Source organism: Cyanistes caeruleus, chromosome 10 (genome assembly GCF_971803275.1).
Source record: "Cyanistes caeruleus chromosome 10, bCyaCae1.hap1.1, whole genome shotgun sequence".
Taxonomy (NCBI): Eukaryota; Metazoa; Chordata; class Aves; order Passeriformes; family Paridae; genus Cyanistes; species Cyanistes caeruleus.
The window spans coordinates 2,681,791-2,825,171 of NC_141710.1; the positions used below are offsets into that span (position 1 = coordinate 2,681,791).

At 45.3% G+C, this 143,381-nt stretch overlaps 4 protein-coding genes and 1 long non-coding RNA gene across 15 annotated transcripts; 2 read left to right on the forward strand and 3 right to left on the reverse strand.

The window, feature by feature from the left end:
- The first annotated feature begins 2,235 nt into the window (after positions 1-2,235).
- Positions 2,236-5,552, forward strand: LOC111933652 (G protein-coupled receptor 55-like). 2 transcript variants are annotated; one of them, XM_086843707.1, is made up of 3 exons: positions 2,237-2,550; positions 3,418-3,692; positions 4,384-5,552. In XM_086843707.1, the coding sequence occupies exon 3, from the start codon at positions 4,397-4,399 to the stop codon at positions 5,312-5,314; it is 918 nt and encodes a 305-aa protein (XP_086699833.1). In that variant the 5' UTR covers positions 2,237-2,550; positions 3,418-3,692; positions 4,384-4,396; the 3' UTR covers positions 5,315-5,552. The 2 variants fall into 2 exon arrangements, with proteins under 2 accessions (XP_023789078.2, XP_086699833.1); XM_023933310.2 differs by lacking the exon at positions 3,418-3,692 and having other exon boundaries at positions 2,236-2,550.
- An 18,195-nt stretch (positions 5,553-23,747) lies between these two features.
- Positions 23,748-46,747, reverse strand: ITM2C (integral membrane protein 2C). Of its 2 annotated transcripts, XM_086843709.1 has the most exons (6): positions 46,574-46,747; positions 33,104-33,241; positions 31,414-31,602; positions 31,009-31,119; positions 27,339-27,489; positions 23,748-25,549 (listed from the first exon to the last, which is right to left on the reverse strand). In XM_086843709.1, exons 1-6 carry the CDS (start codon positions 46,691-46,693, stop codon positions 25,458-25,460), a joined length of 801 nt encoding a protein of 266 aa, XP_086699835.1. In that variant the 5' UTR covers positions 46,694-46,747; the 3' UTR covers positions 23,748-25,457. The 2 variants fall into 2 exon arrangements, with proteins under 2 accessions (XP_086699835.1, XP_086699836.1); XM_086843710.1 differs by lacking the exon at positions 27,339-27,489 and having other exon boundaries at positions 46,574-46,725.
- A 17,672-nt stretch (positions 46,748-64,419) lies between these two features.
- On the reverse strand, positions 64,420-70,367 carry LOC147651187 (uncharacterized). The gene is made up of 2 exons (XR_015274426.1): positions 69,866-70,367; positions 64,420-68,387 (listed from the first exon to the last, which is right to left on the reverse strand). It is a non-coding gene; the product is annotated as an uncharacterized LOC147651187 (long non-coding RNA).
- Positions 70,368-70,785: 418 nt separating this feature from the next.
- On the reverse strand, positions 70,786-112,296 carry CAB39 (calcium binding protein 39). Of its 9 annotated transcripts, none has more exons than XM_086843717.1 (10): positions 111,982-112,091; positions 96,509-96,637; positions 91,016-91,172; positions 83,466-83,630; positions 79,546-79,664; positions 77,394-77,562; positions 76,635-76,694; positions 75,158-75,223; positions 74,197-74,340; positions 70,786-73,372 (listed from the first exon to the last, which is right to left on the reverse strand). In XM_086843717.1, the coding sequence occupies exons 3-10, from the start codon at positions 91,127-91,129 to the stop codon at positions 73,184-73,186; spliced, it is 1,026 nt and encodes a 341-aa protein (XP_086699843.1). In that variant the 5' UTR covers positions 91,130-91,172; positions 96,509-96,637; positions 111,982-112,091; the 3' UTR covers positions 70,786-73,183. The 9 variants fall into 9 exon arrangements, with proteins under 9 accessions (XP_086699843.1, XP_086699839.1, XP_086699838.1 ...); XM_086843713.1 differs by having other exon boundaries at positions 96,503-96,637; positions 111,982-112,047; XM_086843712.1 differs by lacking the exon at positions 111,982-112,091 and adding an exon at positions 99,155-100,590 and having other exon boundaries at positions 96,503-96,637.
- A 12,716-nt stretch (positions 112,297-125,012) lies between these two features.
- LOC111933659 (transcription cofactor HES-6-like) lies at positions 125,013-128,029 on the forward strand. The gene is made up of 4 exons (XM_023933314.2): positions 125,013-125,235; positions 125,629-125,724; positions 125,882-125,957; positions 127,089-128,029. Exons 1-4 carry the CDS (start codon positions 125,176-125,178, stop codon positions 127,526-127,528), a joined length of 672 nt encoding a protein of 223 aa, XP_023789082.2. The 5' UTR covers positions 125,013-125,175; the 3' UTR covers positions 127,529-128,029.
- The last annotated feature ends 15,352 nt before the right edge of the window (positions 128,030-143,381 follow it).

The following is a 143,381-nucleotide window of genomic DNA, read 5'->3' on the forward strand; positions in this document are numbered from 1 at the left end:
ACAGAGCCAGCGAGGACAAGAGGACAAGAAGCTGAGCTGGGGGGGACAGCTTGGGATAAACTCTGAGCTACACCATAAGCTGTTCCTCCCGGTGACACACCACAGACAGACAGACAGACAGACACATCGCAGGGCTGAAGCTGAGTTCATCATTTCTCCTGTAGCCACGAGATGGAGCAACTCAGTTACACACAGTCCTGCAGAGCCAGCAGACGAAGGTGATGGGACATCTCATCCCATTCCTGACTCACCCAGAGGCTACAGGCAGCTCTGATCACAGCAGTGGGTGCTCTCTCTTCTCAAGCAGGACTCTTTTCTCACTGCTTAGGCTATGATTTAAATCGAGAATAAAAACACCTCACCATGTCTGCCCTGCACAGCCCTGTGTGGTTACTGAGATGTAAACTGGAAGGCTGACAGCAGCATCAGCCCCACGCTGACACTCTCCCCATGAGCCAGGACCGACAGCAGGAGAGCCCAGCACTGCAAGGAGCCTCAAGGGCAAGCACAGGGAATCAGCAGAACTTCTCTGGTTGCCACTGAGGGATGTGTGTGTGTGTCCTGATGGCAAAGTCCTCAATACCAACAAAAAAAATGCGTGTGAAGCATCTCCTTCATCAGGGGAAAGGCACAAGATAATGCATTCAGCATCTGAAATCTCAGGAAACAGGAGTGTGCTTCTCACACTGGTGGCACTGGTGACACACACAGAAATGTCAAGGACAGAGGAGAATGTGCAGAGGTGGCTCTCTGCTCCCAGGTCTCCAAGAAAAGGAACCCACACTTGGACTTGTGGATTTTGTGAAGAGACACATCCCATTGGCACAGAGTAGAGCCTGAGAACAGAAAGGTTCCTCGCTGCCCACTGCTTTCTCCCCACTGCATCCCAAACAAGCTATTAACAGTGTGAGAGTCCTTCACAGGCTGTCCCAGCCTTTCCATTCTGCTGCTCACTCGGATTCATTTTACCCTCTCCATCAGCCCTCAGCATCACACTTTTTCATCCATTCCATTTTGAAGGGGGAGCAGCCTTTGCACCTTGCCCCAAGTGCATTTGTACCCCTGTGCACGCCTTCCTGGCAATTCCTTCCCTGAAAAACTCACAAGGATACTGCTGGAAAAAGAGCAGATCACTCGCTGGTGGTGGCTAAACCACCCCTGCACTGCTGCTTCCTCATCCTGCCTTTCCCAAAGCATCTCTCTCCTGATGTGGAGTCTGACAGGGCTCCAAGGGGACACCTTGCCCAGGGACCCCTGGTTTGGGACAGCCTCCAGCAAGATGGGCACATGGCTCAGAACACGAGGGTCAAGGAGAAAATGAGGCAGGAGAAGGAGCACCAACAGTGTGGGGGGAGAGCTTTGGCTGGGAAGAGAGAGCACCCTCTCTGAGCATTGGTGGCAGTTTCAGAATGGGCATCTGCAAACCCCAGAGCAGGGCAGGAGCGCAGAGAGTGCTCTGGCACATCTGTGCTGGTGGCAGCCCTGCTTCCCAGGCTGGCCCAGCCCCAAATATCCCTTCATGGTGTTTGTGTGGGTTTTGCTCACATCCAGAATGCAGCCATGGTCACAAGACCACCGCAGGATAGACAGAAGTGAAACCTAGCTGAGGAATGAGATCAGATACTTTTCACTCAAACTTGGCTTTTTTTCCCTTTGGTGGTGTTTCTTTTTTTGTTAAATAGAATCATTTCAACTAAAATACCATGGGGAAACCCCAAGGGACTATTTCTTCTCTCATCTCCTATCCCCCATTTCTTTCTCAGATATAGTTTAAATTTAGCCAATATAATCCTCAGTTCTGAAGTTTAAGGAGCATGCAGAAGACCAAGTTAAACCAGATCTGTGGCCTTTCTTTTCCTTTTTTGGAAAGAACACTGCAAAGTGCATACAATGGCCAAAACCCCCACTTTTTTTTCTCCTTCCTGCCTGAATAAAATCCCCACCTGACACTCTCCATGGGTATATTCCCTGCTCCCCAGGAGTATACACAGATGTCAAAGTAACCCTTGACCCTTTTAAAACACCAATTTGAAGTGAACATACCAAATCACCACTGAAAATCAGCAATCTCTCTTTCCTTTCTGATACCATGAAAAATAAGGGAAATAGCGACAGGATTTAGCTCAAAGCACATTTTGACAACACTGCCTTGTGGATGCTATGTACAATCAATAAAATCCTGTATTGGAGGGGGAAAAAAAAATAAAAAGAAAGAAAGGTCTGTAGAGCCAGAATTTCTTTTTGTGTCACTGGAACCTTGTTTTCAAGGGTGACTCATGGAGATGTGAGTGCCACAGAACCACATATTTACACCATTGAATGAGCTGTGTGACATCTCATGTACGCAGTGCCTGCACACAGACACGGATGCTGTCATGGAAATCTGTGATGAAACAAAAAGCAGCAGCTCTTGGTGCTTTCTGACATTCTGACCAGCAGCTGCTTTGCATGCAGCTCACGCCACTGCCTTAAAAGAAAACACGAGACTGCAAAATTCTACAAGCTGAGACGGAGAAAAAGTCAACAAGCAGAGCACGAGACAGCCCAAAGGTAAGATCACAAAAGATATTTCACTATAGCCAAACCTTGCTTTAAAAGCTTTCTTCTTGTCACGAGCTCCAAAAACTAATTATATTTTACATATCTTGCATTGTTTATAGCATAGCTAACTTTTAAAATGACTGAAAAAAACTGCCCTTTGAATTTGTGCTTTATATAATATTTTTTTCTGGTTATTTTTTAATAAATCTGCACAACAGACCCTAGTCTGAAATATCTTTTAATTGTAGCAAGAATTTTCTTAGTTCAACATCATGGTGAGAAGCTGAAATTCTGTTTCTCTGGACCCAGAATTTTCTAGACACACTATCAAACAAATTAAAAGCAAGACTGAAGTAAAAGGGAAGTAGTAATGATATCTTCTACAAAGGCATTGAAGTAAAGAACTTTGTCAGTATTTAGTACTTTTCAGAAATTCCATAATTAACTTTTCCTCCCTTTGGCTCTCAGCAATGGGCTCCCTCCCAGCACCAGACTCACAGTGCTTCATGATGTTTTTCCTACTTCTGTCTAAGCCAGGAACTTACAGAATCTCATTTACCTGCCAATTGCTGTGTCCTTAAGGAGCAAAGAACTAAAAATTTCCTTTTTGCTGATTTTAATCTCACTCAAAGAGATGTTAATCTCTCAAACTACAGCAAGGGAGAGTTTACCTGTGAAATACTCAGGGGGGTGACTTGATCTGCAGGACAGAAACTCTGCTCAGTTGAGAAACAGTTGACAAATCTAAAATGGGACAGCATCAAAATCAGCAATTCATGTAGGAAAGGCACTGGTTTGAAGTGAAAACTGGAGAAGAGCAGGAGAAAATAATTTCTGGGTGCTGACAGAAAGATCTCTGACAGACTTTATTTACAGGTTCCATTTGCTATCATGGAACTGACTGGAGGAAAGGATCAAGTATGCCTGGGCATTTGCATTTTTAAGTGACTACAGCACTGCAGAAACCAATGAGCACCTTCCTAGTCCTTATCAGCAGAATCTGAGGGCAGGATCAAGCCAGAACCTTTCCTCTAAAGAAGATAATTACTTCTTGACCCCAGCTCAGAGAGTCCCTGCCTCCACACTTTTAGTCCCCTCTTTGCAGAGGAGAATTCAGCTGCATGTTTCCTGTAACCCCTGTCTCTGCTGTGGTAAGTCTGGCTGATTTAGACAAAATCTCATCCTTCTACTAAAGACTTAACCTCTGCTAGAAATTGCCCATTGAAAGCTTCCTGCCTGCAGCTTTTAGACAGCTTTTAGAAGGGCCAGTGGTACTCAGAGTCCCTCTTTGCCCAGGGGTGGTGGGAGAGGATGGCAGTGACTGTATGGAATCTCCACGTTAATGAATGTGGGGGACCCTTTTGTTCTTGGCTCCCCAAGATCTCTTGTGATAGCTTGATGCAGGAAACCGGATCCAGGTAATTGTTTTCACCCTCAAAATCCTAGAAACACTAAAATCAGGGTCTGCTACCTTGGTTCTGCAAAGAAATTGGATCTCTCCAAGGGATGGTGCAGTCACATACTCTGCCCAGCCTAAATTACAGAACAGCACAGTCTGGGCTTACAGGTAACAGTGCAAGTGAGGCTTGGACACCAGGCTATCCCACCTTGCCCCAAAATCATGGGCACTGAGCAGCTCCATGGTACCAGGAGCTGCAGTTCAGCACACAGCAGTCCAAGAGGGGAAAAAAGTATTTCCAAGACTGTGGACACATAGAGACTTTATTTGCCTTTGAAAAAAGTATTTCCAAGACTGTGGACACATAGAGACTTTATTAGCCTTTATCCTGTGTCTCCTATTTGATCTTCATGCTTCCTTGTGGTGATTTTCTTCTCTTCCAGCATACCTGGAGATATGAATGACACCCATGGCAAGGGCAATATCAGTGCTACTGTGGAACTGTTCCAGCTCATCATGTACACCCCCACTTTTATCCTGGGATTGCTGTTCAATATAATGGCTCTGTCATTCTTGTTTTTTAAGGTTAAAAAGCTGTCAGAATCTACAGTCTACATGATAGCCCTTATATTCCTGGATACTTTGCTGTTGTTTACTCTTCCTTTTAAAATAATTTCCTACCACCTTCAGGACAAATGGAACTTGGGGTCTGTGTTTTGCTCCACCTTGGAGAGTCTTTACTTTGTGAACATGTATGGCAGCATCCTCATCTCCCTGAGCATCTGCGTGGACCGGTACATCGCTATCCAGCACCCTTTTGTGGCCCTCAGCCTCAGGTCCATCAAGAAAGCTGCCATGGTCTGTGCTCTCATCTGCCTGGGCACCTCTGTGGGGACAGTCTCTACTTTCCAACTGCATGGAAAGGGCCACAACATCTCGTCCTGCTTCCATAACTTTTCCAAGAGCACGTGGGAGAACGCAGGCCTGTTCAGCACCTTGCAGATCATCTTCTTTGGCAGCATGGGGGCCATGACCTTCTGCACTGCCCAAACTGTCCGGTGCCTGAGAAGGCACAGAAACCCAGACAACCCCCAGACACACAGCAGCAGAGCAGAGAGGATCGTGGTGACAAACCTGGTGGCCTTTTTGGTGTGTTTCACACCTTACCACGTGGCATATTTCCTGTACTTTTTGGTGAAGAACAACATCATCCACATCAGTTTTCAACACGTGCTACGAGACACCGTCCAGGTCACGCTTTGCTGGGCAAACCTGAACTGCTGTCTCGATGGGGTGTGTTACTATTTTGTTTTAAAGGAGTCCTTGGAAGACACATTGCAAAACAGTGAAAAAAAAGCCACGCAAAAGCCTTGATTTATGTTCATTACTTGGGATGATGTGTGGAGAGGCTTTTGTGGACAGTACAGGGTTCTGAACTTCTTGCCTAAGCAGTTTGCTTTAAATATTCACAGCTGAAAATATTTCCTAAAAACCAGAACTAAGTCCATTTCCAGGATACTGTTCCTAACTTTTTTTTTATCTCTTTCCATAATGTTTCTTTTTATTATTTATGGGTAAAAAATAAATTTAATTATTCACGTAGATAGTGATGTATATTTCTTTGGATGCGATTCTTTACTTTGAAAAGGAAAAAAATGTTCACTTACATGTGGTAGCACATTTCAGCTTCCCTGTCCATACTGTAACTGCAAACCTTCCTCAAAACTTTAGTCAAAACTGCAGACTTGTTCTGTTAAGAAACAAAGACTTGAAAGACTTTATTCATAGTAAAAAGCTTCAGACTAAATTCTGTCGCCTCCCCTGTCCTGGTCACGTACTCTTGTCCTCACACACACGCACCTGTCGGGTTTAGACTTGCACATGTTATTTAAAAATAATAATAATAGTGATTGTAACTCAGTGCAAAGGCAGCTTTAGGTTCACATGGGTACAGCAAGATGTGCATGTCGTTCCTCCATGGCTTGACTTGCTCTGCAAGGTGCAGCCCTTGTTGTAGTGACAGCTGTTGTGACTACCTCATCACACATCTAACTAATGCTCAGATCCCCACCCAGCACACATTAATTGGCTCCCCCACTTCCAGGCTTCCTCACAAGCTCCTCTCCTACTTTCAGGCTTTTCACATCTTCCTTCCTGCTTGGTTACAGTTTCATGAACAGAGCCAAACCAAACAAGAGCGTGAAATAAAACCCCCTAGTCCAATGTAGTGGCAAACACATGAACCTGAAAGAATGACCCCCACCTTATGGGGGATTAAGATAAGAGCAGCCCTGATCCCTAGAGCAGTAGCCAGAACCCTGGGGGAAGGCAACCTTTTGGACCTCAGAGCAAGCTGGGCACTACCATTCCCCAAGCAAACAAGGCAATAAAAAATAATCAAGCAGCCAGAGCCTAACATGCCAGCCAGCTACTTCTTATCAGCGCTCACAGGCACAGATAAAGCCAAAGACAACGAGCACCCATCCTTCAGAGAGGCAGCCCACTGCTCTGGGCCACCCCCACTGCTGCCTGTGACACTGTCCCAGCAATCAGCTGCCATCCTGGGGGATGAGGCTGATTTAGCAATCAAAGCCAGAGAGTTTTCATATTCATGCTGAGTTGGATCCTTGCAGTACCTCTTCGAGGCAGGGGTACTAATCCCAGCCTTTGAACTGTCTCTTCTCCACACACTTTTGACAAGGATAATGTACAAGCTGTGTATAGATTTCTCCCCAGAGCTGGAGATTTACATATGGGGGCTCCAGTCTGTCACTGAATGTTTTTGAAGTGAATCTATGTATGAGATTGAACCAAAGAAATCCAGTTCCAGCTGGGAACACTGACCCAACACAGACCTAAGTATGTGCTGCTGTTAACAGAGTCCTTTTGGACTTTTCAGGTGATGAATTGTGCTTCTGAGAAGGCATGGACTGTGTATTTACCTTCTGTCCTGGTTATGAAAAAGTTCCTGAAAATAAAATCCACCAGGATGTTCCAGCAAGAATTCCCTCCCCATAGCAATGGCCATTTCCATTGATTCCCTCAGTAACTTCAGCCTATCTGGCTGAATACCCCTGCCAGCAGACAGGGAATACTCATCATGTCCTCACTCATCTCTTAACTAACTTCACTTCATTAGACAACAAGACTTTACCATTGTGACTTCAGGCTTCTTTTGGAAAAAGAGTTAACAAATCATAGAAGAAGATAGTGCTAAGGCAAAAGAGTTATTTTACATCTCAAAGCAGCAGGCCATGCCAAGAGGGCCTCCAGTTATTCGACAGTGCCTGAACAGAGGGAACAGGGATTGCATCACTACCTGGGGAGGAAGAAAATGCCAAAGTGTATGAGAAAACTGATCTCAATTGCTCTTCTGGAGCCTGAGGCAGCTCCATTAGTTTCACTGACATGACTTTGGGCTTACACTGCAATAACTGAGACTAGAAGCTCACCTGTAGTTTTATGCTTCCTCTGTTTGTCAGCTTTTTTCTGAGTACACCTCTTCTTTGTTTTGTTACCCTGCTGTCCTTGGTCCCACAGATCATAAAGTAACTTGCACTGTAATTTAATTTGGAGTGCTGGTAGACAGCAGGGAGATGAACATTAAATTTAGGAATTTCTGGCTTCTAGGCTACCTTCCCTCAGCAATAACATTGCTTAGACAGGGCTGGGATGTTGACCAGCATTGTTAACACTGTACGAAGGACAAGTTAAAAATCCTTGAGGTATTTCTTCTTCTCCTGAGAATCTTCTCTCTGTTTCTCCAGGGATTCTGATTTTTCTAGAAAAAAACAGGCTGAGGTATGGAAAAACAAGTAGCTGTCCATGGACAGGGTAGAGCCAAGCACAGTCTGAGCTCTCTGCCTCTCCACATGGCCCCAGTGCCTCTGCCAGCTCTAAGAGAGCACCAATGATCAGGGCACAGGAACATCTTTAATTATGCATTCCTGGGCGAAAATTAGAATTTTGTAAAGGCAACACTTTCTACTCAAAAGTTCCCTGCTGTATCTTGCTGTTTCTGGGCCTCTGAACATTCACTGTCCAGGTCAAATGGAGTGTTCTCTGATCCCTTCTTTGCTCAGGTGGGTAACTGCAGCAGCTTGCCCATTGGCAGGCATTTATATCTAAACCATGACATAGGGTATCACTAAGAGAATAGTGAAAGATGTAGAGTGCTAAAAGAAATAAAAGGAGAAAAAATCTGAAAACCTGAAATTCATATGAAGAAAAAGAAAGGATTTGTTTGGAAACAATTTGCTCCCAAGAACAGAAGAATCATTGCTAATACATACAGTTCTTAGCTTAAAACCATTAGTTTATTCTAAAAAAAAGCAGTGGGGGCTAGAGAGCTGCTATAGAGCATGTGTTCTACTTGCACTTGGCTTTGCATTTGGGTAGTGAAAGGCAAAATGTTTGAACCAGCACCGAAAGCACAGCAGGTCATGGGAGCTGATGAAACTGCTTTGCTGGGGAGCTTCACCCTTTGGGCCAAGCAAGGCATTTCAATTGAGAGGCCTTTCAAAAATGCACCCTGAGGCTGCCACGTTTCTTGCCAAGTGTTGCAGACATTCAAGCCTGTATGCTGTTCACATAAGCAATTTTCCCACTCACTTCTTTGCAGGTTTCACTGAGAGACCAGGCACGTGCTTCAGCAGCAAATGCTCTATTCCCTGCAGCCTCACTCACCTGGGAAAGCAGTGAGGCTCAAACTTAGATTTGCACATCCTTTGCTTTCCAAATTTTTCCAAATTTCTTGTCTTACGTGTCAGGCACAGGAAGTATCTGTTTGGCTGGGGAAAGAATAAAAGGTTTAAAAGAAAACATCATCAATGATATTTACAAATAACTGGTGAAATCCCAAACAAAGCATTAATCTCCCAGATGGAAAGAATCAACACAGGTACAAGGCATGTAGAAAATTCTACAGAGTTTTCACTATTTTGAGAATAAAAAACTAAAAAGTAAAAAAAAAAAAAAAATCACTTTATATATTTTATGAAAGACGTACACATACAATAAATGGAGAAAAGTATTTACCATGAATATCACATCTGTGACCAGTGGTAATGAGAAAAGCTTCAGAAAAGTAATTCTCAACAGAAATAAAAAGGGTTTTATAGAGATTTTCTTATGCTTCACTTCTCTCAAAACGTTTTAGAATTTTTACTGCTGCTAAATTACCCTTTGTTCTCTCTGTAGAAGGACAGCAACATGACCTAAAGACGAATTTGTACCACTGTAGATGGTAGGCAGAAGCCCTCTGAGAAGTGAAATAGTTAATTCTGTCATGAAAGTGAAGTGCTGCAGATAGGCAGAGACACAAATCACACCCCAGCTCCCTTCACAGCTATTTCCCCACAGAGCAAAGCTGTTTGCATGCTCTTTCCATCTGCTGTGTTTACCAGCAGAAGTCTCACAAGAAAGTAAAAATGTCCTAAGTGGGAGCACAGAGGGGTGGAGGATGCCCAGGGCTGACCTTGGTGTGCCAGGGATATGCAGATGTGGCTCCAGTTTTGGAGGGAGGATTATTATTATTATTAAACCTGGCCTATGCAGTTTGCTCCTCGATTTGCAGTGCAAAGCCACGATGCAATCAGATGCTCCAGCTTGCCTTATTCATCCTGTCCTCATCCCTCCTTCCCTTTCACAAGACTCTGCCTTCAGCTTTTTGGAGGCACTGAACCCTTCAACAAAGCTGAGACTTTTCCCTCCACTGGGTTTCTTGCTACTGAGAAAGGTCTACCATAGCAACAAACTAATGAATCAGTGTCTTTAGCTACTGGGAAAGGCAAAGGACGCCTACAACTTCCTTCATTTGGGTTATTCTTATTATTCTGATTTTTTACACTGTCACTTCATAAGAATGGTGTTTACCATGTTTTCTAATGTTGCTGTGGGACAGTGTTAAAATGAAAAATCTATGAGGAATTAGAAATGTGTCCCTGGAAGAAGAACTGAATCAGTGCCATTTACAGACATCAAACCATGTAAAACCTCACATCAGCTGTTTTTCTACAGATTCCTATTAATCCTTCTCTCTATTCCAAGACAAAGAGGGCATGAAACTGGGACTATGTTTGAGAGCAAGCATCAGCAGTTTAGAGCTATAAACATTGGTGGGCAATTGTTAATCCTAAACTAAGCATTACAAACCCAGGAAATCCAGTTCAGATTACACTTGGAAGTGCACCACAAGAATCCCAGCCATTCCAGGGTAAGTATTAACTTTGTGACCACAAGTAAAGCCACCTCCCAGAGCCCAGCTTTTAACCTACTTGGCCTGCCATCCCTACTGAGACAGTGAAGGACACTGTCTGACACAGCTTTTATCAGTTTAAAGAAGAGCTTAGGAAAGAAAACACAAGCAGTTGCAGACAGCAGAGACCTGACTGAGTTCATTTATACTGATAGGAAGTGCTGTGGTTTGAAAAAGTCGCAGCTGGAAGGGGGCAGAATAAAAGGACTGCGACTTTTGCCAGACCCAGCTCGGCATAGCAGTAAAAGCCCTGCAGGTAGGTTTGTTTCCCTCATGCAGAGCAAAATAACTTGGTATTAATAATAAACATGCTATTTAGGCCTTTTTGTTTGGGCAGTGGGAAGACAAGAGGAAGCCTGAGGTATAAAACAGTGTTTCACTCTGAGCTCAGCCCTCGCTGCTGCTCCTGCCTGTGACTGCACAAAGACCTTGGGGTGAGACCCTGCTGTGTGATGAGAGGTGTTTGTTCCCTTTTGAGCTGCCCTGTGGTATCCAAACCAGCCTCCAATGGAGAATTGAGCAGGGATGACTAGTCCTGGTCCATCTCACTTCTGCCCATCTCTCACGGCAAAGATCACACGAAAGGAGCCAGATTAACCCTAATTCAAACCCACAGCCTGACACACTGTTGCCTTACAATTCCTCAGAAAAACCACATGTGGGCCATCAGGAAAGGGAGGAGGTAAAACAATTCCATGGACACATTTGCATTTGTAACCCACTGCGTGCTACAATTGTAAGAAAAACCTCAACACACACTCAGCATCAGCAGTGAGACCTTCAATGCCCCTTCCCTTTGCAACACAAAATACTGAGGCTGGAATAATATGTTACCCTGGTTTGGAACAACAGGGCAGAAACCAAGCAGTAGCAATGACTCTTACCCCAGATTTCATTTCTGTACATAATCACACCATTCAGATAATTTTTATGCTCTGTGCTATTATGGGTTATTGCTCTCTCAAATTAGCCTGTGTCATTTGCCTTGGGATGCCCACATACACCTGTCACAAAACATCTTTAGAAGATGTCCCAAATCTCTCTCCCACTTTTTGCCAATCAAAAAAACCAATGCTGTGGGTAAATACACCCATTCTAACTAACAGGCTATCAGATTGTTTAACTTGAACATCACAGCAGCCAGACTCCTGTACTGAAAACTATTTTGTTTGCATTTGATGAAGCATTTATTTTTCTGGAGCTCCACTGCATGTGTCCAAGAATCTTATCCCTAACATTCTTCCCAGTCACATTACAGGTTTACAATCCAGGTCCCACCTCATGTCTGTTAAACACAGATGGAAAGAGAATCACGTAGGTCACAGTCTCTCTTATCAAAGTTTTGGCAAAATTGCTCAGGATTAAAAAAAAAATTTATTTCTGTCAGAACAGCAAAGCTTGAATGTCATTCTGTCAGGGAGCCAAGAGGAAGGATGGAATTAGCTGGTCAGCTCAAGGACACCTGGAAGTCTTGTGATGTTTTGAGTGTTAATGAAGACAGCCAAAGTACCAAGGAAAGTTTCTCCAGTCAAACAAGATGAAGCAGCAGCACCACAGACAATTGCAAGTGACAAAGTAGCCCTGGAGCTGCATTGCAGGTGGCCCACTGGAACAAAGGGGCAGCAGATCAGGTGCCTGAAGCTCCAGGATTCTCAGCCCCCAGGGAAAGAGTGGGATTTCAAACATAGCTGGAAACAACACATGAAAATTTAATTTAACAGATACAGTTGGCCCTTGGAGGACTCTGGGGAAATTCCTGTCAGAAGGGTATAACTTCCACTGACAGAACTTACATCTGTGGTATTACTGCACCCCACTCTCCATTACAACCACGTTCGTTCAACCTCTGCTGCATATTTAATCCACCTGAAGTGAGAAACCCTTTCCTATATCACAGTCAGATGCTGTGGAAACGAGCCCAGTATTGCAGAGGATTAGAGTCTGGAGCACCAGAGTTAATTGCACTCTCTGGACAGACTCAGGCTCCAATGGTCAGTGTTCAAATGAGGAATAAGTAGCAGGGATGGATCAGCTCTTCAGAAACAAAAGGTCCCATTTTCATGCAAATAGCATTCACTAGGAAGAACAATGAAGGAGAAGTAAAGAGAAGTCAGACAAAGGAACAGAATCCTAATGGTCTGAAGGTTTTTAGGGGGTATCAGCTGCTCCTTAAACTATTAACAAGATTTCAGAGGGTTTTTGTATTTGCTTTTCCATCCCTGGGTGGGAGTTGCTAGATGCAGCCAAAAGCAAGTGTCCAATTTGCTTTGTTTTTGCCATCTAGGTCCTATTCACACCCTCAGATGGGAACAAATTTCAAATTGTTACCAAACTTCTGAAGGAGAAAGAAAGAATGAAAAAAAAAAAGAGGAACTAAAAATGCTGTGATAAACAGAAGGGTGGCAATGCCAGCAGCTCTCCTTGGCAGGTGCTGGCTGTGAAAGGGACTCCTTTGGAAGATCTTGGCAGCACCACCCTGGGCCCAAGGTCAGTGAGTGCCAACACAGGGGGTGGTGGGAGACAAGGGAGGGCTAAGGGAGCCCCTGGGCACAGGCACAGAGAGCTGAAAGAGGTGGGACAGCAAGGGGTGATGGCTACAGCCCTGCTACAACCCTGGGGAAAACTCCAGCCTTCAACCATCACACAGGGAAAGTGTCAGGAAAAGGTATATGCTGTGGTAGTTCTTAGAATAAATCATGATTAAGCAGGTATTGCTTTGTAAATTTTTCCATGCTAAGCCTTGGTGACAGAAGACATCTTTTTTGTTTGTTTGTTTGCTTTTTGGTTTGGTTTTCTGTTGTTTTCTTGCTCCACTGACACCAGAGTGTTATAAATGAAATTAGAATTTTGACAACTAGGTCCTTTGGGTTAATGGCAGTTTAATTAAAAATGAATACAATTTAGTAAATTGAATAATAATTTGGTATAAAAGAATACAGTTTAGTAAAAGAATATAATTTAGCAAAAAATTATAATTTATATATATATATAATCTGCCAGTAATTATGATTAAAGCATAAGCAAAACTGAATGGGGTACGGGGAGAGCATATCACTCCACCTCACGAACAAAACTGACCGGGGTATGGAGGGGGTTCCCCACCCTGCCTCATGTACAAAACAAACCACTTCAAGCTAAACATATACTGTATGCTTATACATATTCATTAATGTTTCCTTTAATTTTCCTCCTATTTCTGATTTTTCTGACTTTACATCACGGCACATGCTTCACTTGTTGTTAGGGGGTCTTCAGTCTTCTTTTGGGGGTCTTTTAGTGAAGGCTTCTCCTCTTCCTCATTGTCCTTTGGATAGCCTTACAGGTTTGCATGTGTGTACTAAGTGTTGTGTTATGTGAGTCTACTAATTAGTCTGATATTTACTGATTTTTAGGCCCAATGCCTAAATTCGTTCTACTTTTGTCCATCTCAAAGCCATTTTCATCTTGGGACATCACTTATCTTCCAAACTACATCCTGTACCTCAATTTTAACATGTAACATCTGAAAAGGGGTGCATCTGCCTTGTAACACTGATTCTTTTGGTTGCTTTTTATAATAACTTTCCAAATAGTTACAATTTAGTTAGCACGAATCAATTTCATCTATTACAAGAACACACCAAGAGCACATCACACCCAGCACATGAAGGGCTCACTGCTGCCCAGCATTTGACTCCAGCCATGCCAGTCACTTTTACTACATTTTATGAAGCAACAAAGCAATTACATTGCCACCCTTCATGATGCCACACATCCCTGAGTGCAATCTGTAGCCTCAGCCCTTTCTCCTCCCTCTCCTGCCACCATGGAGGGACAACCCACCCTTAAGATGCATCCTTCCCCTTAAGGGTGGGTCATCACACACAGCTGGTTTGTTTGGTTTGGAAAACTAAACCAAAAACACAACAAAACAAGCAAACAAAAACCTCAAAAAAAACCTCCACCCTCAAATACTGTCCTAAATTCCCCACCACATGCAGGATTTCCACTCCACAAGGTGTCCCAGGGTCCTGTTTCACAATGACCCAGGAGCACCGGGGACGGTGAGGGCACCCCCAGCTGCGGGCAGACTGTTCCTCAATGCAGCAGCATATATTAAAAAAAAAATAATTAAAAATATTAAAATGTTTTATTAAACATGGACAGCAAAGGATATTTAACTTCTTTCTCCTCAAAGCCATTTGCTAAATTGTTTTGGTCAGAAAAGCAGTGTTACTTTTAAATACACCTGCTGCCCTGGGAGGATTTTGCACAGAAATAGTCACAGTCCAGAGACAAAGCGCTGCCTCTGGCGCCTCATCTCTGTGAGGGAAAACCACGGATTGGGACATTATTAATTGAAACTTTTGACACTTCCTGTGTGTTTGGTGTTATGAATGGACGAGGAGAACAGCTCCTTTTTAAAAAGACCTTTATTAAACAGGACAGCTATGGGGTGGGGGCCCAAGGGGTCGCGCACACCGCCACTGCTCCCACTGGACACCGCAGAAGAGGAGGATCCGTGCAGCTCTGTCATTAGGGCAGAGTTGGGCATTCCTTCTTCACAGGAGTCCTCGGGAAGACTCATTTTCTTGGCCTTGCAGTCTGGGGTGTCATCCTAGTCGAGTCCCCTCTGGAGGGAAGTCAGGGGACTCCTCTGGGTCTTCCTCGTTCGATGGTACTGTTTTTATTCCTTCCTTTTTGTGTGGCTCGTTGTCTCGGGGTTTTTTATCAGTCTGTGTGTGTCCCATGAGTCTCTGGTCTCTCTCGTTTACATAAAAGTCCTTATGTCATCCTCCTCCTCCACAGGGCCCAAGCTGAACAAGGTACAGCAGCTTGGGGCAGGGGTACAGTGTTGCCATGTGGGAGTCTAGGAGCAGTGGGGACAGGGCCTGGCTGAACAAAACACGGGGTACAGCAATTTGGGACAGGGGTACAAGGTAAGGGGTTTACAAACAGTAACTGTAACATGGCTAACAATCTTCTAATTATTCTTAACATTTGGGTGAGTGCCAGGACAGGCCACAAGTGAGAGCAGGCCCCGTGTGAGGGGGAGGGAGGACGTGCAGCTCCCGGCCTGCTCCTGCCTCCCCTCAGCGCTGCCACCCTCGGCCACAGCCCTGCACCTCCATTGCCTGCCTGGGAGAGTGGCAGAGTATGGCCACAAAACTTGTCATCAGGGGTCCACCATGAGGTAACAACATGGTAATTCCAGCAGGAACCCTGGCACTCGCTGGTACTGGGCAGCCCTTGGCCTCACTGGCTGAGGAGGCCTGGAGCCACCATGGCGACAGTCACCACGGCCTCAGGAGCAGGCAGAATGATGATTTAAGTTTTTAGCCTTTATGTTTTTGAATCCTGTGCTGCAATAGTGCATAACTCTGAACTTCATATAAAATGTTAACTACTGTCTTCACACTTTGGTCAGATAAAACAATTCCTCTGGGCCTGGAGCCCAAGCACACCCCACAGCCTCAGGCCCTGAAAGAATAAACAAAAGTGAATTGGGGGAGCAAACTGGGGGTAAATGACTTCATTAGCTGAAGCTGGAATTGGAGCATCAACCCCTGAGATGGAAATGGACCGAACTTGTAATTATCTGAGAAACTTGTGACCATCTTCCAGCTTGGGTGCAGCCTCTGGGGGGTTTCTGACTGCCCAAGGTGTTCCTGTTGAAGGCCTTCAATAAATCCCCACTTTATTCTCTAAATCTTGTCTGGCCTCTGTTCCAGGGAGCCACCCCAAGGCATCAAGCACACACATCTCCTCACCTGGAAAAAACACTCTTTTTGGCCATGCAGGTGGATGTCAGCAGTGCCAGGATACCCCACTACAGCTGTGTGGGGCCAAGATTACCCTGCCCACAGGGTCACTGTCACTAAAGGACACAAAATGATTCACACAAACGCTTCTCAGTGTCAGAACAGAAAAGCAGCATCTTTATTTTCTGTCTCCAGTATTTATAGATTCTCAGCAATGACCAGGGATTGGATAATTAAGTTAGGACCTTCCCAAGCACACTGGTCATGCGAAACATACATCAAAAGACATTTCTTAGAAGGAATGTAATAAATAACTTATGTTTATAGAACTTTCATGGGAAAGGAGCTAAAACTATGAACACATTATCAGAAGGCTTTAATTTTCAGGGCGACAGGTCACAGCACACAATGGAACGTGCTGAGACACACAAATATTAGAAGGTCTTAATCAGTTTTACAGCTCCTGCAAACAGCCCTGCACGGTGTTGCCCATCCGGCAGTCAGAGTGTAAGAACAGTGGCTGTTAATGAAAAATCATGGGAAAGAGGCAAACTGAGGATATAAAGCCTCACCAGCCCTCCATATGGATGAACACAACACGCTGCTGTGGCAGAGGCGGTGCTTCAGGAGCAGCTACACCAGATGAACTCAAATTGTCAAGGAGATTAATACCAAATATTTACCTTTTAGTGCAATTAAACAATTTCATCAAAAGCACTGAATGAAAGCAAAGTACATTTCCTTTGCAAACCTTATTGGAGAATGGTCACGCTTTCCTCTTCCCACTTAACATTTCAGCCAGCCATTTGATATTTGGTAGCTGCTGTTATAAAGGCAACTCAGTTTGAGTTTACTTATTGTTGGCTTATGCATTTCATGGGCTAGTCCTAAAATACTGGGTCAGGAAGAAAGAGCAAGCATTTCTATCCATGACATCTTAATTGAAACTTTCTTTTAAAGCTATTATAAAGCGCAGAAAGAAATGGTCCAAAAGGCTTATTGCAAACCTGCTTCATGCTTCACAGGGGCTCAAGCTACGTTACAAGTGTCTGTACTTCTGCAGCATTCATTTTTCTTGGAGAGGGGGATGAGTGTCAGTTCTAAGAAGCTCCTTTCCAAATACAGCAAAATGCTTCTCAAAGCTCTTTGATCAGACAATCCTTTCTCCCCAGCCCGCTGCTGCCAAGAGAGGAGCCCCTCCTTGCAGTGCCGGGGACCTGGATGTCTTCAACTGAATGGAGAACTGAGACCAAAATAGGGCAGCAGACAGAATATGCTTAATTGGCCCTCATTTCCTTGCCAAGTCCTGGGCTCAAGCTGAGGCAAGACTGACAGCTGTGACCCTTCAAACAGGCAGCTGTCCCCAAAATACAGCTAAGAGCTTGATAAGGACCTACTTAGAGCAGTGTCTGCCGCTGGCAAGAGGTAGCACAGAGACAGACAAGGCCTGGGGGCTTGGGATGGAGCTCGGTGCTCATTCCCAACAATTGCAGTCCAGCACAACAAAGGCAAATGTGCCCCAAACCTCCTGGCCATCCAAACAGCTCCCAGCTGGGGCTAACCACATTTCCCCTGACCCAGACCCTGAGCTGGGGGACAGTTTCACAACTGCCCTGCCCACAAAGGGAAACACAGCACATTTAAACAGTTCCTTCCAGAGGTGGGTGTGGGAAATCACCTGTTTGCTGTTCCCAGCCACATTCATGGCCTGCCGGTCATTGTCTGCCACATTCACACCACAGGTGCCGCGGTGGTGCCCTGGGACTTCTCCAACATTGCTCAGTAACTGGGAATGCTGTTGGAAGGAGAGTGTTGTGTTAGCCTCTCATACATCAGTGAGCAGCCTCAGAGGCAGCTGCTGCAGCCCTTCAGCAAGGACTTGTGCCCCATGGCAAGTGTGTGCAGACTGTGCTGCAGCCAAAAGCCCATCTGGTGTGGAGGCAGGTGAGCCTGCCAAGGCTTTCCCTTGGAGAAATGTGCCCTGAGGGACCTGTAGGAAGTTTATCTCAAGCCTCTTCTGGAGAGATACCTCTTGAACAAGACCATCCTCTATTGTCATGGTGAGAGCTCCAGCTACCCCACCATGCTTTGATGCCTGTGTTGATTCTTTGTAACCCATTGGCTTTTCCCCCTTGGTACCACCCTGGCTTTCCCCCATAAAAACCCCAGCTCCTGCCCGGTTCTGGCTCCCCTTTGCAGAGCTGTTGGACAATAAAGGCTGTCTCTGTGGAACTGCCACATGGTGCTCCTGTCTCTGACTTGGCCCAGGATAAACTCACAAGCTGAGCTGAAATCACGCACAGGCCACAGGCTGCCCCTTGCTGAGGTTACCCAGCGGCCAGGGATTGCCAGAGACCCCTGAAGCTGTCTCTTGGAGGGGTCAGGGATTGCCAGAGACCCCTGAAGCTGTCTCTTGGAGGGGTCAGGGATTGCCAGAGACCCCTGAAGCTGTCTCTTGGAGGGGGCAGGGATTGCCAGAGACCCCTGAAGCTGTCTCTTGGAGGGGTCAGGGATTGCCAGAGACCCCTGAAGCTCTCTTGGGAACCTCTCTCTGGGAAGGTCGTGGCATCCTGAGTCAGACCAATGGACCTGGCCTGGCCCACCACAGTCTGGCATATGTATAAAGCTCCTTATAATCCAGGGACTCTTCAGTAGCCTTGGAGAAGGCCAGGGATGGGCAATGCTTTCAGAAATTTGGAGTCAGCATCCACCCCAACACACTGAGCCCCCTCCTGCTCCCTGTCCCTACAGCTGGTGTGACAGCCCCATCTCACTCCGAGGTCTTGTGAAAGTTGTTACAAAACCAAAAGCAATCAGCTGCACAACCTGAGACGTGAACATGGGGCTGCCAACCCACACAGCCTCCCCTGCCTCCTTGCCTAGGAGCTGGGGCTGCAGATGGCCTGCAAATCCAGCCTGTACGTGTGGGTGTCTGTGCATGCTTTATTCCATCCTGGGATTTTTTATTTTTCATTTTTCTGGATGTTTATGCAGTGACCTCCAGTGTTTATTCTTAGCTTGTATAACAACAATACAGCAGTTTATTAGGCTGCTCCCAAATATTTGACCTACACAATGATCAGTCTAATTTGGAGAACCAAGCTGAACTCAAAGTCATAAAATGCTGTCTCACGTTACTACTTTGAGCCCTTCAAACCCAAACCCACAGCTGTGTCACGTCCAAGCCTTTCTCTAAAGGGTAACTGCCTTGGCCTGTATTTTCCTACACACCCCCCAGAGACCATTAACACGGTGTTGCTGGTTTAATTGATGCAAAGTCTTCTGTACATTCAAAACCACCGAGCTGTAAATCCTTCAGTTCTCAAATCCAGCTTGCCAAATGTCTTTGTGCCACTTCCCGCTTGCCCACAGGTGCTTCCCAGGCCTGCTCAGCTCCTCCAGGCCCAGGCACACTGCAGGAGAAGGTACTGAAGGGCCAGGGCCAGGCTGCAGCTCCCAAAACCTCTGCAGCAGGTATTGCTCTGACAGCACTGCTGACACTGGGCATTTTCAGATGGCAGCTCTGGGCATCCCCAGTACCAGAGCAAGTCAGCTTACAAATGCTTCTCTGAGTCTTACTTGCAACAATTTTTGGAGAAGGGAGAATGACTTAGGGGATTGACTGTCATTCTGGCAGTGGCAACCACATAATGGCCATTTGAAAAAGGGAAGAAAGGAGATGGGGCCTGATCCAAAGCCTTTCCTGTTACTTCAAGGAGAGCAAGTTCCTCCATGAATAACAGTTGGGGGATAAGAGTGACATTGCAGAGAAATCTCTTGAAAAGAAGACAAATTTTAATTTCAGAGGTTTTCTTCAACATAAAGTTGTCTTCATTTTGGCAACTTCTTTCCCCAGTCAGACCAGGAGAACATTCAATCATTGCATAACGTGATTTTAATTCAAATACAGATCTAAAAGTTCAAGTACGAAATTACATACTTGGCCTTTTCACATTAATTAATCCAAATGAATAGAGTAACACACTGGCTTTCACTGGAGAACATCTTTGTGCTAGTGAGAACAGTTAATTAGAGCTGGCACAAACACCTTCCATATCCAGCATGAATAATAATATTCCCAGAGCAAATTTTCTCAGCAAACTTGAGGAAACAGCTGATCCTTGATTCTTCAGCCCACCCACTTCTTCAAAGATTTTAATAAGAAAGAAGGAGTTAATTGGTAATTGATGAGCAGCCCCTGTGCTCTTCCTGCCCGGTGCAGCAGCTCCAGCTCCTCCTCTGATGTGAGCTGCAAGCACGAGAGGAGCCCAAGCCTGTAAATCAGTCCCGGTGCCAAGGCTGCCCTGCACATTGTGTCACCTCTGCAGCATCCTCCTGCTGCCTCCAGCAGGAATTCACTCACAGCCAGTGACAGACGGGCTCAGGGCAGGGGCTGAGGCTCTGGGATGCGCTGCACCGCTCGGGTCTGAGCCGGAACTGGGGCCTGTGGGGAGAGCTCTGCCACGTGAGACCCACCCGTGAGCCATGAGCACCTCATGGGAAAGGGAACAATATATGAAAGGAGATGATGGGGAAGGTCACAGAGATCAGCTGAAACTGCTGTGGAGGTAACTCCAACCTAAATCAAGAGATTTTCCTTTCATTCAATAGAGAGCAAAAGCAGCATCCACACAGGGATGCCCATTTCTGCTCAGCACTTCCCTCCTTACCTGCAGACCCAGCAGGTCAGAGCCAGCTTCCTCCTGAGGAAGCAGAGAAACACAACAAGGGGTTGTGTACACAGCAGCCAGGAAAATCAACAGCCACCCTGGCCTAAAGTCAGTCTTGTGTTAAAAAATTCCACTCATTCAAAGTACCTGACACACGACAGTGTTCATTTCTGACTTAAGAGACTCAGGAACTCTTCATCTGAGCAGTCAAAGGCATCCTCAAGACATGTCCTTACTCTCCAGAAACCAAGATTGCTAAATTAAGTATGACAAGTTGGATGGTCCAAAGGTTGCTTTAGGCTCCAGTTTCCTTCCCAGTCTCATAGGGCCCTGCTGGCAAGTAAGGCTGGACACTGTTTTGTAGACATTTCAATCAACACAAATGTTTCTTTCAACACAAAATAAACAGTGTTTCATTTCTTCACATTCCTTCACCATTTTAATTCAGCATTTTTGGATAAAAATTGTTTTAAAACAAGAAATAACAATTTAATTACTAAAATGTTAAATGCATTAGCTTAACATCAGGAAGTTTAGCTGCTTCCACCCCTTTTTTGCTATGAGGGATTTTTTAAGCTGGAAATATTCACTAAAGCTCGGTCCATATGTGTTAGAGACTCTGTTCCCTCACATTCTGCTTTTTGTTCATTTAATCCAGCAAACGTTTCCTGTGACGGAGCTGCAGCACCTCAATGACTTCACTGGGACATCAGGAATTGTACTTGTCAAAAGAGCAAGAAACAGGCATTTACCTGAGACCTGGGAAGCTATTTTTGTTGTTCACACAGCTGTCCAAACATGCCTTTTTTTTCTCTGGGAAGGTGTGACAGCATCCACGATACTTGTTCTTATAACGCTCTGGGTGGAATTCAGAAGGAGAGCAGCAAAATGCTTTGGGAGCTTGCACATCCTAAGGCACATACATGAATGAGCATGTAGAGGAGAGAGAACAGGCTTTCCTTAGCTTGGAATCACAATGTACCAGAGAGCTGTTCCTGTTGGGCTCCTCTCTGGAGCACCTACAGTCCATCAGGGCCTGAATACTGCTTGTCCCACGGCTGCAGAGATCCCAAAAGGCTGAACATCATGGGACAGGGACAGGACTGTCCCTCTGTGGACCTCGTGGTTGGGTTCTTTCTCCCCTTGAACTGAAATTGATGAGAGGGAGGCTGTTTTTTCTCTCTTGTTCAAACTTGGTTGTTTATTCTTCTCTTATCAGCATTACATGGATACAGGGTACAAGGAGCTGTGTGCACTAAGATAGAAAGGCACAAAATGGCTAACAAGGATTTTCTTCAGGGTCTTTTATATGTCCATTTACCTAATTAACAGGTGCTAACTAAATTATATTTCTTAGTGACCCAATGACCCAACACCTGTGAGCTGCACTGCAGCATTCTCTATGCAATCACTCACTACCCAAAAACCTCTAGGAGAAGAACATGAAGAAGAAAGGACAAGAGACAACTCCCTAAATTTTCCATTTTATCTTCTGTTCTCTAAACTACTTTAAACTCCAAATTTTAACTTTTTCACCCAGTGACATAAGAAACTTTCAAATTTACACATTTACATTCCTAGCTTTTCTATTTAACCTTAAGAGTTGTTTTCAGGATGTTATATGAAATTCAGTGTTTTCTTGGATGTCAGAGCCAGGTATCAGAGATAAGGGCACTCTCTCTGTGCCTCTGACTCCAACATGGGACTAGACTGTAAATGCAACTGCAGAGAGCTTTTAGCAAATAAAAAAATTCATTTATGTTTTAGAGGACACTCTGAAGTTAATAACTTTCCAGAAGTTTTTAAAAAAAAATAATAAAAATAACAAACCCAGAGCTTGGAAGTGAATTCTCCTAGAGTTAGACCAACTTTGATTTATTGTGCACTGCCTGGCAGAGCTAAACAACTGCCTGAGCCATGCTGTGATATGCAAGTATTAGAAAGGAAATGATATTAGATGCCAGCCATTATCACAATGACCCATATTTTAGGGTTTCAGCTGCATCTCTGCCAGTCTTCCTAAAGCAGGTTTTATTGCCAAGCTTTTATACGTGCCACTATTCAATCAAATAAAGCAGCCTTCTGCCAGATGTGTGAGCAGGATTAGGAAGGAGAACTGACTTAAGTTCTCCTAAGAGCAAGGGACAACAAATACAACCTTAGAAAATTAAAACCTGAACCAAGAAGGAAATTTGGAAAATGTAAATTTTTACAACACAAGCTGGTTTTCTTTGTAGTGGACAAGTCTCAGTTGGCTGATTCACTGCTAACTGCATTTACTGGAATGCATCAATCACATTATAAATATCAGCATTTCAGCCTTCCAAAGGCATGTCTGAAAGGTTCAGGTTTCCCACAGAGTGGTGCAGAGTTGTTTCCTCAGCCCAGAGCTGATGGAAGAAGAGGGCAGCCAGGCAGAGCCAGCTGGGCCAGCCTGGCAGAAGAGGCTTTGGCAAACACAGAAAGTGCAGCTCCCTTCAGAACCTAGGGATGGAAGGAGCTCCCATACACTGAAGAGTTAAATACAAAATGCAGCAAAAATGACTGTAAAGAGGGAAACATGAACCTCCTCCCTATCAACCAGAGACTAATTGTGGAAAGAGGAACAGTCAAGTTCAGGAAAAATATTATTATATTCTCTGCCTGAAAGATGAAACAGGGAGAAAGCCTGGGAGGGCAGCAAGGGACCCCCATTGCTGTGTGTAGTGAGGAAAGGAAAAACCCCCAAGGCCAGCCCTGCAGAGCCAGCCAGAAGGTAACTGCAAGCTTAGGACACACTGGGCACATTTCTGTGTAGAAATCCAGCAGCTGGAGAGGCAAGGCTGAGCACAAAGATCCAATGCCCACGAGCCACCCAAGCAGCAGAGGATTCTGGCTGCTTCAGACCTCAGCTGGGCAACTTCCCCACACAGGCTGCCCTTGGGTGTCCCAGGGATGTGCAAGGAGAGGGGAAGGGCCCTCCAGAGCAGGCATAGGCAGCTCCCCAGTGGGTCAGCCACATCCATCCCTGTGGGGAAGGATCTCCCCACTGCAGCATCCTCCTGCTGCCCAACTCCTCCATCCCACTGGGCTGGACTCCCCAGCTGCTGCCTCCCATCAGCAACAGCCGTGCCTCCCATTCCAAACAAACACTTCACAGGTCAGAGGTAAAAGACTTTATTATCCCATGGGTTTTTCCTAAGAAGTAAGATTCCCACCAGACAAAATATACAAAGCATCTTATGTTTTCTTTCTAGACAACTGCATTCTCATCCTATGGAACAGCGACCACATTAGTTGACCCCAAAGAACCAAGGTTTGTCCTCACAGCTGCGGGATTGCACAGGTAGCATATCCAATGACCAGTTAAATCATGCAGAACCAGAGGGGAGAGCAAGAGGCCTGTATGGTCACCTGAGTGCAGGCTCAGGCTTCTAGAAATGGAGAGAAACACCGGGCTTAAATTTACCAGTTACTTCCATGAAGTGAACCGATTCTCTGATCCACTTCTTGTCATCCTCTTGGCAATTAAAGGCTGGGGCTAGCAGCAAGTTATTGCTGGGAAAACACAATGCTAGAAAAGTAAATACCCATCTGGCAGTGGGAAACCTTCCACACCAACCTGCAAGAAGTGCACAGAATTCTTCATTTTACATCAAGCTTAAAGCAGAATGAAACTGAAGTGTCCTTCTCTACTTGACAGAAATTGATGTTTATAGCTGACTATGTTTATATAAACTAATAAATACTCAGCCTCTAAGGACATACTAATTCCTACTGCATTACATGACCATCCTGAGATCCTGTTTTATTTTCACATAACCCATAGAATGAACACTCAAAAGTTTAAAATGTATGAACTTTGCATTTTGGTTCTGCTGAGTTAATGATTGTACTTGCATTTACTTTATCCTTCCTCTTCCAAAACAACAAGTTCATTTCAACAGATGGTGAACAAGACCAGATTTGCTGGAAACCAATTAACAAGAATGTGCCAAGTTGAAACTCACCCCATTCTTTCAAGCCAAAAAACTGCCTGCATTTCAAGAACCTAATTAGTTTTAACTACACTTATGGAACAGAGGGAAGCATATTTAATTACTCTGCAATTCTTCTGTCTGATGCTCAATAGAAATGCAGTTTTGTTCAAGCAATTTCTCTGCAGTATATTGATCAGCTCAATCTTGCCTTGTATCAGTATCTGTACTCCACTGGTGATGCAGATACACAGCTGGATTACAGTGATTACTATCAGAACAGCTTTCACTGGAGGAGTTACACATGAATACACACTGTTAAAAGATTTCAAAAACCTGCTTCTTCACTGGCCATTAACTACCAGTTCTGCTGCTGACACCACCTTGCCTCTGATGAGCTCTCAAACTGCCCTGCCTGTAGCCTCACGACTATTCCTTTCCTAAGTGCACCTGGTTTAGGTCATTACATCTGCACCAAAATGGAAATCCTCCTCTTGTGCATACACCCTCTGTCCCAGTGCCAAGGCAGCCTCAGAGCAATATCCCAGCCTGAAACTGCTCAGCCAGGAAAAGAGCACCTATTTCCAGCATTCCTATTTCTCAGCCATCCCTTCTACTCAAACCTGCTCCCAATAGAGATTTCCATCCTGTGGTGTGGAAGAAGCTGCATCTACCCCCAGTTATCTTTGAGCACCGTGTAAATTTAAGCCCAGCAAATGTCTTGGGTAGGTAGCAGGGAAGAAAAGGCCACAGAGGACCCCAAAGATTAGAGCTGCACAAGCTGAGGGGAGTATAAAAAGTAGCCAGATTACCATGTCTAAAGAGAGGGCTGAGAGCATGTGTGTGCATGTGTGTGCAAGCAAAGCCAAGGAAGGTTACATCTGGAGAGTGGCTTCATGATTTTTGGCAGATAACAGTTTCGACCACAAAAGTGTTTTCAAAGTGACGAATACGATGACAGTTTCCAGCCTCACGTCGACTGATACCTAAAGAGAGGAGAGAGGTGAATCAACAAATGATAATCTGTAAGAACCAAAGGAAGGAGGGGAAGGAAAGCAGATAAGATGCAACTTCTTAACAGTGAAATGTGGGGACGAGAAAGCAGCATTATCTGGTCTGTGGCAGAATTAACAATCTCTAGGATACAGTTCTGCACTAAGAGCTGCCGTGGGCTGAAGGAGCCACCTGGAAACAGCTGGTTTCACCTGACAGCATCTCAGTGTTATCTCAGGGACCAGAAAGCCTCAAGAAATCAGCAGAAGTCACAGGCTGGCACAGAGCACAGCCCTGGATGCAGCAAAGAAATGTTTAAAATATCCACTTCCTCTCTGGCTGTTTGTATCCCTGCATGCGTGATCCTGCTGTGGCCTCAGCCTTGGGTAACACTTCCCCTTGGGTAATACTTCCCCATGCCCTTCAAATGCAGCTCCTCAGCTCTGGGCAGTTCTGCTGGCAGCTCCTGCCCCTTTAGAGCAAACCCATGGTGCCCCAGTGACAAGCAGGACCATGCCAGGGCTCCAGGGGAGCAACTCCCAGCATGTGCCAGCAGCTCCTCCTGTCAGTGCAGCTCCCATTGGGAAAGTACCATCAGCTACAGCCATGGGGACCTCTGCACCCTGCAGCTTCCCCAGAGATCCAAACCCAACTGACTGCAGGTCCATGTTCCAGGTGAGCCTTTAAGTATATCTTAAAAGCAAATTAATACAAATACTGGTATTAAAGAGTATTTTGCAGCAAAATGCATTTCAATATAAGGTATGTATTGCTGATTTCCATGAAATCATTTTTACACAGTCCAATGTTCCCTCTTCACAACGTTTTCCATACTATTAGGAATTTAATTAATTAAAGGCAATTTGCAGATCTAATCTGCTCTGAATAGCTTGCACTGAATTGGGTGCCTTCATTAGGGAAATTTTCCAAACAGTTCCCAACAGCACTGCTATTAGTTCAGCCCCAGGAGCCCATGTGTAAATGAATTGCTGGCTCCTGCAACCATTTTTACAAAGTTTCTACCAGGCTGATGGATGACAGAAACGTGGCAGTCAGCAGCCTGGAGTTGGGTATCCACCAACTGGATGGGAAATACCTCAAGGGAAACCCCCAGAGGGAAACCCCACTCTGGCCATAAGGAGGTCAGCATGGCTTAACCAGCCACAGCAGGGGGTTGAGGAGCACAGAACAGGGCTGTGAAGGGTTTGAGGAGCACAGAACAGGGCTGTGAAGGGTTTGAGGAGCACAGAACAGGGCTGTGAAGGGTTTGAGGAGCACAGAACAGGGCTGTGATGGGTTTGAGGAGCACAGAACAGGGCTGTGATGGGGTTGAGGAGCACAGAACAGGGCTGTGATGGGGTTGAGGAGCACGGGCAGGGCTGTGATGGGGTTGAGGAGCACGGGCAGGGCTGTGATGTGGGTTGAGGAGCACAGGCAGGGCTGTGATGGGTTTGAGGAGCACAGAACAGGGCTGTGATGGGGTTCAGGAGCACGGGCAGGGCTGTGATGGGGTTCAGGAGCACAGGCAGGGCTGTGATGGGTTTGAGGAGCACAGAAAAGGGCTGTGATGGGGTTGAGGAGCACAGAACAGGGCTGTGATGTGGTTCAGGAGCACAGGCAGGGCTGTGATGGGGTTCAGAAGCACAGAACAGGGCTGTGATGGGGTTCAGGAGCACAGGCAGGGCTGTGATGGAGTTCAGGAGCACAGGCAGGGCTGTGATGGGGTTCAGAAGCACAGAACAGGGCTGTGATGGGGTTGAGGAGCATGAACAGGGCTCTCACGTCGGCGGGCGCCGCGCCGCCGCAGCCGGTACGTCTCCTTGCCGCTGCACAGGCGGTAGATGAAGGAGCCCAGCTGCTCCATGTCACTGACGTGCTCGGTGGCGATCATCTCCTCCTGGATTATGTATGTCTGAGGCAGGTATGTCCCTTTCTGAAACGACAGTTTCCACCAAAATAAGGCACAAACACTGCCACCATTTCCTCCCTGAATGGAACTGTTTATTGCAGAGCACCATGGACAGCCAAAGCACAGAAAATTCATTCGCTGTTGAGGCTCAAGCTCCACTTACTGAGGGCAGTTAACACGTGCTTGTCCTTGCTGGAAACTGTCCCTTGCTACAAACACAGTGCACACAAAACAGATTAGATCCAAAAATGGAATGTTCACATAAGGGGTGAAGTCAGTGTAGGATCAACCCTGTTATAAACTGACCCAAATTTTACAGCAGGATGCCAAAAACTGTAACTCTGAGAGTACAACAAACCCATCTGGAAGGAAATAAAAAGCTTAACCAAAATTCCAGGAACTCCACTGAAATGTGCACTCTACATTTACTTCAGAAGGCAAACCCCAAAACGACCAGCCCAGCTCAGATTCCAACATTCCCCTCTCCTCTCTGGTCCGTTCAGCACAGCCACAATGATGTCCCGGCCCTACTGCCCACAGGAATGGGGACTAGAGATGGGCCATGGGCACCACATTATGAGAACTGGGCTCTCCACACACATTCATTGCCCCAGGAACATCTGGGGAAGTGACATCCCTGCTGTTGGTGTAGGAAGACCGGGGTGATGAGTGAGGTGTCATGGCAGAAAGCTACCAAGGGATGGAGAAAATGGGGTTTCTATGTGCCCCCCCAAGAGATGAAGGTCACATCTTTCCCTGTGGGAAAGAGTTTAGCTCAGCACTGGAGATCCTGCAAACTCATTCCCAGATGCTCAGGGCATCTTTCAAGTTTGGACACTGCTGTAGCAACAAAAAGCTGTGTAACAAGTGCAGCTTGGGTCAGAGGGCACTTGTGAGTAGATGCTAACTAGATCATGAGGCAAAGAATCACCTCTGGTCCCTTTTCCTTAAGAAGAGTCAAAGAGATAAAAGAACTGTCAGACCCTGGGGCCAAGGTAAGCATAATCAAGGTGAAAAGCAAGCAATAGCAACACCATTTCAAGTATCACCTCTTCTGTTTCCCAGGACTGGTTATCTCCACAGAGACATACCTGGAAACACACTTCTTTAACTCAGTGCTATGCTGCTGGGCTGGCACAGCCAGGTGGGCCAGTAAGGCTGTCCTCTAACACTGCAGGATTAGACAATTAGAGCCAATCTGTACTGCACTAACACAACAGCTCTGCAAGAAATTCCATTATTGATTCTCAGGGGTAAGGCAGGGGGGCTGTGAGATACGTGCAGTTCCTGGCAGGGGCTGTGACGGTGGCAGCCAGGGCTGGGGCTCAGGATGTGCTGTACCCTTGGCCTGGTGAGAGGGCTCAGAGACAGACATGAGCACACAAGCCACCTTATTCACTGACTCAGTGAAACAGCTGTGGCAGGTGAAGGGGGAATCACCACTCCTCCAGTGCAGGACTGTGCAACAAGGACAATACCTTCAAGTCTCTGCCAAGAACTTTCAGCAAGCTACAGCACCGAGCATCTTGCGTTCTGCAGGAGATGTGGATCATCCATCATTTAACTGGGTCACCTCCAATCTCCTGCTGCTGCAGGGGGGAGCATCCCTCCATCCTTTTGTGTCAGACACTGATGCAGGCCTGGTCACTGAACTGTCACACCTGCCCAGAATAAAGCCTGAAAGAAGCAGATGCAGGGCATGTGGCAGCCACTCTGCAAAGGGGCACCCTGGCACCAGGCTGGCCAGGAGAACAAAGTAAAGGAGGCTCCCAAACTCCCTGTGCTGCTCCTGTCTGCTGAAGCAAACCAGTGGGCTTAACTGCTGGACTCTGATTTGATTCTAGAAACAGGACTGCAGTCACTGAACTGCTCCATAATGAAACTTTCTGCTGGAAATCGGTCTCATTCATTAGGGACTTGACTGCATTCAGAGATGCACAGAAGGCAAAAGTCTCCAAGTCCAAGGACCAACAAAGCTCACCCAGAATCCAAAAAGTAACACTTTTGAGCAGCAGGGCAAGTAATAAGGTCATAAAGATCCTCCCTGCAGCAGGAAGAAATGAGCTTTCTGCCTGACCAGCAAGGCCCCTGCCATGAAGCCATGAAGATCACAGGCCCACAGGATCACAGCTGGGGAGGGACCTCAAGACTTTATCCCATCTGGTCTTGAAACCTTCAAGAATTTCAAGGAGGCAGCACAACCTCCCTGGGCACCCTGTTCCACTGGTTCACTGTCCTTGTGGTGAAAATCTTCTTCTGAGCTCAAAACCAAGCTAATCACTTTAAAACAATGTCTCTAAGGTACAGGTTCAAGTCTCCACAGACAGACTGGACACTACTGGACACTCATCTCAATACTCAGGAGGTTATTTAAACCCACACCTGCTTTGGGCTCTTCAAGCACGTAAGACAATTTTAATTGTATTGTTATCCCCATTTTATATTCAATGACAGTGCATCATTTTCACTAACTGTGAGTTTTATCTGTTATTTTAGGATGTGACCAGCATTCCCAATCTCTCAGTTGTTTTTTCTCAGCTTGTGCAATTCTGCCTTTTCCATTTCCCTGTGTCCTGGGGACTGGTCACTGCCACAGTCAGAAGCTGTGACAGGTCTGGAGCGAGTTGTAAGTAAATGTGTGTTGTACCCCAGTGGGGTTCTCAGCACATTTTCCAGACAGTCACCGTGCATGAAACTGTGGGGACTGCTTGGTAACAAACTGGGAGTTTGACAGGGACTGGAGATCAGGCATCTCTCCAGCTGTAACTGTTTGCCTCTGAGCTTAACCACTGCGAAGTTCACCACACTGCAGTAGCAGAAAGTGAACAAAGGAAATTTAAGAAAGAGTAACAATTAGATGTGGTTTTTTTCCCCTTTCTTTTGAACAGACCCTCACAGGAGTGATAAAAGACCCAGGTTCACTGCCTTGATTTACCTGCAGAAGGCTGAGACAGATATGTACCTTTTGCAGTCTGAAAAATCCTGTGTTTTTTTCCTGCTGTGAAGATTAAATAGTATTCTATTTTAAGATGACTGTTTTCAGCAGCACAGGCTTCTGAACTGAACAAAATCTCTGGTACTAAACCTAAATTAATGCTGGCTGTGAGCACAACTGCATGAGCCCAAGCCCAGTGCTGCAGCCCAGCAGGGAGGGCAGCAGAGATTCCCCCCAAAAAGGTGAATGTTGAAAGCCTGCTTCTTCCCAAGGGACACTGAGAGCTCTGCAATTGGCAAAGCACAGTGCAAACCACAGGACAGTGAAAGGAAAGAATTTTTTTCCTTTTTCCCTTGATTCTTACAATCAGTAAACACTAGAAGGAAGGAATCTGCTGCTTCTTCTGGTCAGGCTGACCATCATGCCAGCATTACTGTGCTGTCTGCACAATCAGTATTTCAGCCAAACCTGCTGAAGCCTTCACTCTACATGAAGACTCAGGGCCAAGGCTTACTTCCCCAGCAGTTTTGATTTCCCAGGAGCTGCCAGCTGGCACCCAGGAGCCAACTCAAGGAAAGCATGCAGAACAAGCAGGGCTGCAGCTGTACCTTCACATTGACCAGCAGCTCCCACAGGTTGCGAGGAGGCATCACGATGGTGGTGTTCAGCTCGATGACGTAGCACTTGTCCAGAGTTATGTCATGGTACGCTGTCAGACCCTGCGTGCCAAGCACAGGAATTACCCAGCTGAACCTTCTGCAACAAACTGTGACTGAAAATGTGTGAGAAGAGGGAATTCAGGGAAGATGGGACACTGCATTAAACAAACCTCCCCCCCAAGCAGGGAGAGAGGGTTGGAAAAACCCAGAGAGGGCCTTGGACTGGAGCACAGCTCAGGAATAGACCACCATGGATGTGTGTGACAACAGTGACAGTGCTAGGCCATGAACACAGACCTGGTGCACCCAGCTCAGCCCCACGCTGTGCCCCCAAAGGCCCCAGGAGCTCCTTACTCGCTGGAAGTCGTGGATGATGTCTGCAGGGTCACTCCCTCCAAACTGGGGCACCGGGACATTGATTTGCTCGTAGTTCTCTTCAATGTAGATCTTGACATCTTCGTGCAGCTCCAGCTGCCCTTTGAAGGGCGAGTACAGAGAGTCTTCGTACAGGACACCGCAGTGGAACACGCTCTCACGGGGCAGCTGTGGGGACAGAGCCAGGCAGGGTACAACACACACACCCCCAACAGCCACAGCAAACATGGGCAGGGTCAAACATCAGATGCTTGAAGGTATTTTAAGATCAATCTTTTTACCAGAAGATATTCTCGGTGAACCTAGTGCAAACTACCCTTGTGAAATGGTCACATCTCACTTCATGGTAGGCAGGTCCAAAGTGAATAAAGAATTCCCTGCTGGTTTTCATGAGGAGTAATTCAGAAAGGCAAACTGACTGCCTGCAAGCTCTTATATTTCCTTACCAGGCTGTTCTCATCCCTCCACAGCCACGGCTTCCAGAAGCTGCACTTTTCTACAGGAGGCATAGAAGCTTGGGCTGAACAGAGTATAATTTCTAGAGGCCCTTGTAGTTTGGAGTGGTAAATACAGCAAAACCAAGTGGATTCACCTCACAGCAAAACAGGAGCTGCTGCTCTCTGAGCAGCCTGAAAGGTGTCCCTGCCAGGGCCTCCCCTCCTAGGGAAGTGTGTCCACCACAAGTCCTGTGACAGGTATCCTCACCTGGGGCAGGGCTCTGTGTGAGGGGGAGCAGCATTTCCAGATCAGGTGTAAATGAGAGCGGGTAATAAAGCACTGATGATTCTTGAAACAAAGACTGCAAATTAATTTGACAGCAAGGAAATTTATGGAGAAAAGGAGTACATAAAAAGACTGTTCTGCTGAGTGGATAAGTGCAGAGATGAAGGCAGCAGAAGTCCTGGGAGAACTCATTCACTAATAGCCACTCCACAGCACAATGAGGGCTCCAGTGCAAATCAGTGCTCTGGGGTTTCTTGGCTAAACAGTCAGCAAGCCAGAACTCAGCAGTTTCCTCCTTAAAAAGCAGCCTTGCCTTGTCTTATTCCCTGTATTTCTGACCCTCCACAGTTCTGCCAGCCCAGTGCCTTGGCCAGGCTAGGCCAGGCTTTGCAAAGACTACATGGAAAAAATGGTGCTGAATTTCATAGAGGTTGGTTGAGGGCTCACTTTCTACATCATCTCACACTTAGTTCTTACTTCTCCGCTTGCTTTATTAATAGCAGCACCTATTTTTGTCACACCTACAGAGTTTTTCTGTGCTAGAGTCTACAAAACCTAATGCAAAAAGCTGCTCCCTTGCCTGTACCCCCGTTTTCTCCAGGCTTGTTCTCCCCTCACAAGCTCACCAGCCATGCTTTCAAACTTGAAAATGGACAGCAGTGATGTGGGGCTTAAAATGTACAAATGGTAGGCTATTTTTATGCAGTTAAAATAAAGTAAAACAAAGCCATAAGGGAAGGGGAGGGTTTCTGGAATGCCCTTCCCGGCATGGGGGATGGAGGTCAGCCTGAGCCTACCACTTAAGAAATGCCTCATCTGCAGTGCCCTGCATCCTGGCTCCTGAGCCACCACAGTGCAGGGCAACAAAAAACAGCAGCACCTCTCTCAAAGGTGGTCTGGCTGCTTGGGCAGATGGAGCCAGAAGTGCTCCCCAAGTGACTCCTACCTGGGTGATGAAGAAGTATCTGTACACGTACATCGATGCGAAGACCAGCCCCAGGAGCAGCACGAGGAGGCCCATGGTCAGGTAGCACACCCCGCTGAGCGATGAGCGGCGGCCCTGCGCCGCGGGGCCCGGCTCCTCCTGAGGGACACAACCACAGCACCGTCAGCTGCTGCTCCAGGGCACCTGCACCCTCCTGCTCCATCCTGAGAGTGCTCCAGGGCACCTGCACCCTGCTGCTTCATCCTGAGGGTGCTCCAGGGCACCTGCACCCTGCTGCTTCATCCTGAGGGTGCTCCAGGGCACCAGCAACCTCCTGCTCCATCCTGAGGGTGCTCCAGGGCACCAGCACCCTGCTCCATCCTGAGGGTGCTCCAGGACACCAGCACCATCCTGCTCCATCCTGAGAGTGCTCCAGGGCACCTGTACCCTGCTGCTTCATCCTGAGGGTGCTCCAGGGCACCAGCAACCTCCTGCTCCATCCTGAGGGTGCTCCAGGACACCTGCACCCTGCTGCTCCATCCTGAGGGTGCTCCAGGGCACCTGCACCCTGCTGCTTCATCCTGAGGGAGCTCCAGGGCACCAGCACCCTCCTGCTCCATCCTGAGGGTGCTCCAGGACACCTGCACCCTGCTGCTCCATCCTGAGGGAGCTCCAGGGCACCAGCAACCTCCTGCTCCTCCATCCTGAGGGTGCTGCAGGACACCTGCACCCTGCTCCATCCTGAGGGTGCTCCAGGACACGTGCACCCTCCTCCATCCTGAGAGTGCTGCAGGACACCAGCACCCTCCTGCTCCATCCTGAGAGTGCTCCAGGGCACCTGTACCCTGCTGCTTCATCCTGAGGGTGCTCCAGGACACCTGCACTCTGCTCCTCCATCCTGAGGGTGCTGCAGGACACCTGCACCCTCCTGCTCCATCCTGAGAGTGCTCCAGGGCACATGCACCCTGCTGCTTCATCCTGAGGGTGCTCCAGGGCACCAGCAACCTCCTTCTCCATCCTGAGGGTGCTCCAGGGCACCAGCACCCTGCTGCTCCATCCTAAGGAGTTGTGCTATGTGCAGTGAACAGGGCAGGCACTGCCCTGCAAAGCTACTTCACACCTGGTGACAGTAAAACACTTCTTGTGCATTTTGCCTCCCTTACCCCAGATACATAAACGACATAATATACATTATATACACATATATTTGTATGTATTGAAAAATTGTGTGTGTGTGTGAACATACACAAACATGTATCATCAGCTTCCCACCAATTGTTCAGAACTAAAACAAGCTTTTTATCAATGGGCCATAAAGACTGACCAAAAGTAAGAAATAAAATCAGGAAGTGAGAATTCCTGGCTACTGAATGTAACAGCATTTATGTATTTATAGTCAATTTTTTGTTGTTGTTGAAATGCTGGGACTCATGGCAGAATGTCTCATTGGAAATTTTAGTGATGGGAATTACTGGTCCCAGAGAGGTACCTCCTGGCCCTGCTGGGGTGAGCTGACACAAACAGATGCGCTGATCTCAACTCCATTTTCAAGCACATTGCAGCACAGCTCCCAGGAAAATGGACAGAGCATCAAAAGGAAACACACCTGTCCTTTCCAATGTGCTGCTCAATCTATACAGACAGTAGCCAGCTCACCCTGTCACAGCCCTGAAAACAGAGGGCAGTGCAAAGGCAGGGTTACCCCCTGGACACAGCTCATCCCAACCTATGATGCTCTTGTTTTTACTACCAAAATAACCCTTCAAAATGTTAAGCAGGATGATGTAAGGCCTTTCAGAAGCAGATGAAAGAAGCTGGTTCAGAGATGCCCCAGTTTCCACACAGAAGAGCTGAAAGCTGCCCTCAGCTGAGCAGGCAGGCAGAGGAGAGAGGCACCAGGGAGGGCTCTTGCAGATTAACTCCCTCTGTGCAGTTTGGGATCTGATGTGTTTGATTAGACAAACACTCTCTCCACAGCTGCTTGGAGACTGCTACAAACAGGAGGAGCAGACTGAAAAGCAAACATCAGCCTCTCATTTCCAAGGTTTCTCACTTCATAAAGGAAGAGATGTTTCTCCAGAATAACATGGCCAAGACCCACAGGGTGGTGCCAGTGCTGAAACCCAAACGGGAGAGTCCCTTGGGCCCCTGCCACCCTCTGGTGGCATCAGACCAGCTCTGCCCAGCCCCTCTGGCAGCAAACACCTCTTTCCCCTTCCCCTACCGTGGAGCAGCCCTTGGGAGAGCAGCAGTTCAGTGCCAGGCTTGAAGGTATCCTTGCTGTCCCAGACTAGGACACAGTCCCCAGACTGTGGGGACCCTGCCAGGTGAGGATTCCCTGCTCCTCCCCTGCACCTGAGCTCAAGAAGCTCAAGAAGCAGAAGCAGGAACCTGCAGCCCCTCTCCTACCTGCTCCTCTCCTCCAGATACTGAATTTTTTATTCCCAGCCACATTCAGCCAAGAATGGTAACTTGGTAACTGCCAAGACCAAATTGCTTTGGGGGAGCTACAATTCCCACACACCTCCAGGAGAAATTAATCCACATTTATTTCTCCTTCATCCCAGCTGCTGAAAGACCCAGAGTACCTCGATTCACTGCCAGCTCCCTGCACTGAAGGATCACTGTAATCAGTTTGCTGCTGCTCCTCCAGCAAATAAAGGGATGAGCAAGCTGAAAAGCATCACATTTTCCTCTCTTTCTGCAGACAATGGGCAGCAACTCTGACAAGCCACAAAGAACAGAAAAAAGAAACAAGAAATCACATTACTAGAGGAAGTTTAAAGGCCCTCTGACATGAACTGCTAGGACAAGAAAGTCATGCTGGATGTCAAGTGTTTCACAAAAACAGCTTTCCCCAGATACTTGTCATCACAGGAGGAGTGCAGACGGTGGGGGTGAAGAGGAAGGAGATCTCCTGACACTGCAGCAAGGCTGAGAAAACGTTTCATGCTCTGCAAGTGAACCATATCCGAAAGGTGCCAGGTTGCTGTGGCTGTTAATGCACTGCTGCTCCCACCCTGGGCTGCCAGTGCTGACTCCAGGGAGGGCTTGGAGACAGGCTTCATGAGGACACAGAAACTCTAAGGGCAGAAAAAATACTCCCACTAAAAGAAAAGCTGTGTTTGAAGAATGCTAGAGAGGGCAAATAAGCCCTCAGTGGTTTGCTACTTGTTAGGGCAGCTCTGTCTTCTCTGCATGACCAAGGACACTGTGAGATATCCCACCTCTCACTGCCAAAGGTGAGTTCTGCTCCCTACAAAACACTGCTGGCTTCAGGAAAAATGCCCAAGCTTTGCATTGTGGGAGAAGGTGGGAGAAGCAAAGCAGAGCTTTGCTCTGGAAGAAGTTATTAAACAAACCCCCAGACTCTGAGGGAGGAAAGAAAAAAATCAACAGCAAGCATTCTGATGGAGCAGCAATTTAGGCAATGAGGTTAAAAATGCAGCCAGTCAGGCCAAGAGGAACAGTTAGCACAGTCCTGCAAAATACTGCATAAAAATCACCTGGAAAAACCTGACCAAAAATGTGTCTCCATCCTCCAGCCCAGCAGATGGAAAGGCCACCAGCCCTTATCATTGTGAATACTTGACAATTTAAAAGCAGCTACGTCAGTCTGCAGCTCAGCCTGGGGCTGGAGGCATCCCCAGCACTGAGAGCCCACAGATGGAGCAGTGCTCTTACAGCTCTTCACCCAGGATAACCAATCTGCACCAGCCTGGAAAAATCCAAGAAACTTGTTCCACAGGCTGCTGCCCTGCTCATGCCACTACACACCTCCTTTCCCACAGGACCCCCACTCCCTGCAGTAGAATTGTTTACAAACAGGGTACTCTAAAAAACCAGAAAATCCATCACAGCTGACTTCCATCTCTTCTTGTCTAGGAATGCCTGGCTCCCCAGCAAGGGGAGAATTAGACTCAGCAGCAATGTTTTCCTGAAGAGCAGTTCATGACTTCAAGGTGTGCATTTCCACAGGACAAAAATCAAAATATTAAAACACAAAAATGCTGAATATTCCAAAGGATTCATTAACCAGACACACAGCTTGCAACAAGCCATCCTATTAATTTTCTGCCTTGATCAAACTTGGGGGCTTTTTGGCCAAGAGGAATGGAAAAGGTTGGGGTCAAAACCATTCCTGGGCAGAGGTAGGGACAGGTATTTCAGCTGAGTAAATGGGCTTTCCTCTTTTTGTCATTTTAAACACAATATTCCAAAAGCTGGACATATTTTACACAAAAATGAACATAAGGCACTCCCTCCCCTCCCTGGGTTGAGCAGAGGACAAACATTCATTTGTTCCTGTGAGTCAGAGCAGGGAAACATCCCAGGCACCTGTGGCTGAGCCAACCCCCCCCAGCTTCACAGCACCAAGCCTTTGGACACAGCACTGGAGGAGCTGTTCACAGGAACCATACCTGGTGAGATGCTGCCTCTGGAATTTCTCATTAATACAGGAGAAGGTTATAAAAATAGAAATGTGACATTATTGCTCCTTCATCACCCATGTCTTGCTGAAGATGACAGAAGTGAGAAAATAAAATGTGTTGTGTCATGCCCCGATCGCTTCCTGAGTTGCACATTGCCTCAGCAGAGATGGGCTCAGCTCAAGGCCCTTTTCTGCTTCTTCAGCTTCAGAAACAGCTCTGAGTCCTCCACAAACCTTTTTTCCTGCATTTCTGAAACCATCTTAGGTGTAGCAGGGCCTGACAAACAGGGGACAGAGATTGCAAGTGTCTAAATATACACCCCCAACAGGAAAAGAAGCGTGGGGTGACTAAAAATAGTAGATGTGATTTCGATGAGTGACAAGTGAGGAGAGAAATGCACTGCAGAGGGATGAAGTTTGGAGAGCAGTGCCATCTAAACTATGTCATCACTCTCTGGGACACTGTTCAAGGGAGTAGCAGCCTGAGCTCTCAGTGCTTGATGCACTGACATAACTGCCATGGCCTCCTCGAAGGATGTAGGCTCCAAACTTAAACTTTGATCAGAACAATCTAACTTACCTTGCTGTTCACTCATTTCTGGTAGCCAGAGGCCAATATGGACTATGGGAAAACTAAAAAAAACCAGTTCAAGGTTGCTACCTCCAGCACATCAAGTCCCATATTCACAGCAAAATCAGTTACTGCTTTATAAAACATAAGGACTTGCAATAGTGGCATTTCTACTGACTTCAAGTGGAAAAACCCCAGAGCTGATTGCTGGAAAACTGCAGCAACTTAGAGTCGGTGTGAGCTGGAAGGGACTGACCTCTCCTCTGATGTGATGGCTCAGCTTTGAGTGTCACCTCTTGGGAAAGTGACCCCCAGGCCTGTACCAAGAGCCTGCTCTTTCTGCAGGTGAAGCAAAGCCCTCTCACCCAGCCACCCACTGCCAGCACTCCTTCTACCTGGGCACTACCAGCACTCAATGCTGCTCCCCTGCTCCAGGGAAGGCACTGGAGAGTTTGTGGGATAAGCTGTAAGGTGAAGAAATCCAGAGCTGCCTCCCAGACAGAACCATGTCTGTAGTCAGGAATTCCAGCACAGGGGGCTCAGTGGTGCAGAGCCCCCAGGCATGGCCCGAGTGAGCTGGGTGGGCAGGCAGGCTCCAGGCTGGAGCACCTGCCAAGCTCTGCAGAAGGGAGGTGAGAGACTACACACAGGAAAAAGCAGACAAAGGCAGACAAGAAGAGGGAGAGGAACAGAGAGATAAAATATCACAGCAAAGGCATCTTGGCATCCATCAAAGCACCCCCAACACTCCAAAGAAGGCTCCTGTGCCAGATGAACAAAAAAATGAGTCCTGTCCTCAAGAGCAGTGATGCTTGGAGAGAGGAGAGGAAGCAAAATGAGGAGAATACCAGGTGAGCCCACGGGGGAAGACTGCCTGAGAGGTCAAAGCTCTGCACCAGCAATGAGAGGCCTCTCAAGGAACTCACACATGGAAGGAGAGTCCTTCCAGGCTGAAGGGCATTTCTGATGCTCTAGGTCAGAAAAGAAAACATGTGCATGCATAGACAGAGAGAAAAACACACACACACACATACACACACACATATACATATATAAATATATATATATATGTATGTATGGCACACAGTTTCCAAGGCAACCAAAGTCCCTGCTCACAGTCTTTGAGCAGTGCTTCCACTGGCCACCAAACAGCATTTCCACAGAGAACACAACTGATGACTTTTGGACTCAAAGATGCCTGGAAGCAAAAAAAAAAACAAAAAAACAAACCCAAAAGCAAGACTGTAATTAAGAGACTATCACAGCTGAAGGCAAAAAAGTTGCAATAAATGAATCTAATCGCACCTTTGAGTGACACCACAGCACGTGACTAGCAACAAAGCCACCTGCCTCAGGAGTCACTTCACAGCACTGGAAATTAGAATATCAAAAACAACTGCTGGCTAATTAAAACCCCCAGCTTTGTTGCTATACGACAAAGACAGCACGATGTTAAAAATGCAGCCTAGCATGTGGGAGCTCCTAAGCACTCAGTGATCATATTTTCCTTCTCCCTCATCAGCAAGAGAGATATAAATCCCCCTCTTTTCTCTTTTTTCATCCCTTTCTGGAACTAAGGGGCTGTTTCTCCTCCCTCTTTCCACAGGGGTGAGGAATTAATTTCCATATTTTTTTATTTTGTTTTTTTGGCAGAGGCACAACAACTTCCAGCTGGAATGATTCCAGCCTCCCTCTCCTTTTTCCCAGGAGTACAACCATTCAGAGCATTAGCAGAGCCAACAAAGCCCCTGGTAAAAACAAGGCTGTTCTTACCACGCTCACAGCTGAAGCCCCGAGCATCATGTTGAACAGAGAGGCAGGCAGAGAGAAGATAAACAGCTGTGACAAAGTGGCAAAAAAATATCCCAACCTGGGCATTTAACAGCCTGACTGCCAAAATACTGATTCTGATAACACAGCCTGATTTCCAGGCCCACTCACTGCAATGATGGGGAAAATCAGTCTCTGCCATGGAGCAGCTCCATAGCTAAAAGGCTCTGGAGCACCTGGGCAGACCTCACCTGGGAGAGGGAAGGAGCCAGCACAGCCATGTGAAGGCCATGGGCTGTTCAGGGCTTTTTCACAAAAGACTCCCTGAAGTGGGAGGTAGCATTAAAAGAATGGGAATTTTCCCCAGGAGAAGAATGGAGGTTAAGCTTTGGCACTGGGTCTCAAAAGGTCTCCAGAGCGATGAAAAGCAAAAGGCAGCTCAAGCAAGAGTGAAGCAGAGCAGCTGCTCTGGGAACAGGGGAAGCTCTTAAACTGAGAGGTTGGCAAATTTAAAGAGAGCCTTGACTCAAAGGTAAAGACACATGCAGGTGGGCAGGCACCTGACTCCTTAAAAGACCTCTCACAAATGCCAAAAATATTCAAGAACACTGCAAAACTGAGGTAAGGAAATGCCAACAGCTTTCAGCTTGCTCTTGATGTAGCTGAGTCTTCCTCCTCCTCCCTGGTGAAGGGAAGCTGCTACCAAAAGCAGTCTGTTTGCTTCTACCATCATGCAGGGCTTGGAAGAAGCAAGCCATGAGCCTGTGTCCTCACCAAAGCGCTGAGCTGTCCCTCGGGACACACACCCCTTTTCCCAGCCCGCAATTGTACAACTGCTCCCATGTAAAACAAACCCACCTACCAAGCCAGGCAAGTGGCCCTGGGCACAAGCCAAGAGAGACAGAGGCTGATTTTGCAAGAGGTGTGAGGGATTGGGTGCTGCAGTAACACATCTGAAAGCACAAAAAAAACACATCAAAAGGTTTCAGGCTTTCACCTGAAGATTTTCGCCTCTAGTGATGCCTTTTGATGCTAATGAAGCACCAGAGCAGAGCAACAGCTGGGCCCAGGACTCACCTGGACACTGCCACTGGGCTCTCACACTGCTTCCCCCAGAAAGCTCCATGTCTGGAGAGCTTTTGGGTCAGTGCAATATAAAATCACAGCATTCATCTCAGAGCTTGCACAGTAAAGGCAGGCAGAGATGGTCAGATCAGCTGTTCTGGATGTAACCAAGAGCAAGCCAAGCACTGCTGATCTGGCTATGGCCAATGAAGCCAATACTGTCCCTCCTCACTCTTCCTCTAGATGTGACTGATTCCCAAAAAGCTGCAAGAAAGGACAAGCCATGCCCAAGATGCTCAAGAACACCCAAGGTCCTGCCTTCTGCTGGCTCTGCAGACAAGAGGGGCAGTCACAGCCAGAAACCTGCACTGATCACTCTGAGCAGAGGGGCAGAGTCCAGTCTCCATCTCCTGGAGGGCAAGTTCAGTCATCTTCAAGGAACCAGACTTCAGGTTACAGCATTTGCTAATTCCCTGAAAATCAGGACTTGCACAGTGTCACACCATAAAATGAAGTCACTGCTCCCTTCTGGAACACTGACAGCTATTATCTCTTCTCCCAGCAACAGCACAGGAAAACTCTGACAGTCAATCCTACACTTGAAAATTCACCACAAAGAAAAAGTGTCTAGTTTAACAACAGCAAGAGAGAGGAGGCAAATTTACCCTTCTCTTTGTTGTTCAAACTGACTTCAAAGGAAGGGCATGGCACCAAAGAAGACAACTCTGAGAAGCAAGTGCAGAGAGATGAATGAAAAAACCAGTACCCTCATACTGTCCTCCCTCAAACACTAACACTGGTATTAAAAAAACCCCAAACATTCCTAGGTTCTCACACATCACCTGGGCAGAAAATACATGTCTACAAGAGAAAATGCCTTTTCTATCTCCTGTAAACCTGGTAATGGGCAAACATGTGGTAGCACAAAATCAAGAACTACAGAGCAGCACACAAGGACACCTCATCTTCCATCTCTTCGGACCTGGCTGCAGTGCTCTGCTGGATGCAGCTCCCTTCTTCTGGGCTTCTGTGCCATACTTACTTTGAGTTCACTTGCACCCTTTAAAACTCTTCTTTTTAAAGGTATTTCTTGGTTTTCTGTGTTTCACAAAAAAAAAACCAAAACACCAAAACTGCTGTACCCAATGCAGATAAATGCAACAGGCTCTTCCCAGGTGAAGAGCTCCCCATGTAAAGCCAGGCTCCAGCTCTCCCTCAGCTTTGGGAAAACACACACCTCTAGACAGATATTTCCAGTTCCTCTGTCTCCAGCTCTTCAGTCTACATCTCTTTGGTGAAAGACAGCTACATGTTTCAAAATTCCATTGCATTTATGACGTTTCTGCTTGGAATAGATATTCTCTGTTCTAATCCTTCTGCCAGTTTTAACCAGATCCTTTGTCATGTTCAGCTGGAATATCAAATATTCATGTCCGGAGGCCAGTAAGACACTGAAGTCTAATATTTCACTAGAGCAGATCCTGCAAGGGGCCAGAGAATTTTTTTTTTCCAATTCAGACCTTCTCCTCTGATTCCAAGGCATCCCCAGACTACAGAGAACAAAAACCAAATGACAATGCTTCTCTTTAAGCTGACAACTCCATACAGGCCACAAAAAAAGTCATCACTTCAGCCCATGTGGTTATAAAAGAGTTGAGCAAAGACCAGGAGTAACCTTCTGTTACAGGAGGCTGCTTCTTAAAATTAGGATCTACCGTATTCAGCTAAGCCTAGACATGGTGAGAGCCCCTGCAGATCAAGATCCTCAAGCCTGGACTCAAGCCTGCAAACATGTCAATGAGCACAATCAATCAATCCATGCTGCTGCCAGCGAGGTTTTCCTTCCTCTCTCTGAATTTACAGCTTGCTTTGTGAAAAAGCCTCTTTAAAAGACTCTTCCTCACATCCCCTTCCCTTGCCATCTGTCTCCCACCTCACAACATTCTGCAAAGAAGTTGCTCACAAAACCCAACACTGCACTGGCACGGCAGTGTCCACAGGCTGGTGTGACTCTGCTTTATGTGCCCAGAGAGCCACTGCTCCTCCACCCACCCTGTGAGCTGGAACCCAGCTCTGGAAAATCAAAGGTACACCAAACCCCAGAGAGCCACAAGTGGCACTGCTGTCCTGCTGCCACCATGAAGTGCTGATCCTTTTGGGGTCACTTAGGCAAATGCAAATCATTCCCAGCTCACCGTGCCCAGCTGAGCATCAGGAAAGGCAGGAGGGCAGGGACACAGCACCAGCCCCAGCAGTGAGGCACTGTCTGCCTGCTTCAGAGCTCCACATCCACAGCAGACGTGCTCCTCACTGGGAAGATGTGCAGTCACAGGGAACAGAGCTTCCTGGGCACCAGAGGGGCCCTCAGGGAATGTGCTCCCCACGGGTTTCCAGGCTTTTCCCTGCTCTTTCTGCCAAACAGGGCAACCACACTGGGTGTGGGAGCTGTGGCAACAGGGAGGAGGCTGAGGCAGCTCAGCTGTCAGCCAGGAGCTGAGGCACCCACCAGACAGAGGTCCTGAGGTTCAGCTACAAAGAGACCACACAGACATGGAAGGGTTGGATGGATCCAGTTACAGGCAGCAAGCAGCTCCTTGTGGGAAACTTCTCCACACAAGCAGGAAGGGTGTGATCCAAAGACCACTGAGTCTTGTCAAGACTTTGGGAATGCAGATGGGATGAAAGGCACAAAATCAAAGCCTGGTATTACTGCAACCAACCAGGAGCAAAACGTCGGTCACACCCTGCAGACACCATTGTGTGCACCCTGGAAAGCCCCTCACAGCCCCCGGGTCTGTGAGCCACTGCCAAGGTGTTTCCAGCAGATTTTAGTGAAACCCCTTCTCCTCTGGCTCTTCTGCTGTCTCTGCCAAATAATGAGCAATTACTAGAAGAGTGCACAAGAGATCAAAAACCTCACGTTTTGACTGGAGAGCTCCAGCCATCAGTTTTGTTTGGTTCCTGTGGACTTCAACATCCATTACAATCACAAGGAGCGTATTTCCCAGAGCAGTGTAAGACACAGCCTGTGTATATATTTCCATTTCAGACTGCAAATATGGAGTTCAATTAAAACTCACTGAATACTATTTTGCATCTGAAAAAATATTTTCCAATGAATACAACAGATTATTTTACTGGATGCGTAACCTCAAGCCGCCTTCTGCTCTAGGCTGCTACATCCCCACAGTTCCTACTAATGACAAGATTGTTTCTTCTATAAGCTCTTGAAGTCTTGCAACAGTCTCAAAATTATGTGGATTTTTCTGACAGGAGTTTAAATTGCATATTCTTCCCGATTCAAGCCAAGCTGTGCAGGGGAGAAACAAGGCTCAGCACATGCAAGCTTGCTGTCACGACTCCTCACCTACTACTTTTCAGGACACATTAGCATCACAGACATCTTCCTGCCTGCCGCATCTTTGCATTCACCCAGCACCTGCCAAAATTCACAGGCTGCGGAAGCTGCCGCTGAATCATTTCCCAGCTCTGGCTCCTATCACTGGGATTGAAGTTATGAGATCAAAGAGAAAAGGAATGCAGAGCATCTTGTTTGCATGTCACCAATGCCATTTTGCTGCAAGGCAGCTAGAGAAAGACACACACAGACAGAAATTATTGGCAGCAGGAGTATGGCAAGAAAGCCTCGCTACGCAAAGACCAATGCCACAAGTTGGGTGTTTCACAAAGGTAAAGGTCCAGCTAAGCCCAAGCACACCAAAGAATCCACTGTCATAGTCCGAAAAATATCATCAGGAAGAGGCCACCTGATGTCAGTGGATATGCTGCTCCCTGGACATCCTCATGCTGCCCAGACTCACTGTAACCCGTTCCTGCCCTTATTTCATGGGTCTCATGTGGATGTTCTTACATGTCTGTCTGCTGGAGTCGAGAGACTTGAGGAGTCTTTGTTCTAAATTCATGTTTTTAGGTTCCTTTGTAGCTCACAAAGGTGGGCTTAAAAGAACATCACCAAGCCTCCCAGGAGTCAGAGAAAGGCCTAAGGCAACATAAAAACCCCAACATTTATTATTTGCTACCTAAGCCAATTTCATACATCTGGCAGGACCTGAATCAGAATAATTTTGATTGCTGGGATCTGGCAGCACTAATGATAGAAATAAGCTTCTATTACTTTTTTAATTTTTAAACTCATTTTCTCACAGTACTTATGAGAAATAGATGGATCCTGCCTGAACTCATGCAGGATCAACAGAAGAACTGAGTTTCTGGCTGTGGAAAGCTGGTTTAATGGCAGGATGAACTGCAAGTCCAGTGTGGTAGTCAGTTTCCAGGGTTGGACATTAGAGGCAGGAAGAAAACTAGCACCTTAGCTTGTAATTAGGAAATACAGTCAGGAAATCACCGAGGTCACAGTCGGCCTCATTCCCCCAGGTCTCTGCAGAGCTCCTTGGTCTGAGATTAACATCACAATCACGACAGACTGAGCACAGCCAGACCCTGGCAGCACAGTCGAGAGCTGCGAGCACATTGTGTGTGATGGGAGAGATCATCACGGTGTGACTCCCTGAACTCTGCAGAACAGAGCAGTCTTCTGAAGCCCCTGCTGCAAAGCACTTCTCCAGGGCAATTCCCACTCGTTTGGTGAGGCACACGAGGAGGAACACTCTGCTCTGCTGCAGGAACAGAGCAAAACCACAGCTCCCACATTGTTTTTTGAGTCAGAGAGATACTAGGGTTCAATAAATGATCAGACCACATGCACAGCCTAGGGATTTGTGAGGAATACAGAAATGCCATTTAGGACTCCTCCTCTGCAATGGAAGCCTGTAACGAGGCTGATGCCATGGGTCAGGCCCAGCTCAGGACAATCCCTTCACATTACAGAGGGTGGAATTCACCCAGCAGGTCCACCCATGCAGCAGGGCTGGCAAGTGGGGTTGTCCAGCACCAGAGACTTCAGAAACACCCAACTCCTGCCAAACACAACAGTGCCTAGCTCACTGTCCATACTCGAGAGAGGCACTGGACGTGCCATCCCTGGTACGTGCCCAGCACTGCCCAACAGCGCCTGGCCACAGCTCACACAGTCCGAGAGCGACCCACACATCTCTACCCAGCCCCAGCCCATATTCTGCATCTGCTGTGGATGTTCCAGTGCCTTCGTTCCCCTTGTGCCTAAGGGTTCCCAACCCCTGCAGCCATGAGCACTTCTCCTACCCATCCCCTGAAGCCAGCAGAGGAACTCCACATCACTGTATTAACTCCCATCTGCAAAGCATCTAGAGCTGTGCGCTCTTAGCCCCTCGCTTCTCATCTTGCTCCAGCACCATCTGTTTTCCTCCTCTTGCCTCTTCCCCATGCCAATCCGAAGCCCTCAGAGATGTCAGGATTCGAAATCCCCCCATGCGTGACCAATCCGAAATTACATTCCCGCAGGCTAAACCACCCAAAGGGGTGAGTTCTGCTGCCACTGTGAGCGCTGGACATTCGCTCCGGTGCCCAGGGACGGCCGCTCGCGCCACGGCGCCGCTACCCTGCCCCATCATCCCCGCTCCTCTAAACTTCGGCTGCCCACCAAGCCCCCGGAGCCGCCGGTAAAGCCGGACACTTCTGCCGGTGCCCGTCCGAAGCAGCATCACACCCCCGGCACCTCTCGTCTCCCGCCGCCCCTCGCCCCCGCCCCACTCACAGCGCCCGGGGGCAGCAGCACGGCGCCCGCCGCCCCATCGCCCCCCGCCGCCTTCTCCTTCTCCTTCTCCTTGTCCGGCTTGAGCGCCGCGGGCGGCTGCTGGACGCCGATCTTCACCATGGCCCCGCTCCGCCGCCGCCAGCCCCGGCACCGCCCCGGGGAGGGGCCGCGCCGCGCCCGCCCTCAGCGCACCGAGCCCTCCACGGGCACCGGGCGGGCCCCGCGCACTCAGAGCTACCCCGGGTCCGCAGAGCCGCCCCGGGCCCTCAGAGCTACCCCGGGTCCCCAGAGCCGCCCCGGGCCCTCAGAGCTACCCCGGGTCCGCAGAGCCGCCCCGGGCCCTCAGAGCTATCCCGGGTCCCCACAGCTGCCCCGAGCCCTCAGAGCTATCCCGGGTCCCCACAGCTGCCCCGAGCCCTCAGAGCTACCCCGGGTCCGCAGAGCCGCCCCGGGCCCTCAGAGCTACCCCGGGTCCCCACAGCTGCCCCGGGCCCTCAGAGCTGCCCCGGGTCCCCAGAGCCGCCCCGGGCCCTCAGAGTCCTTAGAGCCGCCCCGGGTTCCCGGAGTTGCCCCGGGCCCTCAGAGCCGCCCCGGGCCCTCAGAGCCCTCAGAGCCGCCCCGGGCCCCGGTTGCCCCAGCACGCCCCGCTCTGCCCGGCCGGGTTGCGGGACACGGAGCGGGGTCAGCGGCACCTCCGGGATCCTGGGGTACGGCACGGGCAGCACTGCCCGTGGTACTGCTGACATCGGGTCAGCAAAAGGCAAAAAACGAAAGAAAACCGAACAAGCCCCGAGCCTGAGGATGCATCAGCCTGCAGCAGATGGACAGAGAGCAGGGGTTACTCTGGGGAAAGCTGGAAGAACCCAGCCGCTCTTCGAGGCCACAGAGCAGAATCCGTGGAGGAACAGAGAGATTTAGGTGGCCTTTCCCCAGGACCAGGCACAACAGATGGATTACCTTCATCTAAGAGACAGTGATCCAGAAAATGCCCTGTCTGCCAGAAGCAGAGTGTGGCATACAGAAGAGAATTTGGGGGAGGGTTGGGTTGCCTTTGTGCCGGCAGATGATGGCTGGGGAGCAGCAGGGAGCACAGCAAGGAGTAAAGAACACATGTTGACAGTTTTGTTAAGTAACAAAATGGAAAAAAAAAAAACATTAACAAAACTCTCTCTGCCAGCTACAGGTAATAAGGAAAGTAGGAAATTGTCAGTGGATAAACAGAGCACTATCCTTACATTGATTTGGTCCACTTAAACATAGCATTTATTTATAATAAAGTTGTTTCAAGCATTTTCTTTCAATCTAGACAGGTTCATTATGTACTGAGTGCTTTACATCATATTTTGAACTAACCCATTGATAAATTAGTGCTAAATTTTATTTGTAAAAGGCATCTTTGGCAAGGATTCAGCATTGACTCACAACAACAATTGCTCATAGTGCTGACTTATATTGTTCAGTATTTGGAGCTGTTTGCTTCCCAGCCTCCCACCCTGTGGATAAAAGTTACACAGAGATTGCAAGTTTTATCTCACATGGAGATAAGGGGCTGCATATCCACAATAGCCTCTAATTTCAGGAGCTCAAACTGAGACAAGATGGTCCTGAGGTTATGGAAATGGGAGTGTTTACAGCCAGATTCAAACATCTCAACATGCAAACTGGGAGACAGCCCACCAGGGCCTTCCCTGACTAAAGCTGTAAGGTAAATTTCAACTCTTCTAAAAACATTTATCCTGTTTCATATGTAGCCTTAGTGCAAGGAAATGTCCAGAATAGGGCAGAAATCCCCTTGTGTCCCTCTCAATCCACCAGATCAACCTGCTGCCCACACTGGGCCCTGCTCTGCTCTTTTTTTAGGTTGTTTAGCTCACTCTTCCTCAGGGGTAGCCCTCTGTGTGACAAACGCTGTGTTACCTCCTCTCCTCCAGCCCAGGGCCCACTGGGCAGCTCTTGGCACTGAGAAGAAACCTAAAGGCAGGATGCAGCTGAGGAGAAGTGATTACAAAGTCTTACCTCTGATACAACCAGAGAAAGCTTGAGACTAAAATCTTCAGTTTAAAGGCAGAAGTTAAAGAAAGTTGGGGTTTGTTCTTTCCATTTATGTCTAACGTGACTCTGGCCCTCACCCTCAGTCAGTCAGTCTGTGGGAGTGGTGGGACAAGCCTGCAGTCAGGAGAGTAAAGGATCCTCTCCTAATATTTAGATCATTTGTGACAGATAATGAGAGAAATAGGCGCAAGGCTCATGATGTTCAGCAGGGCTCCTGGCAGAACTAGTCTATTGATTTCCTCAGAGTCTAACAAATGGAAGAGAGCATCACACCATTGCCAAGCCAGCAGCGAGCACCAGGCAGCAGTGACAGTGTGACTCTGCCCTTTCTTGCATCAGGTCAACTGCTGAATCAGCCAGGGTCCTCTCCAGAGCACAAGCGATCTCCTGCTTCAAGTGGGGAGAAGTATTGATCAAATATCTGAGAGTGCCATTGGAGTGTAGGTGTTGGGGTGTCCCCTGCCCACAGCTGGGCCAGCCTGGCTGTTGTCCAGCAGGAAACCTCACCTGGCAGCCACTGCCCTCCCTGCAGGATCTGCACCTGGTACCCAGCACAGCCTGAACTGCAGCACCCTGTGCAGCATCAACCGGCCCCCAGGACACCCAGAGCTGTTTGCAGGGAGGGCACAGAACCTGCAGGATGCTGTTAATGTTCACGTGTTCTTAGGAATATTTTTTTTTTCTTTTATATATGTAATATGCACAAGTGCCTCAAACAATCTTTGGGTTTGCAGTATTTGTGAGCATAGCTGAAATACTGGAATATCACTTTTGCTGTACCGTAAAAATACTGCAGGACTGACAAGGAAGGCAAGTTATTCTCAGCATAACAATGAACCCAAAACAAGTAAAGGAAATCGTCAAAATAATTATAAAATGGGTCAACATTAAGGGTGTAAACAGTTAAGCATCTTTACTTATTTAACATTTCAAGATTGGGTCTCAGCCACAGCCACGGCATTCTGTGGCATCTCCGGATTTCAATTACATCCCTGGATAAATGGCTTGGCAAGCATTAAGAAAAATCACCCAAGTTATCACAGGGCGAGTTTCAGACGAGAAGATTTCTCAGTTAGAAACCTCCAGCTCCAGGCCCTTCAGTCAGAGGCTTAGGGGATAAACACTGACAATGAACTCAACGTTTCTAACACAGCTTAAAACCATCTCTCTTGCCCTGCAGTGGAGAACTGACATGCTGCTTACAGAACATCTTGCTCAAATCTACTGTCTTTTCTATTTTTAAGCAAGCAGGTTTCTATTTAAAACTGCCACCTTACCAACTTCCTTAAAGCCATCTGCTGGTTTATTAGTCTGTGATAACAAAGCTTCCATCTCTGAATGTAATTAAGTGGAATCCCAGGGACAATTTAGTTGACTGACCTTTCATTAAGAATAGCAGTGTGATAGCACTTCTCAAGTAATGAAGAAGTGGGACCTCTATAAACCTTTATTAAACTGCCCTCTGTCTTGCCACTTCTCACTTTTCAAAAAAACACTTAGGTAAAAAAAACCACAAACGAACAAATATTAAAGAGAGAGCACAAGATAACTGCTTTAATATTTTCCCAGCCAACCAAAATGTGTTTGTCATGTTATTCAGCTGCATCTGTTTCTGAGGTCTGCCTGGTGTCTTAGCTGTCATTCCTCATTGTATCAGACTGCAAGGAAATGAGAATTTCAGAGTCCTTAAATCATTCTGCTTTTCCACTGTAGTTCCAATAAGGTCTTGTACTAGAGAGCGTGCCTAAAAATGAACAGAACTCTGTAATGTGCTGAAAATATACTTTTATTTTTTCGTTCTTATGCTTCATCAACTAAACAGAAAGAAAGAGACAGGTTGGGCTAAAAAAAAGAAACTGTTAAAAAAATCATAATCATTCTTAAAGGAACAGATCACAAACACAGAGGATGTAGTCATGGTTTTTGCTATTCCTTACACAATCTACTTCTAATTGCCACACATAATTGCATGAGGTAAAGCAATTACCTGTAGCCAAAGGTAGAGAATCAATCCAGTGGTTTCCATGGAAAGTTACAACTTTCATCTGCAGCTGAACTGAGCTGAATTTCTTGTCACTCCTGGGCATCTGCCACACCATCCAGGGCAATGTGTCAATCCCTGGAACAGCTATCAGGGACCACATCTTTTGTTCCTTCTTTGTTTTGCTTTGAAAAAAAGCCCTGATGATTCAGCAGCAGCAGGAAGCCTTGGGCTACCTAGGAGGGTAAATGGAAAACTATTACCATTATGTACTTCAGAAACAAGAGAGCAATTTTCTCCTAATAGTAGAAATTATCCTGGATTAGTCTCCCTCCTGGAAACTAGCAAGCTCCAGGTATCTTGGTTTTCTCTCTTTTACAAACTCCTGTGTATAAAAGGCCAACACTTGGCATCCTTCAGTCAGTAGCTGAAAGAAAGCATTCACATTTCAAAAAGTGTGCACAGACCAGATGTACAATGGCTTTGACCTGAACAATGTTCAGGTAACCACTGCTGGCAGGACTGCTGAAAGCCAGAGCCAGGGGCTTGTTAACATTTGGGTGCCTGTTGTGGCACCTTCACACCATGTGCCAAAAAGTGGGGAGGGATGGTGAGAACAGGAAGGGAAAATGTGGCTTGGAGACAGCACCCAAAATACCCAAGCTGGAGTTTTATGTCATGGGATAAGAAAGGAGCATACCCAAGACAGTGAAATTAACAAGACTGTTGTGCAGTTTATATCTTTTTATGATTTAGAGGGAGATTTTCCATAGAAGTATCCAAAATTTACCTGCAAACTTGTTAGGGGTTCCACGAATCAAAATACTTCAACTTTATATAATTTCTGGAACCAGCAGGGAGGGCATTCGAGTTGGTGGGGAAGCACTAGCAAAAAGAACAGGTTACCAGCCTAAAAGCCAAGAAAGCCCAGCAAAGTGGGAAGGGCCCTATTTCCTACCTTTACATATGAATGCAAATGTTAAAACACAGCTTAGGCACAAGGGGAGAAAGGGAATGTAGGGGAGATGCTGGTTTAGGATAAAAGGCTGGGGCTGGAGAAGTGGGTGTGAGGTCTGAGCCCCACGGAATTCAGCTGCATCCTTGGCCCATTGCCCGAGGGCCCCAGCGAGGGACAGAGCCCCAGGGACACGAGAAGATGTAACCTGAGCTCTCCCTGCCCCTTTCCCTTTGCTCACCTCATTTCTAGTTCTGTACTCAGGAACTGGGCTTTTTGCTGTACCTGCACCAACCTTGAAATATTCTGACGTTGAAAGAGGCCAAAGGATGTGGAAATCCACAGACTGAATCAAAGCCCCCATCCTGCCTGCCAGGGGCCTGCAGACCCAAAATCTGGGAGGAGATTTGGGGAGGCTGGCTTGTGTTCCCCTCACCATAAGGACTATTATCTCAAAGTCATTAGGCTTGGCAAAATCCATCTTGTGGCAGGTGCAGGGAAGTGTTCCCTCACCATGAGCTCTGCCAGAGCAGTGTCTGAACCAACAGAATCATCGTGGGAGGCTGCTTAGTGCAGAGGCAGCACAGCACCAGCCTCAGATGTGGGGAGTGAAGCACCACGGGCTCCTTTCTGTGGTGCTGGGTGCCCAGCCCCAAGAAAATGTGCCTACAATTACAGTCCTGAGCACAATGCGTGCTCCAGTCAGCTGCAGAAAAGCCAGGGAGTTTCAGGAGGCATTGGCTTACACCAGCAGCCCCCAGTTTTCACCAGCTCATGCCCATCCATCATGCAAACAAGACCATGAGCAAAGGCCCCACCTTTTTCTCATTTCTCAGTGTTCCTCTTCTTCAATAGGGACTATTTACAAGTGTATGGAGTGACAGGACACAGCTTCAGACGGACAGAGGGCAGGTTCAGACTAGGTATTAGGAAGACATTTTTACTGTGAGGATGGTAAAGCATTGGAACAGATTGCTCAGAGGAACTCTGGATGAGCCATCCCTGGCAGTGTTTAAGGCCAGGTTGGAGGAAGCTGTTGTCCAGTGGAAGGTGTCCCTGCCATGGCAAGGGGGTTGAAATAAGATGATGTTTAAAGTCCCTTCCAACCAACACCACCCTGTGATTCAGGATTTGTTAAGAGTGAGTGATGACACTCAGCCTGAATAAAATGCTTTCTGGCAAGAGCAGAACACGCTGAAGAGAAAGGAACATGACACTGGAAACCAGCACCAGCTCTCCAGCAGAGTTTGGGCTGGGAAGAAGGAAAGAAAGTGTCATCTCTTGCCAGCAGTTTGAGTGTTGAAGAAGTGCTTTGAAAGCTCAGATATAATAGCTGGTGTTCCATGACAGCCACATTCTCTGAGCGAGTCTGCCGTCCCTTTTAATTAGCACACCTCCGTGAACACGTCAGGATTTAATGTTACACTCCTAGAGAACTATCATTACCTTGAACCCAAGAGGGATGAAGTATCACAGGACAGTGTAACAATACTAATAATCCCTAGGAGATGGAGACCTACATGTTAACCAGGTGCAGGACTGTGACAGGAAAAGCCTGAACCTCCTCTGCCCTCTTTTGCTTCTTCTATCTCTGTTGAAATGTCTGTGTGATGCTCCATCATTGCCCAAAATATTTGCACAGCAGGCACCCTCCTGCTTGCCCTGGCACTTTTGATTTGGTACTTCAGTGCTTTGCCCAAATGCACCCCTGAAAATACACACCAGGAAGATGAGAAAAATCAAGAACAACAAACCCACAGCCAGCATGTTAAACAGAGGGGCAGACTGCAAACTCCTGCTTGCACATCCTCAGTTTTGGCTTCTTCTTTGGGAGGGGGACTTGGTGAACAAGCCTTTTGTTCAGACACCTGGTTTGTCACACCCAAAACTGCTGCAATCAGGTCACATGGAAGGAACCTGCCACCCCCCAGTAATGTGTGACATCCTATCATGCTCATAACTCAGCTAATACCAAACAAAATCTCAGTATTGCACGGCTGACAAAGAGTTTGCAGTGAGAGACAGAACCACTTTTGTTTGCAGCATCAGCACATCATAAACAAATTCAAGCAAGCTTGGAGTCAGCAGCTGGCAGAATTGATCTAACCTTGCTGTGTAAGAATCCTCTGCTTCACAGTCCAAATGAAATAAAAGCCAAAGCAAGCAAATTAAACTACATCCAGTAATTGCCATGCTCCTGTTCAGAAGGTCCCAGGGACAAGGGAATGGAGATGACATCTGTGATGATGTTCAGTGATGTGGCTTGTGACATGGAGGAGAGCTGCCCATTAGAAGAGGCTCGTGGAGTCAGCTGGACTCCAGCACATTTAGAAGTCAATAGTGCCAATGGACAAGCAATGAAAAATATACTTGGATTAGTTCTACTGCATGGGCCCAATATTCACACAGCTGAAACAAGCTCCCTACACTCTCTTCTTGTCCCCTACACTGCTTGACACCTTTCTGCCCAGGAATGAGGGCAATCCAAATCAGAAGTAGATGCCCCAGTTCACCAGTAAATGCCCAAACTACAGCACAATCTTTCTCTAGCCACCCTCTCTTTGGAGCGTAGGCATAGTAAATCCAGATGACTTCATGCACAGAGCATCCTTTACTTGCAGCTTCCATTCCCCTGTTTTATTATCTTCAAGTCCTACCAAACTGTATCCCTGCCCACCAACCACCCCTGTTCCTGGGAATGTGTATTCTACTCCCATCCCACACATGAGAAACCATTAGCTGGCAGATCATGTGGACACAGCTTGTGCCTGTTCTGCCAGCAAAGGTGCTGGTCTGTAGAGCAGCTGAAGTCCTATCATTGCCCAGAGGCAATATTTTCAGGTTGATATTACAGATATTACAGCTGGAGTGCCGTGAACATAAACTCCTCTGGTGCTTTTTCAAAACACCCAGCACAGCTGCATCAACAGCTGCACAGCTGGTTGTGCCAAGGGCAGGCAAAGCAGTTTCAGTAGCATAGGGTGGGACACCAGAACACTCTCCTGAATGTTTCAAGTGTGACTGGGGTTACTCTTTGGGGTATTGCCACAAATTTGCTTCTAAGAAATGGGCTGCTGTGTGTTGTGGTTCCAATTTATATTGAGATTTGTCTTGGTGCAGTGCTGGGGGGGACATCTTGGCCCTGCTCTGCCTTCATGGTAAACCTGCAGTGCCCTGTGTGAGACAGAAAGCTGGCAGCCTCATTTTTAATCACTTGTGGGCTTGAGTTCATCAGTGTTTTCCCAGATTTTTATTTATGCCTTGTAAAATTTTCCAGAAAGCAGAAAATCTGTTCAGTCAGGTCACATTGTGAAGGATACCAGTTTGTCCCTCCACAAGTCATCATGACATACTCCCCCTTGTCCCATCCTCCTCTGCCAAGAGGAACTGAAAAATCTCTTGATTTAAGGAATTAAAAATATATACAAATTAAATATATATATAATAAATATATATATATATTTAATTCCTACATATAAAATATATAGGCATTAAAAACTCTCCTACTACCAATGTTGTCCAAGTGGAAAAGAAAACACACTGTTGGACTCCTGAAAACACACAGCCAACTCTTTTACAGTGACCAAAAAGAAAAATCCCTACTCTTAGGAGCTGCTCTCCCACTCTGTGCCCTCCTGACTGTGACCCACAGCCCACAATGTGTATGAACCCACGAAAATCTCCCACCCAGCAGCACACCAGGTGGATCCCTGGATGAACATACTGCACTATTCATGAGCTGAAAGCACTGTATGGATTAAAATTCCTTCTTTTCTGGGTCAAGAGAGACGTTGCAGTGCCCCACAAAGCACCACAAGCCATACACAGAATATCCAGGTTCCAGACATGACCCTGGCACTGCACATGGCTCCAAGCTTGCATGATGGCACAAGAATGTGAGAAGCCCACGTGGATGCCCAGGCCATATATATTGAATTAACTAACTCCTCTAAAACATTATCTTCCATGGTGAAGATGGGCCTCAGAGGCAAAACTTCTGAAGGTGAAGAGCAACAGCATGGTTGCTTTGTTTTTTTTCAAACATCTCTATCCTAAGTTCAAGGCAGCATTATTATTCTTATTCTTATTCTTATTCTTATTCTTATTCTTATTCTTATTCTTATTCTTATTCTTATTCTTATTCTTATTCTTATTCTTATTCTTATTCTTATTCTTATTCTTATTCTTTCTTATTCTTATTCTCATTCTCATTCTTCTAAGTTCGGGCATTAGCATGATGTATTTTTCAGGACACAATTTCAAGGAAAAAACAGAGAATAAAACCTGTACTCCAAAGTCTCATCTTACAACTCACATCAAATTTTTACAAGGGCAACAGACAGGGCAACAGCACCTTAAAACAATTCTATTTGTAAAAATTTGTATTTGATGAGCAATGCAGCCTGCAGGTTACTATAGCAGCCAGATCCATCACCTAGGTGACCAAGCACCAGTGATATCAACATTAACCTATCCCTCCACACAACCTCACACTGTGCACATTATCAGCCTTCCATTTCTTGGAAGTTTCTCTTCATACCAGCAGATGGACAGGAACAGAGCATGTGGGCAGTCTCCAGGAGGGCTGAGCTCTCCTCACAGCACCAAGCTGGATTATTTCCGACAGCACCACCTGTGGAAGTGCTGGGCACTTGAGGCAACCAACACATATAACCTGATTTACTACCAGAATAGTAAGCAGCAACTTGCCTGAAAGCTCTTTGGAAAAGCTTCTGATGGCCAAAGAATCCATTTAACATAGCAGAGGGTCTGAAGCATTAATCCACACAAAGCAGAGAGAATGTCATGAGGCATTGGCAAGATCTCCCCCTAATGAACCATTATTTTTGGGAAGCCAAACTTCCAACAAGGAACACCAAATCCAGTAAATTCCCAAATCATTACCTTACCTATTCCATGGCAATGACGTGTTCCAAATAAGGCCAAATAAGATGCTTCTCTAATGTTTCACTGATGCTGTTTAACTCTGGGTGTCTGAGGGACACTCCTGAGTACACATGTGTTTGTTTACAACCAAGCAACACATCACTCTGATTACAGGGACAGATCCAACTCCAGACTCCTGGAAAATACTTTTTTTGTAATATTACATAATTGGTAGCTTTTGTAGTCTAAAGGGATTTTGGTTGCTTGGGCTAAAGGAAATTAAATGGAATTTAGATTTGATTTTTTTCCCCCTTTTGTTAAAGGCTGCCTTTATATCCCATGGAGAAATTAACTGAGAAATCTCTTTTCCTGCACTTTGATAAATGGGGATGACTCATTATTTCCTCATTTTGCTTTAAATATCCTGTCATCCTTGTGGTTTGCTTTGTTCAGCTATTCTCTCAGCTTCACACAGCACCTGCTGTAATGACACAGGAAGTCCTCTGTGGTTCTTCTGCCCTTTCAGTGCATCCCCTTATCAACAGAGCGCTCTGACCTTCACACATCCCTCACTTCACTCACCCAGCAGACACCTGCACCCCCTGGGACAGCCTTTCTTTCATCACCACTTCCTAGGCAGCAGGAGATTATCTTGGCAGTGCTAAAAATCATGTCATACCTTTCCAAGCTTTTACCCTCATTGAAGCACACTCAGATTTGGGGCTACAGTTTAAATTTTTGACGTAGACTGAGCTGTTACAGCTTCTTTGACACTTCAGGAGGTGGAGAAACTTCTTCAAGCAAATATATTTGTTTGAAAACTAATTGTTTGCTTCCTTGTCTTCCCACCATCTTTCACTGCCCTATTGCCCCCTGTTCCTTGTGCTCAGTAAAAACAGAGGAGTCTTTGCCCTGCTTATCCATGCACAGGTTGAGTAAAGACCATTAGAAGCCAAGCCCTTTGTAATCCTGGAGAACAAAAGAATAACTGTCTTCCTGATAAAGCCAGTTTTCTTGTCTGTCTCTGGCTGGCTGATGATGGGATAACACCAGCAGAAGAAAACAAGATCAAAGTCATAGTGCTGGATCTGAGAAGATAAAAGAAAAATATTCAGAAAGGAACCTCGGGCAGATGAGAGAAATAAGAAACACATTTCTGCAGCAAAGGATATTTTACAATGAGGCTAGACAAGGGCAGAAGATTTTAGGAAAAAACAGGGCCTCTCTTCCAGGGAAGGCATCTGTTGGGGCCTGAAAGATTCAACCTCCACACAGAGAACACTTGAGCAGTGGAAAACAAAAAAATAGGAGCATGGAAACAAATAAATGTTTTATTGTTAGATGAGAACTGTACATTCTTTGTTGTTGACAAATGCAGCTTGAATTTTGCAGAGCTTTTGTATCTGCTTGTTTCCATCATGGAGATGCCCTTCAGAGGTGATCTCCAGGAGTGCCCAAGGGCTCCCAACCTGTCCCTGGTGAGGCTGGAGCTGCCTGGGGAGCTGAGGTTGAGCCCTGGAGCTGAGGTTCAGCCCTGGTGCAAGAGCCAAAGTCAGGATTCTGTGAGAGAAGGACATACCTGCCTTGACTGGAAACTTTCAGAGGGACCAGCAAGGTGAACACATGGATGTAGACAACTGCTGAAGAAACTCTCCATGTTTTTTTGTCTGTGAATTATATGAAATAATGTTTAATTAGTTCATATCCCTAACAGTCCTCTTCAGAGCACTGGATATCCAAGGTCAGCGTGTCTTTCAGGACAACTCGGTATCTTCAATGAATAACTGCACTTTAAGCAGTGAATTTAATTAAAATGCATCACTACACTGGAGAAAATGTCCAGCCCTTGTGACATTATGCAATAGTGAACTCAGTGTAGAGATACAAGATAAACAAGGAACACTCTGAGCTTGTGTATCATCCTGCATGACTTAACTTCCTATTACTTTTTACCTTTTCTCTTTCTCAATTCCTATTTATATTTATATATTTAGAAAAGATAACAGGCTAAGTGAACACTGCAGAACTGCCAGCAGCTGGTCAGGTGGAAATCTTTGCCATTATGAGGTTGCAACCGTGCTCAACTGTGCAGAAACAAAAATTCCTCCACAGAACATCTTGCTGGTCTTTCCTGCAGGAGCAAGGAAGTGCTCAGTGTTTCCAACTCCATGCCTCTGAGAAATGAAATGGGTCCTAAATGCTGTAATCCCATTCTGACTTCCATTTTTATCACTCTAAAAACCAAGATCACAACAGGAGAAGGCGGTAGGATTTTGTCTGTTGTTGCAAAGTGCAAAGAGCAGCTCAAGATGGCACCTGAGAGCCAGGAAGGCAGAGATTTGTATTTTATATAATGACAAGAGAAATTTTATTCATCTGTTTCTTTGGGGGGAAGGCTCACAGTAGACAAAACCCAAAAAAAAAAACAGGAGAGAACTGCTTGAAGATACCATGAAAGGAGACCTTCAAAGGCATGGGGCAAAGAACCTTTGGATTACTCTTTTTATAATGCATAAAGGATATGAAAGAGGTTTTTCAGTAGTTCTTTCTTATTCTAAAAGGATTTTTTTTTTTTTTTGGTTCTTGCTTCTCTTTTACATTAAAAATTCAAGTCTTGCCTTGAATAGAAGGCTCTGAGGCAAACAGCATCAAAGACATGCACAAGTCAGGATCAAGTACATTGGTAAGGACATTTGGTTAGTGCCTGTCTGACACTGGATTCTTAGGGATGCAGATAAAAGTCAATAAAATTTGCAGATTCAAAAACCAAACCAAATTTATTTCAGCTGCAACAAATCCTTTTAGAATAGTAAAAAAATTAACATCTTTAAATTGCTAATGGTTTAACTTTACAAAAACAAAATCAAATTATGTGCCTCCAAAAATTCACAGTTGTGTTTGGGCAGGAGAAACCTTTCCTTCATACTCCAAGTGAAATTACTGATAAATAAAATGCCTTTTCATTGCCTCTGTGTGGTGGTGAATAGGCTCTAAGTTACCTTTTGAAACAGACTTGTATCCCACACCCTTTTTCTGCTGAAGGGAAAAATACTTTCTCAGCCAGCTGGTCTCTTTTCTGAGTAGGAAAGCAGCAGCAGAGCTGTTGGAGAAGGACTGGATATTATTTCTTGTGCAAGAGAACAAACTTCAAGTCTGTTGTACCTACAAAATGCCAGATGATTTTCTCCACTGCTTGTAAGAGCAGGAAACCTCTCAGACCGTTGGGTGGTGAAAGTATCTGCTAAAAACCATAAAAATACAAAATAAAAGCAACTCCTTGGAACACAAACATGATGGGTTTTGAAGTCAGCAAGAGGAAGCAGAGATGGTGCATCTGATGACATTTTCCCAGTTTCTTTCTCAGGGCAGATCTGAGCTTTCAAAACTGAGGTGTTATTGTAACACTTTTGCCCTGTTCTGCATGTGGGTTTTGGTGGATTGCCTACTGAATATTGAGTTAGGGATGCTCGTGTTCTCAAATTCCTGTGGCTATGTTGCCCTAGTCAGAATTAAATGATACATTACACCCTGAGTCACCCTCTGCTAATGCCTCCTAGATGTTTCCTGGCACCAAGATTTAGAATTGGAGCTCACTGGAAATTTTCCATAGGGGAGATTTTCTGTTTCTGAGAAAATGGGAATTTTCCATGAGGGGAAAAAAAAAAATAAAAGGTTGTTTCTGCCAAAAAAAAATTTGAAAGGTTTGTTTGTAAAGAGGATGAAAAAAATAGTATTTCATTTTGAATTGGACACACCAAACTGCACAAGGGCCCAGATGATCCGTGTGAATTTTGGATACTTTCTGATGCAGGCAGCCCAGCCTCAGACAAAGCAGGGGCTGTGACTACAATTTTCAGATGGGCCAGTGTGAGTGCTCATTTCTCACAGCCACGAGTGTCAGAGGAGCCTGCTGGGCAGGGCTGGGGGTCAACAACCCCAGTTATACTGCAGGGTTACAGCAGCCCCACACAGGCATCTCCTGCAGCGAGACACAGACAGGCTTTCCAGTAATCCCAGTAATCCCCAGATGTCTCCTGAGCTACCATTGCCATCTCCACATCCTTTCCTCTCTGCTGGAACCACTTCTCTCCACTCTTCCATCCCTATTCTCTATCAGCTCCCATTCTCACTTCCTCACCCCTCAAATCCCAAGTGCCACTCCACAGTATCACCCCTGCTGTCCCTCAGCAGCTCCATCCACACTGGGAACCCCTGGAGCTGTCTCCTCCTTCCCACCCCAGCCCACCTCCTTGGCTGGGGCACAAACTCTGCCAGTCACTCTCTACAGCTCCAGGGGCCACCTCCCTGCTGCTTCCCACCAGGAACATGAATGGGAGACAAATCCACTGATGCTCTCCAGTCCTTTGTCCCTTCAGCAGAAGTTTCTCCTGCAGCTGAAAATGCTCCCAAAGCCTGGTTTTCATTTGTGTTTCTTTTTGTTCTAAAAACAAAAGCACACAACCTCTGGTACTTGTCTACAAGGAGGCTTCTCCTCTGCCCTCAGTACTCATTGGGAATGTCCTGAGGTCTGGAGTGGCTGGACTGCCAAGCCAGCAATCATCTTTCTTTCCTTTTTCAATGGGCTCTGGGTCAGGCCAAATATGCAGATAAACACCAAGGAAACCAGATCCCAAAACTGATGTCACCATCAACAACCAGTGTGTGGCCCAGATCTGGTTCTGTGACTTTGCTGCTGGAAGGGCAGCAAGGAATGGAAAACTGCCCACTTTGGAACCTTCTCTGAAGTGTGGAGAGTCTCAGATCAGAGCTACCAGTGCTCTGTTTGGGTAGAGACCTTCTCACTTACCTTCTGTCTCCAGAAATTAAAGGCCACACAGTAAGACAAGGACATTCAAATTAATATCTTCTGGCTGTCACAGACTTTTGTCCTTTGATCTTTGAACTTTCTTCACTCCCCTCCAAATAAAGCAAAACCTCCCTGTACCATGGATGTAACCCTGCAGACCTGTCAGAAGAACACCACACATGTCCAGAAGTCCAGCACCTACAGGAAGGACCTGAAGGAAGAGTTTTCCGGGCAGTATTTATTTCCAGCAGCCTTCAGGCAGCTCTGAACTGTGCCAGGGGGTCAGGCTGGAGAGGTGTGGACATGTTGGCACAAAACCAGTTTGTATCAAGCAGCAGATAACAGTGACACAGCTATCATCCCCAAATGCTCTCCAGGAGAGGCTGCAGGCCAGTCCTGGAAACAGCCTTTGTGGCAGGCCATGAAGTCACTGTTTGGGTAACTTTTGGAGCTCATTTGTCCTTGTGCTGGACCAGCTCAAACACTCTTGGATTTGCAGCTGCCTTTTCTCTCTTTGGGAGCGCTGGTCAGTCAGGCACACAGCACTGCAGGGATGCAGGGTCTGGCTGACACTGGTGCTGCATGGAGATTGCAGGAGTCAGTCTGAACAGGGACACGGGGGACAGAGGTCACCGACACTCCTGGTGGCAGCACGGTGCATCAAACAGCTGCAGCAGGAAGGCTTTTAGAACAAATGGACTGAGAGAACAGAAGCAAAGCTCTGATCTGCGCTGCACATCGTGTCACAGGGTGACCCTGGCAGTGTCTGACCCTGCCTGAGATCAGGGGAGTGTCCCAGGCACCACCTACAGCCCAGGAGGGACAGGACAGACTGAGATCTCACTGACAGAGCCCATCCCTGCCAGCAGAAACCCAAAGCTGAGTGTTCGTGCAAACAGGGCAGGTTTTGAAAGCAGAGGTTTCTGAAGCACCGGCTGCTTTATAAATCTGTTCTCAGCTGCAGGTACTGCGAGCCCACACAGCTGTGTGTGGGTGTTGGGAACACCTGGCTCCCCAACACTGGCCACCAAGCACACACCCAACCTGTGGCCTCTCAAAGTCACTCTGGTCACACTGTGCTACTGCTGCTCCCATCCCTTCCACATCCCCAGCAACATCCTCCTGTGCCAGACAGTGCTGAGCCCCCTGTGTGCAGCACCTGTGATGACTCTCACTCCATTCTCCATTTTCTGATCATACACAAGCACTATTTCCCACAGGAAATCATGTTACTTGCAGCAATGATACTGGATGATAAACTCTTTACACCCAGAATAAAAATGTTCAGACAAATGACTGCACTTCTGGCATCCAATTACAAAATAGTTCCCCCAAAATACAAAGAGCCCCTTGAAAAATGAGCTGAAAAGGCAACTGGCAGAAATCAGGGAAAGGCAAGAGTGAAAGATGTTGATTTGCCAAGAGGATTGTGTTTTTTATGTGTAGAATCAGACTTAGTCAGAGAGAAATTAACTAATACAAAACAGAAGTGCAGAAAATATCCTTTATGAACTTGGAATTGCAGAAGCAAGGAGTGGGAGCACCAAAAGAGATAAAGATTTAAATCATCTTACAGATGCAGAAACAGCTCATGAGGCTGAGCAGACACCTGAGTAAGGACAGGTAACACAAAGCTGCTGGGTCACCAACAGCTCAGCATCTTTTCTGAACCTTCACTGCCTATCCTGCTCCAGGCTCTTTTTCCTGGAGGTTTTCAGCTGATCTGTGGGGTGAGGCAAGAGCCATCAGGTCAGCCAGGAGCCTGCAGAGAGCTGCCTCCACAGCAAGGCAGCAGCAGAGCCAGCATTCTCCTCCTGGGAGCTGGCAGAGCCTCCCCAGCCGGTGGGAATGAGGCAGAAGCACAGGGCACACAGCAGTGGGGCTGGTACCTGCCTGACAGCAGTTCTTCACTAGACTCCAGTTTACTGCTCGTTGTGACAATCATCAATGCAATCATAATCAATTCCCAGCTTCTGCACGCCTTTATTAGTAAAGTTAAGACTTCCTTTTTGAAACTGGGATGTTTAAAATTGACAATAACTCGCTGTAGGAATGAATTTAATCTACTTGAATTTTTCCCATATGAACTTTACACCAGAGTACCCCACAAATGTGACACCAACTGTGCACTGCAGTCATGTGTTACTAATTACCAACCTGACATGTACATCAAGGGAAATTTAATTTACACCAGTCAAGGCTGAAAGAAAAAACATTGCTCAGAAGAAACATTCAACTAAAAGAAATAAATCATAACTTAATACTTTTCTAGAAGTTTCTGCAAAAAAATTTAAATTATCCCAATCTTAGCTTTCAGGTTACTCTTGTATCAAAAACATAATGGGAAAATCTTTCAAAATTGCAAAGCAGCAGTAGGGAATGACTTGTAGTATTTTAATATGTTCATTTTTGTCACCATGGCTCTCCCCTTCCACCTGCAGGTTTCACCCAAACTTGGTGAACACACAAGAGACAGACTGGCATTAGAAATGTGAGAGCTGGGTTCCTGCTTCCCAAATGACCCCAAGAAGCAAGAACACTTTCAGCATCTGCCCATCATAGCTTTTTCATACTTTGGTCCTTGTCAAGTACCTGGTTTTTCATATTAGATAAACTGAAGCTAAAATTCCAAGTCTGCCTGTATAGTGTGTAGCATATTACATTTATTACATTCTGATGGCCTAAAACCTAGCATGGCAAGAAAAAAAAATCACCTTTTAAATTACATAATAGATATTTTCTATTCACAAGCTTCAGTGAACTGATCTTACACTTTTCCATAGGTCTGTACCTACTCCTGCTGTGTTTGCTGCTTTTTTTGTGTTTTTTTCCTTCTAGAACACCCCTCTGACACAACTTACAGCCAAGACTCAGCCCCAACCTGCAAGTCTGTGTGTTCTAAGGGCTCCTCAAACCTGCAGCACGTGCAGCATCACCAACCTCAGCCCAAAGGATTTCCCTGCTGCTCCAACAGCCTGAAGAAACATAAAAAACCTGCTTTGCCCATACACTGGGTTTGTGAGGTTGTTCTCCTACTTCAAAACACGATGTCCTGGTTTAGGGCAAATTTGGGAGAGAACCTCCGACAGGGGATCCCTCCAGAACGCAAATGTAAGCGGCCCCTCCCCCAGCCAGTCTGGGAAAAAGATTTCCTTGCAGAAAAGTGGGAAAAAACCTGTTTATTTAACAGAAATTGAATAATATTAAACAATAAGACCTCTCGCTGTTCAGTGAGATGGCAAATGCAGAAAAGTCCTTTTCATGTGGTGCAGCTTGGCTCACTCAGGTTCTTATCAGTCCCTCTGGTGCTGGAAGGTGCCGAGGCCCAGGCCCCGGTGGGCCACAGGTGTGAGCTCCTGGGGTTTGGGTTTGCAGTCCAGAGCAGGTTTGAACAGATTCAAGGAAAAAGGAAAAAAAGTCCAGGGAACTCCTCTGCCTCAGCTGGCTAAAAACTAATTGAAAGCAAAGGAGAGCTCTGTCCCTCTGTCTGTCCATGGTGCAGACACCACAGTCCAGGAGCAGGATGTGGGGCAGTGAGTGCAGTTTCTGAACACAAACTGCAGCTTCTTCTTCCCCCCTTCGCTCTCAGAGCCAGTCTTCAAGGTGCAGAACTTAATATGGAACATAAACAAGGCAACTGGGGATACAAACATCATAAAGTCACCCCAGGACATTCCACCCCTTATCCCCATATTGTCAACTTATTACCAAAACTAATATATATTCTAAATCTACAACACATACATTATATACATACACATATATATCCAGATATACAGACAAGGGCAGTGACATTCAGCAAACAGTGATATTTACTCATGGTTCTCACCCAACAATCAGATCTCCCTGAGGTACACATTGTGTAGTTCCATCTTTCTGCATTATCCACCATGTGCAACCTGGTTCCTGAGCACAGACAACCCCACAAATGGGTTTGTCTGTACTCGAAGTAGAATTGATCCAAACTGTCTTTCCTAACAAGCCTCTGACATGTACTGCTAGGACTTTGTCTCTGTTTACTGATGCTGGGGCTCGGATTGGGCTGGGCCTGCTCGATTGGTGGAACCTCGGGTGTTAACTATCCAGGTGGCCTTTGCTAGATGCTGCTCCCAATTTTTGGAAGATCCCCCCCCCAATGCTTTCAGTGTGGTTTTTAACAGTCCATTGTACCTCTCCACTTTTCCAGCAGCAGGTGCATGGTAGGGGATATGGTACACTCACTCAATGCCATGCTTCCTAGTCCAGCTGTTTATAAGGCTGTTCTTCAAATGAGTGCCATTGTGTGACTCAATCCTCTCAGGGGTACCATGCCTCCAAAGGACCTGCTTTTCAAGGCCCAGGATGGTGTTACAGGCTGTAGCATGAGGCACAGGGTTGGTTTCCAACCATCCAGTGGTGGCTTCTACCATTGTGAGCACGTAGCAGGTTTGGGGCAGTGTGATGCAGTCAATCTGCCAGGCCTCCCCAAATTTCTATTTATAGGTATATCCCCACCATACTTCATACTTCAACCACTTGGCCTGTTTGATTGCAGCACACGTCTCACAGTCATGGATAACCTGGGAAATGCTGTCCATGGTTAGATCCACCCCTCGGTCTTGTGCCCACTTATAGGTGGCATCTCTACCCTGATGGCCTGAGCCATCATGGGCCCATCGTGCTAGGAACAACTCTCCCTTGTGTTGCCAATCTTCACATCTGGTCCTGTCCTGACTGGGCCAAGGGCTACTGCATGAGTGATCTCCTGTTTGATCTGAGCAAAAGCTTGTTGTTGTTCAGGGCCTCACTGGAAATCATTCTTTTTTCGGGTAACCAGGTAGAGAGGGCTCACGATCTGGCTGTACTCAGGAATGTGCATCCTCCAAAAACCTATGGCACCTAGGAAAGCTTGCGTTTCCTTCTTGCTGTTGGGTGGAGACATTGCAGTGATCTTATTGACGACCTCAGTGGGAATCTGACGCCGTCCATCTTGCCACTTTACTCCCAGGAACTGGATGTCTCGAGCAGGTCTTTTGACTTTGTTCTTCTTGATGGCAAAGCCGGCTTCTAGCAGAATCTGGATGATCTTTTCTCCTTTCTCAAATACTTCCACTGCTGTGTTCCCCCACACAATGATGTCATCAATGTACTGTAGATGTTCTGGAGCCTCACCCTTTTCCAGAGCAGCCTGGATCAGTCCATGTCAGATGGTGGGGCTGTGCTTCCACCCCTGGGGCAGTCGGTTCCAGGTGTACTGCACTCCCCTCCACGTGAAGGCAAACTGAGGCCTGCATTCTGCTGCCAGGGGAATGGAGAAAAATGCATTGGCAATGTCAATTGTGGCACCACTTCGCTGCCTTGGACTCCAGCTCGTACTGGAGCTCCAGCGTGTCCGGCACAGCAGTGTTCAGAGGTGGAGTCACTTCATTCAATGCACGATAGTCCACAGTCAATCTCCATTCTCTGTCAGACTTGTGCACAGGCCAGATGGGGCTGTTGAAGGGTGAGTGGATTTTGCTGACCACCCCTTGGCTCTCCAGCTCTCTGATCATCTTGTGGATGGGGATCACAGCATCTCGATTTGTCCTATACTGCTGGCGGTGCACGGTCGAGGTGGCAATTGGTACTTGCTGTTCTTTCCCCTTCAGCAGTCCTACTGCAGATGGGTTCTCTGATAGTCCAGGCAAGGTGTTCAATTGCTTGATGTCCTCTGCCTCCACAGCGGCTATTCCAAAAGCCCACCTGAGTCCCTTTGGGTCTTTGTAATACCCACTTCAGAGGTAGTCTATGCCTAAAATGCATGGGGCCTCAAGGCCTGTCACAATGGGGTGTTTCTTCCACTCATTTCCAGTCAGGCTCACATCAGCTTCCACTAAAGTAAAGTCCTGTGATCCCCCTGTCACACCAGCAATAGAAACAGATTCTGCCCCTACATGTCTTGATGGGATTAGGGTACACTGTGCACCAGTGTCAACCAAGGCCTCATATTTTCATGGTTCTGATGTGCCAGAACAACAAATCCAACGAATCCACACAGTCCAAAAGACACGATTTTCCCAGCCTCTACCTGGCTAGAGGCAGGGCCCCTCTAAGCCTGGTTATCCTTCTTTCCCTGTGCAATCTGCCTTGGAGGTTTCTTCAAGGGGATCAGACGTGGTGTCATCATCATCATACCTGGCAGTTTGGCTACTGGAGCCGCTTTCTTTCTGGTGTAACTTCCCCTCTGAGTCTTGCTGGCTTCCAATTCACACACCCGCTGTGCCAGAGCCACAGTAGATTTCCCATCCATCTCCTCATGTCTTCTCCACAGTCATGCAGGAGGAACCACAGCTCAGCCTGTGGGGTGTACTTTCCCTCCCTATCTGAGGAACTTCTGCACTTGGTCCAGAGCTTCTGATCTGTACTGCCAAGATTTGGAGGAGGTCCTCTTTAATCCCCTACATCATAAAGTCACCCCAGGACACACAATTTCTAGGGAAAAGTATGTTTTACAAAAGGATTGTTATTGTAAATCCTTAAATGTTGTTTTCATGTAATTTGGATATGAGCTGGCATGACCCTGTTAATTCCAGAGATGGAAGGTGAGGAAACTCAGCAGCTGCAATCTGAAGTTTCATAGCCAAGTGAACCTTTGCACCTTTTAGTCTCTCCAGACTGGATTTCTCAATCTGTCTAGATGCCCAGAAACCTAAATTACAATCTCATTTCTCAAACTGACACTTCTTTTAATTCCATACAATCTGCAGATGCTGTTAAAGACCTGAGGCCACAGGCTTGGCTGGCTCACACCTCAGTTGTTTTAACACTGTTCAACACTGCATGCCTTATTTAGATGCCCTAAATTATAGTTACAAAGGCTTATTTATTGTTACAATATAAAACATTCTTAAAACAGATCTAAGAAATCTATACAGCTTTTATTCTTGTTTTACGCTCAAATAAATGCAAATCTTTCCCTCAAGTCTCTGAATAACACTAAGCATATTAAATTCTGTTCATCTTTTAATTGTAGAACCTTGTTAAGCAACACTCACATTTTTATGACACTGAGTTTCTCCTTGGTGGGATGTGAGGCACAATCCCAAAGGCTTCCACAAGAGGAAGACACAAGTCTTAATGGGATCCTCCGTGACAGCTCAGCACAAGGAATTTGCTAGGGAAGAAATGGAAAACCACCTACTGATGATTTCATTTTAGGCAAGGAGAACAGACAACTGCAGTCATTTATCTTGTTTTTTCCAAACAGATCCACTCGCACTAAAACATTCCTAAATTGTATCTTTGTATTACTGCCACACTGTTTATGTTCCTTCATTCCAAGCATGCCCTCTTGATAAATTCTGCAGTGTTGCCAACATAAGGAACACCTAAGGCCAGTGTCACCCAGGTGGTGTCACCTCCAGCAGTGGGACACTCTCCCTTGGTGGACATAATCCTGCATACTGGAACTGCACAGCCCCACCACAACACAGCTGGAAAACTCTCCTGCAATGGAAAACCTTTCACCTTAAGGGTTCCTTTATGGAAAGTGAGAGCATCACTTCTGGCCAGGGCATTTCTGAGCAAGGAAACAAAATATCCTTACTTGTGCAAATCAGGATCTCTAGTAGGAGTCCCCTAAAATAGAGCTTGCCTTTATTCTGTTGTAGATACAATACACTCCCAAAAATCTAGTTGGCTGTATAACTTGGGGCTTTGTGGTGGCATTTTTTAAACAGAGGTGCATCAACAGGTATTTCAAAATAGGAAGCAGAACACAGGATCATAGAATGGTCTGAGTTGGAAGGGAATTTAAAGATCATCTCATTCCAGCCCCCCACATAGGCAGGGACACCTTCCATTAGTCCAGGTTGCTCAGGGCTCCATCCAGGGATGGGGAATCCACAACTTCTCTGGGCAACCTGTTCCACTGCCTCACCACCCCTACAATAAAAGATTTCTTCCTGCTATCTAACCCAAACCTGCTTTCTCTCAGTTTAAAGCTATTCCCCTTTGTCCTGTCACTCCATGCTCTTGCAAGTAGCCTCTTTCCATCATTCTTCTCTCATGAAATAATCAATTTCCTTCAAAGATTATTGATGCATACCACTGCTCCCTCCTTCCAGCTTTTTTCCAGGTTATGATTTTTTGGATGTTTTGACCTGCCTCTAATCACATGAGATTTAAACTGGATCTCCCCTGGTACACTTGTAAATATAGATGATATATTCCAGAAACAACAATTCTCAAGTTCAGTGTGCTCAGATTAAGCTGAACACTAATTTAAAGAGGCAACATGTAAAAGAACCAAGTAATGTTTTTCTCGTGATACTAACCCATCACCTTCAACTGCAATGTGCTGAAAAGCTAAAAGAAACAGCACTTAAAGACTGCATGACAAAGGCCAAAACCTTTGGAGAAAGGAATACAGATGTATCATGAGAAATAACCACAAAGGTGACAGAAAATAAAGGCATCCAGAGATGGCACCAGTGAAGAGCCATGGGAAGAAAAGCAGCAGAGACAAGGAAATAATTCAACACAGCAGCCAGCAAAAATCTAAAAGGAAGAGGGGAAAAAAGGGGAAGAAGCAAAAGGTTGAAGCTGGCTGCTGGGAATGACCTGGCAGGCCACAAACAGAGGGAGACTTACTGAAAGCAGTTCTGTCCACAAGCTGATCCCACGGCTCCAAGGACAGCTCCTGCAGGGGTTCCTGGAGGTGGCAGCTCTGAAGGCAGGTCCTGCTGATCAGCCCTGTGGGGAAAGCACATTCTAAGAAGTCAGGGCAACACCTCCTTGCATTTTGTGTGTTTCCTCCCACTGGACATGTTTCAAACACCTTGTCAAGTGCCCAACTTGTCCACTCAATTAAAATTTGCCATTTGTCTGACCACCAGTACAAATTACTCCTTTCCCCTGTAATCTGTGATCTTCCTGTCTGTGAGGAAAAGAAATGCCAACATTTTCTAGAGGCTCAGACAAGCGTGGTCTCTAGTGGGGGCTATCAAAGACCAAATATTTCTGTCTGCAAAATAATTATGCTCTTGAAGGGCAGCTTTTCGTTCAGCAATGTTGCTGAACAAAACAACCTGCAGAATCTGCATGAAAAGCTCCGTAATGCTGTTTAAAACATGATACTCTCCTGATGTTTGCCACACGGCATCAGCTGGGGGGTTACCTGTGACAGCAGCTTCAGAGGCAGCGAGGAGACCCTGGTGACCAATTACACACTCAGCTCCTGAAAATCAGAGAGAAGTGAAGGGCCAAAAATTTATCAACCAACCCTATCAGGTCCTGTCTCCAGCCACAGCATCGCCTCTTTGCCCTTGGTCATGCCAATAAAAATACAACGAGGCAAGGGAGACTACCAATAATTAATTAAAACTGACTGCATTTTTAATACAGCACTTTGTCTTAATTCTTTAAAAATGTCTGTGCAAGCCAGAGTTCTTCACGATTTAAAATTATTTCATATTTAAAAGGGAGAAAGCTGAGCCACTCTAAGGCAATAAGGGAGACCTGACACACATCAGAAATGGATCCTCTTCAGTAACACAGTAAGGAACACACAATTTTCTTCAAAATTTTATTTTAATTTAAATTATGGGGCCAGCCAGATTTTTTTTTTGGATACCAAATGCATTTTCCTCAAGAGAAATGAAATACTACCATGGAAACAGAATTACAATTGTATACACCTCTTATTAAAAAAAAAAAAAAAAAAAAGTCAAACAAAATATTGCTTGCATTTAAATGTGTTTTAGTAATACCCTTAAGCCTTCAAGCAGATAAGAAACCACTTCCAGAACAAGTTTTTTAATATGAACAGCACATCGAAGGAGCTTTAATTTAAATACAACTTCTTTCCGAAAGCCAACATTCAAATGTTTCCACATATTAAAAAAGTCACCATAGCCATGGATTCCAAGGCCTAATATAGAGTAACCTCTATCCCAGTCCAAATGCTTTCACTTCTTTACACATAGAAATCTTTAGCACATCTACATCTTTCTAAAGAGGAAGCCTTACATGTGATGGTGAGTAACTTTGCAAATAATGTTTTCTTCCACTCAGCTATGATAAACCAAAATATAACAGACTGTTAGTACTCAACTACAACACCACCTCAGTGCCAGCTCTGCCTGCCACCTCCAGGAAGAGTCAGCTCTTTTCTCTCCTGTAATCAAAATGATTCTGTTTGCAAAGGACACGTCGAGAACCTTTAAAAGACCGATTTTAATGCTAAGAGCAGTTTTAAACAACTGAGTGAAAACACTCAATTTCCTTGAGCTCTCGGATTTCCCCTGTGAAGGCTTTCAAATCAGCTCAAACGTCACTGATTGTGAAATATTCCAAGTGGGAAGAGGACGGGAAACAACGAACACTTTCTGTAGCACTCCCAATCATTCGGTCATGCAGAATTGCAACTCTCAGACCCCAATCCACGAGTTTGGGCTTGGTTGCCACCTTAGCGTTACTATATGATGGATAGATACAATTTTAATAACATCATTCAGCTATATTTAGTAGATTCCTTTTGTATGGTCACAGTAACAAAAACATGGTGCAAAATCAGTTGGGTTTTTCTGTTTTTATAAATACTGATAGTTTGCAGCATTAAAGAAGAAAATCAACAAAAAAAATTAGATCATTTCGTTATCCTAGGACACCTACGAAATTGTTTCTTGAGGTTGGAGGGAATTAAATCATTCACTTACACAGCTACTGTACTGAGTTATTTACTGTAAGAAGTGACGCACTGCAGGCTCCCCAGAAGTCAGAGGAATCGATATTAATTTAGCATAATCCTTGCCATTTGCAGAGCCGGTGAGCACAATGCTAGCTTAATTAAATAAGGCCAGTATCATCTGGTAAGAACATAGCAGAAAGGGTTCCAGTTCTCTGTTTCAGCCTACCCTAATTGATGGCACCCCATTGGATAAGTGAATACAAAGAATTTGTTTGGGTTTGGGTTTTTGTTTCCTTTTAAATGCTGCGGTACTTAAGATTGTTAAATCAGCATTTCCATGTGATCTGAATTATTCAATTACATATGAGCATTCATTTTGCAAAATTCAATATTAGGTAATAGTTACAGACTAATACAATAACATTCCTCTGCTGTACAAATTAAATCATATTTTAAAGAAATGAGCAGCCTAGGAGTTATATACAAAAGAAACCAGCAAGCATTGTTGAAATGAAATGCAAAATGTCATTGCCAGGTCTACTGTCTGAAATACCTTTAAAGTAAAATTAACAAAAACCCTTAGAACATATTTCCAAGTTTACAAGTCAAGTCTCAGAAAAATCAAATCATGTCAAAAAAATTCTATAAAGCAGTGAAAGGCATATATACATTTTCCTTATGAACCTTGAGATTTCACTCTTTTAAAAGTTGCTAAGTTTCAATATCAGTTTATTTGCAAGACAACTGTTTATCCCAATAAGCTCACATCTTAGATACATTTCCCCTTTGATTACAAATAAAGCACTGCACATTTTTTTTTTTTTTAAATCAAGGCATATAATCTTATACTATGGTGCCAGGTATGCACAGGTCACGTTGTGCTCATTATCTCAAACAAGGTAAGTGCAAACATACAGATTTATTCAGATTTGCAAGCATGCAACCTGTTACTTAACTACATGAATACCTTCTCTCCTAGACCAAACTAGAATCTATATGTTTGCTTTCACGGACCTAGAATCTTTCTTTTCAGGACTCCTAAAACAAGCAGTGTCTTTGAATTCTGAAATGACACAAATATCAAGAAAGTCCACATTGTGCAAGAAAGCAGCAGCTATGTTTCTCAACTTGGACTAAAAATGAAAAGAGAAAAACAAAAACCGTTCACTGAACAGCAGATTAGCAGTAATGTTCCTCATGAATCGATAAGAGTGCCTGATGCTGAATATCTAACAGCAAATGCTGAATTTGGGTTTAATATTTTAAAGGTTTATTGGAGTTTAAGCTTCTTGCTGTGCTGGTCTCTTCAAATCCCTGATCTGTTTAACTAAATAGGTCTTCTCATCATTAAATTGTTCATCCTCGGTCCTGTCATTCTGAAACTTGCTGAGGAATTCAATAAGTTTGGTCTGGTTCTTTAGAAGGATGTCTAATATAGGCTGTGTCTTGTTAGGATTGGCTACAAACACCTGCAAGAAAATAAAGAGGAATTGAGCACAACAGTAAGAAACAAAAGGTTAAGTTAAAAAAAAAAATCTAACAAAATATGATGATGATGATAAATTAAAACTATGTTTTAATTATTCCGGTATCCCACAAAAAAGAATAATGGGGTAAATGAAAGTTTTTAAATAAAATTACTTTTTTTTTTTTTTTTTAATCAGGACATAACCTGAACAGCAGTACCAGAGTAAATTTAGTTTGTGGGAGGTGACCAGACAAAACAGCCTCTGCAGAAACCACTGAAGACACTTTATAGTTAAAATTCTATGGCAAATGCGTGGTTTCATATCATGTGCAGCATCTGATGGGTATCTCACACTTCACTGCAGATTTTTAGATCTCAAGTTATAACTCTTAGCTGCCTGTCTGCTGCCAAGTCAGAAGCCATCTGTTATTAATGTTCAAATTACAATTCAGGTGACCTGAGTGAAATACTGATGTCCTTCAGAGATCATGCAGTGTGATAAAACCAGTTTTGAACTCCATGATTTTCTATATGGAATCATGCATTCCTCCTGATCTTACTGCATTTAATTCCACAAGTTTTTAAGAGACATTACTCTGACAATCACATGGAAGTGCCTAAGAGGTTTTTAAATGGTTTTCAAATGATAACTAAGACATCTATTTGTAAAGATGGATCATAATAAAGCAAACATCAGTGCTCCCTTTATTTAATCACTTAGCAGATGTTAAGATAATCTCCATTTAGGCTCAGCTAAGCAGTTTACTCAATTAAACAACTTCTGGTCAGATTCTTTCTGTTTCATGGTGGGGTTTTGTAACATACCTTGAACACATGGAAGGCCTCAAACTGAATGTTACGACTCTTGTCTCGAAGAAGGTTCATCATTAGTTTGAGATTTTCAGGTTTACTGATGTACTTCGTCATAATTGTGAAGTTGTGTCTGTCCAGTAACAATTCACCAAGAAGCTGAAGGCAGAAAAAAAGCCCAAATGAAAAAACTACTAACCCTGGACATAAGAATCAACTTGTTTATAAATGCTTTCAACCCCCTGGGGTGGTGCTCTGTCAATGCAGTACCAGTGGTCAGTAGAATTAAGTGCCCTGAATTTTAAAGTGCAGGTGCATTTTCCCTTATTTCAACGACATCGTTTCTCCTTTTCCTCAGAAAGTGAAAAATCACACTTGTTCCCCTTTCTTATGAATTGGAAAGAGAAGTCTTTCATTTTTTCCTGCATGACTTTTTTTTTTCACTTATACAGAAGCTATTCAGCATAGAAAGAATACCTTTGTTAAAGTACCCAAAAACCCAATAAAACAGGTTAGTACATCAAATGAAATATTGACACTTCTTTTGCTACCTAAAGGGTTTAAAAGGATTTTCCCCACAAGGATCACCTCTGCTGCAAGCTCTGTATTGCATTTATGTTCATTATTTCTAACCTATATGAATTTAAGATCAGCATTGCTTTAGGCACATCACGTGAATCTTTGTTAAACTATTTCAATGTAACCAGACTTGCTGAAGGAAAAAAAATCAACAAAAATAAAGAAACTTGAGGAGCCATTTCTTCATAGGGAGAGAAATTACTTTGGTCTGTGCTGGACACTAAATAATGTAAGAACTGGACTAAATAAAAGTAGCTGATCCCAAGAATTAAAATGTACAGAGAATTAAAATAAATACTATTCAAGGCTGTTACAGAAGTAATTTCAAATAAAGTTAACTCACCTTGAAAATAAAGGGAATCTCTTTGCAGTTAAGAAGAAAATGAAATTGCCTTACCTTAAGTGACTGTCTCTTTGTCACATAATTTTCTGAATGAAGCAACTTCTCATATTCACTGAAGAACTAAACACAGAATAAAGAGAAGGGTTAGGACTTTTTCAAGTGTCATAGGCATCTTCTTCCAAATTACTGCAACAAAGTGGAGGAGATACAAAACCCTAACAAAACCAAACTAAATCTGCAATCTCAGTAGATTCCTGTAAATCACTACTTATGCTTTTAAAGCACATACAAAGTTAAACACTGAACACGCTTTAAAAACTATGTATTTACCCTTTCAAGAGACTTTAAAGTTTAGATTACAGGGTAGTGGCAAGAGTTTCCTCATTTCATTGGCAGAGAAGCTGTGGCTGCCCCATCCCTGGAAGTGTCCAAGGCTGTGAGCACTCTGCTGTCGGTGCCCATGGCAGGGGTTGGGAGCAGGGGGTGTTTGAGGTGACAGCTCCTGCCTGGGCACTGCTCCCCAGTTCCCGAATCTCAGGGATATCCTGGAAAGCACAGCACGGGCTCCCTCTGGAGGAGGATCCAGGCCTGGCTCCCACAGCACCACATTCTGTGTAAGGCTTCCATGTCTTGCACTCACCAGATCAAACCAACTTTTTCATTTGCACAGGGTTTTTGACAAATTCCCAAGTGACCAACTGGAGTTGCCATTCAGTGTGTCAGAACGTGAGGATGTCACTGAGTCAGGCAGGACTAAAAGAAACATTTACCTTGCACACTCTTTAGGTTTTTTAATATTGCCAAGTTTTACTATTCACAAGTAGCCTAAGTTTCACAGCTGTAACACTGTTAAATACAGTTTCACTGTGACTTTTCTTAGAAATACATTGATCAAATCTCTTCATGTTTCAGATACGATGTCACAGCAAGAACTTTTCTCTGAAGTAGATGAAGAGGTCAGCTAAGTATCGACCCTGCACATCTAATTTCTCAGAGCCTCTTAATTCCCAAACAGTGCCTAAAGCATTATTCAGTAGATATTTCAGGGCTAAAGCAAGTAGTCAAAAGGGAATAATGCTTGTTGTCTCCTGTATAAAGCTCAGTCACTCATAGGACATATTTGTGATTTAATGAACATGCCTGGAGACAAACCTTTAAAAATAAAGTGGATTCCAAGTTTGTTTGTTGGTTTTGGGGTGTTTTGTTTTGTTTTTTTTAACTGCTTGGGAAGTCTGGGAGTTTTAATCAGAGTAAGATTTAAACATTTAAGTATCTTTGTGGAACTGGTTCTGAATAATCTGCTGGAAGGTGAAAGGATTGGAGTCATGTCACTGAAAATGTCAGGATAAATGAAACCCTCTAACACTATTTGTTTTGGCACTGAGGGGGAAAACTGAACCCCAAGTTCAGCTGATTTAATATTCTGTGGAAATCCCCAAAACCAGAGCTAAACAAGGAATAAAACCACCAATTTCTTCAAATAAGGTACACAGGACCAGAGACCTCTAAATATGAAAAGGTGTCTGCTCACCCTATCGTAATGCTGTTCCAAAAATTCTGCACTTAACAACTTGTGTCTTGTAAGCAAATCCTGTAAAAAAGCACAAACCCAGTACTGTCACTAAAAAGATTTAAAAGTACAAAGACATTCTCACACACATAAGACATTTAATCCAAAATTCTGCTATTTCATTAAACACATTAATGTCCAATTACCTGCACACTGCTCAGGATCTTGGCATCTTAGGAAAGATCTGTGTTGAGTTACTTTAATGCACAGAGAAACAGCCTGTGAAATTATCACTGAAGAGTGCTATTTATGGATCAAGGCTATACTCTGCACACTACACACAACTGAGGTTAAGACTCACCATTTAATATTGATTAATATTATTCTTATTGTCCCCATAACTGATTGATTTAGAGACACAAAAATTAGGCCACAAAAAATTTTCTCAGACCAAGCAGTAGCATCAAATATCCTCAGGAGGAGCAGAGGAGGAGTTGCAGACACAGATTTAAAGCCCCTGGCATGGGAGTACACCTGCATTCAGGTAATGCACAATACAGCTTGCTCTCCAGAACAAAATTTTGGGGAGCAAATGCACTACATGTTTTTACAGGCGTGTCTGGCATTCTGAGAAATAAGGAGGAACAGTGTCCAGCTTACCCATCTGCACCATACCCATTTTATTCCCCTCTCCCAAGGCTTGTTTTGCCAGGAGCATCACACACAGCACTGGGCTCCCAAAGCAGAGGACTGCAGCAGTAACAGTTCCAAGGAAGTTACCTTGAACGTGGCAAAAGCATCGGAAGCGATGTCAAACGTTGACATTTCCACGTATCTGAAGAAGTCGTAGAATTGCTCTGACCACAGGATGATTTTAGCTAGTGGCTCATGCCGGATGCATTCTCTAAGCATTATCCCACAATTTAGAGCAATTTCTGGAGATTCGTACCTGTTACAAAAACCCAACAGAGATTCTTTATAAATTTATAAACTTTCACAAGTTAGCACTGCAGCACCACATAGTACTGAACACTGTCATTAGCAATCAAGTAAACAAACCCATAAAAATTAGAGGTACTTATTGCTGCATTAAACTCCATTTTAAAATATTCCTACAAAATACTACTGAAATAGCCAACAGTTACAATTATAGCCAATTCAAAGGATCTTCACAAACTGGGAAACAAGACTAAATAAAAATATTTTCTTTGCTCTCAACATCAGTTTTCTTGTTCCATATTGGTGGGATTGCAGACATAAGGAAAAGCAGTAAACCATTTGCCTTAAACATGACAGCAATTTCCATAAAACTTTCCATATGATCATGAGGGGTTAACAATACTGGACATAAATTCAGATCTCCTCTTTCATTGAACTATTTTTCAGCATCACTGGCTGATCTGCACATCATGGGGTTCCAGCTTCTGGAGCAGTCACAGCCTCTCACATGCCTTCCTTCCTCACACCTCCAGAATCCTCCCTCCTAAACAAGTGGAAGCTAATTGAAATTCCCCAAAATTTCAGGAGAAAAGTATCATTGTGCAAACTGCATTAACTGTATTACCCTACCAAAAAACCTGAAATAATTTTCATGAAATCCTGCAATATTCTCCCATTTAACCTGTTGTGGAGATTTGAAATCTACTGAACTTTTTGCAATTCATGCCACAGTTTAAATTCACATAGATTTGTCTCAGCTGGATACCAGACATAACATGTAACTTGCTAAATGCCTGTTTCAAACATCTTGACTTATAAATAGGAGTTTTAATAACCCCTGTGAGAATAAAGCTCTCTGGAGTGTGACAACACAGACTAAAAGTGACCACCAATGTTCTGCATAAACCGCTTACCATGAGAACACGCTGAAAAAGCAGTTTTATCCCTCTGCACCTCCAATATCCTTGCCTTCTTTTGTAAATTGTTTTCAAGATGCACTGAATCAATAATATTTTTTGCATTATGCCACAATTAATATTTTTTTTGGTCCCTCTAACATTTAAATGACATTACAAGCAGGTAATGCTACCAACAGGCAAATATCCCACTGAGATGAGTGGCTCTTTCATACACCCTTGAGTTATCCCAGTAGGTGGAATAACTCCTCAACCACAGCAAGCTTACCCAGAAACTGTAGCCAGATTTATAAATAGCTGTGTTTTTTTTTAATTGTTTATTAATGTTTGATGAGCTTTTCTATCCCAAAATAACACAGTGGAACTGACATTTTCAGAACTTTCTTAATTAATGTTATTAGAAATGCAAGCAATTATTTTTTGCTTTCATGTTCTGAGAGCTGCAGGTCTCCATGCTCAGCCATGGATTCAGTATGGCATGACCCTCCAATATCCAGCACACCAGATACTACAAGAAGAGAGGAAGAAACAGTTGTCTGGCATGTACAATATGCCAAAATTGTTCCTTTTTTTTGGTCAGGTTTGTGTTGATGTGTTTGTGTTAACATAGGAATATAAACCACTATGAATAAGAAGTCTAAGATAGACCAGCAAACTGGAAATTACTGTGGTTAAAAGGAAAAAGAACAGCCTTCAACTCTTTATGAGCAAATTCACAAGAGAATAGTTTAAAAAGGCTCAAATATCTTTATTTGAGCCTTTTTAATGTATTAAATATCAGTATTTCCATTCAATACTGAAAGCAAAACATCTTACTAGCCCAGTAAGAGTATTTCAGAGTACTAACAGTTCTCAATTTTCAGTTTTATTTCATACAAAAGTAGATGGTTGCTGTTCTGTTTCTCAATTTTTCCTTTACTTAGGAGAATTACAGACCCCAAAACTAAAGAAAAAGAAAATAAAATCAAGCATTACTGCAAAGGAAGAATAAACATGTCAGAACTCACTGCTTCTCCATGCATTTAAAAAGCCCTTACTTCATGGAACAACATATTTATGCTTCACAGTGCACATACCCTTTTAATAGCATGAATAAGATATTCTGTTGAGTGCAGATGTATTCAACTGTGGGAGTTCTTGTACCAATTTGTCTTCTGAGAATGTTGTTGAAAATTTGCGCAACATCTTTCTTGCCCTGTCAAAAACATCAGCAGTTAAACACAAAATATTGAAGTCCACAGGCAAGTTAACAATTAAACATTTATCATCACCTCGTGCAGCCGTACTGGGGGTGTTGTGCAGTTCAGGCAGCCTCCATACTCTGATCTTGAGCACATTCAATATTGTATTTATTTTTGCCCATTTCAAATATGCCAAACCACTCAAAACATGACAGCACGTTGAAGCCAGATCATGGGGAATTTACATTCAGAAGTAAAACCATCAGATATTTCTATGTAGCATCAATCTCCTGGGCTTATTTGATATTTGATTTTGCTAACATATAACAGTTTTTAACTGTGCTCCTGCCTGGAAGTGTATTTCTTCAACATTCCATTATCCTCTCTCCCCTTGTCTAGGGACACACAATGCCACCATTAAGAGTGTGCAGAGCATTTCCAACTGCAGTGTTAACATCCAACTAAAAACTGCAACTTATCACAGTGGAATGAATAAATAAATGAATGAATAATACACACAGAAATCATCCACTGACCTAAAATGCAAGTCTCACATTTTTCAATGCACAAAAGAAGTATAAATAAGGCGAGGATGCTGGAATTCAGCACAAATTATACACAAAAAAATGCACAAGCATAGCACCAGACAGTGTAAAAGGAACTGGAAATGTTCTTTGTTGAATAAATACACATCTCCTGTTTATTTCTTGTCAGACCACAGCTGAAGATGACAAACTGGTACAGACATCTAACAAAAAGCTGATTATATACATAAGCACTTTTCACTGTAATTCATATGAACCATTTAAAAGACAGATTTCTGCAATTAACTGTCCATTCTGGACTGCACAAAGATACCTCCAGGATTTATGTGTTATCAGATCTATTCCAGAAAAAGACCAGGCCAGCTTGTACTAAGATTGGACCTGCAAATAAAGGCCTGTTAAGCAACTCCACCTACAGGTTCCCTGAATGTTCCACACCAAATCTAGATGCATTTACTGTTTCTTGCCAAGCTCTAGCTGCTCTGTAAATCTCCTGAGTAGCACCAGGAAGCTTTTGAGTAAAATGCAGGGCGTATTTAACTAGCAAGGATTTTAAAAACAACATCAATTATTTAAAATTCTTTCCATTTTCTAATCAGTGTAGAAAAGACTGAGTGAGAAAAAAATGAAATGTTTATGAAAACGTAGGAGGACTGGAGTTTTACAAATGGCATGTTTGTGAATTACCACAGACTGTTTTGCTGGAGTGTTGTTTTCAGGATATAAGAGATTGTTTGTAAACGCTTGTTTTCTCAATTACAATTCCATTGAAAGCCAGCCCAAAGCAACACCAGAACTCTTTGTTCTGACATGAGTAGAGCACTGTTTGCAGGAATTGCTTTACTCAAGCTCCACATAATATAATCATCAACTCCCATTCACCAGCACTGCCAGGGCTGCACTGGGTCGTGGCGTTTGCCTCCGAGTCCTCAGCAAGAACAGCATTTCCTTATTATGCCATCCCTGAGCTGCCCGTGGCACACAGCAACCCCACAGCCAGGTTTTGTCACTTTTTTGTGCCTTGCCAAGTGACCTCATGGCCCAACAACGACCAACAGCCCCCGACTCTGTGCCAAGAGTCACGACGGCCAGAGGTGAGAGGGACACTGTGTATTGTCTTCTCGGCAGAAGGATTCAGCTCCCCTGGGCAAAAGCCAGTTTTGGTCTGGGTTTTTGTTTTTTTAATTTGAAAAATCCCAAAACAACAGAACAAAAACCCCAGTTACACCAGGGATACAACCTCTTTCAGTGCAAACCAGCGAGGATGTAAGTGTTAAGATTGGTAAGGAGATGGTTGTGTTGACTGCTTTATTGGAAAGCAAGCTTCCAGGGAAGGGCAACACTTTAAACAAGCCTGGGCACAAGGTAAGGGCTGGACAATTACAGTTTTCTCCATTAAAACATCAAATTTGTTGTTTTTTCTAGTTTTCACTTCTTACTCTTCTATGGGTTGATTTTACCATAGCAATTCAGATTCAGTTTGAGACAAGTTAAGAGTCACAATGAACAGTCCCTGTCTATTAATAAGCTGTCTGTTACCGTTCTACCTCAGAAACCTCCCTGAGAAGTGAGACTGAAAGGAAAAAAAAATGTTTAGTTTGTCACTGAATGATCTCCAGCTGTGATGGGAAACCAGGAAGAAAAAACTCTAGACCCACTCTTCAAGTTTAAAAACCACCAGAAAATCAAATACGTATTTCCATCAGTAATGGAAAAATCATTTAAAATGCAATAAACCCACACAGACATTTGGGATATCAAATCTGCTTTTTAACAGCTGGGAAGCTGGAGCACATCTGGAGCACAGGTGTGTTGACATGAATTGTAGGTAACAACAATAGCTGGACAGTCTGCCAGCTCCCAGCCATAAAAAGCAGACGTGGTCCAGCCTAGAAAGCAGTGAAAGATTTGTTCTCTCTCCAAGGAATACCATCACATCCTCGTGAAACAAAGCAGCAGAAGAGCCACAGACAGGAAACAGCTCACAATCTTCCATGTCCCCTTAGAATAAAAAGCACAGTTCTCCTTAATGAGAGCAAGCCTGTACAAATCGTTATCATTCTTCATTAGCAGGAGATAATGAAGGTTTCCTTTGCTAATAACTGGGCTGAATAAACACCAGGCTGATACCGATCTAGAGGTCAGCAGAATTCAGTTGACGTTTCATGATTTCCTTTCTTCAGCAATTAAAGGCCATCCCATTTCAGCATTCCCTCTCAGCTTTCCCAGGTTCTCCTGCTTATTTAACAACCTGAATGTTTTATGTATGGTATAAACACTTGTGTGGGTAGGGAAAAAATACCACTGTATTATAATTAAACACAAATCAGAGGGAGTTATGGGTGGGGTGGAGGGGAGAGAAGAAAGAACAGGGAAGAAAGCCATTGTTTTTGGAATGTCAAACTACAATAGGACTTTAAACTGCTGTGTTTGTATCCTGAGCAGCTTGTTTATGAACAATCCCATTTTTAAGCAATCTTAAGGGGGATGATCATTATGGTTGAGGCTGTGGAGTGAGGCTGGCTCCTTCCCTAGGCAGCCACAAGCTTCTTGCGAGACCTCAGGGAAAAGAGAAAAATCCAATTGTACTGCAACATCTCAGAACTAAATAGTTCTTTATTTTCTCTATGGTGCTGGGAAGGTCAATTATTCCATGTGGTGACAAATGCCACAGAGGCTTGTGGAGAGATACCTTTAAATATAAGTAAGTATTGCTATTTTGAATTGATCAGTGAAAATTTGGGCTTATTTTTTTAATAAACAGAAAAAAAGACGAGGAAAAGCAAAAAGGTTGCATCACTTGTTTTTAAAAAGAGAGAGAAATACTGGACTATTAATAAAACTAACAGTTTTAAACTTCTTCATAAATGTTCCAATAATTCTATTACTTTTCCTAGTAATTCGATGTAGCAAGATGAACATATAGATACATCTTGCAGTACTAAGCTTTGCCTTCACTATGGGATTACTACCAAGATGTTAACCCTTCTGTGTACACAACAATTCAGAATTCTTCCATAATCCTAAGAACTGTACCACCATTAGAGGTTTATCTGCTTCAAATTTGTGTTGTTCATATGCCTAAACTCACAGATCTTTAGCTGCTCAGTCTTCTATGATGTTTGGAATAGTGAGTTCTCTTTCTAATGGATGTGTCATAACCACAAAATAAAAGCTGAAGACTGAAACATCTTAATCAATTGAAGTGGTGGGAATTCAGATGTGTTTATTTTAACATACAGAATAGAAGAATTGTCAAACCTTTCTTACCTCAAAATCAATGAGCTGCAAGTCAGCTACTAGGGTACTAAGTAGACCGCTGTTGTATAGCTCCTGAGCAAGCTGTGCCACAGCTTCTGTCTGGGGTTCTTTTTCATTTGTGCCATACAAGATTTCTTTCATGGCAACAAGGTTTTTTGAGACCTCCTCTGTCGCCTAAAGAAAATTGGAAAACAATAGTTAGAGCACAATGCCATTTGTCCTTCTAACTGCACACTCCTTTATTCTTAATGTCTACAAACTTCCACTGGGGGTGGGAATAATCAGGAAATGACAATCTGGTAAAAAAACAATAGATATTCTTTCTGCAAATAAGACTGTTATGAGACTGGTGTTTAAAAAAAAAACAACCAAACAATGAAAAGCACAGGCAAGACATATACAATTTAATTACCAAAGGTAAAAAGCTCTTCCTTTTTACTGCCTTTTAACTTCCCATTCAAAAATCCCCTAAAGAACAGCAATAGGATGAAAAGAACCTGACAGAATTTCTATTCTGTAAAAGAGTTGTGCAGGATCAGACTGGAAAGCATGACATGGAGCCTCATGTCTCAGAGACACCACATGTATCCCTCCTGTAGATTTTGCACACATCAGGTTTTGCCAAACAGTAGGTTCCCATTCCACTTACTGTGGGTGAAGTCTTTCCAACAAACAAAGAACCAACTTTAATTTTCAGCTTATCTCAGCACACAAGAACAACCTGGCCAACAGACCCGGAAAGAGGTATACTCAAAAGGACAAAATTGAAGGTCTAAAAATCCTTCCCTGCTTGAAGTCCACTCTATAGAAGACAGACAGGTCTGACTTGTCACTTGTGAGGAATTCCTAAGTTGCCAGGATGAGCTGGAGCAACATTTAGCAGTGGAAACACAGTTATCTCACAAAATAATATAAATCAACAAGCATACTTCTAAACACCCACTTCTAATTTTTAAAACCTAGCTGTATTGGACCAAAAAAGAACTACTCCTTTCAATATATATGTTTACTGAACTTGGGGGGAAAATGCTAAAAATAATCATCATAAATGGATGGTTTAATTATAATGGTTCTTCATATGTCTTAGAAGTCTGAATGGTTTGTAAGTGCACTGATTTTTAGAAATTAGATGAACCTGCCAACAATGTGTACATACACTTTAATGTAAAGTATTTATGATAGATAGCTCACAGAAAATTAACAAAAGTGAAAAAAAAATCACTTTCTGAATATTGCCAATCTTATAAAGGGTATGTAAAAAGATTTCTCATTTGTGCTTTTTACCCAGAGAGGCTAAAGATCAGCATGACCCATGCACTATTCAAGCTAAAGCCATTCTAGCTTTGCTAGGTATGCAAGCAAGGATTCCATGACCTTTAAGGAGGCTCCATATCATTTTTAGCTCCTGCGCAACTTTCCACTCCCTGCTGCCTCCCTCTTCCTGCTAACTTCAGTTCCTAGTCCCAGCTGTCTCCTCCTCAATTGAAATCCCAAAGGATTTCTGTGCACTGTTAGTGAGACAGCAAGAAGCAGGTGCTTGGTAAGACTGCTTCGATTCACTCCAGCTCCTGAAGACGTGAAATGGGAACAGCAGCTCGCCATACCAGAGCAGAATTACACAATTGTTCTCTGAAATTCAGAAGAAACAGCTCTTTCATAGGAGAAGAACAGGAACATCTGTCAGGCACAGAGATATGAAGGGATATCCTTGATGCATGGCTGCCAAGGGAAGAGGAAGCAAAGTCTGTCCCTGCACACTAATGTAGAAAGCAAGATGAAAGAGGAAGAAAGGCAGCTCGAGTGACTATTTTAGCTAAAAGATGGCAGTATTGAAGACATGCCTGTAATTAAGAAGGTGAGTGGAGAATTTGTCCTACTAAAACCCCAGGAAAGAGAACAAGCCTCCCAACCCCAAAACTTTAATAGCCACACTTGAGGACTCTCCCTCACCACAAGCCCAAGACAGACACCAGTACTGGAAATGCTTGCAAACCAGGCAGAAAATAATGCTGTCTTTCCACACACTGAGGGCTTTAAAAAACCAAAAAGCCTTCTAGCCCAACATGAACATCAATAAGAGAACTTCAATACGAGACAGCTGGACTTCAGTGCTCTTCACAACTGTCAACAGCACCTGAGCGTGCTTCACTGGAAGCTGGCATGGCATGGAAGCTTTAGTGGGAAGCAGTAGTTAGAGACAGGGAATCGTTGAGGTTGGAAAGAACCCTTCAGCTGAAGGCTGCCACTAAACCACACCTTAAAGAAGGAGCAGAGCTCAGACTGGAAGGTACCTCAGGAAACCATCAGGATGCAACCACCTGCTTGAGGCAGGGCCACCTCAGTCCTGCCAAGCTGAGCAGGCTGATGGCCAGCCCTGCTCCCAGCAGCTCCATGGATGGACACTCCATCACCTCTCCAGGCAACCTGTACCAGTGTCTGACCACCTGCAGCACCACAGCCTTGCCTCACTCCAACTATCATTTCTGGGGTCTTCTGGAAACAGAAGTATGAGGTTTTCAGGAAGTATTATATCAGTAATCAATGTCTTTCAATGCACTACATTTTCATAAAATACAACACCCTTATACTTCTAATCTAAAATACAACATCAAAAGGACTAGAAATTGTCTGACAAATTTCTAGAGCCTCCTTACTCTTATATATTCCATGAACTCTCAAAGATATTCCAAATACAAGATGTGCAGACTTATTTTTGCCATTTCAGATACAGAATGGAATTTAAGACAGTTACACTGAAAAATATAATGCTAAGTTAAATATTGATGTGAAGAGCTAAGCAAAAAACCACTAAAAACAAATAAAATCAAGAAAGATAAGAGAAGGTTGGCTAGCATCACTAGCAAGATTTTCTAAGATACTAAGATCTAAATGCACTGCTTTCTTTTAAGATGGTGGAAAAAAATCTCTAGAGATAAAAATCAAAGTACACAATAAGGTTCATCCAAAAACCCGTGATCAGAAGTGGAACTAACAATCAGACACCATATGTATCAATACATAAAATGTATCCCATTACAATGTATGAGGATTGGTGTATTTTACATATACAGAATATCTATACTCCCTATATATTTTATAGTCTCTAAGTATATATATGTTTAAATTTATATTTTGTTAAGTATTAACATCTCTATTAATATGCTCTCAACACTGAGAAGGAGCAACTTGAATTTTAGAGAAAAATTTCATGGCAAGTCATATTTGAAATTCAATGGTGCCAGGAAATCAATACTATCTGAGGACAAGCCACATTATAAATGTAAAGAAAGTACTTACTTCTCTATGTTTAAGAAGGACAGGAAGATAATATTTTAAAATAAAAGCAGACACCATGAAGTCACACATATCATTGTTACACCAGAATAACTGCATGTCTTTATAGCTATGGTTTATTCCAGTTTCTGGAAAGATCAGTGAAATACCCTAAAATTTAGTAGATATGGTCCTTTAATGGTAAGCAGTGCAAACCCTAAATACTCTATCTAGAGTTGTACAGCTGCATTATTTGGGGTTTATGAGCAGTAGAAAAAGATAAAGAACATATGGCCAGTCCTGAAATATTTCCAAGTGAGCTTGGCAGTCTCCAGACCTACGGAACCCCAGTGGCTGGGGTATCTGCACATGGATAATGCAGTCACAGAAACTGCACTATTAATGAAAACATCCATCAAAAAGCTAAACCAGACATAGCTTTGAGCCTGTAGTGGTTGAATAATTTTACTAGTCTACAGCAGTATTTATCACAAGTAAAAAGCATCATTTTAATGACTATTTAAATTGGCCAGATTTCAGAATGCTTACAAAAACATACAATTCCATAACTGTATCAGTAACTACATCAGTGCAGTAGTACATTTAAAGGCCAAAAACGATTGTATGATTTTCCAGTAAACATTTAGCACGCAGACACCACAGAAGAGTTAAGTTCCATTAGAAGAGAAGCATGTCCTCTCACCTTCTACTTCCTGAAGACTAATCTTTACCCCTTGAGTAACAGCCCCACACTGGAGGCCAGGCAGATTACTTAACCTTCAGCCTTCTTTCAACCACAGATTAATGGCACACACATGCGTAACAAATCTAAGATTCTACTGCTTTATGAATGACAGCATTAACTCCCTGGATGAAATCTGACCTATGGCAACATGGCACAGCATCACCCTGGGCCAGCTGAGCCAAGCAGCTCACGGTGCAGCCCCATTCCTCAAGGTGCTGTGACGTAAAGGAGAGAGGCCAACCTGCCTGGGATAACAACAGGGCTCAAACAATCAATCAATCAGCCAGCAGCCCGAAGGGAGCTGCTGGGACCAGGCTAGCCCAAGGTCAGAGGGTAGGGAAGAACAGCTTGATTGCATGAGTAAATATTTACCTGCATGACAGTAAATGTGTGCCACACACCAAGTGAACTGCAGTATGAAAAAAATGCTGGGATCAGCCAAAGAGGAGGAAGGGATGTGAATAAAGACTAACTAATGGACTAGATCAAGGGTAGGTCCAGCTTATAGGAAAGGAGCTTTCCTTTCCCTTGCCTTTAGCCCCCCTTTCAGAGAAAGCATCAGCAATCAAGAACAAACAGCATCAATGATGAACACATTTCAGCTATAAAGCACCTGACATCTCAATTCCCCTCCAAAATACTGACAGACAGTGAGCCACTGTGCTAAGCAGAGCACAGCAGCCAGCAAGCACCAGAGCTGTGGCACACAAAAGATGGGAGCAGTGAGCCACAGCCCAGCTCCAAAATGAGCACCACATGCTTAAAGGACATTTCAAATGACCTGGAGAAAGAACTACCTGGTTAATTTTTCTCCAGTCTTCACAGTGCTCAAAAGGTAGATTAACATGTAACTAGGATACACTTGAATTTCAGATTTTTGGTTATAAAACAATTTTTCCAGTATTACATGGCAAAATGTTTCATAATTGAACAAGACATTACAATTGTTTTCTATCTTCTACTTTGAAGAATATCTTCCATTTGATTATAATGAATGGGCAGGAACACATGCTGTACAAGATTAAAAAATCTTTGTTACATCCTTTGATTTTTTTTTTATTTTCGCTCACAAAACATTAACGATTTTACATTTCAGTCTAAGCACTGAAAAAAATGAGTGTTTCTGTTCAAACATAATTGCACTTATAACTTCCAGGGAAAATGATTTGTCTAATTTTCTTATAAATCTGTATTTCCAATTGTGCAACAAAATTGTTACAGAGCATTCTCAATGTAGTAGCAGTCTCAATACTAAAACAAAATAGTGTAAGAAAAGAAGGTAGTCCCTTAACCCAAAGGGGTACTTTTACAACCAGTACTGAGTATTTAGCATGCTGACCCAGCACTGAAATTACACCATGCAAATCCCTGCATCAAACAGCAACAAAGACAAAATTACTGAGACACACCATATTTTATACACATCTAATTGCTAATAAAATGAAGTCATAAAAACAAGAACAACTTCTGCATCCTTCTCCCCTTTTAGTACCAGGCAGCAATTTTGTAAAGTGCAGCTTCATGTAGAGTGAGTTTTTCTACTTCTGTTACACTACCAGTCACAGAACCCACCCTGCCACCAGCACAGAATTCTCAAAGAGGGACAAAAAGTTACCTTGCAGAAAGAATCATCATAATAAGAAGGATCATGAAATAGAAAAAGACACCTAAATACAGAGATGTGGGCATGAAGAAATGTTTGTTCTTTTCCAATAAAGGCTACTGCTCAGACTCCAGTCTTTTAACTCCAACTTCACTCCAGTCATTTCTACAGCCTGGACAGGAAGAGGGCACAAACTCAGGGTGTCTACTCAGAGCTGTGCCCTCAAAGATCTGATGACTGGTCTGTAAGATATTGAAGAACTTTCTCTATTAAACCAGCAAACCAGCTGAGCTAAACAGTCACAACCAGAATCCCCTTCCTGAAGTCTTGGCGTGCCAAGGAAACAAATACTTCCTGATAATCTCTGCATGGAGATGTGGACACTGGTGGTGTGAGTGCTCGGATTCATCAGCTCCTTTGTGAATAGCAAGGATGACAGGGAACAGAACTACCATACCCAGGCTCATTCCCCTGCATGTCAGGATTTAGCCCCCCTCACACTTAACCTAGTCAATGTGGGCTGCATTTGTCCTCCTGCAAACACCATGTGTTACCTTCTGTATGACACAGGAAAAACCACTCCACAGGCTTAGCACATTACTTCTTGTCACAGCAGCAGCCTCACATAAACGAGGTCTTTGAAAAAGATGGAGGTGTGGGGTTAAAGGCCAGCAAGAAGTGGTACACACCAACCTCCAGCTACAGCATCAGGAACACAGGCATGTGCTACAGTACACAGCTACACACAATGGCATGGGCTGCTCTGTACCCCACTAGGGGTATCAGCAAAAAGAGAGGACACAAAAGAGCACACATTTTAAGACCAGGCCACATCTCCTGCTACTAATAATGAGGCTGAGGTAAAGGAGGCAGTGCCAACTCTCATCAGAGACTCTGCAGAATGCGCCTATCCCTCCTCTCCTGATGGAAGGCTCTTTTCAAGAAGGAAGAAAATCAGCAGCAAATGAAAATCTTCCCAACCTTCACGCAAGCCTGCATAACAGAATGTAACACTTTCCTCTCCAACAAGAGAGGAAAAGCATCAGAGGATCATACACTTCAAGACACCTGGAACATACCCCATGGTGGCAAAGGGGTAGAAGATGCTGATTATTCAAAATATCAGAATTAAGATGGCAATTTAGTTAAGACCCTTAGAAGTAGTAGTGCCAAATCTAGGTGAAACTGAATGTAGAAGAGAGCTGGCCATACTCTGCTTAAAAATGTTGGTGAACATGAAAAGATTGTGACTGTGGATGCCAAAAATAGCATATAATAGTAAAATAATGCTGGGAGAGGCTCCAAGGAGGGTGCTCATCTAAACCTCTGCCACACAATTCACTAGGTGGGATGCAGCTGCACACGGGGTGAACTTTGAGGCCAGTTCCTGTAAAGCTGTAAAATCAAAAGTGCCAGCTGAGAAGTAAATGACTGTGGAGAGATACAGAGCCTGATGTAGCAAGATATCTATCTAAAGGAAACTGCACTAGCACAGGAACTTACCACATCTACTGTGGGCTGAAGAAGAGGCAGGAAAACCAAAATATATTCTCTATCTATGAAGGCAAAGTTCTTCAGCTGCAATAAGAGGCACTCTGCTCTGTAAAGATTTGCATGGACAAGCAGAGACAGAACTACCTGTGCAGTAGTGAAGGCACTCTGGTGGTCACAAGCACCAGAACGCTGTACAGCTGTGAGCTGCTTATTAAAATAATGCAATGTCCTCCAGTTCCAAATAATTTTAAATATCATTATCAGCTGCCAGAGCGTGAGCCAACCACCAACAGCACATGCACCTGTTCAAAGGTACATAAATTACCCTTTATCAGAGTATAAACCACCAAAATAATTCCTAATTGATTCAGTTTTAATGGCTGTAAATTCCCCCTCTCCCCCACTTTCAAATGCAGTTTAGCAACTGGAACATCATAACTGTACCTTTTCTGCCTTTTTGTCAGAGATGTCTTGTTTTTCTAGAACTGCCATGCTCTCCTTCAGGTTTTTCACTATGTCTGCAGGAGACTTGTGGGACTTGCCAAAGGGGAATGGCATGATTGCAAACCACAAGGTCTTCCTTCTATGGCTCCTGCTTCACCTGGAAAAGAAGGAGAAAGAAAGCACATCAAGAATAGAAACTTGAGCTCTGTATAACAAAACACAAAAATCAAGAGAGAGTAGCAAAGGTATTCATACATGGAATAATGATCCTTGACAGGTGAACTAGAGCTTGCCATGACAAATTTAAATTCTTGTGTTTCTTTTTCTTTTAAAACACAAGATACACAATCAAAGAACTCACATTAAAATTGTCATCTTATGTTTCAGGAGCAAATTAAAGAGTACATTAATTATATCCAAAACCACATACTCCACACATGCCCCATATGGGCAAGACTTACAAGGATTAATTATTCCAATTAATGCTGTCAAGCAAAATACCTTCCCACATGAGGTGTTTGACACAGAGCTCCTTGTGTCTCAGGGCTCTGCAATGACTACCCAGGTACATGCTTTTACCCAGATTCATTCCATAATGAATAAATGCAAAGGAGACCCTAAAGCCTACACCTTATTGCAGGACCTACAAATACAGACAGCAGCCTATTCCTGTCAGAACACCTGGCACTTCTGTATCTGTAATAATACTGAAAAACAATCTCACCTTCACACATTTGATGGGAAACAGAATTTGACACCTAGCAGGGATATATACAGCACTTGAAAACATTAAAAACAACACCTGATGTGTATCTTTCTCAAAAAAATAAAACATGTCTTAAAGGAGAAAGTTTTCTTCCCTAAAAATATCTGGCTCTTGAATCAAAATGTATTTATTCCTCTGTATATTTACATGTATTTACTTTTACATAGACACACATATAAATATATATATACTCTCTTCTGTGTACAGAACAGAAAAGTACTACTAGAATAAACAAGTGTACTGAAGCTTTTGTTACTAAACACATACACCCACATTTAAACAATAATAAAACCTTATAAGTGAATTCCATAAAGCATATTTCTACAACTCTAATCTAGACAGAAAAGAACAGGAAATCCTCCACTAAAAATGCTGACAGTGCTACTTCTGCTGGACACAAAAGACAGCTGAAACTGTCAGAGCAGAGCAGAGCCTGCATTGTCATTTCAAAGAAGGGGTATTACACTGAAAGTTGAATTTCTATCTCCCTGCAGTGTCTGTGTAGTGAGTAATAAGTCAGCTCTAAGCAGTACATGTTGAAGTTTCTTATCTGACACAATGCACTTTGCTCCTTGGTTAAATACCAGCTCATCCACCAGGAATTCCAGAACATTACTCCAGATCTCATTCAACAGAGTTTTGATCAGGGATGAAAAATCCCAATGTAATGCTATTTCTGAGTTATTTTTATTCTTTTAACAAAGAAGTTTGCCTGGCCCAAGGGCAACAATTTAAAGGGTAAGAACAGAATATGTTGGATCTTTAGCCAAGTAAATTTCCATAAATAGAGATTTCAGGTAAGCAGTACAGAGATCATACGTTCACTGTTCCATGCCTACAACTGACTTAACAAAGCATAACGTAGGTAATTTTTAATTACACTGCTTCCAGACAAAAGTATCAGCAGGAAGGCTGAAACAAGACCTTCCACCAGTCATTTCCATTCTTTAATATATCACAAGGACTTTCTGCTGCATTGATTTTGTAGTATGTGTCATTATAGTAATCTCTCATTCACAATCTGCACAAAGGGGCTGTAATACTGAAATTACAAATGCAGGAGACAGAAAGAGATTAAAAAGTGCTCACAGGTCATTCGTTTGACATGAGAATTTTATGCCTCAAACTTTATCACATCTAGTGGAACAGAAACCTACAGCCAAGAAAAGCACCACTAACTGACTGTTATTTAATAAAATACAAATAAAAAAATAAAATAACTGACTGTTATTTAATGAAAATACAATGGCATTTAAATGATATTTAAGGAAAATTATGGTATTTTCCCACAGGATTTTTTTTTTTTCCTAGAAAGAGACAGTGTGAAAATAAGCACAATTTCCCCACAACAGAAATGACAGACCTCAAGCATCACAGTAACATTTTAAATGTTCTCTTTATCTCTTCCTTTGATTACCAAATTAAGATGAGCCCTGAAAACAAATCTGGATTCTTTCATGTTTGCATATCATCACTGATAATAACAGTATTTAACAACTACTCTTCCTAGTCATCCTGGAAGATGGCTATACCCATGTAACAGAGAAGGACTGGCTCGAGAAATTGCCAGTTCTAATTCCTTGGATTATGCATTAAAACAGAAGCAAATCCATTAGGAATCAAAACAGCTGAGAGAACAAAAACATATGGAACCACAAAATCTGGTATGACAGCATTATACAAAGAAAATAAATCAAACCAAAGAAAAAAGCTCTGCACACCCATTTTTTGGATCAGAACTATGCTACTCCTAAAGTCTAAAAGACTACATGGACGACACAAAACCTATGGAAATGTAGGAGATTGATAAACAACTGTCCTCATGTGCACCCAAGGTCTAGGTTTGCAAAATTTGCTTTTGCTCTGGACAGTGCCCAATTTTTTCTTTAAATTAACTATAGTCTATAGCTTTGATCCATTCCTGAACCCTTGCAGGTTCTGTGGAAATCAGCTACACATACACTCACACTCAAGTCATACACAAGCTTCACTCATGTACTAGCATATCTAGTAGAAAATAATCAATTAATAACAGATCACTAGCATACATTTATATCAAACATTTTCTCCCAATTCAGGCAAGTTCCTGTATGAACCTCTCATAAGCAATTTAGAAAAATCAAGAATGACTGTCAGGACCTCTAAGAAGGAAATCTACATCCTTGATTACTGAAGGTGACATTTTGCTTCAAGGTATTTCTTTTGTTATATAAAATGCAGTAAATACACTGTTTATGCCATTTCAATTTTATTACTGGAAGGAATGCAGTGGCACTGCTGGGAACATCATCTGGGGCCTCAAAACTGAAGATCCCACAAACCCTGAAGCAAAATTCTGTTACTGAAAAACCTGTGCCACATCCTGCCAAAAAAAAAAAAGAAGAAAGAAAAAGGAGGAGCAGCACTTTGTCTCTCAAAGCTGTACTTCATGCAGGGGAACATAGACAGGCTGTTCCTTTTTCAGCCCAGCAAAACTACCCCCAGCAGCACTCTATGCACAATGGACAATGACAACATCTGTGTGGGATCGGAAAGAGCTGCCACCACCCACATCTGCAACACAAGAAAAAAGGGAACAACATCAAATGACATTCTCTGTAAATAAGAACAGGCCTTACATCATGTCAAATGATAACTGATTCACAATACTAGCACCAGGTCGCCTTGCAAATTCCGGATAAAACGTTGATTGTGGCTAAACAAAGGATCACAGGACTCCCCAAGAGTTAAACTGCAACAAGTACATGGACAGCTCTGTGCTCTGCTTTATCCTCCCTGGCCAGAACCCTCACGTTCATCCATTTGTTAAAAGAGGCCACGGACAATATTATACAAACCTTGGCCTTTCTCAGGTATGCATTTCATTTCACCAGAATTCAGGGAGACCAAAAGTAACAAAATGAGAGGTCCTCGAAGCATTGGGGTCACAGGCACAATCAGAAATCTGAAGTGATGTTATCAATCCCAGTGGACCATCAAACAAACACCCAGAGACTGAGGTTCCACTGACACACTCAGGCACACTGGACATTTGGGCTTTTGTGATAAGCAGAGATAGTAGCCTCCCTGTTTCAGATAGTATATAACTTCCACTTCTGTCAATGCTCCAGGCATCCATGCAGTTTGCTTCATCTCTAAGGATTTGTATTTTTTTATTCACTGGATTGACCACACAAACAATAATGTCCAATTTAAATCTAATGCATTCCATATATAAGATTTTAAAGTGTATGCTGAGTTAAAAGAAACCCAGCATTTCTCTGTGAGGACGACCCTCCTGCAGGAAAAAAAAAACAAAACACAGGAAAAAGTACAGAAGCATGATAAACAAATTCCTTCCCTTTAATTAATTTAAATTCTCTAAAGAATAGATACACTAGCCTGGACTGTGGTCTCTCATGTAGCTGCGATTTTTTAATTTGAAGGGTCAGGAAAAATGCTACCTCTAAAACAGAAGTGTGTGCCACAGTTTAAAACCTAATTACTAACTAGTAAAAGTGTTTTTTTCTGTTGTAGAAAGTACATTTTTTTTACTGTGAGATGCCTGCACTACTGTTTTCAGAACAATATTGGTACAAGAAATGGTACAATTACACTCCTGACTGCACTAACGTGTAGAGTTATCCCATGGACAAATTAATTTGTGGCACCAAAGTCTCACCAGCACAGACTTTTAAAGGCAAGAAAGGAAAGGGATTAAATTGAATGGAAAGCCATACCAGCAGCATAAGCAAGGACACAAAGGCAAACTTAAGCCTTTCTACTTTAGACATACCATGAATTTACCATAACATATAGTTTAAACTTTTTGTTCTCTGCACAGAAGTATAATCCATAAATAAAGCACAATTTAGGTATTCACACTATTCCAGCTCCAGAGAGCAAAGCATCACCTATCCCCATGCAAACCAATGTACAAACCCCTACATTTCCAATTTCGTGAAACAAACAGGAGCCATGAACTCAATCCTTATTCTATTATGGCCCTCACCATTTCATTGCACTACATTAAGCCCTCAGCTGCATCTTGCTGCCCTGTTTGTACACACCAAGAATTTAAGGTGACTGCTTTTGCAAGCTCCTAATGAGGAAAAGAGGAGGAAAAAAAACCTTCAGCTATTTCCTGGCTGCAACTGCACATGTTAAAAGAATCCCAACTTAGTGAGAAAGCATATGTAACATCCATTTAATGTGCACATAAGAAAACTGCTGCAGATCAAACAAAACCAACATGATTTTAGTAAGGCCAAATAATTATCAGTAAGATTCCCCAGGGCAGATGAGCCAACCCCAGAGCTGGCCACTGCTGATGGGGAGGTCCCATTCCCCCTCTGCTCCCAGCATCACCACAGCCCTTCCCCGTTTTATGCCAGGACCAGCTGACCCATCCATGAGCTGAGCCACTCACCAAGCTACCAGTAAACTAACACATAAAAGGCAAATAAACTATGAGTAGTATGGGGAATGTAGAAAAAACATCCCTTTGAGCAGCAAGTAGTTCTCAATCAGCTCCTGGTGTCTCCAGAAGAGCACTTCATGGTAAGGCTGGAGCGGAACCAACAGCAGGGCTGGAGGGGCAAGGTCACTTTCCATCAGTTATTTTGAGAAGCCTGATATTTGTCCCAGTGCCCAGCTGACTGAACCGACCAAAATGGTAGAAGACAAAGCCAACAAAAATGAGAGACAACAAATAAAAATTCTGAAAGGTTCTTAAAACAAACCAGTACAAGGCATCCAGAGTTGTGAGCCAGACTCAGTGCAAGGAACGGAGGAGGAGAGGGCTGAGGCAGTCAGGAGGGAAGGGCACACCGGCTTCTCCTCATCCTCCAGGTAGAGGGAAGCTGCCAACTTCTCTCCTGAAATCATATCATGTGTCAATTACCTTCCACAGTGCTAATGACACCTAGGAGAACGGCTTAGGCAAATACACTTAAATAAACTAATGAGTCTACAAAGGTAAAATACCTAATTTCAAAATAAACAGTTGGGGCTGCACTGCATTTTTTATTGAATTTTAAATTGACAATTTATCACCCTATTGCTGACACAACATGCTGCATCTTGCTAAAAAGGGGCATATTGTTATTAAAAAAGATATAATTCAGCAAGCTCATGTTTGTCTTGATAGACCTGATTTCCCTCAGAACTCTTCTGCTTCATGCTTCTTGGATTAGCAGGAATCATTAAGGCAGTAATAAAAACAATAACATAAATCAGTTTTCTTCAGGTGTAATTGCTACAAGCGGCTGTTAGCTCAGCTAGAATTCACCACTGTGAAGTCTGGTTGGAATGATAAAACCAGAAACAGATTGAGAAATTATACATTTTTAAAAGCACTGTCTCACCCTCAGACATGCCCAGCATCCCAAAGAAAGACTGACAGCCATGCCTTTGATCCAAGAATCATTTTTTATGCAAGCTACCATGCTCCTTGGGAAAAAAAAATCCCCAAACTTGAGTACTTCAAAGCCAGAAGTGGCACCTCCTTAGCTATTCAACCCTCCTGTACACGATTCTGAAATGTCACCAGTCACCAGAGCATTTAGGCAGATGAAGTTGCTGCCTGTACTTTCTGTGAGCATGGTTTGTCCACTCACGTGGAGCAGCAGCTGCAGCACGGCAGGACAGCAGCCAGGTGCCACTGGGAAGCATCTGGAATATTGCTGCCAGCTCATCACTGCAAATTCCTGCCTACAGCACACCTTCCTGAAAGGCCATACCCCTTCTGATTGCACACATAGAATGGCCAAGGGCAGCATCCATCATTTCCTTCAGTGTGTTCTTTAAACTGAGTACTCACAGTCCCATTAAAACATTCTTGCACATTTTTCATGTGCTGTGTCAGTATTCTCATTCTGGATATATGGCTTCTCACTAGATTAAAAGATTTTCCAGAGCTTCAGTATTGTACCAAAGCAGTTCTTTATTTTTCTTTTGGATACATTAAACAAACTGAAACACAACAGCCTCTCATCCAAAATGTGTGTCTAAGTAGCGTGGTTTATTAACACAAGCTCACCTGCAAACCTTTCCTATCACAAAGGAAATGAGACTGATAAAGAGCACAGCAGAGCACAATACACCACAATGTATTTCAGGGCTCTAGCATGAACTATTCAGTGTAACCATGACTCTGTGGCTGAGCATGGCTGTGCTTGTAAATGGTAATTACTGGCAAAATTTAAAGGTATAATCCAGGTCTAGGGCATTTTTGCTATCCTCTAAATACTCCCACACAACTTTTCAGTAATTCTTTCAACACAACTTTGAGATGGGGATAAAAGAATTACACCAATGATCTGTTTGGATCTGTTGTGATAATTTTGTGAGGAATATAATCATACATATGAGTTTTCTTGAAGAAGAGGCATGTTTATCTCATACCTGGCATGACCCACCCAGCACAGAACACTAGCATGTTTTTTAAAATTCACTATTAATTTGTTCTATCAAGTCTGCAGCACATAAAAGCTTTAATGTGATTCAAAAGCAGTTTCACAACTCTGCATCACAGAACTATTTGTGGTGTGACCCACTCAATGATTAAATTTTTTAAAAAATCCCCTCTTTAAAAATGGCAACTTAATTCAGGGAAAAATGAAAATCATGAAGAAAAAAAATCCCTCCTGTAACACAGAAGAACAGTGAAGTGGACAAAAAAAATTCATTCGATTCAGAACAAAAAAAGGGTAAAATTGCAAAAAAAATGTCTACATAAAAATGAAATTAATAAAGTGGCATAGCTTCTTACTTTCTGAAAATTTCCAAGCAATTAGAAGCCTGGCAGTTCATAGCCCTGCTTGTTTTGTTAGCACCAAATGCCATCTGATTCATTAAGCAGGCTTCTCTCTTGCCATTCAATCAATTTACTGATCCTTCTGCCTCTTCAAGAGCCTCCTTCTCCCACAGACACCTGAACCACACTGGACAAAGAAAACTACATTGTACTCTGTGACTTGTCCATTATTATAGAAACTGCAGTTTAACACACAGCTACAGAAACATTAAGTAGAAATTTATTTTAAATAGTACAGCTGCTTTTAAGGGGCTTCAGAGATCCAGCATGAGCAGAAAAGCTTGCTAATACCAAAGCTTAGAATGTGAGATCCCAGCCTGTCTCCATGCTGAAGGAAATCTTCTGACTCAGCTTCTTTCCCTGGTGTGCTGTTCAGAGTTACCCCACCCATCCATTTCCCCACAAACCTTACTGCTATACTGCAATATGGTATACAGACAGGCATGTGAGTGCCTCACCCACTCCTTGGGAAGTATACTTAAAAATTAATGAAAACAATAATAATCCTACATTTCAGCACTAAAAGCAACTACTATCTCTAGCACATTGTGCACAAAAAAACAACAAAAGAACTTACCTGAAGTTTCAAGAAAAGTTGTGAGACAATATGCCCACTTGTGCCCAGGCAGAAGCTGAAATGATTTGTTCCTAACCTGGTATTACAGTCAATCCCCTGTTGGCTCAGTTGCCTGTACTGCATCATCACAAACCCCAGAATATTTGTTACATGACAAAAAATGCTGCAATTCTGTACGTGCCATTCTACCCACCCCTGGAAACGAAAATGCAAAGAGTCTCCTCTGTAACTAGTCCTAGTCCTTTGCATATATTATTCCCATTCCTTTCCAGAGGTTCTCTTTATACCACATTTTCTGTTATATATCTAAAGGTCAATTTTAAGAGTGAAGTAGTGGCAAAAGTGGAGGCACAAGGACACTGTAGTTTCATTTCTGATTTATTTCACATTGTGAAATATGACCTAGAGTTCACACATTTCAGAAACTCGAATCAGCTGAGTGTGAGAAAGCACCCAGGTGAAGGACAGGAAAGCCCACCAGCACCACCACATCAGCACTGAAGCAGAAAGCTGGTGCAATGGGCAGGGGGAAAACATCACTTTACCACGAGTTGGTTACGTAAGGAAGGAGGATGAGAATTCCAAGTACCAGAACAAGGGAAGTGCATGTGTGCTTCGGGTGTTTTGTTTTGAACACGAGTTGAGACCAATTAAACTGCAAGGATGGGTCTGGGACTGATCCAGCCACAATCTTCTTTAGAGAATATTCTCTCAAACAAAAACCTACACTCAGAAAAGCCATTCTCTAGTAGTACAAATAACAAAGCTAGGAAAAAAAAAAATCAAAATTAATGAAGTATTTACCCAAATACAATTTCAATGAGAAATGTATCACTTCTAAAACTAACTTTAAAGAAATTCAACAATATTTTTCCCATGGTTTCCTTACTCTCTTTGGAGACCATATTCTGTGACCTGCTAAAAAACTTCTAATGCTCAACCTAAGTTTATCAAAGTTCAACAAAAGCTCTTCATCTAATTTACCTTAAGATCAACAAATTTTTAACAAACATAACTTACAAAAGAATAAGATCACTTAAAGAACAATAACATTAAAGCATTGACACAGCTTGACACAGTGACCTTGACACAGCTCAGGAACATCCTAAAAACACGGGCCTAGGAACTGGGAAGACACAGCAAGGAGTATCCCTGTCCCCATAGTGATTACTACTGGCCCATGCTCTCCATCCATCTCTGCTTCACCACACTGCACATGTGGAGGCTTCCCCTCCAAAATAATCCATTTGGGAGCTCACAACTAAAGACTCTTGATGTTAGTGGAGTTCACCTCAGTTCCATAAGCTTTACAAACCAGCTGGCATGACAGGAACTACTTGGGTTCACTTTTGGGCATCAGCTGGGCAGAGGTAGGGCTGAAACTGAAACCCATGGAGCACAGCAAGCTGCACTACAAAGAGCAAGCCACACTCCACAGAGGTGGCTGAGACCACAGCTGACACCTCTGTTCTGCAACTGTCACCTCTGCTGTGACATCTCTGGAGTGTGACACAAAGATTAAAATGTAAATCACTGGGAGATCAGTTCTCATGAATCCTAGCTGATTCTTGCTACAGGAAACCAAGACAATTTGGTGTGTGATCCAATGATCCACACATTCCTCCTCTACAAAAGGGAGTTACTGACAAATAACCTAGAGGAGTTATTTAATGATTCACAGAGAAAGCAGGAGAGGACAATCAATAAATGACTGAGAATCATGACACCACCATTACTGGGAATCTTCTCCCTCTAGTTCATTACATTCTCACCCAGTAAAGGAAAAGAGTTGTTCAGGGCTTTTTCCCTTAAATTATCTCTTATGCAGCACTAGCAGCTGAAGCACAGGTAATATCTGTGCTGATCCACAGGTCATTAGCCATCTGACAAATTTGCTTTCTGTCACACTATTTTATTTTTTTTTGACATGGTCCCTGGCACTTAGAAGACAGTTTTGATGACAGTACAAAGGCTTTACTGACACAGCTCTGCTAGCAAATCCTACCAGTGCAGATACAGCTTGGATTAGTAAAACCACAACCTCTGAGCATGGTAACTGCAGCTGTGCTAGGGCTTTACTGGTTAAGTACTTTTTATAAAGAGTGCTCTTTCCTTCACACTGCCAGCACACATCAGTACACCAGCAATCAAGTGTCCAATTCTCCCCAAGTTAGCTGTGTGGAGGTGCCTTTAGTACAGAACTCTCACTCAGCTCATTCTCAGAGGAAACTCCCTGCTTCCTCTCAGGTATGCTCTACTGAGGACAATGTAGCAAAGGGGAACACATCAGAGAACAGCAAAATCAGAGGCTAGCCTGGAGAAATTTTACCCCTAGTTACTCAAGACCAAGAATTAATTTAATGGGCATCACTTGAAAGATAAAAGAAAAAAATGAATCAGTGCATTACAGGCCATAACACATCTGTGATATTCAGGTGCACATCTACCTCACTGCTATCAAGACACCAGAGTGAGAAATAAACTAATGAAAAACAGCTGGCTCTATCCCTGCCACCCAGGGTTCAGGAAAGAGACAACACTTCGATAATGTATTATCCCCCACAAGGAGTGGTGTTCCTCAGGGCTCACAACTGGACTGGCACTGTTCAGATGGCTCTGCACAGGAGTGAGATGTGGGCTCGTGCAAGCCTAATGAAGCTCAACAAGCACAGCAGCTGCAAGGTCCTGCCCTGTCCCCCGAGCACAGACACAGTCTGGGCAGAGAGCAGACTGAGAGCAGCCCTGCCCAGAAGGACCTGGGGATGGTGATTGATGAGAAGCCCAACATGACATGGCAGTGTACACTGTAGTCCAGAAAGCCAGCCACATCCTGGGCTGCATCATGAGCGGTGTGGTAAACAGGGTGAGGATTCTGCCCCTCTACTCCACCCTGCTGAGAGCCCACGTGCAGTGCTGCACCCAGCTCTGGGCCCCCAGCACGTGAGGAATATGGACCTGCTGCTGCAGTGAGCCCAGCTGAGACATAAAGGTGATCAGCACCTCTGCAATGGAGACAGCATGAGAGACCTGGGGCTGTTCTGCCTGGAGAAGAGAAAGGGGGATGACCTTAAAGTACCTTCCAGTCCCCAAAGGGGCTACAAGAGAGCTGCAGAAAGGCTTCTGACAAGGGGGAGTGACTTCAAACTAAGAGCAGTAAGGGCTGGATTAGGTATTAGGAATGAATTCCTCCACATGAGGGTGGAGAGGCCCTGGCACACCCTGCCCAAGAGGAGCTGTGGATGCCCCATCCCTGGAAATGTCCCAGGCCAGCCTGGATGGGGCTCTGAGCAAAAAAGCTGTCCCTGATCATGGCAGGGGGCTGGAGCTCGACAGTCTTTAAGGTCCTTTCCCAATCCAAACTATTCAATGATTCTGTGGTAAATTTATCTCCCTTTAAAATTAAACAGCAAACCATTAATGAATAAGTGATCAGATTTTGAGCCAAGATAATAAACAAACAAGCAAAAAACCTTAGATCTTAAAGGATAATTCATTTTGTTCTCACTAGAAAAGAACTAGCCATTGCAATACAGAAATTTCACATAAATAATTTCAACATCACAATATACCTTCAGTGGCTGTAGAAAAGTATACTTTGCACAGTTCCCCTAAATAACCTCTCTTTCTTCTGCCAGTTTAAATGTTTTGGTCTAAATTTTCAAAGTCACTAATGGGATTCAATTCCTGGTACATAAACTGCATCACATCTCAACTGCCAAGATAGGTGTGCTCCTTTGGGGCAACACAGAGTATAGCAAAAGAGATTTAATGGCAGAGGTGATGCATCCCAGGATTAAGAGAACTATCCAAGCCACAAACCTTCAGGAGAGATGAGGTGAGAGTCATAACATTTAACACCATGCCATTTTATTTTACTTTTATAGATTTGAGGCAGAGGGAGAAGAGGTTTAGCTAACCCATGAACTCCATGTTATGAAATGCTCTGCAGCACAGGAATCAAAAAGGGGGAATGATCTAGATTGCTCCCAAAATGTGCTCAAGCTCTTGCCATGGCAACCTAATTAAGAGTCCTTCTGATAACTTACAAGAACCCAGTCCCAAGATCTATGTTACAGCAGGATACTTCAGCATACACACTCTGAAAAGCCAGCCATTCCTGAAAAACCCAGGTCAAATCAAAGTCCTTCTCCCTCCTGACAGCACCCCAGAGTTTTAGTTACACGAAGTTATTGTATATTAAAGAAAACAGAAGATAAACAATGTGTCAGATGTCTGTGCTGATACATGCTACTTTCCATCTGTCCTTCTCTTTTCAGGCACACTTGAGTTCTCTTTCCAGGCAGCCCACATCGTGCAAAGCAAACTTCTCTGCTTTGATGACAGTAACAAATACAAGAAAATAACAACCTTGGAACAGACAGGTTCTTCAGAAAGTCTTCATAAAACGTTTAACATCTAAATTTATTACACCCTAAACTCACAAGACAGTACCTTACAGTTCCTGCTTGCTGTTGACCAGAAGTTTCTAAGAGTATGTTTGCATTTAAAGGAAAAGGAGGCTGGAGGGAACACCATAGCACAAAGCCACCCTTCCAAAAGAAACACTTCCCAACTGATTTGACTTCAAAGCAATCGCAATAGCTGCTGTGGATATGACTCTCCAAGGCAGAAGAGCCCTGAGGGTTCACAAATGTAACAAACCAGCACTGCTGAGATGTCCCATCCAGGAGTCAGCATCTCCCCTAAAACAGACAGGGCCACGGATGAAAAACTGGCTGGGAGCTACCTGGCCACAGACAGCGTGTGAAAAACAAGGTTTGGAACAAGAGGTGACTAATGGGACTAATATTAGGTCAACTATGGTGGGAAGCACATCTGAGGGACAGTTTCCTTAATTAATCTGATAAGAAGACTGGACTGGAAAAGGGAACTAACAAATTGTTTCACAATACTAAAATAAGCACTCCTGATTCTCCTCTAATGCAAGTACTTTGCAATGCTACCAAGAAAAATTTGAACACTGCAAAAGAAGTTTCCATCTCTACAAGTTTACCCAAGGAATGATAACACATCATATTTGAAATGACTGAAAAAAACATTCTGCAGGACAGTAGCTCTTCTAAAGGGCTGACACCAAGCTCAGGTGAAACAATTTGAATTTTAGCTGATATCTATACTCCTAATATTGTGCATTTTCTCTTATTTCAGCTGTGTTGGTGTCAGTATCCTTAGGGGTATGTGGAGAGACAAAGCAAAAACCCCACAACCCTTGCAATTATTAATCAGTGCATGAGCTTAACATAGTTTTATTTAATTAGGGATTACAAAAATTACTTAAATAGGAGTTTACAGCAGTACAATATCATCACTTCCAATATCACTAAGGGGCTTCAACTGGACAAGAGCTCTTAAATCAAATTAAGAAATGGTCAAGAAATCAAAATTCCCTCCCTCACCGCTTGTGATGCAGCCCATAAACTGTAATCCAACCTTTACATTCCCCAAAAATTACAAAAATAAAAGGCATGCAATGACAACTTTGGAACCTGACCAACCATCCATTAGAAACAGAAGTAAATAAGGGGATTTCACAGAATTAAGATGTACTGAAATCTATTTAAAAATTCTTCACTATTAAGTCAAATAAGATTTAAATAAAGAATGTGAGAGATGCCATAATTTATGGATTTTCAAACTATCCCTTTTTGTTCCTAAAATACAGATTTTAATTTTCCCTTCACAGTCATTTTGAAATTAGTTTAGCTTGGTTATCTAATTTAGGGACCTGCTCAAAGTCTGGATTTTCTGAGTTTTAGTAGAAATCACAGAGGCATCAATCCACAACACTGAAAGTTGGAGTACCATAATGAATACAAGAGAAAAGGTGTAGAAACTTCTGTTGTGCTTAATAACATTTCTCAATGCCTGCTAGTAATTCTGAAATGAAAACCTCTTATTTCAAGAGAAAAGCTTCTGTATTTCTGGCCAACAATTGTTCTCCTTGTTCACTAAAGAGCTCAAGAACAGCTACTTCTGAAACACAGATTTGACATTTCTTCCTACATTTGATAGTTTTAAGTCCTCAGCCTGCATCAGCACAGTGCTCAAGGGAGAGCAGAACTACTCTTCAAACTCCAGCAACTCTAAGACCTTACCCAGTACAATTCCTAAGGGAAGCAAAGAGCCTTGCATGGTCAGCCCCAGAGCAGAAATCTGATGCATCTTTGCTGGATGTAAAAGATAAATCCAGCCCCGTATGGCTGTTAACATTTTTTTCCTTTTACATATCCACACACGCACAGAAGTTCCCAAGTAAGAAGGAAAACTCACTAAATGGAGTTTATTTCTCTTTCTGAGAGAAAAAAAAAAAACGTATATACAGGCAGGAACTAATAACTACAATCACAAATTCTGAAGCCGGGGAGTTGAAGGTTTGGTTTTTCCAGGTTAAAAGAATGAAGAAAATTGACACAAAATTCTCTCATAGAATTTAAAACTTAAATACATTCTTAAGTTTCTCAGCATGCACAAATGCCCTGAAGTTTTTGTGTCTTTCTGGGAAAATATTCCATAACCCTGCAATGAAGAGGCTCTTTTGGATCTAACCATGTTAAACCTACCACCATAACAGGAGTTAAGGGTAACGCCAGTCAGACAGCACAGCTCTGCCAGGACTGCCCAAAATGCTCTGTGAATGGATGCAGCTCCTCAGAGAAAAACTCTTTACTCCAGCTCCACCCTATTACAGAGTTTGTAGTTTGGATATTGCTCAATGTCAATTACAGACATAAAACGGAACTGTTAGTCAATTCTGATGAGTCAATCTACTGCTTTTCTTAGAGATTACAAATCTAAATAATCACCTCCAGAACAGTGCTTGTTTAGCCAACATAGACTATTTTCAATAAACTGTCTTTGCTGTCAGTCATTACCTCTGTAATTCATGGAAAAAGACTGATTTGCCCTGGTGACTGGAGCTTGTGTTTGCTTTCAATATTTTAAGACAAGCTGAACTTCTCAAGTTCATATATGAACCCTCAAATCCAACAGCCAACACTTAAGGTTTTCCAATTATTTTGATTATTTTAGTTTTTCTCAGTTATACTTAAGAGAAGCCTTCACTCATTCCACTGATAAACTATTACTAGATTACAGAAATGAAAATTTCCATATGAACTTTTCCCTTTTTAAAGCCGGAAAGCAGGCAACAAGGCAGCAAAACCAAGTTTCTTGGACAAGACTGGGGCAGCAGAATTTGATCCCAAATCTTCCTTTCTCATTAGGCAACACATAACCCAGATACCTCTAACATGGTCACTGCTTGAGTGCTCATCCTCTTGTGGAAGGCCAAAATGAGATTCCACGGCTAACAAACAATCACAGCATCAATTCAGGCCCCTGATGGACAAACCTCACTGTGAATGCTCTGAAACAGCACAGCTGGTCTCCACCTGTCCTTTCAGAAAATCACAAACCTCTAGGGCAGGTGCCTTTGAGCATCTAAAATAAAACTAGATATCTATGTTTAGGCAACTGAACTGCACGCCACAAATGGGTGTCACTGGAAAAAAAATGTTTATGAAGTGTGTGTTTGTCAAGTGCTCCAGCAGACAACATGTACAACAAATATCACATACTCAAGGAGTGGACAGAATTCTCTGTGCTTAAGCATCATTCCCTGAAAAAAAGGAAGCTGCTGCTGAAGAACACTGAAATGTACTGTCATGAGTATCTGTGAACCAAAGAAAAGCCCCCAAGGACCTGGATCCTCCTGTCTTCTTTTGCAGTAAAGCAAAAGACCAAATACACTGCAACTAAACAAGTTCATTCAAAGGATGTTACGTGCACCGAGCTGAAAAACAATCACATAAGGTTTTTGTACCAAATCAGCCCAAGCAAAGCAAAGTTTGGGATATGTGCTGATTTTTGAAAGATTAGCTTTGCTTTCTCAACATTTGTCTAATGTAGTACCAAGCACATACCAAGTCTTTATCAACAATCATGCCTCAAGTGACCTCCTCCAAGGTAGCTTTTTAAATTCTCCTGCGAAGTTTCTCCATCACTATCAAACTTCAGTCAGAAGAAACTTAGGACTTGAATAGCAGGTGTGACAGGTTAGAAGAGCCATGCATTCATAAACTGTGTGGGAGAAACTTCTCAGACATCCCTGTGTTATACTCAGTGCATGTCTGCATCACTAAGGTCTCTTTTACAATAAAATCTCCCACATTTTCTCTGCTAAAATTTTGTGTCTCTGTGAACAGACTTTACTTTTGCTTATTGTTTGTATAGACATGATATTCAATAAAGTCATAATGTTATGTGGTGGTTAATTTGGTGGGTAATTTTATAAATTATTGCAATACATTAAAAAAAAAATAATCTTCTGACATCTATTAAAACAAGTATCATCTGCCAGAGCAGTAACTTCACATGTAACAGTCAAAAGTAAAATATGATGACACAAATAACTTTTGTCTCATTTCAACAAGTGTAGCAAAACCTCCTGAAACTGCTTACCCAGGGGAAGAGCCCAGAGCCTCCACTGCAGCAGGGTGTTCTGAATGGGTGTGAGCAGCACACACATTTACCACTCCATCCAGGAGTTACCACTCCTAACTCGGTGTCTACAGACTTTTTCTCCAAGCAAACTCCTCAGCAGATGAGCTGAGAAGCTGCTGTGGCTCTGAATGAAATTTGGAAAAATATCTCCATCCATGAGGAGCTTCCCAGGTGCACGTGGCCAGGACAGTAAAGAGAAAATGACAGAGAAAAGTTGCACAGTCGAAGCAATACTGGCTGCAAGAGCCAGCTGGGGTGTCAGAGGGACCTTCTCCAACTCTGTGCAGCTGCCTTTCCTCCCAAATCTGTGCACTGCCATGCTTTACTCAAAAGTCAGTAAATAAAACAATGAAAACTTTTCAGAAAGGTGTTTCTTCAGATGTCAAGCTGTTTGTCTGGGCAGCTCTAGCAGCCAGAAGAAGATCACGCATTCCACAATTCTGGAAATGCTTCTCCATTTTTTCATTCTGTTTTAACACAGATAAACTTCAAAGGAGATAAGGCATTTCTCACATGAGTGACTGAACATAAGTACTGCTCTCACAGATTACATTACAGCATACATTCAATTCCCTGAAAAGCTGACAAATTAATTCTATTTAATTTATAGCCAAGTTCTATCTCAGCTATTTTTAAATCTCACATTTCAAATCTTGCAGGGTTTGCAGTTAAAACAATTTGTTACATCCTCTTAGTAAGAAAAAACAATTTGTTATCAATAAAAGACTGACTGAAAAATACACAACAGTGCAAGGATGAAAAGCAGCACAGTGTAATTTTTCACTGATGCAGCCATTTCCCACACTTGGCAGTATACCTGAATGTTTTAAAACATCCAGTGTTTTAGACATCTACATAGTAACTCATAAATACCTTCATCCAAAGATGTTTGTGAACTTAGAAAAACATCTTACACTAATACTACAGTTCTCTACTAATTATAACTCGCCAGTTTTTGAACTGTCTTGCTATATTTAACTTTTTAGTGATGAATTCTCTGAGTGTTTGAAGGGGAGGGAAGGATTACAGAGGAAATGGATCTTTAGAAAGGAACTTGGAATTTAACTACAAGTATCAGAATTTCAATAAACAGAAAGATTAGCTACAACATTCAGTAATATCCCCCAGAATTTCATGCCCTTGTGGATAGGATTAATATTTATTTCCTTTTAGCAAATTTGAAGCCAACAGTCAGGAACTTTTTGTAGTGTCTTTTGATTATATCCAGCATAGCTAGAATACTCAGACTAAGGGAGTTAGAAAGTAAATTGCAGTTGTTTATTTAAACCTAAGCCATTTACTTCCTAAATTAACACTGTCTGAAAAAAAAAGAGGCCACGGAGGCTGTTGAGGAACGACCACAGTTATTCCCGTAAACACACAGAATTTTGGCTGCTTCCAGCTTGGATCAATCCTGAATTCAAGCTTTTATAAGGAGTATTTAAATAGGGGCAAATGAATGTGTTATTTTATCACAAGGTGCAATAAGGAAAGCACATAAATCTGCTCAGGCTAAAGAAAGCCCAAACTCACATGACAACACTGTAAGCCTTAGGTACTCCCAATCGTGCATTTAACAGCCCAGCTCAAGTCCTTTAAAATAATTCAAGACAGCCTCATCTTCTAATTTAACCTTTGTGTTTGCACTTGGGGGGTGGGGAGGGATCTTAGCATAAAGTTTCACCTTCTCACTGCACATTCAGCTTCCTTTTGGCTCACACCTCTGCACCTCGTGGTGCCACAAGCATGGTATCGAAAGAAAACATGGGCAAAGAGAGAATTAAACACACAAAATTTCAACTGTACAATGCAAAAATGATAATATTTGAAAAATATTCAACTCACATTTTTGCTTCGCACATTATTTACATAAATAGCTGCAGGCTGTTGTGGAACTATTAATTTTGAAGGAGCAGATGAGTCAAACCTTATTTTTGATAGGTAACTGCAAGATGCCTCCAATTAGACAAAGATAATCATACTTTAATAGCTGCTCTTGTCATTAAACCATATTACACAGTGTCACAAGTACAGAAAAGCAGGGCCAGAAGGGAATTCAAAAGGCCACCAGGCTTCTTCCTGCCCCCTGCTTCAAAGCAGCACCAGCTATTACAGCCCCTTTCTGAAACTCCACCAAAAAAATCATTATTTCAGCAAGTGTCTAAAGCCCCTAAAATACAGAAATGATGAGTTTTCAGACATAATTTACACAAAAAAATAGCCTGCAAACAATTAATGTAAAAAAATCTGCAAAATCTGAACAAAGAAATGACTCAGAAGGGAAGACAATGGCCAGTAATTCTCATTTTCACCAAAATGCCATAAAAAACCTTATGAAGTTCAGCACATACAGGGCAACAGTCAAGTCTCATTCAACTACCAACCATTAATTAATAAGAGCTACATGACAGAATGCAAAATAGATACCATCCCCTCCTGAATAAACCAATCAAGGAATTCCAAGAGGTGCAGCTTTAATATTATCACACCCCACTGGGAATATTCATTTGTCTGGGTTTGATAATACCCAAAAGAGCATAATTATCTCTCAAAGACATACTGTCAAAATGTATTACTCGACTGCTGCTTTTATTTGGTCTCCTTTTCTATATAAATACATATATTTTTAAAAATATTAATTCTGTTTTATACAACTGTGCATTCAACACACACAGAGCATATCAAAATTTCAGAGCTATGTGTCAACATAAAGAAGAGAATGTCACTAAACTTAAGAGTAAAAAAAAAAATCTATGCTGTCAGCATTCAGAAAAACTCAGCAGCATGCTAGTTCATATGTACAAAGTCATGTTCTAAGATTATTCTGCTTGGTCCCAACACCACCAGACACAACCTCCCCCTGTCCCAAGGTGCTTCTGTCTGACCAAGGAAAGCCCAACAATAGGGATATTACACTGCAAATGAGATCCACATTAAATACAAATAGATTTAAGCCAAGTGCATGCTAGCTGGCCAACCCAACGGTTTCTCACACCACAGGAAAGCCATGAAGCTAACTGTGAAATACAATATTCTTACAACAGTCCAGGCAGGCAGAAACCTATCGAGACATCACCATGACACTTACAGATCACGTTAGCTGCCAATTTCTACAGGACAACTGAAAACAACAAAAATATCCTGCACCCAGAACAGGTACCATGATTATTCTACTTCACAAAGTACTTCATGGCCTCTTTTTTTCTTCTGCAGTTAAAGACATGTGCCACATCAACAGGTATTAGGTAATCGCTATTAATTAAAGGTACACAGTGCTTTAAATAGTAAAAAAATCTATTATTTAAAAGCTTCGATAAAAAGGTGCAAGCTCAGGATGTTAATTTTCCTCTGACTACATGAACTCTAGGTGTTAGAAAGTCAGACACACTTCCTGATGAACCACACTGCTGAGGATCTTGAATTAAAGAGTTTCTGACAGGTAAGTTTCAAAAAAACCCGTGTGCAGGCAAAACTTTTCAACATTTTGATGTTAATCAAATTTCATTTCTGATCTACATTGAAACTGTTCTTCCACCCATTGTTATTTGCCTCACTGAAACTGAAGAGCCTAGGTCATGTAATTTAATCTTTGACTCATCATGCAAATTAAATCACACCATTCCCACAAGACAGCATATAGGTTTTAAATAAATCCTGGGCACCTACATGATCCCTCACCAGAAATTAAAATGCAAAAAATTTAAAGAACACCAAAACCGGATACATCCTAGTCGCTGTGCCGGTAGCAGTCCAAGGATTTGCAGGGAAAAAGAAAAAACAATGTCAAAACTTTTCTTTTCATACAGAACAGAGAGATCACGCTGCGTTAGCTGTCTGTGGGGCAGTCCGCAAAGCAAGCAGGCTCTGAGCAACCCTCCCGCACAGCCACAGCTGCGGAGGCCTATCGGGGCTCCCAACAGGAACAACAATTGTAGGAAGAGGCCTCGGAGCCGGACCCCGCGAGGCCGCCGAAGGCAGTGCGGGCTCCGCACCTCCGGCCGCTCCGTGCGCCCAAGGCCCTAACAAAGAGCGGTGGGCGCCGGCAGCGCCCCCGGCCCGGCCGGGCCCTGCCACGGGACAGCCGCTGCCCCTCCGCCCTCCTCGGCGGCGGCCCGGGCGCTGCGGTTCGCTCCGGGGCGAGCCGAGCGCCGCGTTACGTTGATCGTTCCACGGGCTCGACGTTCGAGGAGCTCGGGGACCGGGGCGCTGCCGCACGGGAAGCGCGGCCCCGGCCGTGCCCTTCCCCTCGGGCTGCCCGGCTGTGCCGCACGGCACCCCCGGAGCAGCGGCTGCGATCCCCGGACCTGCCCTCTGCCCGGGCCGGCGGGACTCGGCCGGTCCCTCCCAGCGCCGAGCGGAGAAACGGGCCCGGAGCGCGGAGGGCACCGGCCGGGCCGCGCTACCCGCGGCCCTCAGGGCACGGCCCAGCTCCGCGCCGGACAATGCCCGCGGCTCTCGTCCCCCACAGCCCCGGCCGCCCCGGTACCTGTGCGTCCGGCGGGCCCCGCCGGCCCGCTGGCGGCTCTCGGCTCCGGCGCTGCGGCTGCGGCAGAGGCGGCGCGGCCCCGGCTCGCCCGGCCCGTCCCCCCCGCCCCGCGCTCACGGCGTCGCACCGGCCCGGCCCTCCCGCCCGCGCTTCCGCCCGCGCCCGCGCCACAGCGCCCCCTGCCGGCGCGGAGGACCGGGGGCGCCGCCGGGCCCCCCTCACGTTTTCCTCATTTCCCCCTTTTATTGTTCACGGCGATTTTTAGCGTTGTTACAGTCGTAGAGTCGCCGAGGTTGGAACGGACCTTTCAGATCATCCGGTGCAACCATCACCCCCTGCCACTGTACCGCTAAGCCACTAAACCACTTCTTCACCCAGCCCCAGGTCTAGATGCCTGTAGAGCATCTCCAGGGTGGGGACCCCACCACCTCCCTGGAGCCTCTCCGATGCCTGACCTCCGGAACAGGGAAAAATACGTTTCTAATGTTTAATCTGAATGTTCCACCTCAGTTTAAAGCCATTTCCTCTGGTCCTCTCACCGCAGACACTGCAGAAGAGACCGGCCCCATCTCATTACAGCCTCCTGCCAGGGAGCTGTACACAGCAAGGAGGTCCCTCCTGAGCTCCTGGAGACCAAACAGCCCTCACTCCCTCAGCCACTCCTCATAAGACAAGTTTTCTAAACCTCTCACAAGCCTTGGTGCCCTTCACTGGACAGGCTCCAGCACCTCAATGTCCTTTTTAAAATAAGGGGCCCAAAACTGCATGCAGAACTCAAGGTGCAACCTATTCTTTTATTCCTGATTATTTCATTATCATAGTTTTATTCTTTATTATTTATTATTTTACTAGTATTTATAATTATTATTTAAATTTTATTTATTGGCATTTATTCATTTGTTATTTGTACTTAGTATTCTTTTTATCATTTTTACCTCTGTAAAGTCTGCCCCTCTGCAGACTCTTTACACCCTCTGTAGCATCACAAAACTTTTCCATGCTGTGACCCTCAGGGTTTCAGTGTGGGGTTGGAACATGCCTTGGACATGGGCTGATTGTCCTGATGCATCAGGTGCTTGTGATTTACAGGAGGTTTTCTGCACTTCCCAACATGGCATGGAAGGACTCCAGACTGGTTTTCTGTCCCTGTACGTAATACTCATCAATTATTTCATTATTGTCACTGTGACAAATGCAAATTAGCCTGGATGGAGAAAACCCACACCTCTCCCAGCATGGATCAAGTTGATACTGTCCATTAGTGCAGTACAATACATTTAAAGCAGAAAATACATTTTTAATGGAACAAGTCATGAATTTCTTACAAGCCACGAGGTGAAACCTTGCCCAGGGAGGTCTGATGCAGTACTGCCATGCAGCCATGTGGGACCTGCTTTCCCAAAATGTCCAGAAGCTTTTCATGAGCTGACGGCTTCTATCTTCAGCTTCTTTTTGATCTCCACATCCCTTTGTTGCTCTTCCTTGTCTCACTGCTGGGGTGGGTTTGGGCTGGGCTTCTCCATGTTTTCCTGTAGCAGAGTGTTGCTGCTCTCAACTCCACATGTCACAGCTCCCTGGCTGGTGAACTTCAGATGTTGGTGCTGCCTCTTGACCTCTTGGGGGTCTTCATCAGCCATGTGCTGCAGCTCAGACATGGAAAAAATGCACCTGGGCACACTTGCAGCCACCCCAGCAGGGGAGCACAGGGCTGCAGCAGCACTGGGGCTGAAGCAGGAGGGGTCACTGTGCCTGTGCGAGGTGACAGGACCTCGCTGGTCACCTGCACCCACGGCCTGTGGGCAGCAAAATTTTGGCAGTTCCCAAATTCCCACCTGTGAGCTGGGAATAGTTGATGTCAAAGCCAACATGGAAAGGGTGTGTATATCTGAGTTCAAATTGTTAACCCATACTTAGGCTAAAACCATTTAAGTTTAAACATATAATAATCAGGGAGGAGAAGAGAGAAGAGAAGAGAAGAGAAGAGAAGAGAAGAGAAGAGAAGAGAAGAGAAGAGAAGAGAAGAGAAGAGAAGAGAAGAGAAGAGAAGAGAAGAGAAGAGAAGAGAAGAGAAGAGAAGAGAAGAGAAGAGAAGAGAAGAGAAGAGAAGAGAAGAGAAGAGAAGAGAAGAGAAGAGAAGAGAAGAGAAGAGAAGAGAAGAGAAGAGAAGAGAAGAGAAGAGAAGAGAAGAGAAGAGAAGAGAAGAGAAGAGAAGAGAAGAGAAGAGAAGAGAAGAGAAGAGAAGAGAAGAGAAGAGAAGAGAAGAGAAGAGAAGAGAAGAGAAGAGAAGAGAAGAGAAGAGAAGAGAAGAGAAGAGAAGAGAGAAGAGAGAAGAGAAGCTAAAGGCAAGCACTGTTAAAGAAATTCAATACAAGCTCCTGGAGAATAGACACCACTGCTTTCCAAATGACCATTGGAAAACAGATCACACAAGAAACGAGTTCAGTGCAATCACCATCCCTGCACACTGCAGGGAAATCCCTGAGTAGAGAGAGCATGATTTTTCTAAGCTCTTAGAAGCAGGGATTAAATACAGCATGTGAGAGAGCTCTTGGCACACTAATGATTCGCTAATTCACAGCCATGACTGAGAGATCCATTGTGAATTAATTAATCCTTGCAAATTAGGAAGTGAGTAAACATTAAAAAAAATCCCAGTTACTTCACTGAGGAAAAAAGAAAGTATTTAGAAAGGCAAGCATGCAGGTGCTTTGCTGAGGAAGGACTGAGCTGAATGGGATCCTGGGGCTTTCTGCTGTTGGTGGGAGGCCCAGGGAGCCCCTACAGCTCAGCTCTAACTCCTCCCATCACCATCCCACACTGAAAAATAGCAAAACTGGGGAAAAACAATATGCCAGCCTGCAAAATTAATCCTCCTTCAAGCAGCTCTGTTTTGGTCCCTCTCTTCCCCCTTCAGCCCTTACCTCACCGAGGCAGGGTGGCCGTTCCCTCCTGGAATGCCATGGCAGCTCTCCAGGGCTGGCTGCCCTGGGCTCTGCACAAGTCCTGCAACCACTGCCTGCTTTATCCTCTCTTTTCCAGGGGACACACCTGTCCTTTCCCTTTGTGGGTGCTTCCTCCTCTCCCCCAAGTGCCTCTCGTGTCCCACATGGCGTTGTGGGACAGCTTTTGCAGCCAGCCAGGCACTGTTGGGGGTCAGAGCCCAAAGTTTTACTGCTGGAGTCACACCTGAGAGCTCCCCAGCAGGAGCCCCACTTGTCCAGAGCTCAGATTGTGGTGGGAGCAGGGCAGGGAGCCCTGCAATAGTTCCTGTGCTGTGGATGTGTCACCCACGCCATGGGATGGAGGGGCTCTGCCATCCCCAGGGCCATCTGACACAGATCATCTCAAAAACCACTCTGGGTCGTCTTGCCAGCTGTCTGGAGAAACACAAGGAGAGGAGAACAGAACTAACACTCAGTTCATGTTTTAACTGGGCACGGACTGGTGTGGTTCACAGGGCAGAGCCTGTCTGTGTTCCTGGCTCCTGACAAGGTGCTCCAGGGAAAAGGCATCGGGGAGGAGATGTTAGAAGTAGGGACAACTGCAGTTATGCTGAATTTCTTCTGTTTAAAGTTCAGCAGAAGAAGAATCCTGAGTCTTTCCATGGACTTTGAACCAAGCTGCGGTGGCTGAATTTAATCACCAGGTTTGACAAGTGCCTGTGACAGTTCCTGAAACTGCGTTTCACCCGTGACTGCCTGGAGACATTCACTGCAGACTCCTAAAGCTTTTCTCAGAGAAACATCTGTGGGTGAGTATTTTTTTGCCTTTCAGTTCATCCAATTAATACATAATGAGCAGACTCACACCCCCAAAATCCTGTTTAAAGTAGAAAACACAATTAATTTGTCTTTCATATCAGTTAGGGTTTTTTTCCTCATGGACATTCCATGATCTATCTTTAATTCAAGGTTCCATTTCAGAATTAGAACACATTTTAAAAACATTGTAGCAAACCACTAACTATGGGTTAGCATGTAAACATCATCAGAAAAGAAAAACAATTACCTTAAAAATCATAGAAAAAAAAAAATGTGTTGCAAATTCCTTTCCTGGAGAGCAAGGAATTTTAATAAACTTTTTATGACTATGGAGCAATTGAAAAGCACAATCTGTAAAGCACAGCATCCATTCAAGGGAGGATCTACAACTAAAGCCAAAACCAGGTTTCCACCAGCACGATAAACATGAAAGGAAGTAACAGAATTCACCTCAAGAAACATCTCTGCTGTAGAATGTATTTCCTGAACTAAACAACAACAAAAACAAAACAAAACCCCACAAAAAAGAAACCCAACCCAAAACACCATATACAAAAAAACCAGTCACATACAGCCATTAATTCAATAGAACTGGAAGCAAATACACTAAGAATCCCAAATCATTCAGAAAGACACAAGGCTGTGAACATTGCTGAAAATTACTGTAGGGTCATTTTTTAAGACGCTTTCCCTGTTCTTTTACATTTTAAAGAAATTACAAAGTGACAAACTCGGTTCACATTTAGGTAGTGCCTGTTAAACTCTGAAGCTCACAGCCTCTGGATAACGCTGCTATGCACTTGCATACACCTTTATCCCTTCAAAGGGCTTTGGGGCTTTACAGAAACTAAATAACAACACAATCCAGGATGGACTTGGCTCACACAGACCAGAGACCTTGCAGCTCATGCCTTCCCCTCCTAAACCCTCCTGTTTTCCACTGCCACAGCAGCAGCCAAGACAGGACCACAGCGTGCCAAGCACCCAAGAGAGCGTTTCCCCACTTCCTCAGGTGCTGCAATCCCAGCCCTGCAGCAGCAGAAATGGGCAGCAGGTTGGCAATGCTGCTGCTAAGGCCAGTGGCCTGTGGCTGGCCTGGTGGCCCCACTGGTGCTGCCAAGGTGCTCTGTGTCAGGGGCTCAGGATGTGGTGGCAGCACACATATACACACAGGCTATAAAAAGCAAGTGCTGGTATGTGGCCAGGCTGGAGCAAAAGCCACATTTACTCACAGAAGAGATATTTTTCTCCCAAAGATGAATCTTAACCCACATCACTCTGCGGCCTCAAGAGCAGAGAAGCTCAGAAGAAACAGGCAGCGTAGGAAGTACAGGGGCTGCAATGTGGGGTGTGCAGGGCTGGGGTACAGGGTGCTGAGCCTGGGCTCCAACACGTGAGGAGCGAGGTGTCCATGCTGCTGGGAAAGTGAAAAAACCAAACACTCCGTCCATTACAGATCAGGCTTGTTACACATCTGGTAACATCTCACACACGTAGAGTGTGAGAACACCCAGCACTGTCCTGAATGAAATAACTCACACAGAGTGTCAGAACACCAGCATTGCCCTCCTGAATTAAATAACTCAAGGCATGCTGCACAAAGAAAGTTCAAGTATTCTCCTTGAATGGTCCCTCAAAGTCCCCTGTGCTCTCCTCATGAAGCGTGAGTCTCCTCTCTTGTACACTTCTTCAGCACAGGCAAGGGGCTAACCCTTACAGCCTGCCACCACCCACACAGCTCATCAGATTTTCTGCTTCCTATAGGGTGCTTTTGGGCCAGGAGCTGTGTGTTCAAGCATCCTGGCTGAGAAACAGCAGAGAAGATTTCCTGTGGGGCCTGGAGCACTGCTAACCTGCCAGGCAGGAGACAGCTTGAGCAATGGCAAGAGCATCAGCTGATCCTTAACAGGAAGGCTGGATGGGGGTGTGTGAAAGAAAAGCTGAGAATTACTCAGCTGGTACCAGCCTTGTAATTATTTCCTACCCCAGGAGTTGACTCCTGAAGATGGTAGAGCCAGCTGGTACCCAGGAGGCTGAGCTGGGGCCAGAGAGGTGTGGTGCACTTGGTAAAGGAGATGGATTTAGAGATGTTAACAGAATTTCCAGATGTTCAGTGCTACTTTTGGAGCTGGACTTTTTCTGTGATCAAAATTCTTCATGTGGCAGTGTCCAATGCCATATATGACCTCTGTCTCTCTCCAGCTGGAGCAGGAGGAGCAGGTGAACTCCCTGCCCACACCATGGTGAATTCACTGGCTTTGATAAGCCCACCACTCACCACAGACATCAAACTCACCTGCCAGATGCCCCATGCCTCTTCCCCACCCAGCCACAAAGCCCAGTGCCTCGCAGCCCTCTGCCAGGAACCTGGTACACACAGTGTCTCTCCATCCCCAGGGATTCCAGCACCAAGGGTGTCTGGAGCAGCCTTCCCCAGCACAGCCTCACTCACTGCAAGCTCTGCTGCTGCTCTTGGACCCAAATCCCATCGTGGGTGGTGTCTGCTCACTGGGGCTGTGCTCTCAGCCCGTTCCCCTCAACACAGCAAATGACTGCAATGCTCTTCCCCACATCCCAAGAACAGATAAATCATGCTTTGCTCTTCTGACCGACTCATTTCCAGCGCTCTCCTGGACTGCAGGACACGTGTTCCTCCTGGACAGGTCCCACATCCTGAACCGAGGCCGGGCTGGAGAAGCAGCCCTGGTCCCCCCAGGCCACCCAGCCGTGAGTAATCCCCGAGAGAGGCGGCTGAGGTGCCGCTGTGCCGGGAGCCTGCCTGCCTGCCCAGGCACCGCCTGCACCCTCGGGACCCGGCGTGTCCAGTCACCGCGCTGGCGCGTCCTGCTGCTCCTCACGTTCCTGCCCTGATGGAATATTTCAGCAGAAAAACAGCCCTGGTGAGGCAGGGCCTCAGCACAGCCTGCTCGGGGTTACAGCTACTGAGAAACATCCAGACTGAAACATTCTGAAGGAAAGATTTACTTCTCATTTGAAAACCTCAACCTTGAGCCAGAATTGACCTCCTGCAAAAGCTGGACAAAACCCTCTTTATTCAGGGTGAGTAAAGCCCCTGTAAAACGGCCTCTCCTTGGAGAGTGTTTGTTCTTGGTAAGGCAGACCTGAAGCCTGACCCAAGGGAGGGAGCGCAGGGTGCAGAGGGTGCCCGTGGTTGCACATCAGGGCCACCCACTGCCCGTGGTGGCAACAGCCACTGTCCCCACCTCACCCTGCCCACTGCCACGCTCTGCTCCTGGCTTCCCAAAGCCCACCTCAGGTGGTGAAAGCACAGCTGCTGCCATACACCAGCCCCAGCAAAGCTGCAGACACCTGGGGGTGATGGGCTGGCAGGAGGCCTGGAGCAGGACCCCTGTTCCTCCGCCTGCCAGCCTCGCTGAGGCCAGCTACCCACAGCCCCACACCCAGCCAGCAGACACACAGCTGGGCACAAATCCAGCCTGGATGATCTCCAGCCTGGAAAACAAGGGGGACCACACTTCTGTGACCCACACTGCAGGACTGAGCAGTGCTCAGGAACACCTGCCCAACTCCCCTCCCAGTCTCCCACAGCAAATCCATCCCTGAAAAAGGCTGAGCTGCCTTAACAAAGCCATTCATTAACCAGCCAGGGACAAGGTTGGGCCTGGGGAGGCCTCAGAACTGCACAAGCCTCCTTGTTAGTCCTGTCAGGTTCTGAGTTGGTGTCTGCAGTATCACCCCAAGCTGCAAGAGGCAGGAGGGACCAGCCTGGGTGGGTGCACAGGTCCCTGTGATGTGCAGCATCCTTCCTGCAGCGTGGAGCTCCTCAGCCCAGCTGAGATACCTCCTGCTTCCCAGCTGCCGTGCAGGAAGGGCTGTGCCACCAGGAGAAACACAGCTGACACCCCCAGCAGGGGTTTGGGCTCCTTGCCCTGTGCTTGGCCTCCAAACACAGCTCAACTCACCTGGCTTTCCCCTCCGGCCCTGAGCAGGGAAGAGAAGAGCTGTCCTGGCACATGGCAACCTGGCTGGCAGGAGCAGCTCTGCCCTGCCCAGAACCCAGAGAAAATCCACTGGGACACAGATGAAGCAGGCTGAAAAGTGCAGGAATTAGAGGGACAATCCCAAAGCTCCTCAGCTCTAACATCAAACTGGAATTAATTACTTTCTTATGTGAATTCTTTTGGCTTCTTTTTTTCTGAGCTTCTCACTTGCTTTCCTATGAAGTGCGTAAGCAGAAATATTACCAGCTTTCATGGCAAAATCTTTTAAATCATTTTATCAGCCAGAAAGAAGGGAATGAAAGGTTCTCTCCAAATTTTTGCTATCATTAAAATCAGCTGTTTTTTTTCCTACCCAAGTCAGTTTCACAAGGCTTTTTCAACTAATCATAATCAATAGGATTGGAGGCTTTTTATTGTCATTATTATTATATTACTATAATATATATTAATGTATATAATATATATATTGTAATATATATTATAATTATAAAATAGACTAGATATTATAAATATATTCATAATTATTATAGTTATTATTATATTGTTGTTATTATATTAATATTGTTGTTGTTTTTATTGCTATTATTTTATATTATATTTCACATTATTTATATTTTATATATAAGTATATATTATATTATTATATAATTTATATTATTATTTATGTTATTATTTATATTATAACTTATATTATAATTTATATTGCAATTTATTATCAAAATTTATTATCATTTCATTATTTAATATAATAATTATAGTAATAGATATTATAAATATATAAATATATTTATAAATTATTATATTTATAAATATATAAATATTATAAAGACAAAAATATATAAAATACTAATTTATATGTTTATACTTATTTATTTATATATAAATATATTAATATAAGTATAATAAAAATAATAGTTATTAATATTATTTATATATTTTATTTATATATAAATATAATAACTATATAAAATAATAATTATTTATATAATTTATATTTTTATTTCTATATAAATATATTAATATAATAAGTATAATAACTATATAAAATAGTAATTATTATATTATTTATATATTTTTATTTAATTATTTATAAATGTTATGAATATATAAAATGATAATTTATTTATTTATTTATTTGTTTGATTGATTGTTTATTTATTTATTTATTTATTCTCTTGGCAGAAGCTCTTTTTTAAAAGCCAAATCAAAGACACCCCTGCTGTCCCTTGCTCAGGGTGCCCGGCAGGTCCGTGCCCTCTATGCCCTGTGCTGCTGCCTGGCACACGCAGAGCACCCGGCCCCTCGGGGAGGATGGAGGATGGAGGATGGAGGATGAAGGCTTGAAGGATACAGGATGGAGGATGGAGGATGAAGAATGGAGGATGGAGGCTGAAGGATGGAGGATGAAGGCTTGAAGGATACAGGATGGAGGATGGAGGATGAAGGCTTGAAGGATACAGGATGGAGGATGGAGGATGGAGGATGGAGGCTGAAGGATGGAGGATGAAGGATGAAGGATGAAGGATGGAGGATGAAGGATGGAGGATGAAGGATGGAGGATGGAGGCTGAAGGATGGAGGCTGAAGGATGGAGGATGGAGGATGGAGGATGGAGGATGGAGGATGAAGGCTGAAGGATGGAGGATGGAGGATGGAGGAGAGAGGATGAAGGATGGAAGATGGAGGCTGAAGGATGGAGGATGGAGGATGAAGGATGAAGGATGGAGGATGAAGGCTGAAGGATGGAGGATGGAGGCTGAAGGATGGAGGATGGAGGCTGAAGGATGGAGGATGGAGGATGGAGGATGGAGGATGGAGGATGCGGCCCCAGAGAGAGCAGGCAGGGGACAAGGAAAGGACGCTCCCGCTTGCAGCCCGCTCACATCCCCCGGTCCCGTGGCCACGGGCTGCCCCGAAGGCCTCCCTGGCGGGCCCGGGGGCCGCTGACCATTTCTGTGCTGGTGATTCGATTGTTCACGGCTCTGAGGTTTGTTTGAATAAGCGCCTTTGTCGGGCGGCGCTTTCCCACGTCCCCCGGCCGGCCGCGCTCGCGTGTCCCGGGCACAGCCCAGCCCGGAGCTCCCTCCGAGCAAGACATCTGCGCCGGGGGGAACCTGCCAACATCTGCCACACTCGCCCCCTTTTCAACAGCCTGTCCTCGCCTCTTAAAAACCGCAGGAACAGATGTTAAAAGTTGTTTTCTTTCTCCGGGGTGTGAAATGTAGACAAATAGCAAAAAAAGAAAACTCTAAGTAGGGCTCACGCCTCTCTCTTTTCCTTTTCTTTCTTTCTTTCTTTTTTTTTTTTTTTTGGGGGGGGGGGGAAGCCTAGGAAAAAAGGGAGGCTTTGTTTACAAAGGAGAATCCCCTTTTCAGTGAAACCTGGCAGTGGCGAAAGGAGAGCGGGAATTCGCAGAAATCTCCTGTAATGCTCATTTGCATGGGGCTCTTGGGTCCCTACAATCCCCGGCACAGATGTCAGCCTTGCCCGGAGCCAGGGCAGCTCTCCCGCCTCCGAAATAAAGCCTTTGGCCGTGACTGAGAGGTGTAAAAGAACTATTTACAGCGAAAGCTGCTCTTCTTTTTCACCGCCGTGCTGTCTTACAAACCAAGCCTGAAATGAGCTCACCCGCAGCAGATGCCCGTGGGCGAGCCAAGGCTCCGATGCCAGGGCTGGGCACCCGGGGCCACCCCGCTGCCCGTGGCCTCCTGTGGCAGCCGCTGTCCCCTGCCACCGCCTGGCTGCGGGCTCCTGGAACAGCCCCGGGCTCGGGGGCAGCTCGCAGGACCAAGGAGGCAGCGAGAGGGTGAGGCCAAGGATGGGAGAGGGCGAGGAAGGAGGTGGTGCCATCACAGACGCCCGAGAGATCTTTCCTGGAGGCACTGGGGGCTGGCCAGCCCCTGAGGTCACCACCGTGAACATCCAGCAGGCGCTGGAGACGCTTCTCAGGGTTTTTGGGTAGCTGTGAATTTGCTGAAATCCCTGCTGTGCTCAGCTGGGCCAGGAGCTGAGGTGATCTCAGCTTCCCCCTGCTGCCCTGAGTGCCCCGGGGAGCTGCTGCTCTCTGCACAAGGTGGAGGAGAGGGACAAGCACTGCCAGCCTGGCCAGAGCGCTGCCCAGGGCCAGGGCTGTGCTCTGTGCCCGCTGCCTGCTGCAGGCTGAGCTGCTGGAATCGTGGCCTCCGCTACACCTGCTATAAATATCAGCAACAATCCACTTCCTCGGGCTGGAAAAAGGTTGGAAAACCAAAGGAGTCTGGGCTGGCTGATGGGAGGGTCTCCTGCATGGGGTGGTGGGATCTCCTTTTGCTGAAGACAATGCACCAGAGATAAGGATCCCATCCCTTTACCTGGCACGGAGGATAAGTTACTAACCTTCCCCTCCCAACCCTCTCCCAGCACAACAACCACCCCAGCTCGTCCCAGCCATTGCCAAGTAGGACATTGTAAAACCAAGTAAGGGCAGCCCAGCTCTGCCAAACAGCCTCTGCCTGCCAGATGCCACGGCTGGGGACAGGGTTTGGGGACAAGCCCAGGCAGCAGGGCGTGCTGCAGGTGTGTTTGCATTGACACACCGACAAACACGCTCACACCCACACGGTGCTTGAGCAAGGAACAGCGTGATGTCCTCGCTGCTGTCACTGGGCTGCGTCCCCACCCAGAGCTGGAGGGGCAGAGGGCTCTGCAGCCATGTAATTATCTTATAGATATGTTTCCTTAACAGAATTGTGGAGCAAATCTGTTCCTGTAAGTGTACTAAAGGCCAGGGTACTTCAAGCCAAATTAAACCCGTGTGCAGCCTGCATTGTAGAATCCTGCTATTATTTTTTTTAATTAATTTTAATAAAAATCTTTCTTTTTTCCTTGGAGCTAGGAAATCCCACCAGTGGGTTGGGAAGGCTTGCAGTGCTTCTGAACCGCTGCAGCTGCTTTCTCTCCACTTCAATAAGGTGACACATTCAACACCAATCCAAAGGGCTTCACCTGTGGGACTCAACAGGACACTGCCAAATCCTGCTCATTAGCAGAGCAGCTTCAGAAAGCAATGAAAAATGCCTTCATACTCTCCCCCAAGCCAGGCACAAGTGAGGAAGTATAAAAGTGCGTTCTCACCCCACACCAAGCCTCCTCAAAAGGCCTCTCTCCTCCTGCACCAGCATTCCAGAGGAGCAAGCACACAAACCCCCTTCCGCACAAAGCCACCCAGGCCTCGCTGCAGGGGGGAAAAAAATCAAAGAAGTAAAGCCCCCACAGGACTAACTCACCTCTAGGTTGTTTGTATCTTCAATACTCTGTAAATTTAATATTAGATTCTGCAGAGTGGCCCAAAACTAGAAGAGTTACTTATTTCCTACATCCTCCCAGGTGCAACAGATAATTCAGGTTCCCAGGAGGTAAATAAAGTTCCCATGTTTTCCCTAGAGGATTTCTGTGATGGAAACAACCTTCCTTCGGGTGTCTGCTGTCAACAGTTTTTAATCGATCGTCATTTCCTTGTAATAATAATCCCTGGGAGCAGGAACTGCTGGCTGAAGTACTCTATCATTAAATTAAGAAGCTGTTGCAATGATGTGAAACGACTGGGGTCAGCAGGTAAAAAATAGGCATGGCTTCAAGGAGATAGAGGAGAAAAAGATGAGCAAGAAGGCATTTTCCCAGGTGTAATTCAACCGCTTCCCCGCTATTGTGTCCCTCCCTGGGAATCTGTGCGAATTGAACGAGGAGCCGTGCAAGCTGCTCCGAGTGCGCCCATTTTCCTTCCCTTCTTCCTGAACAAAAGACCCCTCCAAAGCACAGCGTCGGAGGCTGGACATCTGTCGCCGTTTGGGGGGGCCGGCGTGGCCATTGAAAAGAAGCAGTGACCTGTCAGCTTTGATTGATGGCCACAAACCTCCGGGCTCGACCCCTCGTGTGGGAAAAGAAATCCCGCCAAGGAAAGTTGCCTTTCAGATGCTAATTCGGGGTTATAAATACAGCCGAGGAGCAGCGGAGCTGCAGAGCCCATCTGGAAGGAGAGCGAGCCACTGCCTGAGCCTCCTTCCCATTCCATCCCTTCTTATCCCATCCCATTCCATCCCATCCCGTCCCGTCCCGTTCCATCCCATCCCATCCCATCCCATCCCATCCCATCCCATCCCATCCCATCCCATCCCATCCCACTGATCCCATCCCACTGATCCCATCCCATCCCACTGATCCCATCCCATCCCACTGATCCCATCCCATCCCAGCCCATCCCACCGGAGCCAGGCCAGCTGCCTGGACCAGGATGACGGCCTCGGCCACCGCCGGCACGCACAAGGTGGCCAGCAGCAAGGAGGAGAGGAAGGTACGTGTCCCCTGGGCATGGGGATGAGGGGTGCCAGGCCTCTGCTCGCAGGACACAGCACGGGGACAGTGCTTTTTCTCCTCCTAGAAAGACGTTTTCTCTGATTTAACTCATGCGGGTGTTGTTCTGCTTCCTTTCTGTGCCTTCTCTCTGTTTGGGTCGGGTGAAATGAGTTTCTCTCTTTGAAATGATTGGAAGAGGGAGAAGGAAGAGGTGATGCTGCCTCAGGGACAGGTCATGGCTGGAGCTGGCACACTCTCCATCCTCACCTTGTCCTGTGTCACCCTGTGCTGCCATCACACAGAGAAGGGCGTCTCTGGCCTTGCTGAACAGCAGCAGGGAGAGGAAATAAAAATATCAACTGCAATTTTCCCTGCTCCTTTTCTTTGCCAGCTGAGGAAACCCCTCATTGAGCGGAAGCGAAGGGAAAGGATTAATAACTGCTTAGACCAGCTGAAGGAGACTGTTGTGGGTGCATTTCACCTGGATGTAAGTGCTCGTTTTATTCTGCTTTTTGTCCTTTTGCCAGTGGAAAATCAGGTTGTGGAGGTGGGGAGGAAGGGAAATGCTTCATCTTTAGAGAAACTGGGCACAGTGCAAACCCTTTTTTTGGCCTCTAACTGCTGCTCTCTTTCCTTATCAGCAGTCTAAACTGGAAAAAGCAGATATCCTGGAAATGACAGTAAAGCACCTGCAGAACATCCAGAGCAGCAAGATGCTGGGTGAGTGCCTGCTCCTCACCCTGCTCCTGGTCCCTTACCCTGCTCCTGCTCTTCACCCTGCTCCTGCTCCTGGTCCCTCACCCTGCTCCTGTTCCCTCACCCTGCTCCTGTTCCCTCACCCTGCTCCTGTTCCTCACCCTGCTCCTGTTCCTCACCCTGCTCCTGCTCTTCACCCTGCTCCTGCTACTCACCCTGCTCCTGTTCCTCACCCTGCTCCTGCTCTTCACCCTGCTCCTGCTACTCACCCTGCTCCTGTTCCTCACCCTGCTCCTGCTCCTCACCCTGCTCCTGTTCCCTCACCCTGCTCCTGTTCCTCACCCTGCTCCTGCTCCTCACCCTGCTCCTGTTCCCTCACCCTGCTCCTGCTCCTGTTCCCTCACCCTGCTCCTGTTCCCTCACCCTGCTCCTGCTCCTGGTCCCTCACCCTGCTCCTGCTACTCACCCTGCTCCTCCTCCTCACCCTGCTCCTGCTCTTCACCCTGCTCCTGCTACTCACCCTGCTCCTGTTCCTCACCCTTCTCCTCACCCTGCTCCTGCTTCTGACCCTGCTCTTGGTTCCTCACCCTTCTCCTGCTCCTGTTCCTCTCCCTGCTCCTCTCCCTGCTCCTGTTCCTCTCCCTGCTCCTGTTCCCTCACCCTGCTCCTCTCCCTGCTCTCGGTTCCCCACCCTGCTCCTGCTCCTGCTCCTCACCCTGTTCCTCTCCCTGCTCTCGGTTCCTCTCCCTGCTCCTGTTCCTCTCCCTGCTCCTCTCCCTGCTCTCGGTTCCTCTCCCTGCTCCTGTTCCTCACCCTGCTCCTCTCCCTGCTCCCGGTCCCTTTCCCGATGCCAGCAGGTTTGATCCACTGGCACCAGCATCTTTCACACCACCCGAGGTGTTTCACCCAGGCTGCTGCCGGGGTTTGGCTTTCTCCACTAGATGGGGAGATGGAGCTGGGCACTGTTTTATCCAGGGGAAGCGTTTTTCCCTTCCAGAGCCGATTCCTGCTCTCTGGAGCAGTTTCTGCTCGGGCAGCAGGGCACAGGGCTCCCACCCTGCGAGCCAAGCATCTGGCAGAGCCCATGGCTCTGGGGGAGCATTGCGGTCACCCCCAGCCTCTCAGCAGCTGTCCTTTGTCTCCTCCCGCTGGCAGCTGACTCCAGGGTGGGTCTGGAGGCCCAGCAGAGGTACAGCACCGGCTACATCCAGTGCATGCACGAGGTGCACAACCTGCTGCTCACCTGCGACTGGATGGACAAGAGCCTCGGGGCGCGCCTCTTGAACCACCTGCTCAAATCCCTGCCCAGGTCTGGTGGGGACACCTGCAAAGCCGCGCTGAGGCCTTCCAGCCCGTCTCAGCAGCCTCTCCTGGCACTCAAGAGTCCCCAGAGCCCCAAGGGCAGCGCTCGAGGCACAAACCCGCCCCAGGAGCGCCTGTACCCCGCGGAGAACAAGCAAGCTGCCAAAAATCCCCTCCCGCTGCCCTCGCCGTCGCTTTTCAACCACCTCGACGCCCCCAGACAGGTTCTGCAGCCGAATTTTTCCCGTAACAACCCCAGAATGGGCTCATTAGATATGTGGAGACCGTGGTAAAGTGTGTTGTCAATTCTTGTCCTAACAGTAGACACTCTTACGTATGTATCTTATAGATATGTTTCTTTAAAACACTCGTGGAGCAGATCTGCTCCTGTAGGTGTACTAAAGACCTGGGTACTTCAAGCCGAAGTAAACCTATGTGTAGCCTGCATTGTAGAAGGCTGCTATTATTTTTTTTTTTTATTTATTTAATACATCTAAATTATTGTATAGAATCCTCTCGTGCTCTTTAGTGTATAATAATTATATAGTTTTCTTGTCTTGCGTTCTAAAATAATTAACTTTCTATTAATAAAAACACAAGATGACAAGCAACGATCCTCTCTGGCATCAAATTTGCCGTCAGATCTCACATAAGCCATTTGTTGGGTAAAAGGGTAAAGAACTGGTCTCTTCTGCTTTTTGTTTTTATTATCATCCCTGTGCAGTGTAGGAGAATCCAGTGTTGAGTCCTGTAAAAATGCTGCAATTATTAGGAGGGGAAAAAAAAAAAATAAAGAGAGAGAAAAAAAAGGGAGAGACTTGGACTTTTTAGGCTGTTTAGAGATATTCTCTGGGTTGTTCACCCTGGCTGTTCCCAGCCATGAAGACACCCCAACATTGCTCTTTAGCTTGTGAGTACATATATATATATATATATATATATGTTACATATAATTATATTTAGGGATGTTTTTTTGTTCCCATAACTAAAAGTTCTAAATAAACCCTTTGAAGATAACGACTGACATTTCTCCCAGCCTTGTCCCATGTGCTCTGAATAAAGCGTGTTTAAGCCTCTGCTTTTGTTTGCTTCTTTCACAATTTTTTTTTCCTGGATGCAGCTGCAAGAGCTGGTTTGGGGTTTGCCCCCGGTGCTTTGTAGGAAAGCAGCGTTCACCTGGCAGCATTGGCTGGATCACAGGAACACTTTAAAAGTTAGGAAGGAAACAGGGAGTTGGGTTTATCAGCCTGGATCGATGCTTTAGCTTTTACTCAAAACCGAATCACAAAGATCATCCGGAGGGCAGAAGGGAAAACTCCCTGCGAGCTGTACCAAGGAGATTGGGACAAATCTGCTCTCTTGCTGGCAACATTTGGTGCCCGGTTTTCATCTCAAAGGCAGCTAAAAGTTGCTGGCAGCAGAAATAAAAGAGCAGGGAGCTGTTAAACAAACAGGGCGCATACTAATGAGCTGCCCGGCAGCTCAGAGGGGCTCATTATGCAGCGAGATCTATTTGATGAGGTGCTAAAGGAGTGAAAACCAGCACCTCAGGCTTTAACATCTTCTGTGAGGCTTTCCCTTTTATCCAGCCCTCTCCAAGAGCCTCTAGGAGCAGTGGCATGAGGGTGGGAGGAGGAACGAGTGGCCGACACCTGGCTGCGAGGGGGCAAGGCAGGTCAGATGCCAGGTAAAGACCCAGAACTGCACAGATCGAGAACTGCACGAACCTCAACCTCAGTTTCCACCTTCTGCCTGAAAATGACGACTATTCCCTTTCCTGGGGCCCTTTGGAGTGATCAATGTGTGAAACATACTCATCATCACCATCATCATCATCACCATCATCATCACCATCATCATCACCATCATCATCATCATCATCATCATCACCATCATCACCATCACCATCATCACCATCATCAACATCATCATCATCATCACCATCATCATCACCATCATCATCATCACCATCATCATCACCATCACCATCATCACCATCACCATCATCACCATCACCATCATCATCATCACCATCATCATCATCACCATCATCATCATCATCATCATCATCATCATCATCACCATCATCATCATCATCACCATCACCATCACCATCATCATCATCATCATCACCATCATCATCATTATCACCATCATCATCATCACCATCATCATCATCATCACCATCACCATCATCATCATCACCATCATCATCACCATCATCATCATCATCATCATCACCATCATCATCATCATCATCACCATCATCATCATCATCACCATCACCATCATCATCATCACCATCATCATCACCATCACCATCATCATCATCATCACCATCATCATCACCATCACCATCACCATCACCATCACCATCACCATCACCATCCTTGTTATCCCACTGCAGAGGTCTGGGGGAGGGTGGGAGGTGGGACCAGCCCAAGCAAACCACGGCAGTGAAGCCCCACAGAATACTCCTGCAAAGTCACCAGGCAAAGAAATCCAAAAAATCCCGGCAGAGAAAAGACATTAATGATCTTCCCAGTTTACTGTCACAAACACTGCTGGGTTTAGATAAAAACCCCGTCCCGTGAGAGCCCCAGTGTGACCAGCAAGGAGAGCAGCTCCCGACCTCTGATGGGGCCTGAAGTGCTCTTTTACTTCTGGATGGTGCCAGCAACGCAGCTCATGGCACTCGTGGCCACCTTATTGCTGTGCTGGGAGAGACTGAGATGAAAATATTTGAGTACAGTTTGACAGCATCATCTTAAAAGCATGCATTCCCTCGAAAAGCTGTAAATCCCCAGTGACTGTAATTATTAGCTATGGTTACTGTGCTGAAAAGAGATCAGTGGGAAATACCTATTTCTCACTATCTCTGCTTGTTTATTTTGTGTCTTTGAAAATACTTTGTGGTTAGTGAGTTTTATTATTTCCTGTTTCTAATCAGTAAGGGCTTTTTTTCTATTGTGGGTGTGGAGGGAAGGGTCACATCACAGCTGGTGAGGGAGTTTTAAAAATGGGAAAGTGAGACTGCAATACTTGGCCAACAATCCCCAGTAACACTTTTAGTACAAGACACTCGTTTTTCATTGCCTTCATTTCAAACCAAGGGTGAATTTTGATACCATCTCCTTGTCCTTTATCCAATCACTACTGCAGGAATCCATTGCAAGTCACTACTTTTCAGCTAAAAAAGAAAGAAAAAAAAAAAAGAAAAGATGTATCTTCAGGAAGGCAGAGGATTACTCATAGCATTTCAAACACATGAATTTCAGCTTCCAATTCTGTTTGACAAAGGAACTCTGTATTTACTTGAAACCTGCCTGGTTTCACCAAGGCCAGGTCTGTACAAGAGCAATAATTTGCTCTTCAATATAAGCACCTCTCTACTGACAACCCAAAAATGCTTTGCCAGCTGTTGCCATCTTCTCCCCAGGAGAAGGAGCAGAGCCAGCTGGCCTTGCAGAGTGGGGAGCACAGTCCTTGGCAGCTGCTGATGCCCTCACACGGGCTCTGGACACAGCACAGAGCCCAGACAGATGTTTCCTCACATCTGCAGCAGGCACTGTGCCTCTGGGCTGGCAGAGGTGCCACAGCCCCCAGCAGCCACATCTGTAAGAATCCAGAAATGGAGAAACATTTCCCTGTTTGTCCTGTTCTCCAGAAAGGTGTTGATCTTGTCTGCCACTGACAGAAAGGCTTCCAAATATCCCTGGGTAAACCAAGATTTGTAAAAAATTAAGTAGTATAATGTTTAGTATGTCACTGAAGTAAAAAATATAGATTTTAGAGTTTTTAACACATGGAGTAAAGATGGAGGAAAAAAGGTGTGGTTTTTAGCTCTCCTTCTTCCTTCTTCTCTGTGATTCTGCAGTTTTTTAGGAGCACAAAGAGTGATTGGTTGGAAGTTAGTCACAGTTTTAATTATGTAAGTAGATGTAGAAAACTTCTTTGTTAATATATAAAAACAATACACCTGTCTATTGTTAATTGGGTAAAAATGGATATAAAGATGAAACAGCCACGTGGTTTGAGGCTATTTTGTGTCTTCAGCGCCGAAGTGAGCCAGGTTATGGTGAACTGAACTTGTGCAGAAAGTCTGGGAAGGCCTGCCAAGTCTTTAATAACATCCTAATAAACAGGAGAAACAAGATCCTAACGAGCTCTGGAGTTTTCTTCCTGACCCAGAGAACTGAGATGAACACAGCTCCCCATGAAGGAGTGTCCCAAAGGAGCTCGGCTCAGAAGAGACCCAGAAATCCATTTTGAGAAGTGCAGCATCAAAACAGAGAAAAACATTTCCAGAGCAGGATGCACCCCATTCCCAGCTGGGCACAGAGGGGCTCTGGGGGCACAGACACCTCAGGGCAGGCTGGAAACAGCCACACAAGCACCCAGAGCAGATTCCTGGGCTCAGGCATGGCCAGACTGAGCTGTCTGCTGGATGCATCGCATTTCCCCAGCACATGCAGGGCTGGGACAGCAGCAGAGCTGGGCTTTGTCCCCTGCCAAAGTGCTGCTCCAGGCATCTGTTTGTGAATGGAGAATTAAAAAGCAGAGATCAGCTGCTGTGTACACAGGGATGTGGGGAAGGCTGGGCCCGAGTCTCAGGACCCTCACATGCCTTCAATACAAAGCAATTACTGATTTTTATAGCAACATAAGCCCAGGTGGACAAAACACCCACATGCACAACAGTCCCCTTGATTAAACCTTCACTCCCGGACCTGCTCTCGTGGAAACCAAGAGGAAAACTCCCAGTTATTTCCCAGAAAACAGGACCAAACCCTTTCCCACTAGGAAAGTACAGGGCTTCATCAGGATGTATGAGAAACTGGGGCCCTGCCATGCTGTCTTCTCCCTGACACACAACCCCTGGGGCCTCTGAGCATCCCTGCCTTTTCCCTTCTCCTCCTCCCAGCCTCAGGATCCCACAGCCACCCTCAGTGACGAGGCCAAAATGCTTCAGGGATTTAGGAGTCCCTGAGTCTCTGGACATCACTGCAGAGGGGGCAGAGCCGAGGGCAGAAAAAGGGAACGTGAGCTGCATCTTCACTTGACCTCTTTGCTGAGTGCTCACTCAAAAAGGAGACTGTGCTGCCAGTGTGACCTCTCCAGAGGGCCTGGAGGGCCCCTGAGCCTCTGCACTCCCAAGCAGCCTTGCAAAACCCCGTGCAAAAGCAATTCAAATGTTTTCAAACTGCTTTGAGCCACGCTGCCACGGCTGTGAGCGCTTGCAGATCACTGGCAGTGATGCTCTGGGGAGAAAAGTGAAAACAAACCCACCATCAGCAGAACACCAAAGGCTTCACTTTCCCTTTGTCATTTTCACTTTGCCATTATCCCCCAGCTTCCAGTGTGCGCACTCCTGTCTCAGAGGGACATGCTCACATTTCATCTCCTGGGCAGTGCTGAGGGCCTAACTCCAGAGCTTTCACACACTTATGAATAATGCAGCAGAAGCTGAAGGCAGCCCTGGGTCTGTCCAGCACTGATGAGATATTTCATCTCTCAGTCAAAGTCCTGATGAGAACATGGCTTGAGGGATGACCACGGACCTACCAGAGCCTGGGATCACTTTGCTCTGAGACCCTCCTATGGTTCCTGCATTAGATAGCACAAATTGCATAAATCCTACCACATATTTGGAATTAAAAAGTGTATCAGAACATTTCCACCGAGTTTTCCATGGCTAACACCACCAAGCAAATGGACTTCTTCAATCAATCCCACATCTGCTGCCACAAAGAGATGGGGTCCTCTGGAAACAGCTCCAAGGGCTCTGCTTCAGGGCTGGAGGACTGTCCATTCTGCTCTGCAAAATGCCACTGAGGAGAAGTTGGGACCATGCCTCCTCTCCAGGGTCCCTTCCCAAGGAAGCAAGGGGAAATGGCAGCACAGAAGCTTTAGAGGCTATTGGGAAGCTGCTCAGCAGGGAATGACTTGCTGGGGTAAGAGAAACCTCTGCTAAGCTGGCCCTTCCTTTCCTAGGAGGTTTTCCAAACCCTCTCCTCTCTGCCTCCCTCCCTGCCCAGCCTCCTCCTCCTCTGTCACAGCAGCAGGAGTCTGCTGTAGGACAATTTCTCACTCCCCTGGCATAACCTGAAAGTGGCAGCCCCAGGAGCACCTTCCCATGTTTGCACCATCTCCCACTGCTCAGGCTGTTTCTCTTCCACCCAGATGAGAAGAACAAATGTTAGGCAGGACGGGCAGGGGAGCCATGGCTGGGTTCCTTGGGACAGAGCAGCTCTAAGAACAGAGTATCCCTGTGTAGGAGCTGGGACTTTCCTGGGTGTCTCTGGACTGTGGGAAGAAACCACTCAGGAGCAACCACATAACCTCAAACCTCTCTGCCCCCTGCCCTACCCTCCTTAGCCTGGGTATTAAAGCACAAAGCAAAGCACTTTAAAAGATGTAGTCTTCCCACTGGAGAGGCTGTGGGAACAAGAAATCCACATGGGATAGCAATCACATCACCTCAGGTACTCCTCAGAAGTGCTGAGATGTTATTTTGATAGGTGTGATAGAAGAACAGTCCGGTCCCTGAACACAATGAAAACAACGCCTGCACGGACAGGTTCTCCAAACCAGACACATTGCTGTCAAAATCCTCTGGGCAAAAGGAGACCATGGCATCCTGGCCTCTCCCATGGCTTGGCACTGCCCTCATGAACACACCTGCTAGAAAACCTCTGCAGGAGTCCAGGGCTTTGTCCTGCCTTGACCATAAGAATTCACGAGCAGAGGATTCCAGCACAGAGCCAACACAGCAGAGGAGAGCCCTGAGCTTACCAGCACAGCTGGCCTCAGCCACAGCCCTGGCCTTGGTGTCAGGAGCCTCGTGGTTCTCAGAGCAGCACAGAGCAGGGCAGCTGCTCTTGTTTTACTCCCAGCTCTCCCCTCCACCTGCTCTGCACCTGAATTTTTCCAGGCTCCCGCTTGGGGGTGATGACTGTATTCACCTCAGAGATCTCTAGATGAAAAGCACCAGCGAGATGCCAGGGATTACACAGATTAAAGAGATGAGGCAGGGCTTGAAAAGCACCTTTCCAACCAATTGTCATATGAATCACTTCTCCACTGTCTCCCCAACTCCAGCACTCGCCTCTTCCCTGTCCCTCTGTGCAAATACACCAAATACACTGCAGCCTTTCCCCCAGGGCAGGCAGTGCCTGGCCCAGCCTCCCCCCTGCTCCCTGCTCTTGCTGGAGATTTTGGTCTTTTCAGGGATATTCTCCTTGGGATATTCTTTTATGGGGAATTACTTTTATTTCAGTTCTGTTTTAGGAAGGCTTTGCTAAAGGTTTGTTTGGTTTTTGTTTCTTGTGTTTATTAATATATATCAAAAGACTTGGCAGGTCCAGAGAAGACTTTCTGCTTAAGTTCAACTCACTGTCACCTGGCTCAAGTTGGCTTGAAAGGCACCAAATGGCCTTGAAATACGTAGCTTTTTTATCTTTATACTTATTTTTACTCAATTAACTATAGACACATAAATTGTTTTTCTTAGTGACTCAATGACCCAACACCTGTGTTCTGCACTGCAGCATTCTCTATCCAATCACTTACTACCAGCCAAAAACCTCTAGGAGAAGAAGATGAAGAAGAAAGAAGGAAAAGAGACAACACTTTAAACTCTCCATCTTGTCTTCTGTTCTTTAAACTAGCTTAAACTCTAAACTTCAACTTTTTCACCGAGTGTTTTAAGAAAACTCTCTAATCTATACACTCACACTTTTAGTTTTTCTATTTATCGGTTGTTTTCCTGGTGTTATATGAAATTTAATGTTTTCTTGGATGTCAAAGCCAGGCATCAGAGACAAGGGCACACTCTCTGTGCCTCAGACTCCAACACCCAGCCTTCTCCAAGGCAGGTTCCTCACCAGGCATGGGACACCCAGTGTCTCCTGCCATTCTGCCCCTGTGTTGGCTCTGTCAGCCCAGGTGTCCCTACCTGACCCAAACTGCCCAGCACCAGCCCTGTCTGAACTCACCCCACCCAGGAGGGGCACGTGCCCCCCACACCAGCCATTGCTTGTCCCTCAACAGCAAACACAAAGGTGACATGAAAGCACCAAGCTGTACTTGGCAAGAACACTCTGTGGCTGGAGATGCCTTGGTTTTGAGGAGTGACCCTCTGCTGCTCTCATGAGAGCTTTTTCCCTATCCTGGCCCCTTATCAACCGGCTGGGAGGGGATGGATGTCCCTGTCAGAGCAGCAGGCTCTGCCCCTTCCTGCTGGAGGTGCTGCCTGGCCACCCCAGGCACCAGTGATTCATGCAGGAAGAGTGTGGGCTGAGCTGATAGCCCAGCTTGATGAGGAGGAACGGGAAACTTTGGCATTGAGCCTGAGAAGAGCCGCTTTCTGTTCCAGCTGTGGCTCTGACAGCTGCAGGGAGCCTGGCACTGCTCTGAGCACTCACCAGGTGCTCCTGCTGCCCTGCCCAGCTCAGTGGCAGCTGAGGGACACAGCCTGGAGGTGCTGAGCTTGGAAGTGTTCCTGGGGATATTCCCTGGCCCAGTGCATCTCCTGGTCAGGTTGCTCAGCCCAGTGCAGCACAACCACGGCAGCCAGCGAGCTCTGCCCCTACCAGCAAAACACCTCCAGCCAGCAGCCCAGTGCCTCCCACACCCTGATCTTCCCCAGCAGAGCTGCTTCCACAGCTGCAGAAGGCAGCAGGGGCCTCCCTAAGGTGTCCCAGGATGGCTGGAATTACTTTCCAGCTCACAGGGACCCCAGGGAATATCCAGCATCTGCTCTGATGGAGGTCTCGGCAAGAAGTGGAGGAAGAAAACCATTCTGGCCATTCTCTCAGGCACCTACTGTGTAAAACAGCAGCCAATGCTCTCCTGATGGCCCATGCTGACCCCACCCCAAACTGGGGATACTCGACCCTCACCCTGGCAGAGCAAAGCCTGCAAAACCTCAGCACAGGCCAGGCTGCAGCTGTGGGACACAGGCGAGATGACCCCTGCTCCCTGGAGAGCTAAACTTCAACACCCACTTGAGGCCGCTGCTCACCGAGGGCTCAAGGTCACCTAAGCTCAAGGGCAGTGCCTCCATGAGCGAAGAATGGGGTGTGAGAGGGGAGAGCAGTGGGCTGAAGCAGTTGGTTTTGAGGCTCCTACACCTGCCATGTGTGCTGCTCCAGGATGGTGCCTCCAGCTAAGCTGAATCTCCTGGACCAAGCCCCTGGACATGCGTGTCATTCCCAGCTGCCCAGGGCACCAGCTGCTGCTTTTATCCACCACATCCTCCTCCTCCACAGCTGGAGAAATCTGCTGCAAGCTCAGGCACAGCTTCTGCTTTCCACCAAAATGAACCCAGTTTGTATGCAAAAAGCTGCACCTCCAACCCATGGGGCGTGCAGAGAGGGAGGACAATTAGGAAATTTGCTTCAAAACCACACTGCTGCTCCAAAATGAAGCACCAGTAGAGTTAGAGCCTATGATCAGCTCCCACTGGTCCTGCAGGGAATTCCTGCAGGGAATACGGCTACCCCAGCTGGAGCCTCACATGTTCCCAAAAGCTTTTGGTTCCACGGCTTCAATCCCTCAGGGGGGGATTTTACACACCTTTCACCTTTCATCCAGCTGTCTGTGTCTGTAGCAGCTGCTGGCACACACATCAGAGAGCCTCACCCAGCGTGCAGACAGCTCTCCTGCCCTGCTCCGGGGCGGGCAGCGCTCCAGCCGCCCGCGGAGAGCCGGCCTGCGCTGCTGGGAGATGAGTCTGGGCAGGAGGGACCTGCCTACCCGGGCACAGCCCTCCCTGCAGGGACACTCAGATGGTTTTGGGTAGTGCCCACCTGCCATCAGCTGGCTGTGCCACATGCCCATGGCCCAGGGAGCATCCCCAGGGAGCACGGAGAGCAAAACACCCACGGCACAGGAGCCAGCATGGGCCTCCCCTCACACTGCTGCCAGATTGAGGACAAAAAACTCCATTTATGTGGGAATTGCTGGTTTTTGTGGCTGCCATCAGTCAAAGAGGAGATAAAATGGACAGCCAGGACAGCAGGTACACAAGCTGGGTGTGCTTGTTTTACAACAAGAGCAGGTTCACTCCAGCATCAACCTGTCCCTGCCATTCCCAAAGGTCCTTCCACAGCTGGGACAGAAACCACAGCAAAGTGGACGATAACCACCACCTCAAAGTAAGATTCCTTGTCTCAGAGGTCTTTCACAGCTTCAGCAATACTCTTTTTGACCTTGTCACCTCTTCACAGGGAGGCTGAGGAGGAGTGGAGTCTGGCTGCCTCAGAAATATCTGTGGCTGAACTGGGCTGACCTGGTGGCTGTGCTCACCACTGCTACACTGCTGCCATCTGGTAAAACTCCTTCAAATAGGTGTGAAAACCCCTCTCAATAAATAAGGGAATACACACTCATTTTCAGGGACACTGCAGTAACTCAACAGCAATTTCTTTGGCCCACCATATATATATATATAGATAGATATAAAAATACATATATCCATACGTGTGCGTATACATATATGGGTGTGCATGCATTTAAACATACACATAAAGAAATATCTGTAATGTAAGACTTCTTGGGAGACAGAAAGATAAGGAGACAGCAAAACATGAGGAGCCTAAAGCCAGTACACAAAATAATTGCTTCTCTGAGAGCCTCCCTACATTTTTCCACATTAAAGCCAACACCACCAGGGGCAGAAGAACCAGCCCAAAGCAGGAGTGGAACCTGCAACAGCAGAGCAGACAAACAACCACAGGCAGGGAAGTAAAGCACATAAGGCAAGGAGCAAAATTGGCTTGTACACACTGCCAACAGAGTCCTGCTGTGGTGTTTTTTGTGAGTTATTCATGACACTCTGGTTCCCAGGTCCTGTGAAGGAATCCTAGCCCAGCTCCTGGTGTGCCCCTCGGACACACTGCAGAGATGGGAGCCTGGAAAACTTCATCTTGGGCTTCCCAAGAGTTACTGTGCCACAGGCAGGATGAAATGGTTTCCAGAATCATACAGCTTGTTGGCTGTGGAGAAGGGGCCTCCTGTTTTGAAGGGACGTTTCAGAGATGTGAGAGCAAGAGAACCACCATTTTCAAGAAAAAGAAGGATAGAAATGCTAATTGTTTCCATGCTTCCCTCTCTCTCCAGCTCCCTCAAAACCATCAGCTCCTCTTTATGACCCCACTGTCCCCAGCTCCACAAAGGTAATTTCAGAAGGTTATTCCTAGAGGCAGCATGGTGTGTGTACACTGAATGAAGGCTGCATTCCTCCTGGGGAGATAAGGAGGTGAGGGGAGGAATTCTTTCCCCTGCGTGTCTGTGCATGACCCAGACCCAAAGAGCAGCAGTGTGTGACTGGCAGCTCCCCAGCAGATGACTCTCAAGAGTTTGAATGCAAGTCAAGGCAGCAGAAATGGCCAGCAAAAGGTTTTCCTCCAACCAGCCCATTCAGACCTCTGGGGCACAGCCCCCATCTGAAGCTCCCTGCCTGCCTGGGGACCTGGGCTTTACAGACAGCTCAAGCTTTGAGTGCTGAAATATCCTCCTTTGGGGTGCCCTGAGGAAAAACCCCCGACATCAGGGTGTGATGGGGTATGGGAACGTGGGCACAGACCCACAGACACATGCACACACTCCCCTGGCACGCTCTGCTGCCAGTGATGGGAAGCCCACCGCTCATTCCTGCTTCTAGGCACGAGCAGGGATCAGCCATGCCCACAGCACCCTGGATACTGGCTCAGGGAGCAAACAGCCTCACTCATCACATCCCTGAGCAGTGACTGAGCAGGACATGCAGTGTATTGGCTGCCAATCAATTGATGCACATCCAGCTCCTGCTGCAGCTGTACCGCCAAAACTCCCCACCACAGCAAAACCCACTGGTGCCACCAACACATCAGACAAGCAAAATCAGCTTTGTTTACCCAGTGCTTTTATACTGGTATAACTGGAAGGGATTTTGCAGTGAAGCAGAATAATTAAAATCAAACAAGGAAACGAATCTTTGTCAGCCGTGTCCTGTGCTGTGCAGCTGCTGGCAGTGTGAGGTGTCTGATTTGAGGTGCTCTGCAAAGCAGGCACAAAGGACTGTTCAATTACTGGTGAAAATCTGCCAGCTCTGCGGTGAAGGGTGTGTGGATTTCACTGTTCTTTGGCTGGGGTAAGCAACCAAAAACACTGTAGGCAGCTGGAATGGAGCAGAAAAGCAGAAGAGAGCTCTTTGCATGAGGCTTCACCGTTCCTGTGAGACTGATGTAAGTGGCCCCTGGCTTGAAGACCCTCCAAGCTGTGGGATACACCCACAGGAGCATTTGGTGTCTAACAGCCAGGTCAGAGACAGGAATTTCCCATGGTTGCACCGTTGCTCGAAATACTGTTACAAAACCAGAGCATAAGAATCGCTTTAGATGAGAGTAGGAGCCCACCCAACACAGCATCCCACCTCTGATAGCCCAGGGAAGGAGTTAACAGGGTAAGCACAGAGCTGTCACTCCATAGCACAGCCTTATTTTGCTTTTTTTTTTTAATGGTTTCCATTTGCAAATTACCTAATTATAATGCCTGCACATGGAAATCAGAATTAAGCAGGGCCAAAAAACGAAGCTTGAGGAGAGCTGGATTTTCAGAGAGCTGATTCTGAGGTTCTATTTTAAGTCCAGTCAGATTTAGGGCTGCCAATCAAAGGGTCACATTTGCCTTGAAAGGCTGCTGTGCTGTGAGGGATTTCCTGGTGCTAAGCGCCCTGGCTTAGCTGCCCACGGCGGGCAGAGCCCAATTCTGCCGACAGATCAAATACCCGGCAGCTCAGTGCTCTTGGCTGGGGATACAAAGAAATATTTGCCCTACCCCCATTTTCCAGGGGCTGCTGCAGCCTCTCTGTGCAGGAGATGCTCTGCAGAAGGTCCCATCTCTCCAGCAGTGCCCCTCCAGCCCAGCAGCCCACGGGGGAGGACACCGGAGCTGCTGGGGACTGGGTGGTGTTTCCATAGTCCCACTCTCTCCAGGGGAGAGAATTTTGATCAGCTGAGGGGAAGGGGATGGGAGAGTCCCTCATGGTGCCCCTGGGAAGGGGAGAGCTCGGCCTGAGGCAGCTGCAGCATCCACAGAGCAACCGGGGCAGGGATCTCCCCCACGCTTCCCCTCTCTTCCCATCACCCTGCCAGAGATTTTACAATTCTTTTTATGAGTTTCCCCAAGGGAATAAAAAGATTAAGGCATGAGTAAGAAAACCAGAGGCATGTGGAGTCTGGCCATGGCACAGGGACCAGCCCAGGCTCCCACCTGCACAAGGGGGGATGCTTTGATGCCTGCAGCCGGCGGGAACTCCCATTTGGATTACCGGAGACCATCTTCTCCAGGAATTTCGCCACACCTCATGCTCCCACTGTGCTGTCCTCCACTGCAAACCCAACCCCAGACATGAGCACAAGCCCCAAGGGATTGCCAGCTTCTCCCAGCCCACAGTGCAGTGGCTATTCATCGGGAGAAAAGATGTTTTCAGGGTTGGATTTTGGCACCCCACCCCTTCCCCAGCTGAGGGCAACTTTGGATTCTGGTCTGGTTCCAAAGTTTGTACAACCAGCCCCTTTACCAGAGCCACGATTGCCCAGCTGCCTGTAACAACACAGGCTGTGGGTGAAACCCCCCTTTCTGGGTGGTGCCAAATCCATGTGAGAGGAACAGAACGTTGCAGAGAAGGAGGTGAAGTGTCTCTGGAGGAGACACAGTGCAGGCAGGCCAGGGGAGGAGAAATTCCATCTTGGTCTCTTGGAAACACCTCATTTCACCTGTAACTTTGGCATGGATGCCCACCAAACCTGCTTTGAGGGGCCAAAGATAATGCATGTATATCACACCTGTGGGAAAACCAGGTACAGGAATGAACTGTCATCGACAAAGACTTCCCTTTACAGATTGTGCTCCACTTGGGAACAAACTGCTCTGAGTGACTCCACATTTCAACCTCAGAAATCAGAAATACCTGCCGAGGTTCTGAGCACAGGCAGCCCTTTCCAAACTGGGATTGGAGAGGTGAGCTGGTGTGCAAGCTCCCCACGCCTGCAGGGATGTGGGCAGGGTGTGCAGATCCTCCCTGCAGGAGGTATCTGAAACCACAGTGCAGCCAGGGGTTCTGGGGCCAGGAGAGCAGGGGAGAGCATTCCAGGGTGCTGTGACTATCTGTGTTTATGGGAACACAACACCCACTGGGACTGGGGACTGTCCCAGCTGGCAGAACAGGGCAGCTCCTGCAATTACACTCGACACAGGAGCGAGAGGATGCCAGCCAACACCTGTCCTGTGTTTGTACAACACCACAATTCAACAGCTGCTGTGTGCCCCCCAGATTTCCTGGAAGGTAAATGTACTGATACAGGAGAGCCCCAAATTCTTGGCAGGCAGGGCACACACTCGGTGTCACTGCTGGGCTCTGGAAAGGACAGGCGCAGGGATTTGAAGCAGGTTCCCTAGGATGGAGCTACAAAAACACTGATGCCCACAGGTATTTCCTTCTCTGAAGGCTGCATCTCTTCCTCCTTTCCTTCAAGTGAGTGTGCTATTGCAAAAGCATGGTGAAACTCTGAAATCACACTTGAATGAGCTCTAGGAAACTGAGCCACGAGTTCGAAACAAACACTGATTGCAAGAGCAGCAGAGGCCTCAAACAGGCTGAGCAAAGCCAAATTCCAGCCCAGGTGAGCTGCTCTGGGGCAGTGTGGGCCCACACAGCCCTGTACAGAGCAGGAGCTGCTGTGGGTGGTGGAGGGGTTGCATGCAGGTGTTATTTCAGTGTCTGATCTGGGGAAATGAGACACATAAGCACAGAGCAATGATCAGTTTCTCCCCCATCCTCCTCTGCACTCTGCATGGGTGTGAGAGGCAATCTCGCCAAGCACCAGACCCTTTCCTGGTTTCAGAAGATCAAGGGACCAGCAGCACAGTTTTATTTAAAGAAAATGAGCAACGGGGAGAAATGGCCCAGGTTTGCTCTGAGCAGATGGATTCTGCCAAGGTACAGCACACAGCACTTAATCCACACAAAGCCCTGCTAAATTTAGTGAACTAGGCTCAGTGAAAAGCCAGGTAAAACTGCCAAAATCACACCCCTGGGAGGCGTGACAGACACTGCCCACATTCCCATGGGACAACAGCTAATTTAAACCAGAACTTATGCACAAAGGTACCAAGAAGATCTGCTGATTTCAGTGTGTACCATCAGTGCACTTTCAGGAGACACACTTCACCAAGAAAAACTGGGATGAACTGAAATAAAAAAAAAAACTCAACAAAGGGGTTCCATGAAGGGTGAAACCATCAGACATCCATGATGGGGTTGCCTGCTGTTGGAACCCCAATGAACACAGCAAAGCATCAAATGCCCCCACTCTGAAGCCAAGCTAAGAAACCAGCTCATCTCTTGGCTTTTACTGTGCTGCTATTACTTGTGTGGTGAATTCCAGGTGGGAAATGTAACAGCAGACAGGCCAGGAGTGCCTCACAGGTGGTAAAATTCCGGTGCAATGTGTAGCCCATGATGAAGAACTCTGTGGAGTTCCTTCCTGGGGGCACAGGGTTTGGGTGGTGCAGACATAGGGTGGGACAACTGGCAGCATTTGTCACCTTTGGGAAGAAGACAGATTTTTAGCCCAGATCTGGAGATGGTAACATTTTATTAAAACCAGCTAAGTTTATTCCTGTTGACAGCTGGCTTAGCTGCTGAAATCCTTGGATGGGGTGTTGGTTGCAAGCAGGGGATGTTGTGCAGCTTTGCCTTCCAGATGGAACTCAGCAACCCAGACTCTCCATACCCATCCCCTCTCCACCTTGCCCTGGAGGCTGGAAGGAAGAAAGAACAAGGGAGGGAGATGTACAGAAAGGAATATTGTGGAAGGAAAAGTACAGGAGCAGTGTACTTTTGTGGGTAGGGCACCAGGAGGGCTGGGTCCTTCCTACATCTGCCAGCTGTCTGCTGTGTGGCTTTAGGGGAAGCTGTGTCATTTCTCCACCTAACTCCTCCAGTCTGCCCAAGTGTTTGGATGACAGTGTTTGCAAACTACAGAACAAAAGTCCTGTGCATAACAGGCCTGCTCAAGCCCAAGTAACCTGTGTGTGCTGAATTCAGAAAACACACTGTTTTGTTTACAGCTCACGTGTAAATCCCAAAGGTGTGCA

Excerpts from the sequence above, each read along its gene's own strand:
- LOC111933652 (XM_023933310.2), top strand. The coding sequence starts at position 4,397 with ATGAATGACACCCATGGCAAGGGCAATATCAGTGCTACTGTGGAACTG.
- ITM2C (XM_086843709.1), bottom strand. The coding sequence starts at position 46,693 with ATGGTGAAGATCGGCGTCCAGCAGCCGCCCGCGGCGCTCAAGCCGGAC. Across the intron at positions 33,242-46,573 it reads TGCTGCTGCCCCCGGGCGCT|GAGGAGCCGGGCCCCGCGGC; the intron begins GTGAGTGGGGCG and ends TGTGTCCCTCAG. Across the intron at positions 25,550-27,338 it reads GCGGCGCGGCGCCCGCCGAC|GTATCAGTCGACGTGAGGCT; the intron begins GTGAGAGCCCTG and ends TCCTCTCTTTAG.
- CAB39 (XM_086843711.1), bottom strand. The coding sequence starts at position 91,129 with ATGCCATTCCCCTTTGGCAAGTCCCACAAGTCTCCTGCAGACATAGTG. Across the intron at positions 79,665-83,465 it reads TGCAGCTCATTGATTTTGAG|GGCAAGAAAGATGTTGCGCA; the intron begins GTAAGAAAGGTT and ends TGTTTTTGACAG. Across the intron at positions 77,563-79,545 it reads TTATTCATGCTATTAAAAGG|GTACGAATCTCCAGAAATTG; the intron begins GTATGTGCACTG and ends TTTTTGTAACAG.
- LOC111933659 (XM_023933314.2), top strand. The coding sequence starts at position 125,176 with ATGACGGCCTCGGCCACCGCCGGCACGCACAAGGTGGCCAGCAGCAAG. Across the intron at positions 125,236-125,628 it reads GCAGCAAGGAGGAGAGGAAG|CTGAGGAAACCCCTCATTGA; the intron begins GTACGTGTCCCC and ends TTTCTTTGCCAG. Across the intron at positions 125,725-125,881 it reads TGGGTGCATTTCACCTGGAT|TCTAAACTGGAAAAAGCAGA; the intron begins GTAAGTGCTCGT and ends CCTTATCAGCAG.